This window comes from Chanodichthys erythropterus, chromosome 11, assembly GCF_024489055.1.
Source record: "Chanodichthys erythropterus isolate Z2021 chromosome 11, ASM2448905v1, whole genome shotgun sequence".
In the NCBI taxonomy this organism is placed as follows: domain Eukaryota; kingdom Metazoa; phylum Chordata; class Actinopteri; order Cypriniformes; family Xenocyprididae; genus Chanodichthys; species Chanodichthys erythropterus.
Window position 1 is genome coordinate 9,082,078 of NC_090231.1, and position 119,561 is coordinate 9,201,638.

At 38.2% G+C, this 119,561-nt stretch overlaps 2 protein-coding genes across 3 annotated transcripts; one reads left to right on the plus strand and one right to left on the minus strand.

Moving 5' to 3' along the window:
- Window positions 1–17,465: 17,465 nt before the first annotated feature.
- On the plus strand, window positions 17,466–108,695 carry si:dkey-172j4.3 (diacylglycerol kinase delta). Of its 2 annotated transcripts, XM_067401455.1 has the most exons (30): window positions 17,466–17,620; window positions 19,259–19,494; window positions 70,763–71,095; window positions 85,228–85,338; window positions 85,430–85,510; window positions 85,677–85,781; window positions 88,214–88,346; window positions 88,623–88,729; window positions 88,809–88,934; window positions 89,201–89,303; window positions 91,385–91,544; window positions 91,801–91,909; window positions 92,704–92,843; window positions 92,923–93,007; window positions 93,516–93,601; window positions 93,720–93,819; window positions 94,036–94,240; window positions 94,607–94,705; window positions 95,928–96,018; window positions 97,823–97,930; window positions 98,126–98,222; window positions 98,494–98,601; window positions 99,390–99,503; window positions 99,975–100,109; window positions 101,119–101,279; window positions 101,609–101,723; window positions 103,709–103,798; window positions 103,904–104,020; window positions 106,251–106,359; window positions 106,590–108,695. In XM_067401455.1, exons 3-30 carry the CDS (start codon window positions 70,886–70,888, stop codon window positions 106,637–106,639), a joined length of 3,255 nt encoding a protein of 1,084 aa, XP_067257556.1. In that variant the 5' UTR covers window positions 17,466–17,620; window positions 19,259–19,494; window positions 70,763–70,885; the 3' UTR covers window positions 106,640–108,695. The 2 variants fall into 2 exon arrangements, with proteins under 2 accessions (XP_067257556.1, XP_067257555.1); XM_067401454.1 differs by lacking the exon at window positions 70,763–71,095.
- A 47-nt stretch (window positions 108,696–108,742) lies between these two features.
- On the minus strand, window positions 108,743–118,992 carry zgc:92429 (uncharacterized protein LOC445063 homolog). Its single transcript, XM_067401456.1, has 11 exons — window positions 118,180–118,992; window positions 117,558–117,607; window positions 117,300–117,356; window positions 116,625–116,779; window positions 116,293–116,396; window positions 114,371–114,423; window positions 111,620–111,690; window positions 111,319–111,421; window positions 111,070–111,189; window positions 110,900–110,962; window positions 108,743–109,404 (listed from the first exon to the last, which is right to left on the minus strand). Exons 1-11 carry the CDS (start codon window positions 118,241–118,243, stop codon window positions 109,084–109,086), a joined length of 1,161 nt encoding a protein of 386 aa, XP_067257557.1. The 5' UTR covers window positions 118,244–118,992; the 3' UTR covers window positions 108,743–109,083.
- Window positions 118,993–119,561: the final 569 nt, after the last annotated feature.

The following is a 119,561-nucleotide window of genomic DNA, read 5'->3' on the forward strand; positions in this document are numbered from 1 at the left end:
CAATTTACTTTTTGTTAGACCATCTAAATAAACAAGTGCATGTCAGTCTAGTGCTTAAGTTGTCCTGAGATACTGTATTGATGATTAAATAAATGCATTGCAATCCCTCCATTCAGCTGAGAAGACTATTACTGAACCCATGTCGACCGCGCAAAAACCTGCTGACGCTTTCCAAACGCTGGAACTCGCTCGTCAGCAGATGCTGTAGCATTGTGTCGGTGAGTATGTGTGTGCATGTGACTGCCTCATCAAATGTATTTATCTGCTGTGAGCAAGCCAGTGTGCTTCTATTCACTGTCTGTTTGACAGCAGCAGCTTAAACACTCTCAGTATGAAGTTTTTATTTACTGTGATTTTCTCAGTCGCAGCGCTCTCCAATTTCAAACTGTTTTCATTCTCCAGTGAGAGCGGCTCTTTAATGCAGCACTCTGCTTCTTTCAGGCTTTTTTCTGCTTCCTGTCTTAATGACACTGCTGTGTATCTCTTGAGTGGGTGGAGCAAGTTACGCCACGACAAAGCAAAAAAGGGAAGATGGTTATGAGAAGTGGAACAGTTGTTGAAGTTTACAGATTTTGAAAGCAAACAGTACTCATGGTCTAGGAGTTAATGCTGTGTAAGTCAGTGTAAATAAGAATTGTAGATAGATAGATTCACTGAAATAATAACAGGTCAGTAAAAGTAAGGTTAAGGATTGATTAAAGTTATTTTAACATGTCTGATATAAGTGGTAAGCCAATTGTTTTTTTTTTTTTTTGGGTAGTTAGTGGTTTCCAGATTCAGGATGTTAGATGATCTGCAGTTTTTGTTTTAGTTTTGATGTGGTCTGCCACCCAGAAAAACACTGCTTTAAACAATGGCAATATAATTTTCATCAGATTACTATAATCAGCATTATAGTTCTATATTTCTTCACGCCCTGACAAAACTTATAAATTCACAAAATTAACGGAATGCATAATAGCTGATATAAAAAAAATTGGAAGAATAGCAATTTCCTAATTCTGACAAAACAGAGATTCAAATTACCATAGTCTGCCAGATCCAGGCTGTATCCAGATGAGATGAAGGACCTGCGCCTAGACACGACGACAACACAGCCCTGAAGCGTCAACTAAACTATCCCCTGCGAAGGCCTCCTTCCCTTTCCCTATGTATAGATTAAACGTTATCAAAATGATTGCAGTTCGCATGGATCCACAGAAACGACTAATAATTCTGTATTATGCAGACCAGACAGGTAATTTGGCAATGTCACTAAAAAAGACGAAGCGTCTGCGCACATACACATTCAAATGCCTATACCTATAGGCTAAACATGTAAATGAAAGGCAAGAATGCATTAAAAGTCTTCTGTTTTCATTCTGTTTTCGATTTTTACAACAGAAGTGATTCAATAAAAAACTTACTTTAGCTCAATAATAACTTTTTCCTGGAGCTGCTGTAAAGCCAAAATGATCTCTGTCCTTTAATTTTCCTATTATCACTGTGAAGCTGCTTTGAAACAATCTTTATTGTAAAAAGCGCTATATAAATGAAAATGACTTGACTTGACTTGATAGTTATGAGTCTGTGATGCAAAACTACTGATGGCTCATTAGTAGAAAGTTCAATTATATTTGACTGTGATTATTTCATTTGACTGTAAAATGTCATGATTTAGCTTAGTTACTGCAAAATGCTGCAATTTAGAGGTTTGTAATGGTGTATTGAGGGAATAATAGCAGTTAATTTTAGTGCATATTGATTTATTGATGAGTTTTGGAGTAATCACAGGTGAAATTTGTTTAGAATGTCACATGCAAGAAAGGTCGAAAGAAAACTGGAAAGCTGTTTCCAGTCAAGCTTTTCAGCAGCAGCCATCTTCTTCAGAAGGTAGACAATATCATTCTGTTTATTCTAAGCAGGCACTGCAGTTCACCCAAAAATGAAAATTCTGTCATTTATTACTCACCCTCATGCCGTTCCACACCTGTAAGACCTTCGTTAATCTTCGGGAGCAAAGACATTTCCTCTCTCAAGATCCATAAAGGTACTAAAAACATATTTAAATCAGTTCATGTGAGTTCAGTGGTTCAATATTAATATTATAAAGCGACGAGAATATTTTTGGTGCACCAAAAAAAAAAAAAAAAAACTTATATAGTGATGGCCGATTTCAAAACACTGCTTCATGAAGCATCGGAGCATAATGAATTAGCGTGTTGAATCAGCGGTTTGGAGCACCAAAGTCACATGATTTCAGCAGTTTGGCAGTTTGGCACGCGATCCAAATCATGATTCGACACAAAAGATTCATAACGCTCCAAAGCTTCCTGAAGCAGTGTTTTGAAATCAGCCATCACTATATAAGTTGTTATTTAGTTTTTTTGGCACACCAAAAATATTCTTGTCGCTTTATAATATTAACATTGAACCACTGTACTCACATGAACTGATTTAAATATGTTTTTAGAACATTAATGGATCTTGAGAGAGGAAGTGTCATTGCTGGATATGGAGATCCATTGGATTTCAACAAAAATATCTTAATTTGTGTTCTGAAGATTGACGAAGGTCTTGCAGGTGTGGAACGGCATGAGAATGAGTAATAAATGACATTATTTTCATTTTTAATCCTTTAAGTTGTCTGCCACTTTAAATGCACAAGCTCTTTAAAGCAGGATGGATTCTGATTGGTTATAATTGTTTTTATCGTTCGTCAACTGGAAAAAATAGTTTTGAAAGTGATTCCAACAATATTGTTTTTCTGTGTCATTATTGTTATAGTTGTGGTGGATTCTGCTATTCTTTTCTATTCTTCGATTTTTAGAACTTTATCTTTATGGTTATCATTATAGTTATCATAATTGGTGCAGCGAGCAAATGAGTGTGAGTGAGCGAGCGAATGAGTGTGAGTGAGTGAGCGAGCGAGCGAGTGTGAGTGAGCAAGCGAGTGGGTGTGAGTGAGCGAGTGAGTGTGAGTGAGCGAATGAGTGAGTGTGAGTGAGTGACAGTGAGTAAGAGTGAGTGAGCAAGTGTGAGTGAGTCAAGTCAAGTCAAATTTATTTATATAGCGCTTTTACAATTGGTAATTGTTTCAAAGCAGCTTTACATATTAGAAGCACAGAAAAAAAGGGAAGTGGTTAAAACTGTACAAACAAGCGTGGTAATATAAACCCCTAAGAGAAAAACCCAGCGTGCTAGCACTGGGAAAAAAGTCCTAGGAGGGAAAAAACCCCTTGGAAGATATATATATATGTAAATGTATATGGAGATCAAAATCTGAATTGTAAATTTTTATTATAGAGATTAAAAATCGATTATATATAAATATATGTAAGCGGATACAGGGATCCTGGGCTACGTTGTAGTCAGGTCCAGACGCAGGTTCTCCATCTGACCTGGATACGGCCTGGATCCAGCACCCGGCAAACCTCAGGATAAGCAGAGAGACAGATATTAGCGTAGATGCCATTCTTGTTCTGATGTACAGGTATATCTAGTGTTATAGGAAATGTTCTCGGTTCCGGCCGACCTAAATTATTGCAGCGTAACAATCCTTTAACGGATTTGAAAAATGTTAATGTATTGATAATGTGTTATGTGTATGCAAGAGCAAAGAGATGTGTTTTTAGTCTAGATTTAAACTGACAGAGTGTGTCTGCTTCCCGAACAATGCTAGGAAGATTGTTCCAGAGTTTAGGTGCTAAATAGGAAAATGATCTGCCGCCTTCAGTTGATTTTGATATTCTGGGTATTATCAACTGGCCTAAATTCTGAGATCGCAATAAACGTGAAGGACTATAATGCATTAAGAGCTCACTTAGGTACTGGGGAGCTAAACCATTTAGAGCTTTATAAGTAAGTAGCAAGATTTTAAAATCTATACGATGTTTAATAGGGAGCCAATGTAATGTTGACAGAACTGGGCTAATATGGTCATACTTTCTGGTTCTAGTAAAAACTCTAGCTGCCGCATTTTGAACCAACTGTAGTTTGTTTAAAAGCCGAGCAGAACAACCACCCAGTAGAGCGTTACAATAATCTAGTCTTGAGGTCATGAATGCATGAACCAACTGTTCCGCATTTGTCATTGAGAGCATATGTCGTGAGTGAGTGTGAGTGAATGAGTGAGTGTGAGTGAATGAGTGTGAGTGAGTGAGTGAGTGAGTATGAGTGTGAGTAAGTGTGTGTGAGTGAGTTAGTGAATGAGTGTGAGTGAGTGAGTGAGTGAGTGAGTATGAGTGTGAGTGAGTGAGTGTGAGTAAGTGTGAGTGAGTGAGTGAGTTTGAATGAGTGTGAGTGAGTGAGTGTAAGTAGGTGAGTATGACTGAGTGTGAGTAGGTGAGTGTGAGTGAATGAGTGTGAGTGAATGAGTGCGAGTGAATGTGTGAGTGTGAATGAGTGAGTTAGTGAGTGAGCGAGTATGAGTGAGTGAGCGAGCGAGTGTGAGTGAGCGAGTGAGTGAGTGTGTGAGAGTGAGTGAGTGTGAGTGAGCGAGTGAGTGAGTGTGTGAGAGTGAGCGAGTGTGAGTGAGTGTGAATGAGTGCGAGTGAATGAGTGTGAGCGAGTTTGAGTGAATGAGTGTGAGTGAGTGAGTTAGTGAGTGAGCGAATATGAGTGAGTGAGCGAGCGAGTGAGTGCAAGTGCGAGCGAGCGAGTGAGTGTGTGAGAGTGAGTGAGTGAGCGAGTGAGTGTGAGTGAGTGTGAATGAGTGCGAGTGAATGAGTGTGAGCGAGTGTGAGTGAATGAGTGTGAGTGAGTGTGAGTGAGCGAGTGTGAGCGAGTGAGTGTGAGTGAGTGTGAATGAGTGCGAGTGAATGAGTGTGAGCGAGTGTGAGTGAATGAGTGTGAGTGAGCGAGTGTGAGTTAGTGAGTGAGTGTGAGTGAGCAAGTGTGAGTGTTAGTGAGTGAGTTAGTGAGTGAGCGAGTATGAGTGAGTGAGCGAGCGAGTGTGAGTGAGCGAGTGAGTGCAAGTGCGAGCGAGCGAGTGAGTGAGTGTGTGAGAGTGAGTGAGTGTGAGTGAGCGAGTGAGTGTGAGTGAGTGTGAATGAGTGCGAGTGAATGAGTGTGAGCGAGTGTGAGTGAGTGTGAGTGAGCGAGTGTGAGCGAGTGAGTGAGTGAGTTAGTGAGTGAGTGAGTATGAGTGAGTGAGTGAGTGAGTGAGTGAGCGAGTGTGAGTGAGTGAGCGAGTGAGCGAGTGTGAGTGAGTGAGCGAGTGTGAGTGAGTGAGTGTGAGTGAGCGAGTGTGAGTGTTAGTGAGCGAGCGTGAGTGAGTGAGTGAGCGTGAGTGAGTGAGTGAGCGTGAGTGAGTGAGTGAGTGAGCGTGAGTGAGTGAGTGAGTGAGTGAGCGTGAGTGAGTGAGTGAGTGTGAGTGAATGAGCGAGTGAGTGAGTGAGTGTGAGTGAGTGAATGAGTGTGAGTGAGCGAGTGTGAGTGAGTGAGTGAGTTAGTGAGTGAGTGAGTGAGTGAGTGAGCGTGAGTGAGTGAGTGAGTGAGTGATTGATTGAGTGAGTGAGTGAGTGAGTGAGTGAGTGAGCGTGAGTGAGTGAGTGAGTGAGTGAGCGAGTGTGAGTGAGTGAGTGAGCGAGTGTGAGTGAGTGTGAGTGAGCGAGTGTGAGTGTTAGTGAGTGAGTGTGAGTGAGCGTGAGTGAGCGAGTGAGTGAGCGTGAGTGAGTGAGTGAGTGAGTGAGTGAGTGAGCGTGAGTGAGTGAGTGAGTGAGTGTGAGTGAGTGAGTGAGTGAGCGTGAGTGAGTGAGTGAGTGAGTGAGCGTGAGTGAGTGAATGAGTGTGAGTGAGTGAGTGAGTATGAGTGTGAGTGAGTGAGTGTGAGTAAGTGTGAGTGAGTGAGTGAGTTTGAATGAGTGTGAGTGAGTGAGTGTAAGTAGGTGAGTATGACTGAGTGTGAGTAGGTGAGTGTGAGTGAATGAGTGTGAGTGAATGAGTGCGAGTGAATGTGTGAGTGTGAATGAGTGAGTTAGTGAGTGAGCGAGTATGAGTGAGTGAGCGAGCGAGTGTGAGTGAGCGAGTGAGTGAGTGTGCAAGAGCGAGCGAGTGAGTGTGTGAGAGTGAGTGAGTGAGCGAGTGAGTGTGAGTGAGTGTGAATGAGTGCAAGTGAATGAGTGTGAGCGAGTGTGAGTGAATGAGTGTGAGTGAGTGTGAGTGAGCGAGTGAGTGTGAGTGAGTGTGAATGAGTGCGAGTGAATGAGTGTGAGCGAGTGTGAGTGAATGAGTGTGAGTGAGTGTGAGTGAGCGAGTGTGAGTTAGTGAGTGAGTGTGAGTGAGCAAGTGTGAGTGTTAGTGAGTGAGTTAGTGAGTGAGCGAGTATGAGTGAGTGAGCGAGCGAGTGTGAGTGAGCGAGTGAGTGCAAGTGCGAGCGAGCGAGTGAGTGAGTGTGTGAGAGTGAGTGAGTGTGAGTGAGCGAGTGAGTGTGAGTGAGTGTGAATGAGTGCGAGTGAATGAGTGTGAGCGAGTGTGAGTGAGTGTGAGTGAGCGAGTGTGAGCGAGTGAGTGAGTGAGTGAGTTAGTGAGTGAGTGAGTATGAGTGAGTGAGTGAGTGAGTGAGTGAGCGAGTGTGAGTGAGTGAGTGAGTGAGTGAGTGAGCGAGTGTGAGTGAGTGAGCGAGTGTGAGTGAGTGAGTGTGAGTGAGCAAGTGTGAGTGTTAGTGAGCGAGCGTGAGTGAATGAGTGAGCGTGAGTGAGTGAGTGAGTGAGCGTGAGTGAGTGAGCGTGAGTGAGTGAGTGAGTGAGTGAGTGTGAGTGAATGAGCGAGTGAGTGAGTGAGTGTGAGTGAGTGAATGAGTGTGAGTGAGCGAGTGTGAGTGAGTGAGTGAGTTAGTGAGTGAGCGAGTATGAGTGAGTGAGTGAGTGAGTGAGTGAGCGTGAGTGAGCGAGTGTGAGTGAGTGAATGAGTGTGAGTGAGCGAGTGTGAGTGAGTGAGTGAGTTAGTGAGTGAGCGAGTATGAGTGAGTGAGTGAGTGAGTGAGTGAGCGTGAGTGAGTGAGCGAGTGGTTTTCTGCAGCATCTTGAACACAAGACTCCTAGACTTCCTTATGAAGCACAATGCCTTGAGTAAATGTCAAATTGGCTTTCTTCCAAAATGTCGCACATCCGATCACATTTTTACATTACAAACACTAATTGATAAATATGTTCATCAAAACAAAAGACAAATTTTTGCTTGTTTCGTTGATTTCAAAAAAACATTTGATTCAATCTGGCATGAAGGATTATACCTAAAACTTATTGACAGTGGAATAGGGGGAAAATTCTATGATTTGATCAAATCAATGTACACAGCCAGCCAATGTGCGGTTAAAATTGGAAACACGAGAACCGAATTTTTCCCCCAGGGGCGTGGAGTGAGACAGGGCTGCAGTTTAAGCCCCACCCTCTTTAACATTTATATCAATCAATTGGCCAATATTATAGAAAACGCTCCCATTCAAGGTCTCACTCTACACGACACAGATATAAAGTGTCTTCTCTATGCAGATGACCTGGTGCTCCTGTCGCCCACTAAAGAAGGGCTTCAGGACAGCCTGAATCTGCTGGAGGATTACTGTCAGTCCTGGGCCCTGACAGTCAACCTCCAAAAAACTAGAATCATGATGTTCCGGAAACGCTCCAGATCTCAGGGACCAACACACACATTCACACTATCACACAGAACCATTGAAAGCACAAAAACATACACTTACCTTGGCCTGAAAATAACTCCAACAGGTAACTTTACTTTGGCTGTGAATGAACTCAAAGAGAAAGCTCAAAGGGCTTTCTATGCCATTAAAAGATCAATTAAAATTGACATCCCAATCCAAATTTGGCTCAAACTTTTCAAATCTATAATTGAACCTATTGTTTTATATGGCAGTGAAGTGTGGGGTCCTTCTATAAAATTTGATTTCTTAAATTGGGAAAAACATCCGATTGAAATTCTACATTTAGAATTCTGTAAAAGAATACTGAAAGTCCAAAGAAAGACGCCAAACAATGGATGCAGGGCAGAATTAGGCCAATACCCTCTCCTTCTAAATATCCAAAAAAGAGCCATCAAATTCTGGAAACACCTAAAAACAAGCGACCCCAACACATACCATTACAAAGCCCTAAAACACCAAGAGCTGAGTGTAAGTAAGAGTCCCCTGTGCCAGCTGGTGCTGAGACTGACTGACCTCACACCCGCTGAGATCTGCCAGCCTCAGGACTCACACACACTCACACACATTCGGCTTACACAAATTATAAACACAGAAAAAGACAAGTACATCACCCATTGGACAAACACCACTAAAAACCAACACAAACTGGAATGTTATTCGGCACTAAATCGAGAATACGCTATTGCGAACTACCTGAGCACAGTTAGTGATGCGAAACTCAGGAAAACACTGACGGTGTACAGACTCAGCGAGCACAGTCTGGCCATAGAGACGGGCCGGCGCAGACAGACCTGGCTCTCCCGTGAGAACAGACTCTGCTCGCACTGCATCCTGGGAGTGATGGAGACGGAGCTGCATTTCCTCACAGAATGCCCAAAATACCAAGATATCAGAGACCACTACTTCCCCAAAATTAATAAAATATTCCCCCAATTTAACTCCTATAGCCCAATCCAAAAACTATATTACATTCTTGGCGAAGAAGCCAAATGTTCCAATATAGCTGCAAGATTTGTTGCATCTTGCCATCTCCTGAGGGACAACCAGAAAGAAACAAACAGCCAGTAAACACATCCCCATTAGACCTACACACTGTATATACTGTATATAATGTTCAAATTCTAAGTTCAGTTATTACTACATGATTTCTGTATTATAATCTTTTTTATTTATTATTTTTTAGAATTATTCTATTCTGTTACTAAAATTATTTTTATTTATTTTATTATTTTCTCTACATAGGCTTTACTCAGATGTTCTGTTATTCTAAATATTTTTTCTATGTTGGTTAAATGCTTTGGCAATACAAAATGTATCTTTTTGTCATGCCAATAAAGCTATCTGAATTGAATTGAATTGATTGATTGAGTGAGTGAGTGAGCGTGAGTGAGTGAGCGTGAGTGAGTGAGTGAGTGAGTGAGCGAGTGTGAGTGAGTGAGTGAGCGAGTGTGAGTGAGTGTGAGTGTTAGTGAGTGAGTGTGAGTGAGCGTGAGTGAGCGAGTGAGTGAGCGTGAGTGAGTGAGTGAGTGAGTGAGTGAGCGTGAGTGAGTGAGTGAGTGAGTGAGCGTGAGTGATTGAGTGAGTGAGTGTGAGTGAGCAAGTGTGAGTGTTAGTGAGCGAGCGTGAGTGAGTGAGTGAGTGAGCGTGAGTGAGTGAGTGATTGAGTGATTGAGTGAGTGAGTGTGAGTGAGCAAGTGTGAGTGTTAGTGAGCAAGTGTGAGTGAGTGAGTGTGAGTGAGCAAGTGTGAGTGTTAGTGAGCGAGCGTGAGTGAGTGAGTGAGCGTGAGTGAGTGAGTGAGCGTGAGTGAGTGAGCGTGAGTGAGTGAGTGAGCGTGAGTGAGTGAGTGAGTGAGTGAGCGTGAGTGAGTGAGTGAGTGTGAGTGAATGAGCGAGTGAGTGAGTGAGTGTGAGTGAGTGAATGAGTGTGAGTGAGCGAGTGTGAGTGAGTGAGTGAGTGAGTTAGTGAGTGAGCGAGTATGAGTGAGTGAGTGAGTGAGTGAGCGTGAGTGAGTGAGTGAGTGAGTGAGTGATTGAGTGAGTGAGTGAGTGAGTGAGTGAGCGTGAGTGAGTGAGCGTGAGTGAGTGAGTGAGTGAGTGAGTGAGTGAGCAAGTGTGAGTGAGTGAGTGAGCGAGTGTGAGTGAGTGTGAGTGAGCGAGTGTGAGTGTTAGTGAGTGAGTGTGAGTGAGCGTGAGTGAGCGAGTGAGTGAGCGTGAGTGAGTGAGTGAGTGAGTGAGTGAGTGAGCGTGAGTGAGTGAGTGAGTGAGTGAGCGTGAGTGAGTGAGTGATTGAGTGAGTGAGTGAGTGAGTGAGTGTGAGTGAGTGAGTGAGCGTGAGTGAGTGAGTGAGTGAGTGAGTGAGTGAGTGAGTGAGCGTGAGTGAGTGAGTGAGTGAGTGAGCGTGAGTGAGTGATTGAGTGAGTGAGTGAGTGATTGATTGAGTGAGTGAGTGAGCGTGAGTGAGTGAGTGATTGAGTGAGTGAGTGAGTGAGCGTGAGTGAGTGAGTGAGTGAGTGTGAGTGAATGAGTGTGAGTGAGTGTGAGTGAGCGAGTGTGAGTGAGCGAGTGTGAGTGAGTGAGTGTGAGTGTTAGTGAGTGAGTGTGAGTGAGCGTGAGTGAGTGAGCGTGAGTGAGTGAGTGAGTGAGTGAGTGAGTGAGCGTGAGTGAGTGAGTGAGTGAGTGAGTGAGTGAGCGTGAGTGAGTGAGTGAGTGAGTGATTGATTGAGTGAGTGAGTGAGTGAGCGTGAGTGAGTGAGTGAGTGAGCGTGAGTGAGTGAGCGTGAGTGAGTGAGTGAGTGAGTGAGTGAGTGTGAGTGAATGAGCAAGTGAGCGTGAGTGAGTGAGTGAGTGAGTGAGTGAGTGAGCGTGAGTGAGTGAGTGAGTGAGTGAGTGAGTGAGTGAGTGAGTGAGTGAGTGAGTGAGTGAGTGAGCGTGAGTGAGTGAGCGTGAGTGATTGAGTGAGTGAGTGAGTGAGCGTGAGTGAGTGAGTGAGCGTGAGTGAGTGAGTGAGTGTGAGTGAATGAGCGAGTGAGTGAGTGAGTGAGTGTGAGTGAGTGAATGAGTGTGAGTGAGCGAGTGTGAGTGAGTGAGTTAGTGAGTGAGCGTGAGTGAGTGAGTGAGTGAGTGAGTGAGCATGAGTGAGTGAGTGAGTGAGCATGAGTGAGTGAGTGAGTGAGCGTGAGTGAGTGAGTGAGTGAGCGAGTGTGAGTGAGTGAGTGAGTGAGCGAGTGTGAGTGAGTGAGCGTGAGTGAGTGAGTGAGTGAGCGAGTGTGAGTGAGTGAGTGAGCGAGTGTGAGTGAGTGAGTGTGAGTGAGCGAGTGTGAGTGTTAGTGAGCGAGTGTGAGTGAGCGTGAGTGAGCGAGTGAGTGAGCGTGAGTGAGCGAGTGAGTGAGCGTGAGTGAGTGAGTGAGCGTGCGTGAGTGAGTGAGTGTGATGCTGCGTCCCAATTCGCATACTATCCGTCCTAAATAGTATTCGAAAAAAGAATTAGTATGTCCCAAATCGTAGTATGTTGAAATGAGTATTCCAAAGATACCCGGATGGTCTACTTTTTCCGGTTAGAATTCGAAGTGCAGATCCGTGCACACTTCTAACCACTAATATTGCCCATAACACATTGCGCTGTGGACGAGGATTTGATTAGAACTACAAATACGAGTAAAAAGTGTTAAAAAACTACAAACATGACGGATGTGCGAGACCGACGGTTAAGCAGAGCGGTTAAGATAAAGGGGCTTGAATGATTAATAATCAGTATCTAACCTGACGAAAATATGTTTATTAAATGTTATCCACATTATATTTCATCTGCAACAGCATTGTGAACTTTTATAACGATGCGTTTGGTCATTAATTTTTAAATGCATCATTATGCAAAGACGAGGAGAGTTATTGCATGAAAGACCCATGACTGGCAGATCAACGTGCGACTACATTTATCTCCGAAACGGTAGGAAATTAAATTTAAATAAATGTGGAGGATTTTAACTGTGACAAGATGATTGACAGGGTAGTTTAAACAGTTACAGGTTGCGTAACTAAGCGACAGAACGTCCGTTAATGACGCAATTATGACGAGGTAGTATGTCCCAAAGCTTGCATACTCTTCTGCTACACACTCAAAAGTATGTACTTTTTCTTTACAAAAACAGTACATACTTTTAGGACGTAGTATAAGTAGGCGAATTGGGACGCAGCACATGTGAATGAGCAAGTGAGTGAGTGAGTGAGTGAGTGAGTGAGCGTGAGTGAGTGAGTGAGCGAGTGAGTGAGTGAGTGAGTGAGTGAGTGAGTGAGTGAGTGAGTGAGTGAGCGTGAGTGAGTGATTGAGTGATTGAGTGAGTGAGTGATTGATTGAGTGAGTGAGTGAGCGTGAGTGAGTGATTGAGTGATTGAGTGAGTGAGTGAGTGAGTGATTGATTGAGTGAGTGAGTGAGCGTGAGTGAGTGAGTGAATGAGTGTGAGTGAGTGTGAGTGAGCGAGTGTGAGTGAGTGTGAGTGTTAGTGAGCGAGTGTGAGTGTTAGTGAGTGAGCGTGAGTGAGTGAGTGAGCGTGAGTGAGTGAGTGAGTGTGAGTGAATGAGCGAGTGAGTGAGTGAGTGAGTGAGTGTGAGTGAGTGAGTGAGTGAGTGAGCGTGAGTGAGTGAGTGAGTGAGTGAGTGAGTGTGAGTGAGTGAGTGAGTGATTGAGTGAGTGATTGAGTGAGTGAGTGAGTGAGTGAGTGAGTGAGTGAGTGAGTGAGCGTGAGTGAGTGATTGAGTGAGTGAGTGAGTGATTGATTGAGTGAGTGAGTGAGTGAGTGAGTGTGAGTGAATGAGTGATTGATTGAGTGAGTGAGCGTGAGTGAGTGAGTGAGCGTGAGTGAGTGAGTGATTGAGTGAGTGAGTGAGCGTGAGTGAGTGATTGAGTGAGTGAGTGAGTGATTGATTGAGTGAGTGAGTGAGTGAGCGTGAGTGAGTGAGTGAGTGAGTGTGAGTGAATGAGTGATTGATTGAGTGAGTGAGCGTGAGTGAGTGAGTGAGCGTGAGTGAGTGAGTGATTGAGTGAGTGAGTGAGCGTGAGTGAGTAAGTGAGTGAGTGAGTGAGTGAGTGAGTAAGTGAGTGAGCGTGAGTGAGTGAGTGAGTGAGTGAGTGTGAGTGAATGAGTGATTGATTGAGTGAGTGACCGTGAGTGAGTGAGTGAGCGTGAGTGAGTGAGTGATTGAGTGAGTGAGTGAGCGTGAGTGAGTAAGTGAGTGAGTGAGTGAGTGAGTGAGTGATTGAGTGAGTGAGTGAGTGAGTGAGTGAGTGAGTGAGTGAGTGAGTGTGAGTGAGTGAATGAGCGAGCATTCCATTAATATCTCCTCCAAGCTGGAGCTGGTACCGTGGCTCTAACTGGGTCAGTTTTTTTCCATCTAATAATGGCAGTGTTATACCTATAGGCACAGACAGCTATTTGTTACACTCCTTCTTTCTTTTTTCATACAATCTCTCTCTCGCATTTGTCAAGATCTCTTCTTCACTTGATGGGGGATTAGTCTGCAGTAGTCAACTCGTGCCCAGTGGGGGTCCGGCAGGCTTGCGAGAGCAGCAGGTGCCCATGTGTGAAGAATACTCCCAAGGGGGGTCAGAGACAAGTGTTAGTATCCACTCAGGATAGACTTTTCCATAGCTTTCACCCACAGCCTCTCTAACTGATGAGAGCATGTCATTTCATATTAGCCCTAAGAGGGAGACAGCAGGGGGTTTGACAATTGTGTATTTACGGAATCTGTGAAGATGATAGAGGAGGACGAAAGCTGATAGCAGGTCATGTGAGGCAAAAGCCAGCCAGAAAGGAAAAATAGTAGGGCTTAAGGGAAATGGAGCAGACTGAACAGTTTTTTTTTTTTTTTTAACATTATATTTAATATGGATTAAATTACTTGTTTTTATCTGTAATGAAATGGAGAGGGTTGTTTTCGATAAAGTATTTAGCAGTGGTGGACAATATATGATGTACACAAAATTGTTTTTTTTTTATTGATTTTAATATATTTTTAATATTATTATTTATTAATACCCAAATAATTTGGGTCTCTTTTTTTCGCAACAAAAATGTCTCATTATCCATTTACAAGGCTGTCTGCATATTTTGGAACCAATTCTGGGCAGAATGACTTGAGTAGAACAGGAACATTCTTGTGTGTATATTGCTGTTTTCCCATTGTAAAGTCCATTTTCTTTTTCAGTTCTGTTTTCTTCTTAGATTCCACAACTAGAGGACTCAGCTATTATCTAAAACAGCGCTACCTACTATACAACTACTATATTTTTTATACTACTATATTTTGCTCTGGAATCACCCTTAGCCTCATCTTTATCTTACAATAGCTGAGGAAATGGCAAAGCTGAGCTCTAGTCAATGTAAAAGGGCAGTGGCTGTTGTTCACTCTGTTGAGGAGTCCATTGGGAATGGTTCTAAATGATTCACTGATCTTTAGATAATATTCCTCAACTGTTGAACCAATTAGCGGTTTCTGCTTGTACACTTCCCCTGTGTACTGCTGTTAAAATTATAATCCTGTTCCAGTTGTGCTCTTTTGCATGATTAGTATTCAGTTCCTCTGAGACAGAAATCCACACATTTTAAATATTTATTTACACCCACTTTGCGAAGACTACAAAAAAGACAAAAACAGTACAGATCCATATTTTAAAAATGTGTATGCGTCAGTAATTGTACATGAGTAATCACATTTGTATCAAGGATACACTTACACATTCAGACAGCATATGCACAAACAAGCCTGTTCCTTTTACTGAAGATCAAAGGGAGGCTCAGTGTTTCATGGTCTAGTTGTTTAAATGAGAATGACATACATGGCACTGAATAAGAATGGATTCTATCTATCTATCTATCTATCTATCTATCTATCTATCTATCTATCTATCTATCTATCTATCTATCTATCTATCTATCTATTGTTCTGTCTATGTATCTATCCATCCATCCATCCATCCATCTCTCAGCTGACTGAGGCAACTTTCATCTCACTGGACGCGTTCTCATGGTAACCGATAAACGGTGGAACGATTCTTTTGCATGAACCATCTGATGTTTGTACATTTTGTATAAGCAACCAACAGCTTCTGCAAATGTTTGTATCATTATCTTAAATTAAAAAATAATACATTTACGACTGAATCTCCTAGGCAAGTGTAGCCTGCATGTGTAATGCTTGTGCATCATAATCACTGAGCCCCTTGCGCCTCTGCTTGCGCACGGCAGGTAGGATGTTATTCCTCTGCAGTGGTTTAAGTGCGCGTGGATACGCGAAGGATGACGTACCTCGAGGGGCACGGCAGCTCACCGGGAAACGCGAAACTCTTTCTCGGTGAGTTCCTTGTTCTGTGGCTTTCTGTAGCATCTAGTCTGATGCATCTCTTTGACCTCAATACCAACTCTTGATTGTTCTTAGCACGGTTGCATAAAAACCCAACTTTAAATTGTTTGCCCCACATCTAAAAGAAAAATAGCTGTATGTGGTGTTTTAATGAACCGAATTATAATTTAATTATACAATGACCTTGATAATTATTTAATTGGGACCGGTAGCATTAGACAGACAGTGTGTTTTAATTTATACCGCTGGGTGGCAGCAGAAAGCTACATCCAAAATAATGACTCAGTCGGTAGTTGGGGGTGCCCCTTACTCATGAACAGCTTTATACAATTTTTAAATATCCTTTTGAAGGGATAGTTTGCCCAAAAAATGAAAATTCTGTCATCATTTACTCACCCTCAAGTTGTTCCAGACCTGTATGAATTTCGTTCTTCTGCTGAACACACACACACACACACACAAAAAAAGATATTCTGAAGAATGTCACTAACCAAATGTCACTACACATATGTATGTATATATATAATATATATATATATATATATATATATATATATATATATATATATATATATATATATATATATATCAGCTCTGGAGAAAATTGAGAACAATCCAAGTTCAGAAATCAATGTTAAGTGGTCTCTTATTTTTTTCCAGAGCTGTAATATATATATATATATATATATATATATATATATATATATATATATATATATATATATATATACACACACACTATGGAAGTCATCAACCCATACTCTCCAAAATATCTTCTTTTGTGTTCAGCAGAAGAAAGACTGGTAATAGCCATCTGGATAACAAGTGGGATACCTTTTGATATTGGTGGACATAAACTATAATTCACAGTCAGAAAAAAAGGAAATAATCTTTCCTTCTAGATAGTGGTTAATTTATTCTCGTTTCTTTTTTTTTTCAGACCATTAGTAAAGCATAATAAATGCACATGTAACATTTCATACTTGAATTTTAATGAAAATAATTTCAAAGTCCCTGGTGTAGTGGCTGCAGCACGAGGTGAATGTAAATGGGCTAGGTCAGCAGTTAGATACCACTCAGGTGTGTATTAAACATGAAAGCACACATCAATTTGTTGCAATTTTATATCTTTCTAATGACAGAAAATTAGCATCTATCTATGGTATTATGGATGTGAAAGAACGCCCAGGACCTAGAAGCCATTAGAGCTTATTATGGTGATGGATGTATTCAAAACAAGAATCGTAGTACAAAAAGAACATTAACAGCTATGTACAATCATATAAGAAGTCATTGAAGATAACAGCAGTTTACAGAGAGTTCACATGGAAAATAATGTCTAAAACTGGTCTCAGAACAGCATGTATTTCATTGTGTATATATTGTGTTTTCATTTGAGAAATGAGAGTGGGTGTTAAATAGCAAGAGATGTTTTTGTCTATTACGGGTAATGCGCTGGAGAAACTAACGAGGACAGTAAATGGGAAAAAAAGAAAAGGTTGTAAAGCACTCAAATACACTGAAGTTTTCTCACTTTACACCTACATCTTGAACATCTTATTATGAAATGACTTAACTTCATTGTGTGCAAAATCACTTAAATGTGTAAAATGGACTTTTATTTCACCCATTCATGTTGAAACTACACGCTTTTGTACTTTTCTTGTGGCAGGGATTTTTGGTTCCCACATGCAATCTGTAGAGGGGGGCTAGAGTTGTAGAGTAACTGTACATTTGTGAAAATAAGTGTGAATTTTTAAGTGTAAGTTAGTGAAAGTGTTTATTATTATTATTAAATAGGCTAATTATTTATGTTTATTTATTAATTTTTGGAACGATATGAAGAAATTAAGAGACATAGCGTTAAATGATGTTACACTTGAGAGTTATGGTGAATTTTGAGGGGTTTGATTGGTAAAGAGTGGAGCTTGTGTAGATTGAGGACGGGTAAATAGGGCATGAGCTGTGCAAATTAACAAGTCACTTCCTGCTACACTGAATAAATGTTTAGTAGCCTATGCTAAAGCTGTCACTTGCTGCTAGTTGCATTACTTTGACATGTTTAATTGTATCGGGGTTCCTAAATTCAGGTATTTTGTTAGGAAACCTCAGCAGTGTTCACAATAGATTTAAGGAATTAAATATGCCTTTATTAGCTATAATATAAAAACCCACATTCTTGATAGCACATAGTCCCGATGCTGTGATAATCTGAACCATTATTACCCGAGTCTAAATGGCGAACTCTGTCAATCAGCTCGACGTGTAGCAACAAGTCATATATTTCTTCCCAATAAACACACTCCAGTCTGAAGTTTCTGAAGCGATATTGTGTCTGCATAGATAACGATGATAGGTGAAGAAGCATTAATCTCTCAAACATTTCCTAGATATCTGCTGTCAAGCCATCCAGATGTGCTGACACACGGACGCTCTCGCGCTCTAGTCCACCCCTCCCATTCGATTCAAATCTTATCCGATGCTATGCGTACGCGCGCGTATGTGCGCGACAGAAGCAGATTATTTGACAGTATCTAACCGCGCTGCGCGAGAGCCCACCAAGAACAACAAGAACACACACACACACGAGGGTCAACGGGAGCCGACAACGCACCATAGAGGTAAAACACCACGTCCACCTTTTCATTTAGTCGGTACAACTGCCGCAGACGGAATCGTGCTCGAGAGTGACAGTTGAGTCTATTTGTCAATTCAGAAAGTGATGGCCGAGCGCCACGAGCGTTAAATGAATCAAACCGTTCACGGTTTTATTCAAATGACAAAGCCGGAGATTGCTGCTCGCGTGAGATCGCTAAATTGTGTATGTACAACATAAATGCTGCCTGTAACGCGGCTGTTTTTGGTTGGAAACACATGAGAACACAGCTGGTGCTACCGAGTCAGAGATATCTCTGTAAATATAATCTCCCCAAATCCAAAAGCCCATTAGACGCCTGCGTTTAAATATGAGTAATGTCATTATTGAGTCGAACGTCTTTTTATTGCTCTGCAAAGCGACTGGCTCGTTTTCACACGTAGACAGCCGACGCGCGACATCATAACAGGTAGTTATTTCATGTTTACAGGAGATGTGTTTGAAATAAACTGAAGTGTGTTCCGTGTTTTATACATGGAGACACGTTTAAGCAATATTTTGGGGACGAGAGGCGATTCAATTTATTAACAGCTAGAAAGGTGATGATAACGGAGTGTCGCCGAATCGAATGATTGTGAGCGCAACGAATGCGCAGCTGTGAACACACGCGCAACAGTCAGCGAGTTCATGTATCTCTCAAAGCCCTGACAGCGACCGTCTGTGGATTATGTCAAATGGGTTTGTATCGATTCTGCGCGCTAATGGGCTTCACCGTCTGCATAAGGGTCAATGGGATGTCGCTCATTATTTTGCCTGGATCTATTTTTATTCAAAAAGCAATTCATAAAACGACGTGAATACATTCTATTATGAATATGTTTGCACTGAAATAAACATCATTTGGATATGCGGTTTTGTGAGGATTAAAGTAAAAACGAAACAAAAAGTGTAATGGTTTAACTCTGGAAATTAAAAAAAAAAAAATCATTATATGACTTATTTTTAGTGTCATTGTTAGCAATTTTACACGTACTACTATACTTTATAAATTATGCATAGTTACATGCAACTAAATCAAACCCTAATCTTACCCCTATAGCCTATAGTAAGTACATGTTACTTAATATTCCTCAGCACTTAAATGTATAATTACACTGTAACAAAGACACCTTAAAATAAAGTGTAACCAAAATAAGTTGTTTAGCATAATCTTATTTCTTAAGAAAAGCAATTTTTGTTATTATATTATTAATTTTTGAAACTTTTGTCTGCCAAATAAGTGGTATAATTAATGTGCAGGAAGAGAAAATAGCTAAAATAGAGAGGATATGCTCACCTGTGTTTAAGGTTTAAGTATTTAAGTACTTGATGGTTACGCAAAATTATTTTTATGCACGAAACCAACATGAATACCGAGATCTTTCTTTTTAATATTTCGAATTATTGTGCAATAGACATAATAATCCCCTGTTGCTGTTAGCTGTCCTATGGTTTGTGCACTGGTTTCTTTTGTCAACCTCAAAACGGAAGGAATAGAGGAACTAAATTTGCTATGAATGCTGACGTTCCTAGAGCTCGATGGGTCTGTAAAATGAAAGCAGAAGAAGTCTCTTTTGGAATCAATACCGTTAGCAGCCGTTGAGCAATGCCTTCTCCATTTCAGAGCTGACTTGGCACAAAGGAGGAGACGAGTGCAGAGAAAATACTGTCCCCTGCACAGTCATGGCCTCGAAGTTCAATCCAAATGTCCTTTATGTCCGGGAGCCCCGGGAGTCCCTGACCTCTCCGGACCCTCAGGCCGAGGCGGGTGACGAATCATCGGACAGTGACGGGGAGCCGGAGGAGACCTCGCACAAACTCATCCGAAAAGTGTCTACATCTGGTCAGATTCGAGCCAAGGTAGGATTTAGGGATGTGTGAGAGAGAAATAGATAATTTGCACATGTCAAGGATAGATTTTTTTAACCACCCAATATATTTATTTATTATTTTGTTTTAAGTAGAGGAGATTTTCTGACAGAAAAGTAAGTGGCTGGTAACACTTGCTGAAGTCACCCCCAAAGATGAAGGACTCAATACCCCCATGTGCGCACACACACATACACACACACACATTGAATGGTTGTAGCCGGAGTGCATATTGATCCAGAAGACAGTCGCTGATGGCTCAGAATCAGTCAATACTTGGCATGCTATGATGACTAGTACAGTGTATGTACAATATCAATGTCAGATTGGACTAATGTTTATTTCTGAAAGGGAAAAAGGATATGAGGCCGTCATTAGCAAGCTCATACACATACAGGCTTATACAAGCTACGTACATATATGTACATACTGTATATACATATACAGGCTTATACAAGCTATGACAGAACCCCGTCTACAAAGTGGATGTGCATGTTCTTTATTAATCAAAAGCCTAAATGCTGTTGATTAATTGAGCTCATTTTAAAATAGCTTCTTCCTTGCAGAATGATTTTGACAGTTTGGAGCTCAGTCTGTTCATTAACACACTGAGGGTTAGCCTTGACCCCTCGCACATTCTTGTTTATTGTGTCAACATTGTGTTGCATTGTGATATTTTGCAACCGTTTTTCCTACCGGTGTGACTAAATTTTTTTAGAGGTCACACTGGTGCAACCATCATGTTGCCCAACTGAGAGCTGGCATTTCTGTTGCATATGAGAAACATCAAACGGCAAACAAAACGAAAGTGGAATGAAACCGCGCTGCTCATTTGAGCTGCACAGCATGGTTTATCAGCTCGGACCAATTTGCCACAGAATTAATAACACTAGCGAGATCTAGTGAGAAGCATTTAGATTCGGCACAGATTTCTCTTTTATAAATCATATCAGATCAAACAGCTCTGATGTGGAAACCAGGAGAAACATTGTGCCATGAATGAACAAGTTATAGGTTTTCCAGTCCACAAATCAAGAACATCCATCGTGGATTTAATTCAGTAACACTAACTGTAACCATGGCATTGTGACAGAAATAGTCATTCATTTCAGGGTTTGTACAACCTTTTAAAAAAATAATTCAAAGACTTTCAGGTGCTTTGCACAACCTTTTTCAGCACTTCAAAGCTCTAAATGTGAATAACTGTTGCAGTCGATCTAAGGTGTGCCCCTAAATTTTCTGTAGGTGCTTGCTCTTAAAATTTTTTAGTAAAAAAAGTTAGTCTGGAGCCCTCTCTCTCTCTCTCTCTCTCTCTTTCTCTCTCTCTCTATATATAATTATAACTCCATGTAACTCCAGGCAAAAAGGTGTAGCAGAATTTAGTGTCTCACCTGTGCTTCCCACTCCCAACAATTCAGTATTTGTGTGTCAGACTCAGGCGACCTTTCTCCTTTGACCCATGTGAGATCGTGAGTGTAAAATGGGACTGCAACAGTCAGGCCACCTGTTTTGTAGCACAACAGTTAAGTGTCATTGAAACAGAACAATGCAATGTTATAGATCGCACATTCGTCTGCTTAGCAGTAACTTAGTAACCAGCTATATACTGTATTTCTCTGACACTGTTTGGCCTTGGCCCATTGAACAACTTTTTTTACATTTAACACTCTGTATTGCTGCTCACAGACTGCAAAGGTTTATTGCAGTGCAACCATAACAAATCATTACAACTTTGTCTGTTAATTGCTAGAAGCTTACTTTAATACAGATCTCAGATCAGAACCTTATCTCTGTGCTGGAGTGCTTCACCTTCTGTTCCTTCCTGTTAAATAGCTGAAAACTGACCTCAGATCAGTTTAACCATCTGATCTGCTTGGAGTAAGCAGATCTCAAATAAGCAACGGCTTTGTGTATGTGAACAGTTAGATCAGAGCTGTAATAAGATGAACCTGATCCCAGATCAGTGCATGTCAGTCATGTTTATCTTGACTGTGCGGTTGATGAAATTAGCAGAATATTAGTCAGTATCTGCAAGCCAATGAAGCTGAAATAATTGAATCAGGCAATTACACAGATGCCAATCAAGTTAACATTTTCATTTTGTCAATGAATGTCTAACACTTTACAAATACTTTTATGGTGAAATTCTTTGATAAGTAAGATCTATTTAATATTTTGAAAGAAGTCTCTTATGCTCACCAAGGCTGCATTTATTTGATCAAAAATACATTGTGAAATATTACAATTTATAATAACTGTTTTCTATTTTAATGTATTTTAAAATATAGTTTATTCCTGTGATGGTAAAGCTGAATTTTCAGCATCATTACTCTAGTCTTCATTGTCACATGATCCTTCAGAAATCATTCTAATATGATGATTTGCTGCATTTCTGATTATTATCAATGTTAAAAACAGTTGTGCTGCTTAATATTTTTTGTGGAAACCATCTTTTTTTAGGTTTCTTTGAAGAATAGAAAGTTTGAAAGAACCGCATTTATTTGAAAATTGTAACATTGTAAAACTCTTCACTGTCACTTTTGATCAGTTTAATGTATCCTTGCTGAATAAAAGTATTAAAGGTGCCGTAGAACGTTTTTTTAAAAGATGTAATATAAGTCTAAGGTGTCCCCTGAATGTGTCTGTGAAGTTTCAGCTCAAAATACCCCATAGATTTTTTTTTTTATTAATTTTTTTAACTGCCTATTTTGGGGCATCATTAACTATGCACCGATTCAGGCTGCGGCCCCTTTAAATCTCTCGCTCCCTGCCCGCCCGAGCTCTTGACCTATAAGTGCAGTTATACAGTGCATAAACAAAGTTCACACAGCTAATATAACCCTCAAATGAATCTTTACAAGATGTTCTTCATTCATGCTGCATGCATGCATCGATTCCTGTGAGTATAGTATTTATTTGGATGTTTACATTTGATTCTGAATGAGTTTGAGGCTATGCTCTGTGGCTAACGGCTAACGCTACACTGTTGGAGAGATTTATAAAGAATGAAGTTGTTTATGAATTATACAGACTGCAAGTGCTTAAAAATGAAAATAGCGACAGCTTTCTTGTCTCCGTGAATACAGTAATAAACGATTGTAACTTTAACCACATTTAACAGTACGTGTGCAACATGCTAACGAAATATTTAGAAAGACAATTCACAAATATCACTAAAAAATATCATGATATCAATGATCATGTCAGTTATTATTGCTCCATCTGCCATTTTTCGCTATTGTCGTTGCTTGCTTACCTAGTCTGATGATTCTGCTGTGCACAGATCCAGACGTTAATACTGGCTGCCCTTGTGTAATGGCTTGAACATGGGCTGGCATATGCAAATATTGGGCTCATGCATATTAATGATCCCGACTGTTACATAACAGTCTGTGTTATGTTGAGATTCGCCTGTTTTCCAGATGTCTTTTAAACAAATGAGATTTATATAAGAAGGAGGAAGCAATGGAGTTTGAAACTCAATGTATGTCTTTTCCCTGAACTCTTGTTATTCAACTATGCCAAGGTAAATTAAATTTTTAATTCTAGGGCACCTTTAATTTCTAAAAATCTTACTGACCCCAAACTTTTGAATGGAATTTAATACTTAATGTTTGATAGTTTCACAAATAGCTCAGTTTATCTTGTTTAAATTAGAAAATGTCCTTTGAGAGAAATTTATGAAAATGTTGTCTTTTTATTCTTTATCTTTCTATTCTTTATCACATACATACACTTTGACAGGAAATAAGGGTGTGTTTACATAGAGCTTTAGGTAAATTTGGCTGACAGCTGCTGTTTCGCTGTTTTTACATTATAGACCTGAGGATTTGTACACAGCATGTAATGATCTAATTGACTGAAGCATTGTATATAACAAACTATAGCCTTTCCCTTGTGTAGCCAGAGTGTAGCCTGATTTGCGGCATGATCTTTAATAGATTATGCCACAATAATTAATGTTTCCTGTGATGTACTCATTGTGACAGCACTAATCAAAAAACCTATGTGGACTTGCACCCAGAGGTTGCGTAAAGCCAGCCAATCAGACCGGAAATGGCTATTTCAATCGACGCTTGCTAATTTTGTGTGCGATATGCATCAGTCAATGAATGGATTGCTGATGGTTTGTTGGAGGGTCATCAGACGTTGAAACTAATGACAGGCTAATGCTGCTTAGCAGAATTTGAAATTCAGTACAGTACGTGCCTGATGAAAAGTAATTGTCTGTTTATGTGTGTGCTTAGATTGTCAGCAAACACTGCATGCTTCTTCCTCTTGCTCATTAGTGATTTCCCCTTCATTAGCATACTTGTTAAACCCTGCTAAGCGTGACATGTCATTTCAGCCTGACTGAGTTCATTTATTACCCGTTGTTGGCTTGCAAACACTGACATATATATGTGTAGAATCGAAGTTAACGTGTTGTACGTTTTGTACATATCTGAGACCATATGACCCCATATGAGTGTTTTGATGATCACCTTATTTTAATTAATTTATTGGATATATATGTATTTTAAGATACTATTGTACATTTGACACCCTGGATGCTAAAATTGTAGACTAATGTCTAGGCTAAAATTAATACTTTTATTATTGATTATTGTTATAAAGCTGCACTTGGGCTCATCAATGCTTGCTATCAGTGGAATCCTTACAAAAGGAAACCAAAATAAAAAAGACATATTAGGATTTTTCCGGACACACTGTGGGAGCTGATGCTTAAAACGGGTGGTGGAGGAGGTTTAGACGTTCCAGGCTTATAATAATGTAATAATGAAAAATTGAACAAACAAGCGAAGATGACACATCAGTATATTCATGCAAAAGACAGCATTTCTTATTTCTGTGAAACACAGCAAAACCAACGTTATTCTCATATAGAGAAGAAGTAAAGCATTCGTTATCAGGCCTTACCGCTCAATAAGGTCTCTCCGGTGCTGAAAAGCTTCTCCGATATTAAAGGGTAGGTTCATTCAACATGAAATTTCTGTCATTAAGTACTCACCCTCATGTCATCCCAATCCCATAAGATCTTTGTTTCATCATCAGAACACAAATTAAGATATTTTTTAAGATATCCGAGGGTTTCCGAACCACACATAGGCAGCAATGACATTGCACCTTTTGAGGTCCAGAAAAGTAGTAAAGACATGCTTAAAATAGTCCATGTGACTACAGTGGTTCAACCGTAATGTTCTCTGCCCTGTCATTCTTCTACATTGTTGACGTAGTGAATGCAGTGCAGCGTTTTCCGTGTTTACGTCCAAACATCAGCTTAGTATTGCTGAGGGTGTACATGTGAGAACCACGATGCATGCGTGTGATGCTGACGCAGGAGTCGGCCAATAATGAGTCTCCGTTCTGACATAGAACACGGAAGCGCTGCACTGCGTTCACCATGTCAGCATCGTAGGAGAATATCAGGGAAGAGAAGAAATTGTTGAATAAAGTCGTTATTTTTGTTTTGTTTTTGCATATTTGTATTCTTGTCACTTCATAACATTAAGGTTGAACCACTGTGGTCACATGGACTATTTTAACAATGTCTTTACTACCTTTCTGGACCTCAAAAGGTGCAATGACATTGCTGCCAATATGTGGTTCAGAAACCCTCGGATTTCATCATATATCTTAATTTGTGATCTGAAGATGAATGGAGGTCTTACGGTTTGAACAGTCCTCATGTACTTAATGACAGAAATTTCATTTCTGGGTGAACTAACCCTTTAAAGGTGCCCTAGAATTAAATATTGAATTTACCTTGGCATAGTTGAATAAAAAGAGTTCAGTACATGGAAAAGACATACACTGAGTTTCAAACTCAATTGCTCTCATTTGTTTAAAAGACCTCAGAAGAACAGGCGAATCTCAACATAACACAGACTGTTACATAACAGTCGGGATCATTAATATGTACGCCCCCAATATTTGCATATGTCAGCTCATGTTCAAGGCATTACACAAGGGCAGCCAGTATTAACGTCTGGATCTGTGCACAGCTGAATCGTCAGACTAGGTAAACAAGCAAGAACAATAGCGAAAAATGGCAGATGGAGCAATAATAACTGACATGATCCATGATAACATGATATTTTTTTGTGATATTTATAAATTGTCTTTCTAAATATTTCGTTAGCATGTTGCTAATGTACTGTTAAATGTGGTTAAAGTTACAATCGTTTATTACTGTATTCACAGAGACAAGAGCCGTCGCTATTTTCATTTTTAAACACTTGCAGTCTGTATAATTCATAAACACAACTTCATTCTTTATAAATCTCTCCAACAGTGTGTAATGTTAGCTTTAGCCACGGAGCACTATCAAACTCATTCAGAATCAAATGTAAACATCCAAATAAATAAAATACTCACATGATCCGATGTATGCATGCAGCATGCATGACGAACATCTTGTAAAGATCCATTTAGAGGGTTATATTAGCTGTGTGTACTGTGTTTATGCTGTTCAAGGCAAGCGCGAGCTCCGGGGGTGGGGGAGCGGGAGAATTAAAGGGGCCGCAACCTATATATTGGTGCATAGTTAATGATGCCCCAAAATAGGCAGTTAAAAAAATTAATTAAAAAAATCTATGGGGTATTTTGAGCTGAAACTTCACAGACACATTCAGGGGACATTAGACTTATATTACTTCTTTTAAAAATAAGTTCTAGAGCACCTTTAACGCAGATAATAAACGATTTCTTGTCTGATTGTAACCCCTCTTTGTAACAGCGTTTTTTCAAAAATCGTTTACTGCACCTTTAATGATTAAAGAACTAGTCAATAGAGGAGACCTGAGAAATAAGTGTTTTCAGGGCTCAACAAACAATGTTTTGCTCAATTGTGCTGATGTAAATATTTTGCCATGTTACATTACTCACCTGGGTGACATAGATGTTGATTTGTTTAAGGCAGTTAAAAAATTGTTAATCCTTATAGTTGAACTCTGGTGTGAAGAGAGAAAAACTATATGAGATGTAGAAAGAGAAAAAAGCATGTTGAGAACTTGTATATATGTGTTTGTGAATTAGGAAAAAGAAGGGAGTAACGGTGGTGCGTGTAGTTTATCCTGTAACAGGTTTCCTCTGAGGGTCTCATTTATCAGTGCGCAGTATCAATACTCTTTCTGTGTTAGATGGCCCTATTCTCCTTCTTCCTCTCCAAGGGGTAAAGAATTACATAAGAATCCGCCTCGCTCGCTCTCTCTCTCTGCCCTTTTTGTTAGTGCCCTCATTAATTTGGTGTGCAGAAACTGGAGGCAGGCAAGGAGGAAAAGAATGTGTGTTGTTGTGTTTTGTGTGTGTTAGCTGAGAGACACATTCAGTCCATTTGCTGAGAGGCAGAATGACACAAGACAAATTCAGAAAGGGCAAAATTCCATGACAACTAATTAGCCGTTTCTCCTCAAGGTAGTGGACCGAATGAGGATGTGACCCCACCAGACTGGTGTTCAGTTATATTGTTTTCTAAAGAAAGAGGTCTGATACAAAGGCGACACTTCACATTAACTGTTTGAAAAGCTGTAAATGTGAGAGAGACGGTCTCAAGGAGGAGCAGGAAATAAAGTACAAGGAATCATTTAAGTGACTAAATGATGTAGCAAATTTAGTCAAGGACCAAGCAAAGCAACATTTTTAAAAACTACATTCTAAAAAAAAATATATATATATAGAAAGCATGGTTAAGGGTGGAAAAAGAGAAGTGAAGATTGCTCTCACTGTGAATGTGGGTGTGACACTGAGGGGTAAATATAGCTTGTTTTTTTTTCGGTTGATGTTGTTTATGGTGATGTTATTATTTGCTATTGGGACCACCATAAATGTAACATAAAAAGTGTATTTTTCTCCCTTTTTTCTTCAAAGGGGCATTTTACAGTATGGCCGATATTGAATATTTAATTACTCTCGCCTACTGCTCACTTAAAAGAATTTAGAATTTTTTAATAACACAGTTAAATGCAAAAACTTTAAAGGTGCCCTCGAATGAAAAATTGAGTTTATCTTCAATCAAATAACAAGAGTTCAGTTCATGGAAATGACATACAGTGAGTCTCAAACTCCATTGTTTCCTCCTTCTTATATAAATCTCATTTCTTTAAAAGACCTCAGAAGAACAGGCGAATCTCAACATAACACCGACTGTTAAACAGTCGGGGTGTACGCCCCCAATATTTGCATATGCCAGCCCATGTTCCCAACATTATGAAAGGCATTAGATGAGGGCAGAACATCTGGATGTGCACAGCTGAATCATCAGACTAGGTAAGCAAGCAAGAACAATAGTGAAAAATGGCAGATGGAGCAATAATAACTGACATGATCCATGATAACATGATATTTTTAGTGATATTTATAAATTGTCTTTCTAAATGTTTCGTTAGCATGTTGCTAATGTACTGTTAAATGTGGTTAAAGTTACCATCGTTTCTTACTGTATTCACGGAGACAAGAGCCGTCGCTATTTTCATTATTAAATACTTGCAGTCTGTATAATGCATAAACACAACTTCATTCTTTATAAATCTCTCCAACAGTGTAGCATTAGCCGTTAGCCACGGAGCACTGTCAAACTCATTCAGAATCAAATGTAAACAATATAACAGTATACAATACTCACATAATCCGACGCATGCATGACGAACACTTTGTAAAGATCCATTTGAGGGTTATATTAGCTGTGTGAACTTTGTTTATGCCCTGTTCAAGGCAAGCAAGAGCTCCGTGGGCGTGGAGCACAAGAATTAAAGGGCCAGTAGCCCTGAATCGGCTCATTTATAATTATGCCCCAAAATAGGCAGTTAAAAAAATGAATTAAAAAAATCTATGGGGTATTTTGAGCTGAAACTTTACAGATATTCAGGGGACACCTTAGACTTATATTACATCTTTTTTAAAAAAAGTTCTAGGGCACCTTTAAGATTTTAAATTGACTCCATTTTCATACTAGACATTATTATACAATTTCACTTGTAGATTTTAAAACTACTGATTTTAATGTTAACTGTTTTATTTTTAATTTAACAGAACAGAATTTTAATATCAGTCATTTATCGGTTATCAGCTAGAATTTTAATATCGGTGAATTCCTATAGTCACAAGCAGGTACTTCACCGCTGTGCCACAGCTCTTACTGTAATTCAATATGTTCTTACTGTTTTTGGTCGGTTTGCATTTAGGAACTTCTTCCAAGAAGACTGTAGCAATAGGGGGAATTTTTTCTAGGTGTCTTAACAAGCCTATAAATACAGATCATATGTATGATGAGAGTTCTGTGAATGTTTCATGTGCTCCTGGGTGTTTTTGTTTGAATAGTCATGTAGATGTATTCAGTAACTGTATTCAGTTGGAGGAGGAGGTCAAGTTTCATGTTGTATGTGTAAAACCCCTATAGAATTACTTGAGGAAAAGAGTAGATTCATATGTCTAGGAATGACCCTGTGTTTTTCCCTTTGTTGCGTTTCCAAGAGATTGAACTTGAACCTGACAATACCCCACAGTGAGTTTAGTCTCAACCCACCACCAATTGCTATTTAATGGTTTGGGTAACAAGAAATGTCATAGTTAATTTTGGGACCTGTGAGATCTGTGTCTCATGCTAGTACTGTAGCAACTGACTGTTTTCTAGTATCACCTGCTAAACTGTCAAATGTGTATAAGACTGAAAGAATACAGCTGTCACTGAATTCTGCCGAACCTTAAAAAACTATCTAACCACCTTTACTCCATTTATCTTGTCTAAACTGGCTTTTTAGCTTTAGGATATATAGACAGGATGTCATAATCACATTAGAACTATAACTGAACCTTGTTTTTTTTTAATTAACATCACATTAGGTTTGACAGATAATTGTCTTAATAAGTAAAAAGTAATTAGAAACAAAGGCAGGCTGTATGTCTGTCTCTAATCTCTTTCACCAGGGGACTTTAAACCCCCTTTGTATTGATGTTCTATCCTAGTGGATTTTATGGGTCCATGTAGAGTAGGGCTGCACAATATATTGTTTTATAATCGATATTGCGATGTGCACATCCGATAGTCACATCGCAGGATGTGCGATGTCTAGTATAGGGATCATTAATCTGTACAGACCAGACACCACGGTTCAAAATGCACCTGATTCTTGGATTAATTGCAAAGTTTGACCATCATACAATGAAAGTTTATCATTTGCATGTGTTTTTGGTTCTGTCTGTTTAAACATTCAAGCGATTTCAAATCATTTGAGCGAACAAAGACTCATAGAGCTAAATTCTGAAAATGTGGCTTTTTTCTGTGCACACACAAACAGAGAGCCTGTGAACGTAATGAACGTAAAACATTGAGTATCCAAGTAAACAAAGTTGCTTATGGCTAAGGTGATATAAACGATTGAGAAAGTCAAACGGATGTGTTACAGTATTTTGGATCCACACATTTGGTCTTAAAGTAACAACAGCCTAATACTGTTAATCAAACAACAAAAGACAAAGAGAAAAATAACTTTTGTAGCTTTAATACAGATTCATTTTAATTTATGTACAGTGAAGACTACAGTGTTATTTACATTTGATTATTCAATTTCTGTACCTGAATACTGTTAGACTTACCTGAAAAATATAAAGCATTGTTTGTTCTTTCGTATCTTTGTTCTGTTATATTTATCTAAGCTTGTAATTTGTTCATTATTTTCTATGCTTATTCACATACAAAATCACATACAAAGTCACATACAAAATCACCCCAGTGATTGTAGAATGATTAATTCTTTCCAAATAGAGCAATTTAAGTCATCTGGTGAATTTTTTTTCATATTGCAATATATATCGCAGAAAAACAAAAACACTGATTTAGTCACCCTCGTGTTGTTGAAACCTGTATGCTGTTATTTGCTGCTCCTCACACCCAGAAGAGTAACAAATATATATAATACTTTTATGGTGTGTTTTTTTTTTAGGCCACTGGTCACTATGAACTGGCAAGCTGTGTAACAATTCTTTAAAAATGTGTTCAGCAGAAATGATAACAGCATGTGGATTTGGAATCACATGAGGACGAGTAAATAATGAATTTAACTGATCGAACAAATTTTCATTTTTAGATGAACTAAACCATAACTTTAAAGCCAATGATTCTTTTCTAGTGAGGATTTATCATTTGTTTCCCTTTTTGCATTCACATTGTATCTGTCTCATTTATCTCTCTTTTTTATTATCTCCCTTCTGTCTTTCTTCCTCTACTCATCCCTTGCTTTCTTTCTCCCTTTCTTTCTTTCTGGGTTAAACTTGAAAACCTAATTAGAAGAGCATCGTCCATCATTGCCTTGACAGTCCATTAAGGCAATGGAGCGAAGAAAGGGAGAAGATAGGAGAGAGAGATAGGGAGACAGCGCAAGAGAGAGAGAGAGAGAGAAAGGGGCCGACGGAGGCCTGAAGGATCTCTGGTTTGTCCTGATGGTGCCGAAGGGACAGAAAGACTGCAGAGCTTTTAAATAACAGGAATAGCTGTCAGATCGTGTCTGTGTATGTGAGAGAGGACGAGATAGAGTAGATGGCAATGTTTGTGTATGTGTGTTTGGAAACATACAGTGGGTACGGAAAGTATTCAGACCCCCTTAAATTTTTCACTCTTTGTTATATTGCAGCCATTTGCTAAAATCATTTAAGTTCATTTTTTCCCCTCATTAATGTACACACAGCACCCCATATTGACAGAAAAACACAGAATTGTTGACATTTTTGCAGATTTATTAAAAAAAGAAAAACTGAAATATCACATGGTCCTAAGTATTCAGACCCTTTGCTCAGTATTTAGTAGAAACACCCTTTTGATCTAATACAGCCATGAGTCTTTTTGGGAAAGATCTTCTGCCATTCCTCCTTATAGATCCTCTCCAGTTCTATCAGGTTGGATGGTAAACATTGGTGGACAGCCATTTTTAGGTCTCTCCAGAGATGCTCAATTGGGTTTAAGTCAGGTCTTTGGCTGGGCCATTCAAGAACAGTCACAGAGTTGTTGTGAAGCCACTCCTTCGTTATTTTAGCTGTGTGCTTAGGGTCATTGTCCTGTTGGAAGGTAAACCTTCGGCCCAGTCTGAGGTCCTGAGCACTCCGGAGAAGGTTTTCGTCCAGAATATCCCTGTACTTGGCCGCATTCATCTTTCCCTCGATTGCAACCAGTCGTCCTGTCCCTGCAGCTGAAAAACACCCCCACAGCATGATGCTGACACCACAGTGCTTCACTGTTAGGACTGTATTGGACAGGTGATAAGCAGTGCCTGGTTTTCTCCACACATACCGCTTAGAATTAAGGCCAAAAAGTTCTATCTTGGTCACAGTGATCTTTGGGTTCTTCTTTACCTCTCTCACCAAGGCTCTTCTCCCCCGATAGCTCAGTTTGGCCGGACGGCCAGCTCTAGGAAGGGTTCTGGTCATCCCAAACGTCTTCCATTTAAGGATTATGGAGGCCACTGTGCTCTTAGGAACCTTAAGTGCAGAAGAAATTTTTTTGTAACCTTGGCCAGATCTGTGCCTTGCCACAATTCTGTCTCTGAGCTCTTCAGGCAGTTCCTTTGACCTCATGATTCTCATTTGCTCTGACATGCACTGTGAGCTGTAAGGTCTTATATAGACAGGTGTGTGGCTTTCCTAATCAAGTCCAATCAGTATAATCAAACACAGCTGGACTCAAATGAAGATGTAGAACCATCTCAAGGATGATCAAAAGAAATGGACAGCACCTGAGTTAAATATATGAGTGTCACAGCAAAGGGTCTGAATACTTAGGACCATGTGATATTTCAGTTTTTCTTTTTTAATAAATCTGCAAAAATGTCAACAATTCTGGGTTTTTTTGTCAATATGGGGTGCTGTGTGTACATTAATGAGGAAAAAAAATTAACTTAAATGATTTTAGCAAATGGCTGCAATATAACAAAAGAGTGAAAAATTTAAGGGGGGTCTGAATACTTTCCGTACCCACTGTATGAGCTATTTAAAGGTGTTCTATGTAAAGCTTTATAGCTAAAGAAATGAATAGCACCATGAATAAGGAATCACATGGAATTCAATTATTTGGGTTCTAGTTCTGATTCATCTTAATGACTTTGTTTCCTTAACAGTTACATTAAAGATTCTTTTACTTCTAAATGCGTTTTTAGAGGCGAAATGTTGTCCCATAATTGGCCACATCTAAATGTAATTTGTTTTATTCTTTTATTCTCATTGTTTTCAGGAATCTGACTACACTGGTCGTGCTGTGTGTTATAGGTTCAACAAAAAACAACCGGCTCATATGAGTAATTAGTTTGTTCGTAAATTATTATTTACTGGTCACATTATCTGTGTCTTGGCCGCATATGTTATTGATGCTCCTCAGTTTAGAAAAGTAACCATTACATTCTAGAAAGAAATTACAGTAATTTACGCCTCACTAGGAGTAACAGTCAGTTTTATCACATACTTATCCACAATGGCATATACGATCGACAAATGTGATTTCCTGAGGCTATTGTAAGTTTCTGATTCACTTAGAAAAAAGGTTATTAAGAGTTATTTGTTCATGAATTGGTTGGACTACAATGGTTGTGCTGTATGTGTTTGATTCTCATAAGAGTCATTCTTTTTGGGAATCTGACTACATTGGTCATGCTTGGATATGTAATTGTTTCACTAAAAAGAACTGGCTCATATGAATCATTCATGGTTTGTGAATCGCTAATTGGTTAGTCTACTCTGGTCAATTATAAAAGTCATTAAGGAATGAGACTTCACTTGTAATGTTATAAGGTTTTGATTCACGAAAAAGAGAAATTTCTTTCTTTCTTTCTTTCTTTCTTTCTTTCTTTCTTTCTTTCTTTCTTTCTTTCTTTCTTTCTTTCTTTCTTTCTTTCTTTCTTTCTTTCTTTCTTTCTTTTCTTTGAGGATCACAGATGGGTTCCCCAGTATGAGTAATGCACTTGCAGGAAGGCTGATACCAGGTCAGATATGACTGTAGCCCAACCCAATAGGGTAAACACAGAGACACACATGTACATCTGCCATTCATGTTGTTTTCACACCGCTGGACCCATAAGTGATCTACACACAAACTAGCAATCCTTTATCCTATTGTTAAAAGGCTGCCGTAATGAGCTCTCTCATTCTCACATTATGAGGCCACGTGTATGAGAAAGACAGGTGGCAGAGAGAGCAGAGGACAAGTGAATGAGTGACACAGAGGTTCACAGTCATCACAACCACCCAGGGAAACCCAGCACATGCTTTTACTGAGCATCTATTTTACACCCTAACTAACTGCAAAAAGAGACAAGTGATAAATCAAATCTCTCCAATCTACTTTTGTATTTTGTCAGATGTTTGCTTTCTATTTCTGTCATGTCATTCTGGATAACCTCGCCCAGAGTGAAATTTAATTGGTTCAAACACATATTTGTTTTAAATAAACATGTTTTAAATAAAGCTTTGATTCATACAACCTAGCTTGCAAGTACCAAATTGTGCTTAAATGGTCAAACACACACACAAGTGTATGTACAAAATTACCGTAAAATGTACAAAATTGCCTTAAGTGAACAGTTGAGAAAATTGTGTAACAGTATTGGATCTGTGTTGTTTGATTAACATTAATGATACTCACTGCTCTTGAATGACTAACTTTTGTAACCTCAATTTTAAGGATTAATCTGTATTTAATTTATTCAGGGAAGATTATCCAATATTATTTTACATTTGGGTAAAATACGCAGTGCCTCTAACAAACGTCTCTATGGTTGCAAGGCACGCTCACAGCCGCTGCGTAATATCATTGCGCCTGCTGCACCCATAGTACGGCAGCAAAGTTCTTTGATTATTACGCCGGAATGAGAGTATAGTTCCTAGCCATATCAGCCTAGAAAATCGCAACTTTTCATTTTCCGTCGGTCTTAGTACACAATGTAACTACAGAAGTGTAAAGTTTTAAAAATATCAAAACTCTTTGGTCATTTTTTTGAGCGAGATGCTATTGGTCTAATCCGGGTGTGTCTCATACGTCCTGAAAAGTGAAGCTGCGGGCTCTTTGATCGCCCCCTGGAGGCTGGATGCAGTACAGGTCATAAACCCCGCCCTCTCAGTGCAGTCGAATGAGACTTCAGTGAAAACTTAAAAATAAATTCTCCTTCAAATAAAACTTCTGGAAAGATGGTTTTGGTCATTTAAGGTAGTTGTTATTACACTGATATATATTCAATTGTTCGTTTTTGTGATAATTTAGATTTTAGCTAGCAATTTGATGCTATAAAAATAGGCGTGTCGTCATGATTCGAAGTTGATTGACAGCTTGTCTGAGGACTGTCGGAGCTTCGAGGCGAGATTGAAGATGTATTAACTAACTATTAATTTTCGATTTCTTTGTTATTTAACACCAACAAAATGAGTTGTTCAGCAGTAAACTGTACTATCCGACCTACAGGATCTGACGGATCACTGAACCTTTTTCTGTAACATTAAATATGGGCGTTATAAGCTAATTAATAAATGTTATTAGTTAAGATAACGCACCTAACCTTGGCCATGACGGGGAAAAAAGCAGGTGATCGTTATCTGGCAATTACTTATTATTTTTATGGGTATAAAATAATAATTAGCAGGACAAAACTAATGATAGCCTACTCTAATTACAGCAATCGATCTCCTGTAACATTAGTTGAACTTGATCTAAAATGGCAGGACCGTTTCTGACGATTTAGAGTTGTTTCTTGTGGCATATTATATTGATTTTATCTACTGAATTTGCTGTTTCAAAAATATTATTGCTCTAGAAACAGAATAGCCTATTATTTTATAGGTAGAATTTTAAATTGTGTATAATTTTTATAGTATATTTAAAATACATGAATGATGACGCAGTCGTCTGGGCGGAAGTTTGATACCACGACTCCGCCTCCGGGCTCCACTGCCGATTCCTTCTGCGCATGCCCAGGCTCCAAACTTTTTTTTTTTTTTGACGTATTGCGTAACGTGTCAGCGCCCATTCATCGGCCCATTTTGGCTTCAGTTCAGTACAATGGAAGGAAGCGGCGTCACGTCGTCCATCTTTTTTTACAGTCTATGGTCTAATCAGATTCAATGAACTATGCTAAGCTATGCTAAAAGTGGTACCGCCAGACCCAGAGATTTGAAAACGGTAAAACTCAACTGTGTAACTCTAGGGGAGTTGGAAAATTAGCCTATTTTCAAAAAAAGTGGAGTGTTCCTTTAATACAACCTTTATTTTTTGACATTTTGCAGGTTTAAGACACAAGCCTCCATCGTATAAGTGAAATTAATTACCCCAGTTTAATGTGTGTCAGTGAAAAGGTGGAAGAATGAGCTACTGGGTTGTTGGTATGACTGATAAAGAAAAGAGATGGAAACTGACATATACACACTATTATCAATCATAGTGTGTGTATGTCAGTTTCCATCTCTTTTCTTTGCTAATAAAGACAGATAGCACACCATAATATAGTATCAGTCATGACAAACACACTTAGCAGCAGCAGTACCATCTCCAGTCAGGACAAAATGGAAGCCATCAGGCCATGTTGACGCCCACTCAGTTTCTCTCATCTATTTTTTTTCATAGTTTAAATGAAGAAAACTGAAGCAGGAAGGAAGTCTACTTCTGTGTTTCCTCTTTTGACACTCTCTGCAATTCAGAGCATGTTTTGTGCCACTAAAAATAGCAACAGAGGGTTTTGATTCACGCTACACACTCCACAAAACAGGAAGCGTCCAGGGGGTTAATTCAGTCAGGACAGTGAAGCACAACTTAGTGTAGACAGAGTTTAATCAGATGGGGTTTTTTGTTTTGTTTTTTTTGATGATGATGATAGATACCTTTTTTTTTAGCAACACTGTCTTTCTTTCTTTCTTTCTTTCGTTCTTTCTTTCTTTCTTTCTTTCTTTTCTTTCTCCCTTCAGATCAACTGATAACCACAGATGGTTCCCCAGTATGAGTAATTCACTTGCAGGGAGGCTGAACCCCCGCTACTGTAGTATTGCAAAGCCTGAGCCTCAAAATACCAGCAGTGCCACAGTATATTCCAAATGGTAGAATCGTGATTCATGGTAGACAGAATGAATGAAACACAGAATGAAACGCAATGCAGGAATTCAAAGATTATCTCCTTTTATCAGCATCTTAAAAACACAGCCCAAATCACCTGTCTGACAAATCTGTACTTAAGTTAACAATTCAGAATAGTGCATGTGAAATATAAAAACATGGCAGTGAACTGCATAAGCACCTCCCGTGATAAGTTTGATAAACTGTAGAGAGGTTTAGGACTGTTAGTTTTGCTCATGTTTATTGTTGCAGATGTAACTTTATAATCAATTCTGGGTTTTCAAAGTCTCCCTTCAATTTTCAATGAAAACTGCATTGCAATGCTGTGTGAAATTGAAGACATTAAATCATATGTTAAGAACATTTTTTTTATATATATATATATATATATAATAATATTCACTGTAGTAGTAGCAGTAGTAGTAGTATTAGTAGTAGTAATAATTTATTTTTAAAAATAGCTGGTATAATACAACTTTAGTATGGATGAAGAGTTTCTAATGTATTCTGTCCTTTACAACACATCTGTTTATGAAAAAAAGTCATTTGACTTTTCATCTGCACTGTTAATCAGAAGAATAGTCACAAAGGGTCTATAATGGGAATGAATGGTCTGAAGAGTCAGAACTGTAGGTTTTGTGGGCATGGGCAGTGACAGGGTGATATGGTGACAATCTACACATTCATGCAGGCCAGAAACTGAGAGAATGAGAGAGAGGGAGCAACAGGGAGGAATGAGTCATTCTTCTTTTACACAGTCGCTCTGGTCCACTCGAGGAGTTTTCGAGGAGAGAGAGAGAGGGACAGACCTTTTCTCTAATCAAAGGCCATTGTTCTGTGCCTGGCTTTTGTCAATTCTGCAGCGGTCCAGTATAAAAGCTCTCAGAGTCGATCACATGCATCAGCACTGCACCAAACAACACCGCAGTGTAAACAGAAGGCACACGCAAACCTCGCACACACACATACACAGAAGCCATGAAAGCATAAATTTACTGATTGAGTGATCCAGGTGAGCTGGATTCAAAAAGAAGCTCTCTTGATTGGTTTAGATTAGTCTGATTTGAACACAGTAGTAATGCCAACGGGTATAGCAGTGTTAGGTCACAAACTACTACAGAAGTTACATGGTGTTAAGAGTGAGCTGTTTGGGGTGTGAGGTGGAAGATCAGCATTTCTATATCTGGGCCATTGTCACCAGTACATGAAGGAAGTGGTTTTAGGTTTCATTTGTAGAGAAGTTTCATATTGTTCTTCTTTCTCTCTTACTCTCTCTTGCTCTCTCTCTCTCTCTCTTCCAGTAAGCAATGCTAGCAGGTCAGTCATTTTTAGGCTAGTGCAGGTCTATTTGTGGCTGTGGTCAGGTCTGCAGGAAGATGGTTTTAGTGTGCTTGTTATTTCCTGTGACGTTCATCAGAATTGAGTCCAAAAATGATCATACTGAGAGACACACAGAAAGATATAGAGGAAGATTTGGCTAGATGAGAGAAACAGACTGAAAGCAAGCAGGGTGCCGTGACACGTGACATGACGGTCAGATTTCCCAGAAAACCACTGATGAGAGGTGTGATTTAGCAGAGTTTACTAATTGTGTGTAAGGCAGAGAGTGAATGCTTCAAACTTAGTGCAGAGTAAATTTAAGTGCCTTACTTTAGAAGTTGTCCTACTTTTACCTGTAGTCACCTTGTAGGTGAAACTGACACTCTTCCAGGTCATGGTTACTGCATGAACTAGAAAGAAAGATAGAAAGAGGAAGAAAAGGGAGAGATGAGAAGGAGAGGCTGACTAGCTTTATAATCAAATAATAAATGTATAGAAACTGTGACACTGAAAATGGCTATAATTTAAATAATTTGGATATTTAAAAAAACAGAATACTTTATTTTATTATTTTATTTACTTGTTTTTTTGTAATTGTTTTTCACTTTTATTATATACATATAAGTTTCCTTTTTTATTTGAGGTTTTTCCTTCTTTTTATAATGTCATATATGAAATTGTGCTGGTGTAACGTAGGCTTATCAGAGTAAGATCCACATGCAAAGCTTTATTAAATGTTGAGCGTGGTCGTACAGGCATGGTCAAACGGGGCGAACAGGAACATCAGAGACAGGCAGAATCGTAGTCAGGAAACAGGCAGTGGTCAAAAGGCATGCAGCTAACAATCACAGAACTGTAGAACCAGACAGGGATCAGCAACAGGAACCAGAACAGACAGGGAAACAGAATAATAACGCTTGGAAATGTCACACAGGGAAAACAAGACCTAGCAGTGAGGTGATTAGTGATTAGTGTTAAGTGTGTGCAGGTGAGTGGCAGAGAGGATGATGGGAGATGTAGTCCGGGAACTGACAGGAACAGACGGGGATCATGACATAACGCCCCCCTCCCGGAAGGCGCGTCCTCGCGGCGGAAAAGGAACAGCTAGGGAGGGAGGGTGGGTGCATTGGAGACCTGCATGCAGACAGGAACGGGGTCCCCAATGCAGGTCCAGGAGCCTCGGGCAGCCACGGCGGGTTAGGAGGCTCAGGCGGCCACGGCAGGTCAGGTGGCTCGGGCGGCCACGGCTGGTCAGGTGGCTCGGGCGGCCACGGCTGGTCAGGTGGCTCGGGCGGCCACGGCAGGTCAGGTGGCTCGGGCTGCCACGGCAGGTCAAGAGCCTCGGGCGGCCACGGCGTGTCAGGAGCCAAGGGCGGCCACGGCGGGTCAGGAGGCTTGGGCAGCCACTGCGGGACAGAGTCCAAAGATGTCCATGGTGGGTCAGAGTCCATTAGTGACCACAACAAGTTGCAAACCAAAGGTGGCCGGGCATGGTCCCCACCCAAAAGCTCCCCACCCTTGGGTATACTGCCCCCCCCAAAAAAGTTCTTGGGGATTTCAGCAGGGTCCTTAGTGGGTTCGTGGACAAGGCCTGGGTGGCGCCAGCAGGGCAAAACGCTTGGGCGGCGGCAGCGGCAGGGCAGGCGGCGGCGGCAGGGCTGGCCAAGGGTGCTCAGTGGCCATATCAAGGAGAGCGGACAGCCCAGTGATGGCAGCAGGCTCAGGCTGGGGCCGCTCTGAGACGACAGCGGGCTGCTCAGGCTGCTCTGGGACGACAGCGGGCTGCTCGGGCTGGCAGACTGCTCCAAAGTCAATAGGGCTCGAGTTCCTCAATGCACGCATGACAGCCAAGACATAAAAAGTGAGCACAGCCCTCTGGGCTAGGACAGGACAGACCAGGAGAGCAGGCTGTGCTGGAGCGGACTCACTGGCTGGATCGGGCTCTGGAGCGGACTCAATGGCTGGGACGACCCCTTCTATTCTAGACACTGAAGGGGCGTCCATCTTGCCCGTGGGCACTGGCGAAACGGCCATCTCGTCCTTCGCATCCAGAGAGTCTGAGTGCATAGCAACCGGCGGACTCGAGCTTGAGTGCGTTGAAACAGACGAGCTTGAGTGCGTTGAAACAGACGAGCTTGAGTGCGTTGAAACAGACGAGCTTGAGTGCGACGCGGCCGGCGGGCTCGAGAGCGACGCGGCCAGCTGACTTGAGAGCAAAGCGGCTGGTGTATGCTTGGGAATACCAGCCGCTCGTGCTGAAATCAGTGGAGGATCGTTCACACTGAACAACAATCCTCTCCGCTCTCGGACAGGACCAGCGACGTGACGTGACTCTGGGCGATCAGCGGAGACGTGACATGACTCTGGGCGATCAGCGGAGACATGACGTGACTCTGGGCGATCAGTGAAGACGTGATGTGAAGTCGTAGTGCCCGCCATTTTGTGAGTGTTCTCTGATGCTGAAGCGGCGGCCATTACGTGGTTTACCACGGTGTCGCATTTCCCCGCGATACCCACAGTAAAACGTGAACCAACGGTAAGCAGGGCAAAGTCCAAGAATTCCATAAATGTCCCTCGGGGACCATTGGCGATTAAATAACCCTTAAGAGGTTAATTTAGTCCATAAGCAAAAAAGTCAATGAGGGCACAGTCAGGTAAATCAGAAACATGGGCAATGTCCAGGAATTTCTGGATATGAACCTCCAGGGTGCAGTTACCTTGACGAAGGCTGACCAGATGTGTTGCAGGATCCATGCTGGGACTAGGACGCCCAACAAAGCTGCTGGATCTTGGTGTGGCTAGGTCTTCTGTAACGTAGGTGGGACTCAGAGTAAGATCCACATGCAAGCTTTATTAAATGTTGAGCGTGGTCGTACAGGCATGGTCAAACGGGGCGAACAGGAACATCAGAGACAGGCAGAATCGTAGTCAGGAAACAGGCAGTGGTCAAAAGGCATGCAGCTAACAATCACAGAACTGTAGAACCAGACAGGGATCAGCAACAGGAACCAGAACAGAGAGGGAAACAGAATAATAACGCTTGGAAATGTCACACGGGGAAAACAAGACCTAGCAGTGAAGTGATTAGTGATTAGTGTTAAGTGTGTGCAGGTGAGTGGCAGAGAGGATGATGGGAGATGTAGTCCGGGAACTGACAGGAACAGACGGTGATCATGACAGCTGGTCTCCCCAAGATGGCTCTGTAGCTTAACTGAAGTTGGCCAACCAGGTTCATCACAAAGACCATGCTAGTTGGCCATTCTTACCAGCTTTAACCTTCTTTTGATGGACCATTTTGACAATCTTTACCAGTGCCAAACTAGCATAAACTCGAACAGCATGGGAATTTGCAGTAGGGGAGAGAAAGTGGAAATTGGGAGATGTTGCAGGCCAGGCTCAAATCTGTTTAATCTGCATGAGAACTTCTACCCAGAAGAATTTAAATCTGTCTTAAAGGTGCTAAAGAGGATCTTTCGTCGACTGAGAAACCAAAGACTGTTAGTGAGTTTTTGAAATGAGCGCATGCATAAGAACAACCTCCCTCCTTCACAGCTCATTTCGAGGGAACGCCTCCCAAAACTCGTGCACGAGTATTGGAACACGAGTGTTTACCACCGGCATTCGCTGTGTCGTGTTAGTGGATTCATTATGTCGGACTCGTCGCAGGTAACTCATAATCTGCAGTTGTTACTCCTGTCTCCTGACAAAAACATTGCATGCGGCGCCTGTGGAGTGTGGAAAGTTACTGGAGCGTGCAGCCGCGCTCGTCTCTCACAAGGAACGTCACGGCAGTGATTGAGAAGCCAGAGGGCCAATTGGCTGATGTTTTTAAGGCCCTACCTCATGCACAGATGATGTATATTAATATTATTCCTTTCAGTGCACCTAATAAATAGTCTTTTATCAGTTAATAAAGATAGTTTCAAGTAATATTGCAAAAATGTATAAAACAAAACATCCTCTTTAGCACCTTTAACAGTTTTATCAGGCAGAAACACATTATTTGAATTAATAGTTTTTCTGATTTTAGGCACTCATGAAGCACCATCTGTGAGGTTAAGCTCTGTTTTTGATCTTTAGTTTAAATGTTGACAGTGCAGCTATAGATGCTCTTGTCTTTAGGACTGCCTGGAATGGGAATGTTGCCAAGATGAAACTAATCCCATCTCAACGTCTAATCTTATTAGAACAGGATACACATACTCACTCTCTCCCTCAGTGGTACCTGCAGTCAGGTTTGATGCCAGTGAGGAGGAGTCTAGAATGATGTCTCATATTTCAGTTTTAATCACAGAGACATTTTCTACAAGTCCCTTCATCCTGTTAATTTCACTACACTAACAGTGTTATTCCACATGAAGCACTCAAGAGAGTGTCTCTCATCCATATTTTACTCTCTTCGGGCTTTGTTTCTTGTCTGTAACCGTAGATGGTCGGTGGTGACAGCGATCAGTTCCTTGAGGTTTCTCCGTTGTGAATGGAGCAACATGTCTCATTGTTTAGAGGCCTGGATTGCAGCCGAACAAAGTAGGACGGTGTTGTTTTCAGTTCTCAGGGTCAAATTTGTGTGCACAACTGTGCATAGACTGTACGAAAATATCTTAAAGGTTGAAGTTTCTCTCTCTCAAATACCAAAGGGTATTTGATGAAATTTTCTAAAAATAGTATAGCATTGCCCTACAATATATGTGCAGTGTTTTCCACAGTATTTTGTGAGGCTGTGGTGGGTGGACCTTGGTCCTGCTAGGGTGGTCCAGGGGCATGCCACCACCATCCTCCACCCTGTAAAAAAATGTTGAAAAGTTCATCAATCTGGTGCACTTGGAGAGTTCAAAATTAAGTGCTCCAACATGTTGAGTATGCAAATTGAACAAGGAAAAAAAGTAAATTAATTGATTTTACCTGACATTTAAAGTATATTATTTTACTTTACGCTACAGAAGGGAGATTACAATACTTTTGCTGTCATTTGCGAAAGATACACCCATGTTTAAAACTACAATTGAGCTTTTATTTTGGCAGAAAACTACCGTTTATTTGAAAACAAGTTTACAAACACGTCTCATTACAAATCTAGTAAAATCGTCAATAAAAATGTTGGAAATTATCCAAATGTGAAAATAATGCGTAGCTGGTGGCTACTATGTTCCCAAATGCATGCTGAACTCACTGTACATGCAGAGATAGAGCTCACTGTATTCATTCACTGTGAACTGAGCCGTTCTGAGATGCAGAAACAATGGATTACAGTCTGATTGTGTGAGCAAAGTGCACACTTTGCTTTGAAACATGCAAGACAAACAAATTATTTTATTAAATTGCAGTCTTTTGCGATTTGGTGAGGACACAACGCCATATCACGCTTTCGATTTTAGTTTGTTTGACAGATACTTTGCAAAAACAATCATGCAAAGCAATGGTAGAAACCTTTTATGCTATTATGAGAAGTTTTAAAATATTTTCGGTTTATTATGAAATTGTGGCGGCACACATTACACTATGGCGGGCCGCCACAGTCTAGGTAATTAATAGGAAACACTGATGTGTATGTGTGTGTTTGCTTGGGTATAATGTTGTATAAGGAATACCAATGACTTTTTAGAGCTGAGAAGGAAGGATTGTGAAACAAAAGAGGTTGCAGGTAACCGAAACAAAAAAGGAGAGCTTTTAGAGAGAGAATAAGGTACTGTTGGTAGAAAGAGACTCTCAGAGAGGACAACACAGGGTTAGGGTTGGGCTTATCAAGGTGTAAGCCTAAAATGCTTATGGTTGTGCAGGTGTGAGTATGTATTATTTATTCTGAAAACAGCCTGCAGCTCTGAGGTCTGTACTTACCTGTAAGGTTAGAGCACATCCTGTCTGCGAACACTTGAGCAGCATGTATCAGTCACACAACAGACTATAACACTCACCTCTTCAGTGGAGTCAGGACTAAATCAAACCTTAGTGCTTCAGTTACACCCATTACAAAACTAATTCTTCTATTTAAAATCTGTGGCAAGACCCAAGCACTCATCATACCTCCTGTGTTTCATTATAAAAGTCCTTTTGATAATATATTACTTAGATCTGCAGTCACAGAAGAGATCAATATTTTACATTTCAACACATTCAACTTATGTCCAGTTTAATTGTATAATACTTTTCAAATACATATTGTTTTAACACAGCTTTACAGATAATTGCACCTTAAAGGGATAGTTCACCCAAAAATGAAAATTTGATGTTTATCTGCTTACCAAGATGTAGGTGATTTTGTTTCTTCAGTAGAACACAAATGAGGATTTTTTATTCCAACCGTTGCCCTCTGTCAGTCATATAATGCATGTCAATGGGAACTCGAACAATAAGAGTCGAAAAAACTTGCATAGACAAATCCAAATGAATCCCTGCGGCTCGTGACGACACATTGATGTCCTGAGACACGAAACGATTGGTTTGTGAGAGAAACCGAACAATATTTATATAATTTTTTACCTCTAATACACCACTATGTCCAACTGCGTTCAGCATTCGCTTAGTGAGGTCTGATCACGCTCTGACAGCGGAAGTGATGTCTAGCTGTCATTGAAGTATAAGCGCGAGAGATCACTTCCGTTGTCAGAGCACGATTAGACCTCACTAAGCAAATGCTGAACGCAATTGGACATAGTGGTGTTTGAGAGGTAAAAATGATATAAATACGGTTCAGTTTCTCACACAAACCTATTGTTTCATGTTTTAGGACATCAATGTGTCGTCACGAGCCGCAGGGTTTAATTTGGATTTGTCTAAGCTAGTTTTATTTACTCGTATAGTCCAAGTTCCCACTGACATACATTATACGACTGACAGAGGGCAACAGTTGGAGTTAAAAATCATCATTTGTGTTCTACTGAAGAAACAAAGTCTCCTACATCTTGGATGCCCTGGGGGTAAGAAGATAAACATCAAATTTTCATTTTTGGGTGAACTATCCCTTCAATTGTCCCTCATTCATTCACTCATTCATTCATTGTTGTTTTGGTCCCCAATGACATTCATGGAATGGATATATAATTTTTTTTTTTTTTTTTTAATCTTGTGTTCCACAGAGGAAAGAAAGTCATGAAAAATGGCAGAATTTTCCTTTTTAGGTGAACTATCCCTTTAATTTAATCCCTTAATTTATAAATACTTAAAATAAATACACCCTTTTCAGTAGAGTAGTAACATGTCATGATCAACGTCTGTTCCTGTCACATCCCGGACTACATTTCCCATGATCCTCCATTGCTTATCACCTGCAGTCACTTCACAATCACTCCACACTAATCACCACACCCAGCTGCACATCATTACCAGGACTATAAAGGACTCACACTCACACCACCAGTTTGCGAAGTCTTGATTACTCTGTGTGTCAATTCTAAGCGTTTCCCTGTGATTATCCTGTTTCCCTGTCTGTTCCTGTTCCTGCCTTTGACCCTTGCCTTGCCATCCTGTTCTGTGAATGATATCTGCCAGCCCTGATCTTCTGCCTGTATCTTGACCACGATTCTGCCTGTCCCTCGCTGTTCCTGTTTGCTCCTGATTGACCCTGCCTGTATGACTACGCTCACTTCTAATAAAACGCTGCATTTGGATCCCCTACCTGAGTCTCCATTCGTTACAGAAGACTTCGCCATACCCAGATCCAGCAGCTTCGGTGAGCATGTCCAGCCTCAGCATGGACCCAGCATGGTGTCTCGTCAGCCTGCGTCAAGGTAACAGTACTCTCGAGGCACATATCCAGAAATTTTTGGGGATTGCTAATTTATCTGATCTGCCGGACCACGCCCTCATTGACTTCTTTACCTATGGATTAAACGAACCATTAAAGAACTGCTTACTTACCAATGGTCCCCGAGGGTCGCTCATGGAATTTCTGGACTTTGCCCTGTTCACTGTCGGTTCACTTTTTACTGTGGGTATCGCAGAGGAATGCGACACCACAGTGAATCACGTCATGGCGGCCGCTAAAGAGAACACTCACAAAATGGCGGCCACCACAACAACATCACATCACGTCTCCGCTGATCGCCCAGAGCAACGTCACGTCTCCGCTGATCGCCCAGAGCAACGTCACGTCTCCGCTGATCGCCCAGAGCAACGTCACGTCTCCGCTGATCGCCCAGAGCAACGTCACGTCTCCGCTGATCGCCCAGAGCAACGTCACGTCTCCGCTGATCGCCCAGAGCAACGTCACGTCTCCGCTGATCGCCCAGAGCAACGTCACGTCTCCGCTGATCGCCCAGAGCAACGTCACGTCTCCGCTGATCGCCCAGAGCAACGTCACGTCTCCGCTGATCGCCCAGAGCCCGTTCCAGCCAGTGTATCCGTTCCCGAGCCCGCTCCAGCCAGTGAGTCCACTCCAGTCCAGCATGCTTTCCCTGTCAGTCCTGTGATGGCCAAGAGGGCTGTCTTCACTTTTTATGTCTTGGCTGTCATGCGTGCGTGGAGGATGTACTCGAGCTCTATGGACTTGGGAGCAGTCTGCCAGCCCGAGCCCGCTGTTGTCCCAGAGCGGCCCGCTGTTGTCCCAGAGCGGCCCGCTGTTGTCCCAGAGCGGCCCGCTGTTGTCCCAGAGCGGCCCGCTGTTGTCCCAGAACGGCCCGCTGCCGTCCCAGAACGGTCCGCTGCCGTCTCAGAGCAGCCGTTTGCCCCGCTGGCCGCTTCGCTCTCAAGTTCGCCGCTTGCAACGCTCTCAAGTTCGCCGCTTGCAACGCTCTCAAGTTCGCCGCTTGCAACGCTCTCAAGTTCGCCGCTTGCAACGCTCTCAAGTTCGCCGGTTGCAACGCACTCAAGTTCGCCGGTTGCAACGCACCTCAGCTCTCTGGATGCGATGGACAAGATGGCTGTTTCGCCAGTGCCTACGGGCAAGATGGCCGCCCCTTTGGTGTCAAGGAACATAGGGGGTGTTCCAGCCATCGAGTCCGCTCCAGAACCTGTGCTACTTGCCCTGCCAGCGCCCCACGAGCTCCTTGTCCACGAATCGACCATGGCCACCGTTGATTTCCCCAAGAACTTTTTGGGGGGGGGCCATATACCAGAGGGTGGGGAGCTTGTGGGTGGGGACCCTGCAAGGCCGCAACCATCAGCGTGCTCCGAACTGCTAGGGCCGCCCATGGACTATAAACCCCTATGGCCATTAATGGACTGTAGGCCACTAAGGCCATGTATGGACTCCGACCTACCGTGGCTGCTCAAGCCGCCTGACCTGCCGTGGCTGCCTAAGCCGCCTGACCTGCCGTGGTTGCCTGAACCACCCGATCTACCGTGGCCGCCCAGGCCACCTGACCTGCCGTGGCCGCCCGAGCCACCTGACCCACCGTGGCTGCCCGAGTTCCAGGGGCTGCATTGGAGATCCCGTTCCTGGCTGCTACTAGATCTCCAATGCACCCACCCCCCCTCCCTAGCTGTTCCTTCACGTCGCGAGGACGCGCCTTCCGGGAGGGGGGCGTTATGTCATGATCAACGTCTGTTCCTGTCACATCCCGGACTACATTTCCCATGATCCTCCATTGCTTATCACCTGCAGTCACTTCACAATCACTCCACACTAATCACCACACCCAGCTGCACATCATTACCAGGACTATAAAGGACTCACACTCACACCACCAGTTTGCGAAGTCTTGATTACTCTGTGTGTCAATTCTAAGCGTTTCCCTGTGATTATCCTGTTTCCCTGTCTGTTCCTGTTCCTGCCTTTGACCCTTGCCTTGCCATCCTGTTCTGTGAATGATATCTGCCAGCCCTGATCTTCTGCCTGTATCTTGACCACGATTCTGCCTGTCCCTCGCTGTTCCTGTTTGCTCCTGATTGACCCTGCCTGTATGACTACGCTCACTTCTAATAAAACGCTGCATTTGGATCCCCTACCTGAGTCTCCATTCGTTACATAACATATAATTTCTTCCATATTGTGATCCTAATGAAGCAGAAAATATGTAAGAAGGGGGATTGCTTTTTTGACTGGTTGTTGATTGGATGGAAGTAGATCTGAATACAAGTTTGCAGTCGATTTTAAAAAAGGGACAGGGTTTATGTGGACTTAATAACTTGATAATAATACATCACCAGATCTGCCATTTCAAAATAAGATAGAGTTATGACATTTTGATTAAAAATTACAAGGTCAAGATGCATTTAGAAAATAAATAGGGTGAATTTGTATTTCATGCTCTTACTGTTAGCTGGTTTTAGCCTAAAACTCTTCTCCTGTTTCCTGGCATCTTTGATGAATCAAGCATAAACATCAGGCACTAAACATGGTACAAAACATTTATTTGGAATTATGAGAAAAGGAAATAACAAAGGAATTACAAAGGAGACATAAAGAGAAAATGAACTGGAAGAGGATCCTATTACCAACTGAGCATGTACACACTGAGTGATCATGTTCAATAGCCACTGAATCAGGAAAGGTACAGAATTCCTGAAAATTAGAGGAGAAAAGTGTAGAATGGGGCATTGTGGCACTCAGAACGGGACACTTTATTCTAAATTTTAAAAAAATATGTTTCAAAATTTATGTCAAGGTAGATGACTGATTCTTGTCATCATACCATATCCAAAATATTTTTGTACAATTTCGGTCCATTCCCAACTTCTTTATGATTAAAGGGCTAGTTCACCCTAAAAACAAAATTCTGTCAAAACCTGTAAGACTTTATTTCTTATGAGCAACACCAATTACTTATTTTCTTCTGTAGAAAAATAAACATAATTTAAAGGACATTTTAGTCAGAAAGAAAGGCATACAGGTTTGAAACAACATAAGGGTGAATAAATGATAACATCATTTTCATTTTAAGTGAACAATCCCTTGCACAATCTACAGAAATACAGTGTACTGTATTTTTAGCTATACTGTTTACTTTTGTTGCATTAAAGCTTTGTTGAATCATACTCTGAGGTGGGGTAGGAGGGCTTCCTTGTGTTCTGCCGTCTTAAGATAGTGTCACCATCAAGAGTTTACATTAAGGAGGCAGGTGTGGTTGCCCCCATGCACCCACATAAACACACACACACACACAGGCAAACACACACTGAGTGCAGGTGCAGATGATATAATACTGGTGAGGGATTCTGTGTCACCCTGAGATGAAAGCACTGAAGCACCCTCTCCACCCACCCACACACACACCTCCTCAATCAAGTGTGTTTGAGGGTTTGGGAAGGAAGCAGCATGCCTGAGTACAGAAACAGAGACAAAAAAACCCAAAAAAGATAAAGGAATAGAAGACACCGCTGTGTATCTGTATATATGCATGTGTGAGAGAAAACACAAGCACCATATATGCATTTTTTTGTCCTGCACTACAAACCACATCCGTGCTTCCTCTGCTCAAAATGTCAAAAACTTTCACCTTTTTATGTACCAACAAGGCTTTATGGCTTTACCTTTATGGCTTACTTTCTTCTTGCAGTACACTAACAGAGATATTTTGAAGAATGTTTCAGTCAGACAGAATGTCACAGAGATTTATAATGACATGAGATTGAGTAAATCATGACAGAATTTTAATTTCTATGTGAAGTATACCTTTTTTGTAAGAACCACTATTTTTTCCCTCTAAACACAACTTCTAATCATTAAAAAAAAACTACTTCTCATGTCCACTAATGGAAGTAAGGAAGCCTGTTTCCACCTCAGTGTAAAAAAATAAATAAAAATACAGTTGTGACTAAATATTGCAGCTTCACATTGATTTTTCGTAATTGTGGCTTTACTGTACATTTGTGACTACTGCAAATTTGTTTTTTGTAATTGCTATTGTATGTCACATAAAATGACTTGTGACAAACAAAAAAAAAAATGTTTTTAAAAAGAAAATGTTTCTTGACTAGATATATATTTGTGCAGTTTCAAGAAAAAAATATGTGGACCACTTGCAGAATCTGTGAAAATGTGAATCATTTTAACAAAATAAGAGAGATCGTACAAAATGCATGTTAAATTTTTATTTAGTACTGTCCTGAGTAATATAGATACATAAAAGATGAAACATAAGAGATGTTCACATATAGTCCACAAGACAAAAAAATAGCTGAATTTATTTAAATAACCCCGTTCAAAAGTTTATGATACTGTGTGTGGTTACCTGGATAATCTATGACTATTTTTTGTTGTGTGATGGTTGTTTACGAGTCCCTTGTTTGTCCTGAGCAGTTAAACTGCCCAATATTCTTCAGAAAAATCCTCCAGGTCCTACAGATTCTTCAGTTTTCCAGCATCTTTTGCATATTTGAACCCTTTCTACTAGTGACTGTATGATTTTGAGATCCATCTTTTCACACTGAGGACGACTGAGGGACTCAAACTCAACTATTAAAGGTTCAAACATTCACTGATGCTCCAGAAGGAAACACAATGCATTAAGAGTCGGGGGTGAAAACTTTTTGAATTTGAAGATCAAGGTAAATTGTACTTAATTTGTTTTCCGGGAAACATGCAAGTTTCTTCTTTTGCTTCCGAAGGGCGTACTGAAAAAAGAAAAGAAAAGATATTTAAACAAAATAAGAAAAATTGTGACATCTTCATCCTGTGCAAAAGTTTTCACCCCCGACTCTTAATGCACCATGTTTCCATTAAAGGGTTAGTTCACCCAAAATAAATAATAAAATTATGTCATTTATTACTCACCCTCATGCTGTTCCACAACCGTAAGACCTTTGTTAATCTTCGGAACACAAATTAAGATATTTTAGTTTAAATCCAATGTCTCTGTGAGGCCTGTATAGCCAGCAATGACATTTCCTCTCTCAAGATCCATAAAGGCACTAAAAACACATCTAAATCAGTTCATGTGAGTGCAGTGGTTCAATATTAATATTATAAATACGCTGATTCATAACGCTCCGAAGCTTCATGAAGCAGTGTTTTGAAATCGGCCATCACTAAATAAGTCGTTTTTTTGGGGGGGTTTTTGCCGCACCAAAAATATTCTCGTCGCTTTATAATATTAATATTGAACCACTGTACTCACATGAACTGATTTAAATATGTTTTTAGTACATTAATGGATCTTGAGAGAGGAAATGTCATTGCTCCCTATGCAGGCCTCACTGAGCCATCGGATTTCAGCAAAAATATCTTAATTTAACTTACGGGTGTGAAACGGCATGAGGGTAAGTAATAAATGACAGAATTTTCATTTTTGGGTGAACTAATCCTTTAACAACCATCACAAAACAAAAAAAAACAGTCATAGATCATCCAGGAAGCGACACACAGTATTAAGATACTAAGTTTGTGATCAATGGTTCACAAACTTATGACCGGGGCCATTTTAATAAATTCTGCTATTTTTTTTCTCGTCAACTATATATAAACATCTGTTATGTAAAATATCTTACTCAGGACAGTACTAAATAAAAAATAGCGTGCATTTTGTATGATCTCTCTTATTTTGTTTTTGTATTTTATTTTATTAAATTATTCACATTTTCACTGATTGTGCAAGTGGTTCACATACTTTTTTTGCAACTGTGTGTGTATATATACATTTTTAATTTGTTTTTTGTTTTTACTCAATGAAAACAGGCTTCCTTGAAGTAAAGTCTTGTTAAACACACATTTTGCAATAGCTGAACCCCCGTTGCCCACTGGAATGACCCAGCACAGTTATGCTTTGACCTCTACACTGCTATTCACTTATTTTGTAACTTTCAGAAACTTGCCTAAGAGTGCGGTGTAAGAGCTGGGTATTGCAGTGAGAACACAGGAGGCCTGTTGCAACGAGCGGATTTCACCACAGCATTCTGCTGGGTGGAGCAGGGGTTATTGGGAGTTGTCTTTGAGCTTCCCTCTCACCCTCATGCTAATCAGTATAGTTTTTCATGAGTTTAGTAGACTAAATTTAGTTTAGCTATATTTATTCTCAGTTTGGTCCCTGTCTGCGGCCTCTGCTGCTGTCTCAGAGCCACATTGTGACACTGTTTGTGTGTGAGATTGAAGAAATAATATTGAGAAATGACTGTGTGTCACAGAGAAAGTGTGTTTTCCTCTTATATTTACTCTAACATAGTTTAGCAGCCTCTCTCGGTCTCTCTCTCCATCATTCGCTCTTTCTCGTTCTCTCCTCACATTGTTTATCACCTGCTGTTGGATATTGGAAAGATGTCACCCGTAAATAGACAGAATGCCATTTATCCAGCCCCTTCCCACTTTCTCTTTCTGTACCGTTTTAACTTGTCTCCCACTGCGTTTCTAAACGTGTCAAGCTGTGTGTGTTGCACAGTGCCCCCAGGGACCAGAATGTGTTCCCGTGGTCAGATTATGTTCTCCTCTCAATCTTTACCATTTGTCCATGATTGCTTGATGAAACAAGGAACAATGGGAAATGTTCTCCTAATGTGAGATTGTTGGAGCAGAAGATTCAGGCAAGGCTCTAAACACCTGCTGTGAGCATAACCACTGCTCTTACAATCTCTGTTTTCTATATTTATTTTCATATCTATCTCTGTTGTTCCCTCTCTGTGATGAACAGCATTGTTGTTTTTAGCGTACACTGTTAAAGTGTAGCTTCACATATTTTCTATCCGCTTTCTATTGTTATAATTAGAGATGCGTTGATACCATTTTTTAAGGACCGAGTACGAGTACAGATATTTTTTTTCTGGTACTCACCGATACAGATGCCTATACATTTATTAATTTCATTCTTTTTTTCTTTTTTTTTTGGTGATGTTGCAGTTTTCCAAGCACAACACAGTGAGACTAATGATTGTAGAATGTAGGGCAGCTTCTTTATTATTACTCTAATGAAAAAGGTAATAATTTTTATGTGCTTGTCACAAACTTAAATAACAAAAATGTCAGTGTCCAGTAACCTTAAAAGGGCATAGTTACCAAGATATATATAATTGTTGTTATATAAAAAGAAATTTACAAACAAATTACAAACAATACAACAAATACTATAGAGCTACAAATTAAATAAACTTGTTTTTCAGATACAGTAGGTTTATTTACCATGCATACATTTATCATCTTTTGTTGTTTTATTAACTTTAATGACAAATATTTATTTAATCTATGGTCCCTACGAATCCATGGATACGGACACATATCCTGTAGGCTTATACTGTTTTCACCCAAATGTTTATGTTCACTTAACCCATAACCGACTGTGTTTACGTGAGATACTCCACACGATGGACATTTTGACAACTATGTGTGCATTTGACCAATCAGGCGCAAGGAGAACTGATCGCGTGTTGTCTGAGTGAACTGGGATTCCGCCTATCCCGCCTTCACTAATCGATATCAAATTGTGACTGAAAGCATGCAGTTCGCAATGTGTGGGTTGTCATCATTAATTTTGAAGTATTTCCACACCCCTGAGGCAACATTGTTTCTGCTTCTGCCGCCGGTGCATCTGTGCACGGAAAATTCTGTCCGTTACGTCACGTGAGGTATCGGTCTTTGGTATCGGGGGTATTTTTACGAGTAAGAGTACAAGTACATGAGTTTGGTATCGGGCCCGATACTAATACTGGTATCGGTGCGTCCCCAGTTACAATATCTGTAGTATATGTAAATTAACAATTTTTACTCATTCTCCATGTTACCTGGAATGAGAAATTCACACTTATTTGTCAGCAAAAGTCACTACTTTTGACAGCTCCAGGGCTTTCGTGAAAACTACAGATTATACTTCTGCATTTTTGTACCCCGTCCACAGACAGTCGGATTGACAGAGGGTTATTAACAGAACAGTTATTGTAAGGGTATTGTATTATCACTGAAAATTGTATTGTACTTTGTCTACTCTTTAAACAGCATTATGGTAAAAATGGAACAGCTATGGAAAGAGCTTTCTTACCTGTACATGACCGCATTTTCTTTGGGAGGTTGGGTAGAACTGATGGAACAGCAGTTTCTTTCAGTTTTTTCCCTTCCATTTGGCCTAAAACACTGTGTTCATTGTCATTCAATTTGAAATGCAGACTACAAACACAGAGGTTTTTCAGATTTTCCATCACAGTGCTCTCTCCATATTTATGATTCTTTGCTTCTCTGCTGCCTACAACACACTGAATCCTTAATTGGAAACCAAAAGTAACTCACTTTTTTCGCTAAGCGTTTATTCTTTAATCCTTGCAACTGGGAACACCATTATGGGAACAGTCGACACTATTATGACTACAAGTTTGCTAAGAAGTATTTCCTACTAAAGCAAGGCGGTATTTGACTCTGGTAAGCTTATCCATAGCAGACTGGTGGGACTGGTGGGACTGGCCTTGGACGGCAAGATGCCCAGTGCATTGTGGGCATTGAAGTTTTCCTACCTCTTTGGCAAAAGGGAAGACAACAGCTTTTTTTTCCCTTCTCTAGTCAGGTAGCACCAATTTCATTTATTGCCCCTGCAGTGAATTACCCCTTTAAAAATAAAGGTTTCAAAGAGGGTTTTTGCAGCAATGCTATGTAGAAGAACCATTTTGGGTTTCCCCAAAAACATTTCAGTGAAAAGTTTTTAAAAGAACCATTCTTTGTAAAGAACTTTTCAATAATCTTTTCAACCAAGAACCCTTTGTGCATTGAACACGTAGATGTTAAAGGTTCTTCAGGGATCATTGACACAAATATAGAACAATATAGTGTGTGGAATTTCACACCCCTAAAGGCCAAAACATACACATGTTTGTTTTTCATTGACCTTGATTATTATATATTGAGATAATGATATATTTTTCCATCCCATATCATCTGGCTCAAGAAATTTGAATAATCATCCATCTATTGACTAGCTACTTAGTATAATAATATTTTTTAGTTCTTTGCTTTAGCTTTTAGACAGTTTGTAGACCATAAAACCCTCTCTGAAAAATGTACAATCGTTCCCTTTTTTGAGTCTTGGGATCCCTACAATGACCCTGCTGCTAACCCCAAACATAACCATCATAGAAACTGTTTTGCATATTTATTAAGACATTATTTATATGTTTATTAAGCTGTTTCTCGTCTGGAGGCTATCCTCACATTCTGATCACACATTTTACTATCCCTGTAAGGATATTTGGTCTCCACAATGTGGGCAAAACTTGACCCTCACACATAAACACATGAAGACACTTGTGTTATCCCACATATATGCCACTTCAGTCATTATGTGTTTGTGTGTGCGACTGCAATGCGGTGGTTACACAACAGCAGGGCCTGAGGGGGCGGCCAGAGAGAGCACACTACACACCAGCGCTCTTCACACTGACCCTAACAAACTGCGGAGGAGAATACACACACACAGTTATGCTTCCTCTCACTCACTATGGCTCCAAGCAATGTCTATTTTTATTCACTTTCTAGAAGTGTGTTCACATTGAGCATGCCCTCTCTTAGAAAATCAACATCATGTAGAATTCTTCTTGGAATATTTTAATCATCAGTGACTTTGTTTTCAATTTTTCCAACTAGTTTATAATTATTTTGTTTAATTTGATTTGATTAATGAACTTAAATTTTCTGAAGATAATGTGAGTGGTGTTTGCCCATACAGAAGTCGCCTCCACAATGCTAGGGAATTGTGGGTGGTCGCCGGGCCTTGCCGTGATGTTGCTGAGGTGTTCTGGGTGGTTTTTAATGCATTGATGTGTGGTAGATAAGGTGAATTTATTTAATTTGTTTGCCTGTTTTACTGTATACTAGGAAAATATGTCTGATTGTTTAGAATACACAGTTTGAAGTCATTCATGTCTGCACTCAAAGGCTGATATTTACAATCATACATCCCATAAATAAATAAATATGGTAAAAAGTTTACTACTTAGGATTAGGTATTTGAACAGACCCCTAAGTTAGAGGTCGGTAAGATTTTGTTTTTGAAAGAAAGATCATTTTTAAAATGCTCACCAAGGCTGCATTTTATTTGATCAAAAATACAGGAAAAATGGTAATGTTTAAATTTTAATTTTTGGCAAAACTAAATTTTCATCAGCCATTGCTCCAGTCTGCTGTGTCACATAATCCTTCAGAAATCATTCTAAGATGCTGATTTGCTGCTCAAGAAACATTTCTTATTATCAATGTTGAAAACAATAGTGTTGCTTAATATTTCTATTGAAACCTTGATGCATTTTTTTGAATATAAATGAATATAAACAGCATTTATTTATTTAACAATGTACATGTTTTTACTGTTACTTTTGATTAGTTTAATGTGAATAAAAATATTATTTAAAAAAAAAAAAAAAAACTTCCCAACCCTAAACTTTTAAATGGCAGTGTAATGCAAGTATGAACTATAATTATAGTGATGCTAGCGAGCACCACTAATAATCAAATAATCCAAATATTGCTTATGGTAAAAATTCACAAATGAAGAGGTGTTTGTGTATGTAGCTCATGTCTCTTGTCAGATGTCATATCATTTAAATTTGACTTGTAAATCAGCATGTTTTGCATGTCAAGGTGAACATGTGGTCCTGAGAAACAATTCCGGCCTTGACGCTTTTATATCGTGTGTTGATGTGGGCTATATTTAGATGGCTATTTTTAGTAATAATCTGGATTTTTTTGAATATGATTTGAATAGTGCGGCCATTTTCAGGGGGCTCCATGTTCTTTAAAAACACATGAGATGCAAAGACGAATGGAGAAAATGTGACTCTGGTCGATTTTTTGAGAGATGTGTGAAAACATCTCTGCCTGAAACAACATGATCATATGCAAAGGAAGACACACTGAGATATAGTTGGCAGCAGTATTGTTTTCTTCTTCGATTCCCTGTTTGGCTTGTGTTGAGCACTTGCAGGAGAGAGAGATGGTGCGAGAGGTGTGGATTTAGCCTTCAGTACCATCAAGAAAGCCAGAGGAATTTCCCTCTTTCTCTCTCTCACAGTGGCCATAGGCTATGTAAATTAGGGCCTTGCTCTGCTAAATAAAGAACACTCAAGAAAACAAGAAGGTATAAAATTGGACAAAGACAGGAGAAGAGGGGGGTTAAGAAATGAAATGATTTGCACAGGCCTGAAATAGACAGAAGGGATGGAGTGAAAGTAGAGAGGACAAGAGAGTGGGAGGACGGTGAGATGAGTGTCGGGTTGTGTGTGAGTATTATTGAGAGCTGTGTATAGGGCTCATTTGCATGGTGGATGGAGCGAGAGAAGGGGTGAGCCTTTCACACCCCTACTGAAGGACTACCACACTGGACACACATACTCATGACACACAAAAACAGACACACGCACACACATTCACTCATTCACACACAGTTTTATTGGCATGACAAAAAACTGCACTTCAGTACTGCTAGGAAGTAAGTGTTTTGTCATATCTGAATACACTAAGAAATTGAGCAAATAAAGTAAATTAAGAAAAGTAAACAAGTAAAATACCATTCATGTAATATTAAATTAAATTAAAGCGCTAATTCATACATAGATGTTCTATACTTCACCCATATAAACCCACACACACTTAGTCACAAACTCACACACACAGATGGAGTTCTTTCTACAAGAGCCTCTGAGTGCTCTCCAGCACATATGTACTGTAATCTGTACACAGACTCACTCTCAGATTTGGCTCTGTGTTGAATCTCTTGTACTAACAGTTTCTTATTAACATCTATTAGCAACAATGTGACTATTTGACCTGAGACTATATGCAAATCGGAATGCAAATGAGGTGTTTTTTGAGTTTGGCACTTACAGTGTGCTGTCACAGGCTGTTTAGCATGTGAAATACTCTTTGCGTTCACACTGAAGTGACAGAGGAACTCCCTGCTGCAGATTTGCCTTTTTTTTTTTAGATCAATTTATGCTATCAGCACAACAATAATATCACAAATGTACTTTTTTTGATTAGTGACCTAGAAATAGTGCAGAATCTTAAAGGGGGGGTATAATGCTATTTCATGTATTCTGATTTATTTACACTGTTAACCCTCAGGGATCTGAGGCTGATTTGGGGCCTGGAGAAGTTTTGACATGCCCTGACATTTGTGTTTTTTCCAGTTGTTCATAAACATATTAATGGAAAAAGTGTCATTACACTGTATTCAGCACAAACTAGGCTACAATAATATGTGAGCAACATGTATGTACATGTTTGTGTTTTTGAAGGAATAACGTTTATGTGTGGTTATTGAAAAAACAAAAAACTTAAGTCACTGAAATAAAGCCAAAAAATATATATTCAATCTTTGTTCACAAGACTTCTGGGTATTGGAGGTTGTAGACTAGAGTTTTTGCTTCAAGATTATGTAAAAATTATTCCTACTAATATTTCTACTCCATATAAAATAATAGAGAGATTTAAATTTTCTAAAACATCGTTGGTCAAGAAACACAGTATGTGTGGAGGTGTGAATAATCATGAATAATGGGTGATTCTCACCTGAGAAGACAAAAGAATCACATAAAGAGCTCTAATGAGCTGCATAAATATTGAGCTCTTTCAGTCAGGTAGGCTGTGAAAAAACCCTTTGTTGATCATGTCTCAAGCTCATCATAATGTAAATCAAACATACAGAAAAAACAGCTATACTGTGAAATATTATTACAATTTAAAATAATGGTATTCTATTATTAAAATATAATGCATTTATATGATACAAAGTATCTGAACAGTTATGTTACCTCTATGGCATTTCATATAGGCTTTTAGCTTAAAGCATGCACATTTGGAGAAATATTGATGGATTCTCATGTTTATGTCAATTTTCTATACAGAGGAGTATTTATTCATTATTTATTGTCATCACTGTAAACGCTGGATACTGTTTTCAATTCATACTTGCAGCCGGAGGGCGCTCTCTGTGCACATTTAGTCCACAAATACCAATGCTAAAGAAGAATAGGCAATCCAGGAAATAACTGAACGAACAGAGGCCAGAGATCGCTAACTATGGCTATTCAAAACACTTTTCAAGACAATAAATACACGATTGAGACGATGTATGCATGTATTGACTGAATTTGCCTCTGAATAGCGCTGGCTCCGTGGGTGTGGCCGCATTAGCGGATAATGAGCTGAATCACGGACTTCTGACATGGCTCTCTTTTCATACAGATTACATAAACACAGAATGTTTGTTTTCGATTTGACTTACACGATTTAAAACGTGACATTTCTTTAGACACAAGTCTAATTTTTTTGTGATTAGTATTCACTAAGTTACAGTTCATTTTCTGAGAACTATCAGATTGGACTTCCTTCAGAGGGAGACGAGAGATCACGCATCATGTTAGTTTTCTTTATTTTACAAAAAGCACAACATTGTGTTTTTACTCTGAGTGTACACAAATAAAAGAAGATATTCCACAGATTAAAATGATGTATAGCTCTTAATTGTATGTGCAACATTACTTTCACACTGGTTAGAAAAGCTGTCGGATTTCTTTTTCAAGTATGGTCCTAAGTGATGTCAACGAGGGCGGAATTTTCTTGTAGGGGCACTTCTTCCGACCAGCGCGAGAGAGCAAGGGCACACGGCATGCCTATCAACACGCGTTCGGGTTTATGGAAGTCGTCGGCAGCGCTGCACAGGTCACAGGACTGCATGAAATCAACAGTGTCACCAAAGAAGTGTGTTTTTGGTTGTGAGGGAAAGATAACCTTGCTTCCCAAAGAACCCAGCGTTAAGTTGAGCTGAGAGTTTTGTTCACATGCAATACATTGATGCACTCTCGACATTTGTTATTAAAATAACCATAGAAACGAATCATTACAATCACTTTTTTATTGGTTAAAATGAATGGAGAATATCTTGTGTTTTTCCGTGGTTGCTCGAGCCCTCAGGCGCTTATGGCTTCATAAACAAGGCCCAGTTCAGCGCTGGATTTACAGATCGTTTGAAACTGAAAGATGGAGCGGTTACAGTGATAATGATCCCGGTCATGAGTCGGAACTGAGGTGGTGAGTAAAACTGCTGTCGATAGTTTGTTGTCAATAGGTGCCTGAGTGCATAAAACGTAATGTAAACGATACAAATGTAGTGAATTCATAAATTCGTTATTCATCATTCATACGCTATATTCATTATAGTGACTCAAAAGTTATCCATGGATAATGCAATGGTGTAGTGTGTGTTTAAATACAGTTGTTTAGCTGACCCTTGATAGCTTGTAGACGATCTCTACACAAAAGCTGCGCATACACGTGATAGCTCGTCACTCTATCTCCGCTCACAACGACACGCCTCCAGGCACTCGGCTGTTTTCGGAAATACTCAGTACAGCGTATTTATCTCTTATAAATATGATTAAACTAAAGACTTTTTGGAGATATGAAGGATGCACTACTACTCAAGATTAACATCAGATTGGCAGAAACTGTGCGTGATACCCCCCCTTTAAATATTTCTTATTCAATTAGTCATAACCTTTCTTTGTATTTAATTTTTTTCAAAATCCTAAAACTCCTTAAACTTTATTTACAGGTAGATTTTAAATAGATTTTTTTTATAATATTTTTTTTAACCACTCCAGAAGAAATGCTTTAGATTCCATTGAGAGTTCATATCTATGCAGAAGTGTGTACAAGCATTCATTATTTATACTACTGTTCAAAAGATATTTTAAGTCTCTTATGCTCACAGAGGCTACATTTATTTGATCAAAAATACAGTAAAACTGCAATATTGTGCAATATTAGTACAATTTTTAAAAAAAAACTTAAAATAAATAAATGTTTTTTATTTGAATATATTTTAAAATGTAATTTATTCCAGTGATGGCAAAGCTGAACGTGTCACATGATCCTTCAGAAATCATTATAATGTGATTCATTTGATGCTCAAGACACATTTCTTATTGTTATAAATGTTGAAAACAGTTGTCCTGGTTATATTTTTTCAGGGTACTTTGATGAATATAAAGTTAAAAAGAACTAAGAATTAAGAGAAATCTTGTGTAACATTATGCATATTTGTTGCTTTTGATCAATTTAATGCGTCCTTGCATCCTTATTATGGGCTGCTTTAAAGTACAGTGAGGGATCCATTCACACACCCGTTCCTGTTATATTGAGACAGAGATGGAAAGAGAGAGTTCCAGTAAAGGTGATGGTGATACCATGTTGTGGGAATTGTGTTGTGAGATGTGAGATGGCAATAATACAGTACTCTGGTATATACCATGATGAAGAATGATTGCCATATTCATGTATTTTGGTATGTGCTTAAAAAGCACTGTTGTATTAGAATTGTGTTGAAATTGCATGTTGAAAATCCACGGTAATACCACTGTGCTTTTTAGTACTTTTTTATGAGTGGAGAGAGTAAGGGAAAGTTGGAGAAATGAAAATGTGATTGAAGTAGAGGAGTAGATAGGTACATACTAACTGGACGTCGCTAGCTGTGTGTTATTGCTGGAATCAGCTGATTGGAGTGGTTTACTGTAATTGAACTGGAGCGGGTTATATGATCCTGTCTGATTATCCTGTGGAAGATGATATCGGCACACATCCTGCTTCAGAGACCAGAGAGATGGAAGATCCACACTGACGTAAGACTTGGTAAAGAAGTAGTTTGTATGACGACGCATGTATTCATCACAGACAATCACAAAGCATAGTATTGGCTGTCAAGAGAAAGAAAATGACAGAGAGAGTGAGTCATAATTAGTTTTATGTTAATGAGCTGCTGGTCACACGGGGCAATATGGTTTAGTGGGGGAGAGGGAGAGATCACAGGGTGCTGTGGAATCTCACAGTCTGGACACACACTGTTTGAATGTGTGTTATCGTCTCTGAACTCTCATCAAAGAATCCTGAAAAAATCATAGACTGTAAAAAAAATATGGACGTAGTGTCTGTGACGTCAGCAATTTTTGAGGCGAAAATGAGGCCGCTGCGCGTCACTGCATGTCACTCCCGGATAACTGAAAATGGGCAAAGAGGCTGGACGTGGTTGATCTGAGGTGCCATGGTTACTGAAACCACACCACCTAGCTCGACGTGACCATGCTAGCAGGCAAAGGGATCTAAAATATTAATATTCTAATGATATAACTTATCTTTATTAGTTAATAAGTTTTATTTTTAGAAAGTTATAAAGGTTTACTGTCAATCTATGGCATCTTTTTTACGATATTCTCCAGCACCAGTAATTGTAATTTGTGTCAGGTTTGCACATCAACACGACAAAATCAAACGGGACTTCATAATAACCTTTATAATGAAATAGTGATCGCGAAATGAATCCAATCCATGGCACTTGGGTAAAATGTCCATGACTGTAAAAAACAAAAAAAACAAAAAAACAAAAAAAACAAAAAAAAACAGTACTTTTTGTCCACAAAAGTTTAAAACCATTAAATATTAATATATTATCCATTGTTTGCATCACATTTTCTTCTGAATGATCTGCTCTCCATCATTGTTCTTCAAGAAATTATGCAACCTGGGTAGCGTTTGTGTTGTAAAACTATATATCTCACAAAAAAAATGAGCCTGTGTCAAAAATGCAGCAGTTTTAGTTATAATATCCAAGCAGTGCTGTCGGAGTTTGTGGTGTCTTGAGAGGGATATTCTCCAGCCATAGTCATAGTAAATCTCACTAACAAAACTTTTAGCCAATGCCAAGACGATCCTTTACTTCCGCATGCGTGCACACAGACGCACACCTGTCTCAACTGTTAACGCGGTGAACCTTATTATGTTATAATTGTATAAAATAATCCAGAAAAAAGCACAAACATGCCAGAGATGCCAAATTCAGCGGCTGGAATGAGTGACGGCTCACAGACAACAGCAATCCACCTGTCACTCAAGTGACCACGCCCTTAATTATGCAGAACTTTAAGGCTTAATATAATTTAAACGGATTCACCCCCCTCAGAGTTGTCATGAAGGGCAAAATGATCAGTATAGACCAAAACCACAATTCGTACCAACTTGTAAACATGTCTATTTCTGCTGTAAAGTTAGGCACTTTAACATGGGACTCAATGAGATTCTGCTCTCTTTTGGAGCCTGTCCCTAGTGGCCAGTCGATGAATTGCTTTTTAATCTACTTCTGTATTGGCCTCACATGAAAAGGAGGGAGGTTGCTGCTTGGAAAAAATGTATCACGGTGTCCACAAAAATTTTAAGCAGCACAACTATAAGAAATGTTTTTTGAGCACCAAATCAGCATTTTTGAATTATTCCTGAAGAATCATGTGACCTTGAAGACTAACTTAATGATCCTGAAAATTCAGCTCTGCCATCACAGGAATACATTTTTAAAATATATTAAAATAGAAAACAGTTATAAAATTTCACAATAGTACTGTTTTTACTGTATTTTTGATCAAATAATTGCAGTATTAGTGAGCATAAGAGATTTCTTAAAAGAGAGAAAAGTAAAAAATCTGACCGACCCCAAACTTTTGAACAGTAATGTTGAATTTGCTTTGGAATAAGAGTAGAAGAGGGGAAAAGATGCACAAAACACAATAACCAACTAAACTTTAACAATAGCTAGATACAATAAATAGTTAACCTAGCTATGCCTCATCAATAGGTAGCAAAGACTGTCATCTTAAGTGTAGTTGTTGCCTATCCCAATCTCTTTGAGCTGTGTAAAGATGCTTAATTAAATTACTTTGGATCTAATATATTCTCAAAACTAATGTCAGAAGACCAGATCTGAGAAAGGTCCTCAGATCCCCAGCCAAGCGCTGGCTCTGGCACCGCCACCATTATGGTGGAAAGGGGATATGCGTGTGTGTGATCAGATGGTGTGATCAGCCTACAGCCTCCTGAAGAACCCAGTCATTATAAATCTTACTCATAATGCATGTTGACGTTAAGAGGATGTGATTTGAATGTTTGGAAAGTTTCAGTTCTCTTCACTTATCTAGAGAGATTCATCTGCATAAAGATCATGCTCAGTGATTGATTAATTCAGCAAAAAAAAGAAACATTTCACTGCCTGAGGAAGCCGAGCGCTGCCAGTAAAGAGAAGAACTGCTGACAAGACGCACACTCACATGATAAAATATAATAACATTCACTTAAACACAGTCAGGAGACGAGACGATACAGGTGTACAGCTGCGACCTGCACTCACAGAACAGGTGCTAGGTCAGGTGTGTGTGTGTCTCACTGGAAAGGTTAAGTGGAATGTTAGCCTTTAACAGCGCTTTCTCTTTCTCTGCTGTGTGTGAGTGTGCACTTACATTCACGACAGCTGTATGTGGTTTGTAATCTATCTTTCCCACTAGACTCGCTGTGTTCGGTCTGTTTATGTGTTTGTGATATAGGGATTGATTAAGGCTTAATTAAGCTTGTTGTGTTTTATAGCTTGCCTTTCAAAACAATTTTTGTGATTGTAGATCTGGCAACCCTGCCAACAACAACAACAACAACACAGTGGGACTGTTAAGGAGATATTCAGTACAACCACAAGCAATAATTCAGTCTATTCTTCATCTCTTTATCCATTTTTACTGGACTGGCATTATATTATCAGCTATCTATTATGTTAATATACAAAATTTTAAACAAAACTTAATTGTCAAAGGTTATATGAACTATGTTAACTTATGAATGTTTGTTTATTTACAGACAAATACAAAAATGTGAATTGTATTCTGTTGAATTTAATTAAATAGAAAGGAACTCAATCGAACCATGTTCAGCTGAATACAGGTAATCAGTTTTGGGTTGTTAACTTAAAAAAAAATGGCCTAATGGTTAAAGAGTCAGACTGGTAACTCAACGGTTGTGGGTTCAATTCTCAATACCGACAGGAAATGACTGAGGTGACCTTGAGCAAGGCATCTAACCCTCAATCGCTCCCTGAGCACCATAGCAAATGGCTGTTATGTGCGTGTGTGTTCACTACACACCACTCACTACTTGTAATGTGTGTGCACTAATTGGATGGTTTAAATGCATGGGTCACCATATTTGGCATTCACATGTCACTTTTACTTTCACTTAAAGTCAGCATGAAACAAAAATGAATGCTGTAAATGCATATTATAGACCTTATTATCTATGTATACAGTATATTTATTTAACTTTTTTGTACCTTATGATTTTTAATCAAAATGTCTCAATCTTCCGATGAAATGACAGACTTTTCTCTGGTCACATATGCTGGACTTCTTTAGTCATCTTGTCTGCTTAAACCCCGCCCCTTTCTTACAGTTGCATTCATTTTTTATGGAATGAATAACGATAAATGGAATCAAGTCCCCTCCTACATTTTTTATTTTTTTTTTCCTTTTTCAATATTCTGTTTCACTCGGATGTATTTCACAATACGAAAGAAAAGATATGTTGCTACTTCTGTTTCATCGCGTCTTTAAACAATTAGTCCCTACTGGTAGATGTTATAACCACATACCTTCTCCATTGACAGCCACTGTAAAGTACTTATGTATTTTGACCAAATTAAATTTAAATATAAATTGCAAAAAGTTTATTATATTTTACTTTACTTAACATTTAAATGAACAACATATTTATTTATACTTGTGTTTCCCCTTTCTACTACAAGGACTTTTAATAGAATGATCAGTCATATTTGCATGCTACAATTTTAGGTTAAAGTCTAAACGCTCAATCTTGTAAAAAAAAAAAAATAATAACTTTAAATTTTAACTTTTTTAAATAAAGTTTAAGAAAAGTTTTTTCTTCTTTTACTGGCTATATTTCAACCATTTAAACCTGTCCAGCAGACATATTCCACTCATATGTGTAATGAGGTGGACAGGAGCTTGTGTGAGGGCTGAAATGTTGTTTGTGGAGGAGTTTGAGGAGGGACAGTGGGCTCTTTAGCGGAACGCCACTCATCCCGCTTCAGCAGAAATGGCTGGCAATTGTTCCCGTGGAGACGGCACAAGCCGCAGAGCACTCAGGGTTGAGGAGCATGTCGTGACTGATCCCAGCATTTGCGTGTATGTCATAAGGGAGCAGCAGTGACAGGACTTCAATCAAAAGGCCTTTGTTCTGTCCAGCGCTCATGGCACGATCAGCAGGTGTTCACTCTGTAGGTGTTGTCACCTCTGTGGAACATCTCAATCTCTTTCTTCCTCTCCCTCGGCCTCCATTCACACTGTGTATGTGTGGTGCACACTGTGATTCTTTAGTCATAATCTCTTCTCTTTCTTCTAGCCTTGCTGATGTTTTATTCATAGTATTGATTGTTAATCTGGGATTATTCCTTATGTTCATGTTAATGTCTAGTTGAACTCTATTTATTTATTTACATAATATTTTATATTATAATTACTTCCACATTATTTTATAAAATATATACTTATTATATATACAAACCTGATTCCAAAAAAGTTGGGACACTGTACAAATTGTGAATAAAAACAATGCAATGATGTGGAAGTTTCAAATTTCGATATTTTATTCAGAATACAACATAGATGACATATCAAATGTTTAAACTGAGAAAATGTATCATTTTAAGGGAAAAATAAGTTGATTTTAAATTTCATGGCATCAACACATCTCAAAAAAGTTGGGACAAGGCCATGTTTACCACTGTGTGGCATCCCCTCTTCTTTTTATAACAGTCTGCAAACGTCTGGGGATTGAGGAGACAAGTTGCTCAAGTTTAGGAATAGGAATGTTGTCCCATACTTGTCTAATACAGGCTTCTAGTTGCTCAACTGTCTTAGGTCTTCTTTGTCACATCTTCCTCTTTATGATGCGCCAGATGTTTTCTATGGGTGAAAGATCTGGACTGCAGGCTGGCTATTTCAGTACCCGGATCCTTCTTCTACGCAGCCATGATGTTGTAATTGATGCAGTATGTTGTCTGGCATTGTCATGTTGGAAAATGCAAGGCCTTCCCTGAAAGAGACAACGTCTGGATGGGAGCATATGTTGTTCTAGAACTTGGATGTACCTTTCAGCATTGATGGTGCCTTTCCAGATGTGTAAGCTGCCCATGCCACACGCACTCATGCAACCCCATACCATCAGAGATGCAGGCTTCTGAACTGAGCGCTGGTAACAACTTGGGTTGTCCTTGTCCTCTTTAGTCTGGATGACATGGCGTCCCAGTTTTCCAAAAAGAACTTCAAATTTTGATTCGTCTGACCACAGAACAGTTTTCCACTTTGCCACAGTCCATTTTAAATGATCCTTGGCCCAGAGAAAACACCTGCGCTTCTGGATCATGTTTATATATGGCTTCTTTTTTGACCTATAGAGTTTTAGCCGGCAACGGCGAATGGCACGGTGGATTGTGTTCACCGACAATGTTTTCTGGAAGTATTCCTGAGCCCATGTTGTGATTTCCATTACAGTAGCATTCCTGTATGTGATGCAGTGTCTTCTAAGGTCCTGAAGATCACGGGCATCCAGTATGGTTTTCCGGCCTTGACCCTTATGCACAGAGATTGTTCCAGATTCTCTGAATCTTTGGATGATATTATTCACTGTAGATGATGATAACTTCAAACTCTTTGCAATTTTTCTCTGAGAAACTCCTTTCTGATATTGCTCCTCTATTTTTCGCCGCAGCATTGGGGGAATTGGTGATCCTCTGCCCATCTTGACTTCTGAGAGACACTGCCACTCTGAGAGGCTCTTTTTATACCCAATCATGTTGCCAATTGACCTAATAAGTTGCTAATTGATCCTCCAGCTGTTCCTTATATGTACATTTAACTTTTCCGGCCTCTATTTGCTACCTGTCCCAACTTTTTTGGAATGTGTAGCTCTCATGAAATCCAAAATGAGCCAATATTTGGCAAGACATTTCAAAATGTCTCACTTTCAACATTTGATATGTTACTTATATTCTATTTTGAATAAAATTTAAGTTTATGAGATTTGTAAATTATTACATTCCTTTTTTATTCACAATTTGTACAGTGTCCCAACTTTTTTGGAATCAGGTTTGTATTATATATTGTATATTTTAACTATTAAAGAGGATATAATGCAATTTCATGCATTCTTACACTGTTAAAGAGTTGGATTCTCTTGCTAAACATGGTTAAAGTTTCAAAAAACGAGTTGGACGTATGACGCCTGTGCCAAATACATTCGTCTAAGTTTCAGAAAGTTTTTTTTTTTTTCGAGTATGGTCCTGTATGACATCATAAAGGGCGGAATTCCTTGTATGGGCACTTCTCTCATAAGAGCGCGCCCATAAACGTGCTTCGTTCGGGGTACTGGCTTGAGAAAGATTTGTCATTTAGTTTCTAGACCATGAAATCAACAATGTTACCAAAGAAGTGTGTTTTTGGTTGTGAGGTGAACTTTGTTCAGCTTCCCAAAGAACCCAACATTAAAGAACAGTGGATGCAAATTGTGGAGTTGTGCATTTCGGTGAATCTGATAAAACTAAAGACTCTTTGGAGATATGAAGGTTGCTATACTACTCTATAGGCACTCAAGATTAGCACGGGATTGTCAGAATTTATTGCATATTCTATTTATATGTCATATATTTTTTTATTTATTACATCTTTATATTTATTAATGCCTTGTTGAATTGTATTTTATTTTCTGTACATAATATTTTAAATTATAAATACTGACACATATTAACATTTTTATTTTTCCTGTCACTGCTTTTATTGTTTGTTTGTTTTTTTTCTTTTGGGCAAAATTATTATTTTTAAATGACGAAAACAGTTTTGATCTGCACTCTTTTTTTAAGACTTTCTTCTCTTTTTCAATTAACCTGTCTTCTTTTCATTACTTCATTGTCTTCAGTCTGTCTGTCTGTCTCTCTCTCTCTCTCTCTCTCTCTCTCTCTCTCAAGGGATTATGTGAATCAGTCCCAGATTTGTGGCGTATGCTGGAAGCAGTCATCCGTAATTCTGCAACGAGATTAGAGCGATCTCCCACAGCAGTCTTGTGTGTGTGTGTGTGTGCGCATGTTCATATGTTCTAATTTTCCAAACTGTCCTTCGACTTCCTCTTCTCATTTTAATCATTATAGTATACTCAGATAATCTACCCTTGGTACCAGTAAGGTTTATTCAGTATAAATACGGAAGAGAATTTCTGCTGTGCATCCACTGAGGGAATTGTGTTGACTCTGATGCACTAAATCTGACACCGGGTTCATTAGGTTTAATTTTGCATTGGGCTCTTTCTCTCCATACACAGATTAGCTGGCTTAGCTCCATATGTCGTGTGACTTTGCCAATCCCCCTGCGTTTGTTTCGCTCTCTCGCAGGAAGTGACAAAGCATTTCATTTCCTCTCCAGCAGCAGGTTGCCTTTCGGCCAGCATGTTGATGTGGGAATTTGTGTAGATTTACAATGTGTATGTGTGTATGGCCTGGTGGCCCTTCAGATCGTCCGTCTCCTCGCCAACCAGGGGGCCAATGTAGTTGCTATGACAACCCTGCATGCCATCATAATATCACGGGCTGCCATTTAACGTCAGCTGTGAAAATGCATATTTCACATGTGAAATTGCACCAGTGTGAACATTGTGTTTGGGTATGTAAATGTGTGTGTGATCAGCACACACTTTAGTATATCAGTGCTTTTGGGCTCAACAGAGACAGACAGTTACAAATAACTGCAGTACTGCTTTAGCTCCAGCAACTACCGCCCTCTAGTGTCTTCACAATTAACTGCAACCCACAAATGCTCTCATTCATCCTATTCTCATAAACAGAGCCATAAGGGGTGATGTGTTCCTTCATTCAGCCTTGCACTACAGTAAGGAGATGTTTTATCTCATTTCCAGGCTGTAAAACAGCAGACACATCAAGACAGGGAGGTTTAGAGTGACAGTAATGTGAACTGAAGATAAGGTAGCACTTTATTTTACAGTCCAGTTTCGCATGAACATACTATGTACTTATTATAGTAATGACACTAACTAGGCACTAACCCTGAACCTACCCCTAAACCTTAACTTAACCCATGTAGTTTGTACAAGGTTTGTACAAATACAAGATAGAGGGACAAATTCTCTCTGTCTTTCAGTGTTTGCTGTCAAAGAGATGAACATATCGTTTTGCTCATTACATTGTCTCCTTATGCAGTACTCACAAGAGAATCAGATTAGAGCCCACTCTTCATGCTTCACTGTTTGTATTTCTGGCTGTATTTCCGTCTTTTTCCACCACTCACCAAATGCATCTTGCTCATCTTTTCCACATCCCACCTGTTTCTAAAACTGACACTTCTAGGCATGTTCAACAGTCAAGATGTTTACTAGATATTTCTAAATGTTCCATTTAGCATGTCTGTCAGATGACAAATAGGACATTTATTTTATGCTTTATATATATATATATATATATATATATATATATATATATATATATATATATATATATATATATATACACACACACACAAATATGAAATTGTAAAATTATATATATATATATATATATATATATATATATATATATATATATATATATATATATATATATATAGATATTCATACACAAAACCAGTAATATTGTGGAAATATGTTTACAATTTAACTCTCATGCACTGTTCGATTTGTATGGCCTTGTTGGAACAGATCAAATTGACCCTAATTGGGAATTCAATTCCCCAAAAATCACACTATGAAAAAAATATTTTATTTTATGCTTATAAATTTATTTATGCTTTATATATATATATATATATATATATATATATATATATATATATATATATATATATATATAAATATATATATATATATATATGTGTTTGTGTGTGTGTGTGTGTGTGTGTGTGTGTGTGTATATTATCAATGTTGAAAACTTTTATTCAGCAAGGATGCATTAAAATGATCAAAAGTGACAGTATAAAGACATTTAAAAATGTTACTTTTTTTTGCTGTCCTGATCCAATAGGAACATCTGTCTTGAATATAGGTGCTTGAGATTTCCTGTAGTTCTGTGAATAAAGACGCTTACCAAACCAGTTTTTCTAGTTATTAATATAGACCTTTACACGTCTCTTTGTGTTTTCATTCTCACACGGTAGGTCTGTGCGTAATAGGATGGGCAGTCTTATCACTTCACCTGTAAGAGGAAGTTCTTTTTCAGAAGAAGGCGTGTCTTTCAGGTGCAGCACAAAGGAAATCAGCATGTTACTGTGTGAAAGTGTATGTGTACCTGTCGATGGCTGAAGGGACCCATCATGCCCGGGCTGTGTCCAGGCAGTGTGTGTTGCTTTGCTCCATTCTTGTTTGGCTGTGATGGGGGTGTGCAGGGAGATGTCAATCGCTTGAGAGAGGAAGACTTTTTGGAAACCTCCTCCAACAGTTCAGTAAGAACAACAGAAGGACAGACAATCTGCAATAGAGTCTTCTCACAGGTTTGGATAGGCTATTCCTTATATTACTGTGTAGTTTTCTCTAGAATGAGCACTGAAAACTGTGTTTGTGCGATGTTATATTAGTGATTATGTGATTTATTTGATTGTGAAACTCATCCCGGTCTCATCCGTCTGATAATCTCTTCCTGTCACGAGCGGATTCATGATTGGCTTTGTGCATTCATGCATATGTGTATTGGCTTAGATTTGTATGAGACATGATGCAGGATGTGTGTTTGTATGTGTGTGTGTGTATCATAAGGTTTATCTAGGCTAGCAGGACATGGTTATGTGTGCTGATCTGATTACCACAGCATTAATGCTAAGCCTATAATGAATGACAGAATTGGGCAGTCTGGACAGTTAAAGACACATACATATACTGTGTAATTCATCAAATTTATGCATGAATATAGTCATGATTGCATGGGAAAATCACCAGTTTATATTTATGCATCTAGCATAGTAGTTGTCAACCAGGGAGCCAGCAAACTTCCAAGGGGACCTTCAACATGACTTAAAATTATTTAAAATAAGACAAAACAAGCATGAAAAAAAAGCTGAAATGATTAAAAATCAAGAATTTTTTTTTTATTATATATATATTTTTTTATAACAAATATACATCTTTCTTGGTATGTCAAGCTATAAAATATTTTATTGGGTAGAAATTGTGAGTGAGGGGGGCCTTCAAATATTGTTGTGGACAATAGGGGGTCCTTAAAGTCAAAAAGGTTGAGGTTTTTATCCGAATCGACTTACAATAGAGGAACATAAGCAATTTGTCTCAAAGCCATCAATATTCAGTGTACAATTGTGTACAATTAGGTTTGTATTCAAATTAGATATTTTTAATATCTCAATTGTTTCTCCTAGATGGAAATTAGATTAAATTGAGGTCTTAAGTTTTTTTTCTGATTTATTCAAAATCCTTGTTCACATGGAACTAGTTAGGGAAATTCAAACATGTCTTTGTTTTTCTCACACAACCTATGGAAAAATTAAAATCCAGGCAAGAATGTATATATTTGCAGTATACACACTGAACAAAACACTTTTGTTTTTGCACCCATTTTTCATGAGCTGAACTCAAAGATCTAAGACTTTTTCTATGTACACAAAAGGCCTATTTGTTCACAAATCTGTCTAAATCTGTGTTGGTGAGCACTTCTCCTTTGCCGAGATAATCCATCCACCTCACAGGTGTGGCATATCAAGATGCTGATTAGACGGCATGATTATTGCACAGGTGTGCCTTAGGCTGGCCACTATAAAAGGCCAATCTAAAATGTGCAGTTTTATCACACAGCACAATGCCACAGATGTCCCAAGTTTTGAGGGAGTGTGCAGTTGCCATGCTGACTGCAGGAATATCCACCAGAGCTGTTGCCAGTGAATTGAATGTTCGTTTCTCTACCATAAGCCGACTCCAAAAGCGTTTAACAGAATTTGGCAGTACATCCAACTGGCCTCACAACCGCAGACCACGTGTAACCGAACCTGACTGCAGTTCGTCATCGTAACCGACTTGAGTGGGCAAATGCTTACATTCGATGCCGTCTGGCACTTTGGAGAGGTGTTCTCTTCACGGATGAATCCCGGTTTTCACTGTACAGGGCAGATGGCAGACAGCATGTATGGCGTTGTGTGGGTGAGCGATTTGCTGATGTCAGCGTTATGGATGGAGTGGCCCATGGTGGAGGTGTGGTTATGGTATGGGCAGGTGTATGTTATGGACAATGAATACAGGTGCATTTTATTGATGGCATTTTGAATGCACACAGATACCGTGACGAGATCCTGAGGCCCATTGTTGTGCCATTCATCCACGACCATCACCTCATGTTGCAGCATGATAACGCACGGCCCCATGTTGCAAGGATCTGTCCACAATTCCTGGAAGCTGAAAACATCCAGTTCTTGCATGGCCAGCATATTCACCAGACATGTCACACATTGAGCATGCTCTGGATCAGCGTATACGACAGCGTGTTCCACTTCCTGCCAATATCCAGCAACTTTGCACAGCCATTGAAAAGGAGTGGACCAACATTCCACAGGAACAATCAACAACCTGATCAACTCTATGTGAAGGAGATGTGTTGCACTGCATGAGGCAAATGGTGGTCACACCAGATATTGACTGTTTTTTGGACCCCCCCAATACAGTAAAACTGCACGTTTTAGAGTGTCCTTTTATTGTGGCCAGCCTAAGGCGCACCTGTGCAATAATCATGCTGTCTAATCAGCATCTTGATATGCCACACCTGTGAGGTGGATGGATTATCTCGGCAAAGGAGAAGTGCTCACTAACACAGATTTGTGAACAATATTTGAGAGAAAAAGGCCTTTTGTGTACATAGAAGAAGTCTTAGATCATTGAGTTCAGGTCATGAAAAATGGGGGCAAAAACAAAAGTGTTGCGTTTTTAATTTTGTTCAGTGTAATTTGTTTGCAATATTTTTCTCTTAATCAAATTTGAGTGCTGTTCAAATGTAAAAAGAGAATTAATCCATAAGAGGAGTCCAATCTCCTGACCGCTCAGTGCTGAGTATGATCCTCACCTTAATTAATTCCATCAAATCGCAGACATCCTAGGTTAATAACTGTAACTGAAACATTTGTCTTGAAGAATAATCCCATTTTAATAGTGCTAACGATCTTGGTAATCTTGTGTCTCCTGTATGGAAGAGATCTCAGTAATGTAACAAACTGTACTGGGATTTCCCATGATGCCAAAACGGATGTTAAACCTTTCTTATCAGATTCTTCCGAGACCAGATTATGTGAGCTATACTAACCACATTAATTTTATAGCTCTGTACTCATACTGAATGTTAGTAATTAGATCATTTTTATTTTTTTGTTTCGTTATCCCCATTAGGTGAAACTTTTGATACCAACTGATACTTAAATTAAATATTAGCGAACTTGATTAAGATTCTCAAAAGGATAGTTCACCCAAAAAATGAAAATTCTGTCATCATTTAATCACCCTCAAGTTGTCCCAAAAATGTACGTATTTCTTTCTTCTGCTGAACACAAAAGAAGATATTTTAAAGAATATGGGTAACCAAACAGTTGATGGGCCCCATAGCATTTTTCCCCCCATATACTATGAAAGTCTGTGGGGCCCATCAGCTGTTTGGTTACCCATGTTCTTTAAAATATCTTCTTTTGTGTTCAGCAGAAGAAAGAAATACATACAGGTTTGAAACAACGTGATGGAAAGTAAACAATGACAGAATTTCAAATTTTTGGGTGAACTATCCCTTTAAGCTATAGAATGAGTAAGAATGACCACGTGGACCAGCATCCAAAATATAACATAAACCAGGGTTGTTATTGTTAACCAAAATTAAACTATAATAAATTAAGCATACTGATTTTCTGTGGATATGGGTTATGTAGGATTTGCATTTATCACCAGCCAAAAGTGATGAGTGTTCTTGTGTGTCCTGACAGTCTATAGATTGGATCACACATATGTCTACAGTACATGTACACATCTCTCAAATGCCACTTCCTCCTGAGGTCTGCAACACACTCCGATGTGGCAGCTCATTCAGATTTAAATGCATTCATTTTAGCATCTAATGAACACTAATATCTAAAACGGCAAGCTGACATGGTTGCAGCATTAGATGCTCTCTGGGATGTGTGGGGGTAGGGACATCTATCAAATGAAAATGTTACCGTTCAAAAGAGTCTCTGTCTTTCATGCTCCTCAGTCTCCTTTGGCTAGCTTCCCCTCGTTTAGGACTTGAAAGCATTTCTTTCTCCTTTTCTCTTGCTGTCTGTCTCTCATATGCCGATGTGATGCTCTGATTTTTAGACACCTTTTTAGATCAATTAGTGGTTGTATATATGGTTAAATTACATTTATTTAAGATTTATGTGAGATCAAATACAAAAGTTTTGATTTGGACATTGCAAAGCGCATATCAGTGAACGTGGAGGGCTGTGGTCCATGTTTTAATAACATGCACAGTGATATAATGTGTCAAATGATGTATTTATTCATCATTTAGTAAAACTAATAAGATGAACGACCTGTGAATTGTATGTGTGCAGCAGTTTCCATTATCACACTGCATGTTTAGGATCTGACACTTACTGAATGAGTCTTGGCTTCTCCAGGGCAACACCTCAGAGGTAGTAAATTCTCAGGCTGTGTGATTTAGTCTCTAATTAGATCGCACATGCACACACAAAATCGTAGGATGTACTGCAGGGGCTGTAATCAGTTCATTAGGTTAATTACTAGCTGTGAAAGGGACTCATAGTCTCTGTGGGCGCTTTGGGTAATTGGTCTGGCTCTAACTCAACTTTAACCAGACTGTGCCATCTCACCCAGACTGTTTTATTATACACATACATACATACAGAGCCTGGAATCAAACACACTGCATATTAGTCCAATCTGATCTTAAGGACTGTCATTTTGTACGGTAAGTGATGCAATCTGATCTGTTTGTTCAGAATGTGTAGTCAATTTCCGGTATATCTGCATCAGTTGCTACAGTGATGATGTTAGCGTCAGCGAGAGATTTACTCATATGACAACTGAGAGCAGCTGCTGTGAGGATGGATAGATGAAAATTTTGTTCTGCTCATACATGAACACACAAGGCACATGAGAGGATGTGACAGAGGCATTGTTGACTTCAATGCACAAGTTTACTATGTGAGAAAAGTGTAAGTGAATATGAGGGTGTTCAGACATAGCTCCAGACAATATTGAGTAGTTTGTATAATATTACATAAAGGTCATAAAAGTGGAGAGCAAAACAAAATTTAAAGGTGCCCTAGATTCAAAAATTGAACTTATCTTGGCATAGTTAAATAACAAGAGTTCAGTACATGGAAATGACATACAGTGAGTCTCAAACTCCATTGTTTCCTCCTTCTTATATAAATCTCATTTGTTTAAAAGACCTCCAAAGAACAGGCGAATCTCAACATAACACAGACTGTTACGTGACAGTCGGGGTGTACGCCCCCAACATTTGCATATGCCAGCCCATGTTCCCAACATTATGAAAGGCATTAGACAAGGGCAGAACATCTGGATCTGTGCACAGCTGAATCATCAGACTAGGTAAGCAAGCAAGAACAATAGCGAAAAATGGCAGATGGAGCAATAATAACTGACATGATCCATGATAACATGATATTTTTAGTGATATTTGTAAATTGTCTTTCTAAATGTTTCGTTAGCATGTTGCTAATGTACTGTTAAATGTGGTTAAAGTTACCATCGTTTCTTACTGTATTCATGGAGACAAGAGCCGTCACTATTTTCATTATTAAACACTTGCAGTCTGTATAATTCATAAACACAACTTCATTCTTTATAAATCTCTCCAACAGTGTAGCATTAGACGTTAGCCACAGAGCATTATAGCCTCAAACTCATTCAGAATCAAATGTAAACATCTAAATAAACACTGTACTTACGCGATTAGACATGCTGCATGACGAACACTTTGTAAAGATCCATTTTGAGGGTTATATTAGCTGTGTGAACTTTTTTTATGTTGTTTAAGGCAAGCACGAGCTCTTGGGCGTGGAGCACCAGATTTAAAGGGCCACACACCCTGAATCGGCTCATTTCTAATTATGCCCCAAAATAGGCGGTTAAAAAATGAATAAAAAAAAATCTATGGGGTATTTTGAGCTGAAACTTCACAGACACATTCAGGGGACACCTTAGACTTATATTACATCTTTTAGAAAAAAGTTCTGAGGCACCTTTAAGTCATTACATCACAAACATATTACTTGAAATACAACCTGACCTTTCAGACTGACATATTTGTAAAAATCTGATTGGATTTCAAACTGTATATATGGCTGTGATTTAAAAATCAGATTTAATTTGGTTCTCTGCTATAGACCGATGAGTCAGATACTGTATGTCCGAGTACATCAGATTTGTCCTGCCTGTCTGAACAAAGCTTTAGAGATCTCAGCATCAGCCCAGTTCTGTAATTATTTATGAAATGTCCAGGAACAAAAGAGGATGTTTTATATCTGAATCAACGAGGGATTTCTCTGGGTTTTTGATGATTAAGATCTGTGCTGAACAAAGAACGTGTCTTCATTAATTTTTATAGAAAAATTTCAAAACAATGTTGACCTGTGTTTCTGGGTAGTGTATCTTATTGCCCTGCATGCTGTTAGTGCTGCACAATGTTTGTTCACGCCTTTGGAACGCTGACTGTTTGAATGACAGCTTTGTTTGCTGACAGCTCATTGGTGTTTCCATGGCAACTAATAGATAAGGGTGATTGACTGCAATTGAGCTATGATTTTCAGGTGATTGTATTCAGCCATTCTAAGACACATACAAGCAGTACTATTTTTTCCATTAAGGTCAGAACGAGTAACATGTATACCATATTTTGATTCACTCGTTTTAAGCATTTGGCAGTTAGGTCATGTCTCACTCACTCACTCACTCTCTGGTTGATTTCTTCTAAATGGACACTTGATTAAGATTCCCTGCATTTGAACGAGTAAAAGAATGAATAATGAATTTTTTTGGAGTATACAAATTTGTTCATGATGCTTTTATTGCACTTGGATTCAATATTTTGAGGACTCTTTGCTTTCTTTTTCATTTTCTCTTACATATTTATCTTTCTCTCTCTCCCTTTCACTATCACAAATTGCATATTGCTACTGGGTTGGAGTCACATTATAATTATAATGATACAGGACTGTTCTAATAGCTGTACTGCTTTGACTTAAAAAGACACTCAGATACACTTCATAAGCAATTCAGAGGATGACATAAATCTCAATAGTTTTTTAAAAGAAGCCTTTCAATAATATTTCTTAAGCAAAAGCCATAGTTTAGAAAAAAAAAGTCAGAGCAGAGAAAACCTGAATTGAACTAAATTATTATTTTTCACACCACAGCAGCACCACAAGGCCATGCGTTTGCATGGGAACAACCGATTAGTGCAGTGGTTCTCAAACCTGTCCTGGGATGCTTCTCATTTCTTATTTGTGCATCCTCGTTTCCTTTCCTCGCTTCCTTTCGTCTCAGCTCCACCCCCGTAGGATGTGAGGAGAGGATGCAAGGGAAAAAAACGAGGACAGAGGAATCATAGAAAATGTTATCTGTATATTGGAATGTTCTTGATCACTCGAGCGTCACTTCATCAACTTCGCTCAAGGAATCTGCCCTCATGTTCATTCAATTCATAATAAATATTAGTAACGCAAGATGCTTCATTGAAATATGTTAGATGTAAAGTTTATTTAAACTGCAAAAGTAAAGCATACATTTAAATTATTGTGGCAGATATGAAGGGGGAGGTGAATGGATCACTGCAATTCACAGAAACAACTGGACTCCAGCATAGAAACATGGATTTGCAGTTATCATTTTGTCAAATTGTTGGATTTTGAGGTAAAATCATACCGTATATATTGTTATATATTGTGTTAACAACTCATCAATTAAATATTTGCCATCTTACTGTATATTCTGCATAATTGGGTGTTTTTAAATAAACACTGACAAAAACTATACAAGTTGTAGGGCTGGGCGATATGACGATATATATAACATTGATATAACTGATTACTCTGATTTAAACCTACCTATATTGTAGTTATATAAAATATTCACAGGCAGATTTGCTTTATGTATTTCCCCGGTGTCGAAATCAGGCACATATAAATGTCAGGAAACACGACTCCTGGCTGCATGTTGATACCCATGGATTAGGTTTATTTGACAAGTCATAAGGAACACTTTCGGTTCCAACCTTTAGTGTAATCGTTTGTTTTACTCGCGTTTTCGCAGTTTCCCCTATTAAATCCAGTCACGCAGCAGGTTCTTTTGCCACTCAGTCCAGCAGAGGGAGCGCATTCCGGCGGGAAAGTGACGTCGATGCATGGAGTACCTGGAGTACCACCAGCCCTGCACAAATTGTATTTCTCCCTATATCTGACAAACCCATTTCAGGCCTTGCAGTCTCTACTAATGAGCTCATGAGTTGAATCAGGTGTGATAGATGAGACATATAAAATGTGCAGGGCTTTTGGTACTTCTGATAGATGGCATAAACAGTGTTGAGGGTAACGCATTACAAGTCAGATTACTTTTTTCAAGTAACTCATAAAATAACATTACTTTTAAATACAACAAAATATTTGAGTAACTTGTCAAATATGTAACAAAAGTCATAGTCTGACAGTTAGAAGATCCATTTATAGTCTGACAGCTCTCCTGTCCCCATGTTGAGAGCATCTCAATTGGGAGCGAATGCAGAGGTGTTGTGTGCACTGTGTAAACGTGATTTAATGTAGCTCTTGACTAAATGTGAGCATACATTTACTCATCTTATTTGCACAAAACAGAGTCTTTATTCCTCAAAATGAATAAAAAAAGTGAAATGCAATCTCAGAATATTATTCAAACCAGCAATAATTAAATATGTCAAATTACACAAATATACTTTGGCCCGGTTTCACAGACAGGTCATCGATCAAGCCAGGATTAGGCCTTAGTGTAATTAGGGCATTTAAGTGGCTTTTAAAAACATGCCTTAGAGGAAAAAAAACAAAAAAACATTTTGTGTTGCATGGTATGCATCTTGAGACAAAACAATGGCCCTGACATATACTTGCACAGACAAGTTGCTTTCAATTAAAACGGCTCAGAAATTACCATTCAGACCATCAGACCAGCTAAGGACTTGCTTAGCACTCACTGATCTCTCTCTATTATAGATCAGTGTTTCTAATATTTCAAATCAGTACGTCCCTGCCAACATCACAATTCTTACCAATGAAGTAAAAATGGCAGCATCCAGTCTGTGTACTTCTGGGCTACATACACTTTGCATTGAGATAAATGGGAATGCTGACAGATAGCTCTCCATGTTTTATAACTCCTTGGATCTAATCAGCTTTGCTGAAAGGAATCATGGGATTTGTAGTTCCAGCTCTATGTAGGGCATTGCAGAGGCACTGTGCCCTTCAGATGAGAGAGAGGACAAAAGAGGAGGATAAAAAAGAAAAAGGAGGAGAGAATGACAGCAAACAGAGAAGGGAATGAACAGGGAGAGCCGAAGTGACGCAAGAAGAGCAGGGTGAATACAGAAACTGAGGATTTGAGAGGAACTAAAAGAGAGGGAGGGGAGGATTAGGAGAGGAAGAGGTAGATATTAAACAAAAATAGCAATCATTGTGAGATTCCTCTGAGTCACCATCTGACATCACTCTCTCTCTCTCTCTCTCTCTCTCTCTCTGTGTGTGTGTGTTTGTGATTTATGAGGACACAAATTTGTATAATGACATGGGTATTACACTGGTATTATGACGTAAACATGAAATATGAGGACATTGCATGTGACCTCATATTTAAAATAGCTTTAAAAACGTACTAAACAATGTTCTGTTAAAAATGTAAAAATGCAGAATGTTTTCTGTGATGGGTAGGTTTAGGGGTAGTGTAGGGGATAGAATGTACAGTTTGTACAGTATAAAAACTATTACGCCTATGGAATGTCCTCACTATGATAGCAAAACAAACGTGTGTGTGCGTGTGTGTGTGTGTGTGTGTGCTTGCATACTGTGATGGATCAGAGATGTCCTCATCTTTTATGAATGTGAAACCAGCTCTGTTCTGAAAGGATGCAGTGAGTGATGTCTGGGTCTGATGTTTGTCTTGCTGTACAGGGAAGCTTCACTGGCAGATATCCAGAAGTTTAAGCCTGCACGGTCACCGTGATTTTGACATGTTCCTGGATCAACATATAAACATTATTTATCCTGGAACAACATTCCTGGCCAAAAATGTAGTCCTAAACTCTGTCCCTTCCCCTAAATCTAACCCTACTCATAATTGATCCCTAAAATCAGAGGGAAATGATTGAATAACACTGATGTAGAAGCACCTAAACCTGGTTGAAAACCTAAACTTGACATAAACTGTAAACTTGTCACTCAAATCTGATTGGTTGATTGAAATTTTGTTCCAGGATCTACAAAGATGTTGATCCAGGAACATGTTGTACTTGGAGGAAATCACGTCAAAATCAGCTTACACACACACTGCCATACAGTATTTAGTCATATTATATTCAAATTTTTTAATGTCATTTTAACCCTCTGGAGTCTGAGGCTGATTTGGGGCCTGGAGAAGTTTTGACATGCCCTGACATTTGTGCTTTTTTCAGTTGTTCTTAAACATATTAATGGGAAAAGTGTCATTACACTGTATTCAGCACAAACTAGGCTACCATAGTATTTGAGGAACATGTATGTACATGTTTGTGTTTTTGAAGGAATAACGTTTATGCATGGTTATTGAAAAAACAAAAAACGTAAGTAAAAAAAAAATGAAATAAGGCCAAAAAAAGTATATTAAATCTGTGTTCACAAGACTTGTGGGTATTGGAGGTTGTAGGCTAGAGTTTTTGCTTCAGAATTATGTAAAAATGATGCTGCCTACTCCTTCATTTATAACAATATATTGATTTAGTTTTTGTAAGACACTTTTTGTCAAGAAACACAGTATGCGTGTAGGCGTGAATCATCATGTATAATGGGTCATTTACACCTGAGAAGACAAAAGAATCACATAATAATGACCTGAAATGACTTGCATACTAATGAGGCCTTTCAGTCAGGTAGGCTGTGAAAAAAACCCCTCTGTAATCATGTCTCAGCTCAATTTAAAATAATGGTATTCTATTATATTCTTTAAAATATAATGTATTTCTGTGATGCAAAGTGTCTGAACAATTGTTACCTCTGTGGCGTTTCTTATAGGCTTTTTAGCTAAAAAGCATGCACATTTGGAGAAATATTGATGGAATCTTATATATTTATGTCAATTTTCTATACTGAGGAGTAATATTTATTCAATATTTGTTGTCATCACTATGAGTGCTGGATACTGTGTTTTCAATTCATACTTGCAGCCGGAGGGCGCTCTGTACACTTTTAGTCCACAAATTCATATAAAGAAGAAAAGGAACTAGGAACTAACGGCATGTCTTCTAGAGGTCGCTAACCATGGCTTTAACATCCAGATAAACACTTTTCAAGACAATAAATACACGATTGAGACGATGAATGCATGTATTGACTGAATTTGCCTCTGAATAGCGCTGGCTCCGTGGGTGTGGCCGCATTAACGGATAATGAGCTGAATCACGGACTTCTGACATGGCTCTCTTTTCATACAGATTACATAAACACAGAATATTTGTTTTCGATTGACTTGCACGACTTAAAACCTGACATTTCAACGTTTCTTTAGACATAAGTGTCATTTTTTTTTCATTAGTATTCATAAGTTACAGTTCATTTTCTGAGAACTATCAGATTGGACTTCGTTCAGAGGGAGACGAGAGATCACGCATCATGTTAGTTTTCTTTATTCTACAAAAAGCACAACATTGTGTTTTTACTCTGAGTGTACACAAATAAAAGAAGATATTCTATAGTTTCAGTTGATATATTACTTATGTCTCTATGACAAGAAATGACAGAGTATTTTAAGTCTGTTTTGCTGCAATGTGAAAAAAATCCTGCAAAACGCGCCGGCGCGTTTTCAGACCTCAGGGAGTTAATTTCTGTAACTTTAATTGTTTTTTGACCTAATTATATTTTCTAGAATATATATGTTAACCATACACTTCTAAACCTAACCCTTTCAAAAAAAGATTTTTTGTTTCCATAATGTAATTGAATTTAGATTTTAATGCCCTTATTTGGTTCACACAAAAATAGCAAAACCTGACCCACATACATACATAATTTGAACATGCATACTATAGACTTATGTTATTTTCATATTAATCTAAAAATCAAAACCTTTGACTAAACCAATCCCTACATCTACTTCTCCAAGAAAACATTATTTAATTTATGCTATCAAATGGAGGTTTGGGCAGATTTAACTACCTTCTGGGGGCAGTTCACATATATTTATGAGCCCTGCTGGGAGTCATGGTGGAGAAAATGAGACACCTTTGAAAGGGACATAGAGAGTATAATCACCTGCAAAAGTGACTCAGAGGTTACACTGACATTGCAGCTGAATGTGGCTCAAATCCTCACATGTGACCACATTTGAAATTTATATTTTAAATTCTGATCTGCAACATTTTTTGATCATCTGGTTTTCTTCAAAGATGACAGTGTGAGCAGTCTTGATGAAATTCATGCCATTTTTTTGTCAGTTTAACTCAAAATTCAATTGCACTACTGGTTTACCCTTAAATCATAAAATAATTGAACTTTTTTTTTACACAGAAAAGTAAAAGCACAATTGTTTAAAATATATTATATTCAGTTGACTTTCATAAGGTCTCAAATGACAGTTGTTTTGAACTGACAATAGAAGTAAAAATGTTAATGCTAAAAGTTGTTCTATTTTCATATGATAAGAAAATATATTGTATTATAAAAGATTATGTAACATATCAGGGTAGTTTGTTTAATACATTGTGGTCACATTAAGAGTGTGTGAAAACATAGCCAGAGATACTTTCTTTCCCACCAAACCATGCAGCTTCCGTCTCTTGTTGTCTCTTTGTGAATTCACTCCCTTTGTGCGTGTACGTCATCATGACTCTTGGCAGATTGCCTGGCTAGGTTACTCACTTTTATTTCCTTAATGATTAGCAACAGCACTCTCACCCTCCTTGTTTTCAGCATGACAAGAACCACAAGAGACAGATATGCTGTCTTTTCTGTCCCATCAGCCTGTCTCACTGCTGACCGAGCTGCTGGCGGTGCTCTGTCACGATACACTCATGAAATTCACATCTCACGTCATCAGAGGGCACAGGATATGCCCTGCATGTTTAGACAAGGACAGACTGCATTGTGATTTGATTTTACTGCTTATGTGCCATGAAGTACAGCTGTATTTGATGACTACTTGAAAGGCTTTTAGCTGCTCTGCCCTTCAGACCAGACTGAAGTGTCAATGTTTATGATAAAAGTCAGAAATTAATTGAAGACCTGATCATGTTTTGGAGATCCATAGTGAACTTTATGAAAATCTGGCAGCTCCTCTTTCAGTGTTGTTGGCATTTGAGTTTGCTAGGTGACATAGCAGGTTTTATTAAATGCTTACTGTAACGCCTTAACGATAAACCAGTGTTTTCTTATAAACAATTAAGGTAGGACCGAAGGAAAGCATTACAGACAGATCAAACTGGTTTTGATGGTGTTGTTATGGTAAATCTGATAGATGCTTAGATAGTTTTATCAGTAAACATGCAAGTCCTCAAAAGTGATTTCCGCTGAAGTAATTGGCAATTTGTGTAAAAATCATACTGTGAAATCTCCACAGTATTCAAACACATCATTAACAAAGCTATTAAAAGGATAGTTCCCCAAAAAAAGGAAAAATCATAATTTACTCACCCTCAAGTTGTTCCAAAACTGTATGAATTTCTTTCTTCTGCTGAACACAAAAGAAGATATTTTAAAGAATGATGGTAACCAGACAGTTGATGGTAGCCATTGACTTCCATAGTGTTTTTCCCCCCATACTATACAAGTCAATGGGGCCCATCCACTGTTTGGTTATTCATATTCTTCAAAATATCTTCTCTGTGTTCAGCAGAAGGGTGAGTAAATGATGACAGAATTCAAATTTTTGGGTGAACTATCCCTTTAACCAACTCATGCATGTTTGTTTAATACATATTCTGCATAATTTTATACCTTCGTCTACCCATAAGAGTATAATCATGTTTAAAACCAGAAAGAGCAGAAAAAAAGTCCACTAATTCCATCTGGGCCTGGTGATAAACCATTGTTTTTGAAGTACAGGATTGTTAATTCAAGTTGGAGCCTCAGGGGTTTGTGTGTTCATTTCTTATAATGATTCAGTATAACAAATGGGAAACTGAATTTCATGCACATGCAAAAGAAGCAATTTATGAACACCAGTAAATCCACTGGGCTATGAAGCAGTTTCTAAAAATAGCAAGTTCTAGCATGGCATGAAAATGTTTCATTATAAATAAAAAAAGTAGGGATACATGAACACTATTACAAAAACAAATCAGATTGTTGTATTTGCAATGGCTGCCTTGTACACATTTTTAATTTCTTTTTTCTTCCTCTGCATTGTTTTGTAGAAGAGTGTAAAGGAGGGTCTTCTGCTAAAACAGACCAGCTCTTTTCAGAGATGGAAGAGGAGATATTTTAAACTGCGAGGCAGAACTCTCTACTATGCCAAAGATTCAAAGGTAAAAGCACATTGAACCTCAGGTGGTGCTGAATATAGGTGATTGTTTCAGTGTTTGTTGGTGACCAAAGCATGCTACTTTATTGTTGTAGTCTCTCATATTTGATGAGGTCGACCTCTCGGATGCCAGCGTGGCCGAGACCAGCACCAAAAACATCAACAACAGTTTCACAGTAAGCAAAACTTCTTTTCAGTGGCTTTATGAAAACCTAGCAAACCATTTTTTTTAAATATGTCTAGATTTATGTTGGCATCTCAATACATTTTGAGACACAGCTCCATTCATTTGTTGGTTCATTTCTAGCTCACACTTTTTATATGTCTCTCGTTCTCTCCCAGGTTATCACTCCATTCCGTAAGCTGATGTTGTGTGCGGAGAGCAGGAAGGAGATGGAAGACTGGATCAGTGCTTTGAAGTCTGTACAGAAATGGGAGACTTATGAGGTCAGTGTCTGAACCTTCACCTTTAAACCCATCTAAAATCATTTAAAGGTCCAGTTCACAAGTTCACCTGCCCATTCAGTCAGAATGGTTAATGGTAAAACAAACTTGGCTTGCTGTCCTTGAAGGAGGCTCAAAACCGAGGCTCGGCTTGAGCTCTGAGTTAAACCCCCCTATTACAGTACTGCGTAGAGGGAGAATAAGAGAAAAAGAGGAGGAGATGGGGAGGAGGAGGGATGCTGGAAGTATTGACGCTGGGATGACGCAGTGACTGCTGCTTATATACGCTCGTAATGATGATTGACAGGACTGAATGTTTAGGCTCCTCCCAAACATATGTTTGGAACTACAGTGGCATGAAAAAGTATGTGAACCCCTTGCAGAATCTGTGAATTTGATTTTGAGATCCATCTTTTCACACTGAGGACGACTGAGGGACTCAAACTCAACTATTAAAAAAGGTTCAAACATTCACTGATGCTCCAGAAGGAAAAACGATGCGTTAAGAGACGAGGAGTGAAAACTTTTGAATTCAAATATCAAGGTAAATTGTACTTAATTTTTCTGCCGGGAAACATGCAAGTATCTTCTGTTGGTTCCGAAGGGCAGTACTAAATGAAAAACAATGATATTTAAACAAAATAAGAACAATTGTGATATCTTTATCGTGTTCAAAAGTTTCTACCACCCGGCTCTTAATGCATCGTGTTTCCTTCTGGAGCATCAGTGAATGTTTGAACCTTTTTTAATAGTTGTGTTTGAGTCCCTCAGTTGTCCTCATTATGAAAAGATGGATCTCAAAATCCTACAGTCACTGCTGGAAAGGGTTCAAATACGCAAAAGATGCTGGAAAACTGATGAATCTGCAGGAGCTGGAGGATTTTTCTGAAGAACAGAGCTCAGTTTAACTGCTCAGGACAAACAAGAGACTCATGAACAACCATCACAAAACATAAAAACAGTCGTGGATCATCAGGTAACCACACACAGTATTGAGAATCAATGTTTCACAAACTTATGAATGGGGTTATTTTAATAAATTCAGCTATTGTTTTGTCTTGTGAACTAAATGCAAACATCTTTTATGTAAAATATCTTACTCAGGACAGTACTAATCAAAAAATAACATGCATTTTTTTATTATCCCTCTTATTTTATTAAAATAATTCTCATTTTCACAGATTCTGCAAGGGGTTCACATACTTTTTCATGCCACTGTACATTTAAAAATTGTCTATATATTGTAATCATTATGTTCACAACTTATAATAATTGCTTTAATGAGCACATTCATTCTGCCTAAAATTAATATATTATATAAGCTAACTGCGTGATTTGTATATGTACATTTCTGAAATAATATTACTTGGACTCAGTCACCTCTGATAACAGATCACTCTCAATTGTAATGTAGGCACATGCATTTTCTGTAAAGCTGCTTTGGAACGATAAGTATTGTGAAAAGTGCTATACAAATAAATATGAATTGAACTGAATGTGCATTGATGTGCAGTTTGATGCGCCTTCACATGGATTTCGCTTCCCTCTTTAAGTTATCAATAAACGAAAGCCACTAACGGCTAATTGTAACTGTGTTTAGGTGAAATATTGATGTAAAGTAGTTATTGTGTTAATTCATGTGATTTTTAAATCTTTAGTGCTTTTCATTAGCCAAATTAAAAAAAAAACATTAAAAAAACCTCCTGACAGATCCCAGGCCAGTCTTTGTCTATAACAGTAGCTTATGTGTTGTATTTGACCCTATATCAGTGGTTCTTAACCTTTTTTACTCCTTAATACACACAATTTCTACCTGAGAAAGTAACTTAGAGTGACAGAGATATGAGCTGAAGGTTCTAGATCCAGTCATTGTTCACTGCTACCATCAGTTTTGTGCTCTGCTCGCAACTTAAATGCTCCGCTCTCCATCCAGATATAAAAGCTGCTGTCGATTAATGAAGATTTGACCAATGAACTCATGTCTGGATCGGAATCTTAAGGTGATGATACATGGTTACTTTCTCAGCAATGTTGCTTGTGATAGAAATCTATCCAGATAGAAATTTGTTGCTCATTCTCAATGGGAAAGTGCCCAAGCAACATTGCTCAAAAAGTTGCCCTGTGTATCATCACATCATCACACTTATCATGTCAAAAGTGAAAATACTTTTCAGTTTTACGGAAGTTGCATGTGTGATATTACTTTGGTGGCTGTTGCTGTGGTTACTGGTAAGAGAATATGGGCTTGACTCCCTTTGCACATTCAAACAGACGGGACAATTGTCAATCCCAAAAACTGTCAGTGTGAACGTAGACTCATGTTGAGGCCCCCTCGGAAGATTGCTGAGGCCTCCTGGTTGAGAACCACTGCAGATCTTATTATTTGAATGTGTATTTATAGTGCAGTGATGTTGACATGATTTTACTGATCACAGGCCAGTCAGTTTAACATGGAGCACTTCTCAGGGATGCATAACTGGTACGCCTGCTCTCACGCCCGGCCCACCTTTTGCAACGTGTGTCGAGAGGCTCTGCCGGGCGTCACCTCTCATGGTCTTTCCTGTGAAGGTAAACATAAACACAAAGCTTTTTTGTGTTGTTGTCTAAGCGTTTCATGTTTCCCATATTGTTTATTTCACGAGAATTCAAACAAGAATTTGTTTGGATTTTTCCTTTTGGTGCCGTTTACTTTTTCATGCATAGCTTATCCTTTTACAAACGAACAATGACGTTGTTTGTTTAGAGCATAATCAATGACTCATAAATACGAACAATGCCCTCAGCCTGTTATCACGTTCAACTGATGATCTGTTTAATGTCATCTTTTCTCTGTATGTGTGTTAGTGTGTAAATTCAAAGCCCACAAGCGCTGTGCCGTACGATCCACAAATAACTGTAAGTGGACCACTCTGGCGTCTATAGGAAATGACATCATTGAGGATGAGGATGGGGTAAGTGAATCTTTTAACTTCTACTTGCATATGGTCTCAGTGGTATTCTGTACCTAGATTAGTGTGTTTGTGTGTACAGGTATCAATGCCTCACCAGTGGTTGGAGGGGAACCTGCCGGTTAGTGCTAAGTGTGTGGTGTGCGACCGAAACTGTGGCAGCGTCCGTCGACTGCAGGACTGGCGGTGCCTCTGGTGCAAAGCTATTGTACGTCACCTTCCTGCCCACTTTGTAAACCGAACACAGTGCTGTATATCACCCACACCCACAATATTGCATCATACACACTTCACTCTGTAACCATAACAACTAGAAATACCACATAAACACACAGAGTTTACAGGAAAGAATATGACATCATATTTATACAGGTGTGTTTACCTTGTGTTACCAGTGTGTCTCTGTGCATCTGTTACAACGATGGGTATTTGAGTAGCCATTAATGCATCTCTCTATACATTCCCTGTGTGTAGGTGCATAATAGCTGTAAGGAGCAGTTGGGAAAGGTTTGTCCTCTGGGTCAATGTAAGGTCTCCATCATTCCACCCACTGCACTCAACAGCATCGACTCTGACGGTAAGAGTTGCCCTGGCAACTGCATCAGCTTAGCTGTCTCCATAACGCATTGTCATATGCTTATTGTTGCAAATGACATTATTTAGATCAAATATAATTATAACTACAGTATGTCAGTTAAAAATACCAATGAATATAATGTTATTCCTGTTATTTCATTATTTAATATATAATATTTTCACTACCATTTAAAGGTGTGAGGTCAGTGAGATTGCTCTCTTTTTTCAAAAGAAATTATTACTTTTATTCAGCAAATATGTAATAAATTGATCAAAAGTGACAAAGATTTTTTCAAATATTTCCTGTTCTTTTTAACTTTCTATTTATCAAAGAGTTCTTAAAGGTGCCATCGAATTGAAAATGTAATTTACTTCGGCATAGTTGAATAACAAGAGTTCAGTACATGGAAATGACATACAGTGAGTCTCAAACTCCATTGTTTCCTCCTTCTTGTGTAAATCTCATTTGTTTAAAAGACCTCTGAAAAACAGGCAAATCTCAACATAACACTGACTGTTACGTAACAGTTGGGGTCATTAATATGTACGCCCCCAATATTTGCATATGCCAGCTCATGTTCAAGGCATTAGACAAGGGCAGTCAGTATTAACGTCTGGATCTGTGCACAGATGAATCATCAGACAAGGTAAGCAAGCAAGAACAATAGCGAAAAATGGCAGATGGAGCGATAATAACTGACATGATTCATGATAACATGATATTTTTAGTGATATTTGTAAATTGTCTTTCTAAATGTTTCGTTAGCATGTTGCTAATGTATTGTTAAATGTGGTTAAAGATACCATCGTTTCTTACTGTATTCACGGAGACAAGAGCCGTCACTATTTTCATTTTTAAACACTTGCAGTCTGTATAATTCATAAACACAACTTCATTCTTTATAAATCTCTCCAACAGTGTGTAATGTTAGCTTTAGCCATGGAGCACTGTCAAACTCATTCAGAATCAAATGTAAACATCCAAATAAATACCATACTTACGCGATTAGACATGCTGCATGACGAACACTTTGTAAAGATCCATTTTGAAGGTTATATTAGCTGTGTGAACTTTGTTTATGCAATGATAGAGTCGAGAGCTCGGGAGGGGGCGGAGAGCGCGAGCAATTAAAGGGGCCGCAGCCTGAATCGGCACATTTCTAATTATGCCCCAAAATAGGCAGTTAAAAAAAATTATTTAAAAAAAATCTATGGGGTATTTTGAGCTGAAACTTCACAGACACATTCAGGGGACACCTTAGACTTATATTACATCTTGTAAAAAAAACATTCGATGGCACCTTTAATTAAATTAAATGTATAGCGGTTTCCACAAAATATTAAGTAGCACAAAATTAAATATAATAAAATATAAAACAGTAACTTTAAATTGTAATAATATTTCACAATTGTACTGTTTTTACTGTATTTTTATGTCTTGGTGACTTCTTTCAAAAACATAAAAACATCTTACAGAACTCAAACTTTTGCATACCGCTTTTGCATAACATGGGCTGCTTCCGAAATCGCATACATTGAATCTTGAGTAGGTACGTATTTTGAACAAGTAATTACTTTACAACCACTAAAATAGTAAGTTCTGTCTAGTATGATTGTGTGTAGTACGAATGTGATCTGGCCATACTGCATTCACCATGTTGCCCTTATCATGTGACCTACCGGTGTCCGTTACGTCGCTTCACTGCCATTCATAAATCCTCTCCTGTGGCCTCATGGGAAAGTAAAGTGTCCATAATATGCACACTTCAGAATCTCGTCGGAAATAGTAGGTCATCCGGGTACTTTTTACCTACCCTTGTGAATTCAGACATGCTTTTTTTTTTGGTCACATACATTTTTTGACTTCTATATGGTTGGAAAGTATGCGATTTTGGATGCAGCCAAAGTCATTCTTGATGTTAGTTATGTTCTTAAAGAGACAGTGGTTAAAGATGGTTACATTTCAAAACATGACACCCCTCCCAAGTTCTTTTCCTCTCCTCTCCTTCTCTTATTCCCACTCCCTCTCCCCCCTCTCCAATCCCTCCATTGTCCTTCTTCATTATCCCTTGCTCACTTCAGGCTTCTGGAAGGCCACCATTCCATCCTGCTCGAGTCCTCTACTGGTGCTGGTGAACAGTAAGAGTGGTGACAACCAGGGCGTCAAGTTCCTGCGCAGGTTTAGGCAGCTTCTGAACCCTGCTCAGGTCTTTGACCTCATGAACGGTGGCCCACAGCTGGGGTGAGATCAATGTCTGCTGATAACACGCTGCAATATCAGAAGACTTTGTAAGGCAGTTAAACTGTCAGGAATCATTCACAGTAGCTTAGCTTTTAAAACAACCCAACATTTTTATTTAATAGCTGTAACAGTCTTAGTACGTCACATGTTGTACATCTTAGTGCAGCTTTTAATAGTATTCTGTTTTGAACATACAATTTGTGAATTTGCCCTCTGGATCATATTTGTTGTGTTATATTTTTGTTTATGTGTACAGGCTTCGTCTCTTCCAGAAGTTTGAGACCTTTCGTATTCTAGTGTGTGGTGGAGATGGGAGCGTGGGCTGGGTTCTTTCTGAACTGGACAAACTCAGTCTGCACAAACAGGTCAGAATAACCCGAATAAAGTTCTTACATTTTAATGAAAGATTCTGAAAATGTGCACATGGGGTGTGCAGCGCTGTCAATATCTGTATCTCTATTTGCAACAATCTTAAAAATAATTTGTATCTGTATTCGGATAAATCCGGAAGTGGGCTGGGTTTTAACTGGAAGTTTGTGAAATTAACATGAGAAGCTTGTTTTAAATGTAATTCTGTTTCCTTAGCTTTCATTTAACAAATGCCTTGTATAACCCATAAAATTATTATTTTTTTAATCATAAATATAACATTTATTGAAATATCATGTAGTTAAAACAATAAAACTAAATATTAAATAAAAGTAAAACAATCTTTTTTTATTTACTTTTTTATTTAATCATCCACAACCTCAAATAATAGGATATAAAATAGATGATTTACAGAACATGAAAGAAAATATTCAGTAGTTGAAATAGTTACTATCCATACAAATTCAAACCTGAACAAATTATAAAGAATACACAAATGAGACACTCAGAGAGTCGGCATCAGTGCTATTTGAGCTTTTTTTCTGAAAGCAATTAATATTTTTATTCATCAAGGATACAGCAAAAGTGACATTAAAGACATTTATAATGTTAGAAAAGATTTCAAATAAATGCTTCGGTTTATTAAAGAATCCTAAAAAATGATCAGAGACTTCTTTAAAAACTCTTGAACGGTATTGTACAGGTACATAGGGTCCATTTTTATTTAATGTAATCTTTAGCTTTTGAAGTACCCAGAAGTACACTCTTATTGTGTTGCGTTGTGTAACAGTGCCAGCTGGGCGTGTTACCGCTGGGCACAGGAAATGACCTGGCGCGTGTGCTGGGATGGGGAGGACTCTGTGATGATGATGCTCAGCTGCTGCAGATACTGGAGAAACTGGAGAGAGCTACAACCAAGATGCTGGACAGGTGAGAGACAAAGAGAAAGAAGGAGAATGAGTGGATTAATGAATCTCATCAAACAGATCTCTGAATGTGTGTGTCCCAGATGGAGTGTGATGACCTATGAAGTGCCCACCAAACAGGCTCCAGCGATTGTAAAGGAGGAGGATCCATTAGACTCCCCCCTACAGGTGTCCTTCAAATGCAAAAAATACATACCTAATATTACAAAATGAACATATTTTTTTTAATCCATAGCTAATGCTCATCCCCTTTAAAGACGTACAGTACACTACCATGCAAAGCATGGGGTCAGGAATACTTTTATTCAGCAACGATGCACTGTATTGATAAAAAGTAGCAAAAAAAAAAGAATTACTTTTTCAGATAAATGCTGTTTTTTTATATATATGCTTTCTATTTATGAAAGAATCCTAAAAAAAGTGCATCACGGTTTCCACAAAAATATTAAGCAGCACAACCGTTTTCAACATTGATAATAATAAGAAATATTTAAGCATTTTTTAAGAGTTGGAAGAACTATTTTTACTGTATTTTTTATCAAATAAATGCAGCATTTGTGATACTTTAAAAACAATGGTAAAAAAAAAAATCTTACTAACCCCAAACCTTTGAACAGAAGTGTAAACTGTGTTTAAATGAGATTTTCTGCTTTAAAATGATGTTTTTGAAATCCAGATTACACAATATGCTGATTCTGTTGCCACTCACTTGACCAAAATCCTGGACTCTGACAAACACAGTGACGTTATATCATCTGCTAAGTGAGTAAACAGTTGGTTTGTGTTTCTGAATGTGTTGTTACGGTAGTATATGAATATAATTTTTTTAAACATCCTTTTGAACCTCTACACTTTGTCTTCCTATCTCTTTTATTCACAGGTTTCTTTGTGGGACAGTTAATGATTTTGTGACTGAGGTCGGCAAAGCTTATGAACGGGCCACGGAGAATAAAGAGGAGGCTGATGCAATGGCAAAAAAGGTAAAGCAGGAGACTTGTGTGAGTCAATCAGATGTTAACAAAAAATGAGTCAAATGTACAGTCAAATAATGAGTGAATTAACAGTCAAAAGATTAAATGAACAGCTAAACAAACAGTCAAATAAACAGTTAAATGAAGAACTAAATGTGTTGGTTTTTATAAACTCAGCAGATACCAAGAAAACTGCTTTGATTTGTTCTTGTGTGTCTATCTCAGTGTGCCATGTTGAACGAGAAGCTGGACTCTTTGGTTAAGGCTCTCAGCGAAGACGCCAATGCCCAGCTGGTACCAGCTGGGTCCATCTCACCAGACGAGAGCGACGCTGATCATTCCAGACCCTTCAGATCAAGAGAGCAGCTGATGCTGAGGGCCAACAGCCTAAAGAAAGCACTCCGACAAATCATAGATCAGGCAGAAAAAGGTAATTCTTCACCATATTGGAGTGCATTCTTCTGTGGAAGTGGAAAGTCATTGTATTTTGAGCCAGTGTTAGAAAATAAATAATAAACATCAAAGAGAACATCATTCAAGCATTGTAGAGTACTGTAAGGCTAAATTTCTGTACTTTGTGAAGCTAACTGTGAGATAACACGTTCAAAACAAACACCAAAAGGCTTCAGTGAATAACATTTTACCCCTTACTTTCTATTGTGTTTACTGTGATTGCATTTAAATAACTAAGATCTGTGGCTTGCAAATGTACAGGAAAGTACACAGCATGTTACAGTGGCTAGTGGGACACTTTACCCAATATTTAATTAGATTACTGTTGATTGCTCTCTCTCAGTGGTGGATGAGCAGAACAGACACACCCAGGTACAGAGAATGTCCTCCTGCTCATCAATCAAAAGAGGAAGCAGTGAGGACCTCAAAGAGGCGGAGCCACGTGAGTGACAAACTCAGTTTATGAATATTGATAGATGGTGCCTAGTAATTGGATCCTCAGTCTTCTCAAGATTTTCCTCTTCTGTAGCTCATTCAAATATTGGCATTTTGATATATGAAAGATGTTTTTAACACAATTGCAAACCTTTGCAAGAATGAAAATTGTTAAAAAAACAAACAAAAAAACACCAAAGTCCCTGAATTAAAACCCCACGGTTAAAGGATCATTACTCATTTTGTGAATATGAAGGTCAGCTGTAGAAATTCAGACTAAAGAGCATTCCAAATACAGAAGACATAAAATTAAATGTTTAAATTGGTAGGATACAAAAATAACTATGTTTGTATGCCCTGGTGGAAGTGGAAATTACATCATGCAACCCAGACACTGTTTAGAAAAGGTCGTCCCTCAGAACTGTCTGTGTGAGCAGGGAGAGGTGAAAAAAGAAAAGGCCAAGTATCACTTGAAGGAGCAACATCAGCTATATTAACATGCGTAACACTGCATTAGCTCACATAAAGGGCAGCACTAAACAACCCATTTTGCATGAAGAACTGTTTTATTTTTAACTTATATTTTGAATTACATCAACAAAAAAAAATCTTTTTAATAATATTTCTTAATATAAATCACTGTCACATGAACGCATTAAATGAGTCACATGGAATGAGTAGTCTAAAAAATGAAATTTAACAAAAAAATAGCTTTTACAGATGCTAGTTTTACTAAATCTTCAGTGTTACTGAACAAATGTGTGTAATCAGTTGAGCTTAATTTAATTTGAGTTCTTTCAAAGGAAATAACTTCAGCTTTAATTGATATGTATTTGTTCAGTCAACTGGAAATGAGTTTTTAAGCTTGCAAACTACTCAAATACTTTGTGTAGTACTATAGACTGTAAGAGATTTGTATGTGTAAATTAATGTATTTAATTGGTTTTACTCAAATCAGTTACATAAGGTGTTACCCAAGTGTTTGAGTAGATTTTATAGAATTTAGAATATTTTATTTATAAGAAATATTCTTTTTAGTAGTCTCATGAAATTTACAGTTCACAGTTTTCATTCAGAAGCTTTTTTTTTTTTTTTCAGAACAGTTTGCTACACAGTTTTTATTATTGTACTATTGGTATTGAAGTGTTTGTAGTGATTCGAGGTTATTTCTTATGGCTGAATTTTGCACTTCTCTCTCTCACTCTTCTATTCCTTCATTTCAATGACAGGTCAAAACACATTGAGTCCAACCACTACAACCCCTATATTACTGGAGAAGTCAGAGAGCTTCAGCACTGTGCTTTTCTCTGAAGAGTCTGTGTAAGACTGTGCAAACACACACAACAGAGCTCTTATCTTTCTCCAGAGTAGTGCAGTAATGACATCTTAGTCTTCAGTAGTTCTAAAACCATGTTGACAATGTAATATCCCACTGTTTTTGCTATTCCACTCACCGACACACTAGTCCATCACAGTCTCAGTGGTACGGTATACATATTAGGACATCCTCACACCTCAGTCATACAACGAAAAGGCTTCATGCCATGCCTCAGACTAAAAGGCTCGGACAAACCGGCATTGCGCCTCAGACTGAAATGCTTCAGGTCTCAGGAAAAATGACAGCAGGTGTCAGGTCATGTACAATTAGGCATCAGATGAAATAGACTCAGACAAAAAGGCATCAGGTTTTTGTTTGTTTGTTTGTATAATTTTCTATTGGCTTTTATCTCATAATAATGCCATCTTCAGTTGTCTTTTTCATATTTAACATGTTAATTATGTAGAATCTATCTATTGATGGTATTCATGTAGGCTATGTATGTAATCCCTTGGCAATGTTCTTTATAATTGTTATTTGAGCATTAAAAACAAACAAAAAAAAAGCTGTAATTTTATTCTTACAGCTTTAAAGAAATATTACACTGGTTAGGTTCTATACAGAAAACAACATGGCGATTTTCACATTGGTCTGCAGAAAAACAGCAATTAACTGAATTAAAATGTAATCGACTCTCTGACAGTAGGTGGCACTGAACGGCAGAAATAAAGTCCTTCCTTGGTAACCTCTGTACACAAAGCAGCTGTTTTTATAACAATGCAGTTTAATTGCTTGAAAGATTTTTTACTTCCCTTATGAAAATGAATCATGGTTTTACTACAAAAAAAAACATAGTAATTGTAGTTAACCACAGTAACCACAAATTAACCATGGTTTAGCTACACTATAGTATATAGTGGTATTTGTAGTAAAGCTATTGTTATACAAATAGTATCAATCCGACAAAAAAATCATAGTTACCAGACATTTACTATAATAAAACCATGGTTAATTTTTGTAAGTGTTCACGATAGTTTGCAATGCAAGCTAGTTGCAATGTGTTATTTAGCTAACTTTTTATACATGCAAATAAAACTAGTGAATAATACAAATTTACAAAATAATCTCAGTGGGATATGTTTTATATAACTTAGTGTAACATTTAACAGTTAGAAACTGCGTGCATGTGGCGTCACATTTAGGTGTGGCAGTTCGCTTCCTGATGCCTTAATGTCTGAGGCCGTTTTGTCCGAGTCTGTTTCGTCTGATGCCTAATTGTACGAGACCTGACACCCGACGTTGTTTTTCCTGAGACCTGAATCCTTTTAGTCTGAGGCATGATGCCTTTTCGTTGTATGACTGATGTCTGAGGATGTCCTAAAATGTACACCGTAAAGTGGACATAAATCTGTTTTTATATAGTCCATACATAGTTCTTCAGTAGACACCTTTCTATCTATAGGCTATAGGGTTTGTGTCTACAATGTTAGCATTATTTACATAATTATATAGCTGAAAAGAGCAGTTCTAGATTAGCTGAAAATGTAACATTTTTAGTCTTTTTGAAAGAAGTTTCTTATATTTCTTGCACTCCTCATATCCATCACTATAAGATATTGTACAGCTGCTTATGTGACACTGCAACAGTTTAATCTATAAATGAATAAATTTTCATTTGAATGATGTATGATGAATACATCCACCTTTCCTGTTTATGTAGCACTCCAAAAAACTTTTGTATTCATAAGTCAATCCTTTTGTGACTCAGCTTCAACAATTCATCATGCTTGTCTCTCTGTTCCACAGGCAGTGCACAGAAAAGTGTGTGATGAATAACTATTTTGGCATCGGGCTGGATGCCAAAATATCTTTGGAGTTCAATAACAAGAGAGACGAGCACCCCAAAAAGTGCAGGTAAGAGAGATGAAATGTTTGAGAATTGCTGAATACAATTAAATCCGTCCAGAGGCAGTGGTATTACTAGTTACATTTTTGCTTTTATTGTTAATTTTTACTCAAACTTTTTTTTTTTGTGTGTGTGTGTGTGTGTGTTTATATAATGCTGACTAAAACTGTGTTGTTGTTTTTTTGTTTGTTTGTTTTTTACAGTAGTCGCACTAAAAACATGATGTGGTATGGAGTGCTAGGGACCAAAGAACTGGTGCAGAAAACCTACAAGAACCTGGAACAAAGAGTCCAGCTGGAGGTACGAGCATGTGTTGGACAGACAGAGAGAAAGGGAATGCATGATGTTGACATGTGGGCTGAATGCATTTCTCCCTTTTCTGGCCTTTAATGGGAAGAAGTAGTCTTTGTACTATTTACTTCACATACTATGAATGATGCTCTGCCACTGTGTGTTTATGTGTATTTTTCATCTGTGTAAGTGATCATGTTTTCATGTTTCAAATGTTCTAGAAGCTTTACAGTAACACTCTCTGTCCGTCTCTCTATCTATCTCTCTTTTTTGTGTGCAGTGTGATGGAGTGCCCATGTCCTTGCCGAGTCTTCAGGGTCTTGCTGTTTTGAACATCCCAAGCTATGCAGGAGGCATTAATTTCTGGGGTGGCACCAAAGAGGACAATGTGAGTCCATCAATGCAACCGAATTTCAGTTCAGAACTTATAACTTTACTTTCCGGAGGGAAGTTCAGTTCAACAAAGAGTTGTGCCATTCATTTATCTTCAGTGCATCTTTTTAATGTTCTGAGCTGTCAATAAACAATGGCTCCTGGCCAGACTTTCTTCCTGCAAATATGACTTTCAAAATGCATCAACCACATTTACAGCCGCTCATCAATTCAGCCGCTCATCCTTTCATCATTTTTCAAGAACAAATTGTCAGTGTGACGGAGTGCATTCTGGCGTATAAACAGGAATCAGTATGAAACAGGTTTGGGGAATAAATGCTGGAAAATAGAAAAGGATGAGAGCGTTAAAGAGTGCAATAAGTATGATATACAATATACAGTACACTGAAGTCCAGTAAATAGATACATTTTAAGCTCTTGCTCATGCAATATATGTGTGAAAAAAATTATAATATAATAATATAATATAATAATAACCATCCTACCTGGAGTGATGCTGTTTGTGCTATCTGATCTCTGTCTAATTTACGGATTAACAGATTATTTCCTGTAAAGTGTATTTGTCTAGTAAAGATGAGTCATAATATAGTTTCCCAGCAAGAGTCAGAGTGCGCACATAAGACATCTGGTCCTTCCTGTGTTTCATGTAGTTTATGTTGCTTATCTTAAAACATATAGATTTAGATAGATATAGACTTGTGTAAATAAAGTGTAGTTCAGATGATGAGAATGTGGTTCGGCTGTGCACATTTTGAATTATTGTCTGCCGTTGTAATTGTGTAGAATTTTGGAGCTCCGTCGTTTGATGACAAGAAGCTGGAAGTGGTCGCTGTTTTCGGCAGTATGCAGATGGCCATGTCTCGAGTCATCAACCTACAGCATCACCGCATCGCCCAGGTCTGAACACCAGGACACAATGCGGAATTTAACAATTCAAACTTTCCTTCAATTCATGGTTTGGATATGAATTAAATTCAACTACACCCTAACTGGAATTTGAACCAGAGCGACAAGATGAGGAATTTACTGAATTGCAATTCAAAGAAATTCAATTTTTGACAACACAATGATTGCATCAGTAATTTTGACTAATTATGCTTAATTTACTCAATTTTGAAGAGATAAGAGATAAGTGTTATTCCACCATGCTAAAATGAAACTTAATTAACAATGTGTTTTAAACCTTTATTTATTTAAAAGTGTAGTGTAGGGTAGGTGTAGGGTAAATATTGATTATTAATATCACCTAATGTATATGTATATGTGTATATAATGAACATGTGTATGGTTAATAATTTAATAATATGCATCATCTGGTAATTTAAACATTTTTTAAAACTAATTCAGATGTACTGGCTGTTTCCTCAGTGTCGGCAGGTAAAGATCACCATCCTAGGTGATGAAGGCGTACCTGTGCAGGTGGACGGTGAAGCCTGGATTCAGCCTCCTGGCATGGTCCAAATCGTCCACAAGAACCGAGCCCAGATGCTCACCAGAGATCGGGTCAGTGTGTGTGCGCTCATCTTCTTTTCTCTTATTTCTGAACAGACCAGCATTGCTAGTCACCCCTATGTGTTGCATGATCCTTTTCACTTTGTGGGATACTGGTGATTTGCTGCCCCCATTAGACTAACCTAACCAGCAAAACCTCCTGTGTCAGTTTCACCAGAAAAACAAGCTTCATCAGCTTAGTTTTGCAGATAAATGTACATATACGGTACTATCATTAAAAAGTATGGGGTTGGTGGTAAGATTTTTTAAAAGTTTTTTAAAAGTCTCTTGTGTTCACCAAGGCTGCATTTATTTGTATATTAATATTTAGATATTAATTTATATATTTTAAATTGTAATTTTTTCCTGGGATGGCAAAGCCAAATATTATAGGCTGTGTTTACATGGACCCTTGATCGGATTAAAAACTGAAACTGGAAAAGTCTGCACATGTCCAATGACATTGAATAATGACGTATGACACATGAAACTAGCTGCTGTTGTTGTTGTTGAATATAGTGACGTAAATGATTCTCCTTCCACTCATTATCTGTGAAGTACTGCAGGACAGTCCTTGCTTCAGACTCGTATCCACAGACGCCTTGTTTTGGGCTTGGGAAGGGGTGTTATTTCTGCTTGCATGACACAAAGCTTCATGTGTTCATGTGCTTCATTAAGTCTGATTTTTAAAACAAAGAAAAGGAGGATTGTTCATTTGCGACAACAGCGGAAAACTCTGTATATTCGTCCAGTGTGCGCATGTTAAAAGATCAAATCCATGCACAAAAAATCAAATAACCTCACACATCAACCCGATCACTTTATTTAGTGTTCATGTAAACTGAACTCATGAAACATAGCTAGTGTCACATGATCCTTAAGAAATCATTCTAATTTAGTGCTCAAGAAACATTTCTAATTGTTATCATTGTAACTAGGTCATTGTGCCCCTCTAAAATCTTTAGTGTAGATGCTCTGCATTATATATTGATGCCAACATTATATGTTGCTATTACATTAGGCATTCGAGAGCACGCTGAAATCATGGGAGGACAAGCGGAAAGGAGACAGCCGTCCGGCTCGGCCCCGACTGAACTCCCAGCAGTCCATGGAGTATCTGACGGAGGAGGAATGTGCACAGGTCCAGCAGCTTGGCTTAGTGGCCGACTCACTCATCTATAGGTGTGTCTGTGTGTGCCTGTATGAAGTCTATAACACCTGCACAAAAATAGTTTGTAACCCAAAAGGAATGTCACACCACAGTGAATATCAATACATACAAATGTGGGAAACTCTTTGTGGGCTATTAAAGAAATGAACAATCCATTTTACCTCGAAACCACACCCATTACTGTTACTTCTAATGCTTAGAAATGTGACACTTCCTTATATTGATTCACAAGTAATTGTATATTCACAACTACATTTAAAACCATGTATTGAAGGCTTATATGGAGGGGAAATGTGCGTTATGCTGCTACTGCTGAATGTGTGGTTATCGTGTTTTGTAGGATCCGGGAGGTGGCAAAGACTCATAAGGTGGTGGAGCAGGAATTAGCTCATTCTGTCAATGCCAGTGCTGCGGTCCTGAGTGAAGCTTTCCCCTCCAAACCCTCCAGCCCTGAGGTGACCAAAACACACTTGCTAAAACTTTTGAGACTTAAATATTTAACAACTACATTTAACAAATATATTCTTCCCATTTGCTCCATTCTGTTTGTATGGCAGAATTAAATTATCATTTAAGTATCATTAATTTTTGATAAATCAACTGTAGGCAGTGGAAAACACAAAGCAGATGAGATTAATATTCATGCATTAACTGAATGCAGAACATTTTGTAAATATATAATGTTCAAAAGTTTGGGCTCAGTAGGGTTTTTTTTTTTTTTTTTTTTTTTAAGTAAATAAATGCAGCTTTGGTGAACATAAGATACTTCTTTCAAAAACATTAAAACTGACCCCAAACTTTTGAACAGTATATAGTATATAGTCAGGTCCAGATGTCTGACACCTTTAGTGATCTAGAGTTCTGTGAAAAAACCTGAGGATCCTGTTCTCCGGCATGATTTGAGAATGATCTAAAGAGCATCTTGAGCTTCAGTGGAAGCAAGAAAGCAATTACAGAGAAGTTAATGTCACAAATGTACTTAAACACACACACACACACACACACACACAAAACATTATTTTTATTTGGCAGGTTTAAATATATTTTCAGTGTACATTTTCATAGTTCATATTAGGGCTGTCATGATATTAGATTTTCCACACCACGGTTATTGTGGCCAAAACATATCACAAAATCGATATATCGTGGAATTTATCAGTCTAAATAATTTTTACTTTATTTTGGTTGCTGCACATTTTTTAAAGTCAAATTTAAGGCTTTTTTAAGACCTGAAGAAATAATAATTAATACTAGCATAATAGCCTATACTTTATGGCTGTTTCCAATCAAATGAAATCATTATCAACAAAATCCATCTTTGCAATACAGAGGTGACACAGAATGAGAAGTGGCATTAATATATTTACACAGCATTTACAATTTGTCTACATACATTTAATTCAATATTTAAATAAATTTTTCTCATTTTAACGTTTTAATTAAAATGACCCTTAAATATGAAACTAAACCGCCAGTAGGTGGCAGCAAGTCACTGTCTTAATGAGCGAGTGAGTCAACCGAACCGATGTGTTCAAATGACTGATTCATTCAGGAACGAAGCTCAAAATCGTTCTAAACGCGGATTCAGTCAGTATAACAAAAGCATTTCTGTTGCACTGGGGCTCTGTTCTGGCGAAATAAAGGGAAAAAACAATATTAACAATACTGTGTCTAAAATGTAACTCACGTTGTTAATTGAACAATAAGTTGCATCTGTGCTGATTTCGGAAAACGACACTTCTGCTCGTGTGATATTGTAAAACAACTACATCTTATGATAGGCTATAATGACAAAAACTGTAGCTAGGCAAATCCTGCGGATTGGGCTGTCTAAGGAGCCGAAAAACTCCCATTCTGTCGAGTTTACTTTAGTTTTCTCGGGTGTGTGAACAGACAGAGCCTCTCACTCTCCCGCTCGGACGACACAGGAATAGCATCTTCTTCCTGTTTGACAGGCGTCAGCGTTAAGGAGCAATACTGCCACCTGAGAGCTCAAACAGGTACTGGCGCTATCATAAGCGTGATATCATAAGCGTCCTACTCATTTTAAATATTGTGGTTATCGTCAATATATTGCCACACCCTAAATTAACACGATATCGATATTTCATGTTTTGAATGTCAATGTTATCGTCAGTACCGGCATATTGCGACACCCCTAAGCTCATATCAGTGAGTGATGTGATGAGGATCAGTTCAGCCTAGCTCTGCTTTAAAAGTTAACAAGTGCAACTTTCAGTCTCCAGAAGTAATAATAGCAGCTCCTTCCTTCCTGCTGTGGCTTTCAGCATGTTCTCCTTGAGCTGCTCATGCTGTTTTCCACAGGAACTCAATTGACCAGCAAATAGAAGAATAACTGTGTGTTAATCACTGAACAGCAAGAGTCTGTCAGAAAATCAAACTGAACTTGAGGTGTGATTGTGTGTTTGTTTCTCTGCAGGTTTTGAGTCGCAGTACTGCGGTAGACATTGTCAACAGCAGTAAAGTTCTCCAGCAAGAGACCAAGATGCTGCTTGAGGGAAAACTGCTGGTGAGCGGCTTCACTGTCTCTCTCTCTCTCATTTTCTTTGTCCCGTTCTTGTACAGAAGTAATGCTGTATGAAATACGATAAAGACTTTTTCTGTGTGCATGTAGCAGTTGGAGTCTTCTCAGAAAGAGGAGCTTCTTTCCACAGTGGACAGTCTCAGCGCTGAGTTACATAAGCTGGAGGACATTCACTGGATCTGTCCCAGCATGCACTGCTCTGAGGAGGTTTGTCCTACTCCACATTTATGCCGTTATAGTCTATATAATTTGAGTGTGACCTTTTGGAGTTTCATTTTCGTTTGCATTACTTTTTCTGTAGAGCTTGGATTTGCTTTGGATTCCGAAAGTAAAAAAATAATTCATTTTCTCCAAAGAGAAGTTGTTTGTATGAATGTGATTTATTTATTATTTACTGTTCAAAGGTTTGGCTTCAGAAAGATTGTTTAATGTTGGTTGAAATAAGTCTCTTATTCTCACCAAGGCTGAATTAATTTAATTTAAAAATATAGTAAAAACAGCAATATTGGGCAATATTTTTCTAATTGAATATAACTGTTTTCAATTTAATGCATTTTAAAATTCCTGTAATGGTAAAGCTGAATTTCCAGCATCATTACTCCAGAAACATTTAATGTGTACAATTGTACAAAATATTTGTGTACAATATTTTTTTTCAGGATTATTTGATGAATAGAAAGGTCAAAATAACAGTGTTTATTTATTTATTTATTTATTTTAAATTACCCCAAACTTTTAAACAGTAGTGTATACAGTACAGTCCAAAAGTTTGGAACCACTAAGATTTTTAATGTTTTTAAAAGAAGTTTCGTCTGCTCACCAAGGCTACATTTATTTAATTAAAAATACAGTAAAAAACAGTAATATTGTGAAATATTATTACAATTTAAAATAACTGTTTTCCATTTGAATATATTTCACAAAGTAATTTATTCCTGTGATGCAAAGCTGAATTTTCAGCATCATTGCTCCAGTCTTCAGTGTCACATGATCCTTCAGAAATCATTCTAATATGCCGATCTGCTGCTCAAACATTTAATGTGTACAATTGTGCAAAATATTTGTGTACAATATTTTTTTTCAGGATTATTTGATGAATAGAAAGTTCAAAAGAACAGTGTTTATCTGAAATCTAATCTTTTGTAACATTATGAATGTCTTTACTGACACTTTTGATTGATTTAATGCATCCTTGCTGAATAAAAGTATTAATTTATTTAAATTCTTTTCAAAAAAATAAAAATAAAAATTCTTACTGACCCCAAACTTTTGAACGGTAGTGTATAATGCTACAAAAGCTTTGTATTTCAGATAAATGCTGTTCTTTTGAACTTTCTATTCATCAAGGAATCCTGAAAAAAAAAGTACACAACTGTTTTCAACATTGAAAATAATCATAAATGTTTCTTGAGCAGCAAATCATCATATTAGAATGATTTCTGAAGGATCATGTGACACTGAAGACTGGAGTAATGATGCTGAAAATTCAGCTTTGCATCACAGGAATAAATTACTTTGTCAAATATATTTAAATAGTACACAGTTATTTTAAATTGTAATAATATTTCACAATATTACTGTTTTTTACTGTATTTTTAATTAAATAAATGTAGCCTTGGTGAGCAGACGAAACTTCTTTTAAAAACATTAAAAATCTTAGTGGTTACAAACTTTTGGACTGTACTGTATATTCACTTTTATATGATTTCATCTTAAATGTTATCATTCAAATGTTGTTTCCTTGTCTTTCTCATAGATCTAAACAAGATTAAAGCACTATATTTTCTCCCTTTGCATCAAGTGTTACTACTTGCAGGCCTGGTTTCACAAACAGGGCTTAGATTAATCTTTATGCCAGGGTTAGGCCATAGTTTAATTAGGGCATTTAAGTAGCTGCTATAAACGTGCCTTCGAAAAAAACATTATGTGAATCTTGAGACAAAACAATGGAACGGACATATTTTAAGATATGTCAGTGCAAGTTGCTTTCAGTTAAAACAGCTCAAACATGCATTTTAGTCTGGGACTAGCTTAAAAGCCTTGTCTGTGAAACCGAGGGACAATGTGCTTTTTGCAGTGTTGAGCATTGTCACGATCACAGACATGCAACGGCCAATCTGAGGCGTTTAAATGAGCCTTTGCTCTTTTATCTTTGTAAACTTTGGTAATTTCAGCAACTAACTGGTATTGGTAATTATTTTGACTTTTACTTCTACTTTAATCTGCCTAATAACATTTAAAATAATGCTTTGCAAATCATTATATAATACAGTATTATTACCATATTAAATCAAAGGATGGCTTAATTTGCATCCACAGAAGTCTGGGCTAAAGGCCTGAATATCCACTGACCCTAGAACAGCCCCTGCTCTTTAGACTGCATTGCATATCATCCCTTCTCCTTGTTCCTGACTCCCTGTTCTTGGTTTCACTCTAGGACCCATCCCGTGTGTTTGTGAAAAGCAGTATGAAGCTGAAAATCATGCCCAAGGGCAAGAAGGAGAGAGAGAGGCTGCATAAGCAGAGGTCCAGCAGCTCTCTGTCAGGTAAGATACAAATTCACAAGCAGAAACGCAGTATTAACCAGCCTCATAATCTCACCGTCATAGTGAATTATTGTCAGTCATATTCAGCTGCAGTGTAGTGTAATATGTGTATAGTATATCAACTATTCCTTGTGCCGTGCACAGATGGTTCAGATGCATAATTAAAAAAAACATTAAATGATTAAATTCAACTCAACCTTATTCTTAATACATTTGTTTGCACCACTCAGGATCTTGGGATATCAAAGGCGTGTATGATGTGGATTCTACAGGCAACTGAAGAGCTGAAGTGGTTTGTTGCACCTCAGCTGTGAGGACACGCTCCGCCACGGGACGCTGCTTTACGCCCGGTGAGAGAGGGCGTGAGATCACCTGTGCAGACACATGCCCCACCCCCATGTTTGTGAGCACTGCATTACTGTGCTTCTGTTCCTTTTTCCCCTCTGCCTGTGGATGCTGTCATGGGAAATGCTCATCATCAGGGAGTAGGAAGTGGACCGTCCACCGACTCTCTCTCTCTCTGTTTTCAGCGTCGCAACTCCCATGCATGACCAAATCCGCTCTCTTTTTTTTTTTTTATCTTATTTTATTACCTACATTTTTCTTAGTATTCCAGCCGTCAGACACAAACTAAAAAACTTTCTTCGCTCTCCAAAGGGGAAAAAAAAGAGCCCGTCCTGTCGCCACCCGAACAACAAGAAAGGAACAAACTAAAACAAACAGAACAATTGTAAGACAATTAAACACATGCAAACAAAAAAAGGAATATCCTGATGAACGAATGTATGGTGGACCTGTATTATTCGTCAAACTGGCTGAATAGTTAATCTGCATCTAGTCTCTGTATCTATCAAAGACCGTCTCAGTTTCTGCATGCCTTTCATGCCCTTATGCAGGAAAAAGGTCTATTTTGTTCTTTTTACTCTCGGATCGTCAGCCAAGTCGTGATGGTGTATCACTAGTGTGTCAATTGAGCCGTCGTTCTAGAAGCTTCAGTGCCGTAACTCTTGTGCCAAGTGAGTAAATGGAGCGCAGTGGTTTAAAGTGAGCTGTTTCTTTACTTTTTTTCTGCAGGGAAATCTTGTGAAAGAAAGTGATGCTGTATGTTGTACATTTCAAGATGTATTTGATCTCGCCTTGCACTTTAATGTAGAAAACAAACAAATGTTTAAAAGAGGCAAATTAAAAAGGTCGTGTTTTGTTTTATCAAATGAAAACTGGTGTCCCGTTCAAGGAAAACCTATGAGATATGTTACATATAAGACAGTATATAACCAAACGTATGAATGTTATTCAACCGTTGCCCCTTTTCAGGGGTCAGTCTGTATATGGAGACCCCGAGTTAAAGCAAAACTTGAACTTGACTAATATATATGGTTCTCAAGCAGTATTTATCAACACACTCCAATGGTACAGTGTAAAAAGAAAGCGGTACACACGACACTGGACAACTTAATTGTTTTCTTGATAGTTGTGAGCCAAAGTCTAACAGTGTTGCTCTGTAAAAAAGAAAAAGACATTGCAAACGTGGTCTTGATTTGAGAGTTTGGTGGACAGTCGAGGTGCTGATTGTGCCCCTAAAAGCTGGAATGTATTTTGTTTTATTATTATTGTTTTGCATGTCAAAGTTTCTCATCTGTGATGAATTGTTGCTGTGTCTCCACGTATCAGCACATCGATTATGACTGTGGCAATCAGGTACGAGTGGAAGGCAATGATCTTATGAACAGAAAATGTATTTTTTAAGTTTTCTTTAAACAGAAAAAAAGGAACCAAAACAGAAGAGATTGACTTTTTATTTGCTGGTACCAATCCTCTTCATTGTCAAGACTGCTGTTTACTTTTAAGATGTATTATTTATCCTTTTTATTTAAAATATTTTTTGCCATATGGGTTGCAGTCAAGCTTCCATGGCCTTAGACCCTGACTGCAATCACCTACTTCAGGATTGTTGCTGTTGACTTGACGCAAAAATAAAGTGTGGCCATTGCTGTTTGACTTGTTGCATTTTCTTCTCATGATTTCACACAATACTTCATCCGAGAGGTGGTGCTTTACCGCTCTTATGTTTCCAGTCCAATTCTGAACATACGATGCTTTGTCAGTGCTAGAAATCTGCATTGAATACACTACTGATCAAAGCTTTGGGTCTTTTTTTTTTTTTTTTTTTGGTAGAGCATGTGTACCTGTTTTCAGAAAAGATGCTTTCAATTACACTGTTAAAAAATATTTTTCAAATAAATGCTGTACTTGTGAACTTTCTATTTAGCAAAGAAAGCTTAAAAAAATGCATTTAAAAAAATTGTATTAAAGTACAAAACAGCTATTTTACATACATTGTATTAAAGTACAAAACCGCTATTTTAAATTGTAATAATACTTCACAATATGTTTTTTTGTTTGTTTGTTTGTTTGTTTTTTATCAAATAAATGCAGCCTTGGTGAGCATGAGACTTCTTTCAAAACATTAACAAATCTCATCAACCCCAAACATTTGAACAGTAGTGTACTTCAAACTCTCTATGAAACTGTGCAAAACTGGTGAATAAGAGTTTAAGACTTCTCTAATCTTTGAACACAACCACTTACAATATCTTTTACCAAACAAAAACTAAATTAAAATAACAAAAAAAGCCAGCCCCGCATTTGTATAAATCTCATGTGTTATTGTAAACAAATTCATAACTTCGGAAATACATAACCATTGCACTGCAGAATAAATGTTCATTTTTCTGGAGGTACATCAGCAGGCTCTTCTAGCTCAGGGGGTCCATCATCTTCCTGTTTTTCTTTTTTCTCCTCACTCTCTTTCTTGTCCTCCTCATCGTCGTCTTCCCAGTCAGACTCACTGATGTCATCATCTGAGATGTACCAGTCGGGTTTGACGTCTTCCTGTTCGGTGTTGTTCATGTCATTGGTGACCTCTGGCTCTGGTTTGTGTTTGGGATCCTCAAGTTTGCCCCAGGCTACGGCATCAGCCTTCCGCATGGTCACCTCAACTTTAGAGGGAACCATGTTCACAAAACTGCTCTTCACGTCAATCACCTAAGAAACCAGAAGTGGAAACAGATGTCTAATTGACTGCATTTGGGATTTAAAAAAAAAAAAAAGATACCCGTGTTGTTAACATGAACTTAAACCAGGGGTCCTACACATTTTCCGTTTCAAAATTCCATACTCTTCCAGGCTTAAATTTCCAAACCTCTCTGTAGTTTTTCAGACCATATTTAACATAAATTATTCATACATATGCCTGCATTATGAGAAGAAACCTAAAATGAAAATTTGCGCAAATACTTTTCCAGACCTGGAAATTATTCATCAAATTCCACAGTTTACTAACTGTGTAGGAACCATGTAAAACTAAACTTGTTTTTTTCCAAATGTTCATAAAAATATATTTTATTTTATTTCAGACTTATTTCAGATGAACTATTACATAAAAACTATTATATAAATGAACTATTATATAAAAAGCTTAAAAATGAAAATTACAAATTTTGCTAACTGAAATCGAAAACTGCTAACTGAAATATATATATATTTTTTTTAACTATTTAGAAATTACAAAAGTACGGAAGAGGATTAGGGCCAAGCATTAATAAAAAAATAAAACCATCTCGAGATTAAATTTATTAAATTTCGAGAAAAAAGTCGAAATAAAATGTTGAGAATAAACTCGTTAAATTTCGAGAAAAAAAGTCGAGATGAATAAAGTCATTAAATTATGAGAAAAAAGTCAAGATAAAATGTTGAGAATAAACTTGTTAAATTACGAGAAAAAACTTGTTAAATTATGAGAACAAATTTGTTAAATTATGAGAAAAATGTCATTAAATTTCGAGAAAAAAGTCAAGATAAAATGTTGAGAATAAAGTCATTAAATTATGAGAAAAAAAGTTATTAAATTATGAGAACAAATTTGTTAAATTATTAGAAAAAAGTTGTTATATTACGAGAACAAATTTGTTAAATTATGAGAAAAATGTCATTAAATTCTCATAAGTTAACAACTTTTTTCTCGTAATTTAATGACTTTATTCTGACTTTATTAAACATTTTATCTCGACTTTTTTTCTCGAAAATTTAACTTTTTTCTCATAATTTAACGAGTTTATTCTCAACATTTTATCTAAACTTTTTTCTGGAAATTTAACGACTTTTTTCTCGTAATTTAACGAGTTTATTCTCAACATTTTATTTAGACTTTTTTCTCGAAATTTAACGAGTTTTTTCTCGAAATTTAACAGCTTAAATCTCGAGATGGTTTTATTTTTTTTATTATTGCTTGGCCCTAATCCTCTTCCGTACAAAAGCAAAACAAAATGACTAAAAATTAAACTAAAATGAAAATTGATTATATTATATAAAAATATAAGCTAATTCCAAATATGAATATAATAGTATTTTTAAATACTTTTGTAAAATAGTTTCTTATGCACAAAACTAAATAAAATGCATTTATTACTTTTTGCTTCACTAGGATTTCAAGACGTTTTATCATTGCTAAATCATAACAGTTAATGCAGAGCAATCTTACCCCCCATAAGTGGATGTCCTTATGAAACACTTTGTCCCCCTCAAACTGAATGTGGCATGTTAACTGCAGATCGATGGAAAAGACAAAAACACGTACACAGATTCATTCATAAAAAGTCATTGAATGCAGATGTTTTAAAGGGACGAGGTTACAGGTTCATTTGAACTCACCACTGTGCGGTTTGCCTCCACATAGGAATGCTCTGGACTGCAGTTCTTGGCGTAGATTGTGACCACGACCTGGTTTCCGGTTTGGTGCCAATCATGCCGGCAAGCCACCTTCTTTTTGTCCTGCATACCAAACACAAATACAACATACAGATAGTTAATACATTTTTCTCAGAGAAGGTTAGTCGGTTGTTTCCTGATCATACAGTGTGTCCATGTAAAAAACTATCCATTGATCATAAAATCTCTTACCTGTTTGGGGATCCAGCAGTGTTTTCCTGATGTGCAGCCCTTCTGATCCAGGAAGGCGTTGAAGTCGGTGGTTTTAATGCAGCAACAGTTCCAGTATTTGTATCTATGAAGAGCACATGTGAATTATCCTGCACTTCCCCTCTCATCTCATAAATACTGATAGTAAGATTGTGTGATCACATCGTGATCTCTTTTTGAAATGGACTGCACATGCAGGAACTGTCTGTTTGAAGTCTACAACAGATAAGTATAGCTAGAGTCATATTTCCAAATAAAGACTCAAATGCGGCAGGTTTCTTACCCTTCATGGAAGACGGGGACCCCAGGATGATGTAAGCAAATCTCTGCATCAGTCTCTGGACCCTGGTAAGTCTGAACACACGCACACACACAGCTGTTCATCAGCTATTCATAGTTAACACACAGGTGTATCTCACACTAAAACTGCAGAGAAACAGTCACAGTAACTCAGCATATTTACAAAAGCAAAACTTTAAAGTGCTGATGCACTTAAATTCAGCAGAAGCTCGGTGTCATCCGTTTACTGCCGTCACGCCTGAAAATACACTCAATTTTTCTACTCTTCCAAACAGATAAATGAGAAGGAAGCTGTTATAGAGCTATACGAGTCGTCTGTTTCAGTGGATAAAGAAGAAAGAAACATTATTAACTAGTCTGACAGAACCAGCATTATGTCATTAAAGGTGCACTCATTTTTTTTTTCTTTAAAATTAACTAAATTGAAATAACGAGTCAACACATCATCAATCCTTCTTCCACAACTTGTTTTTGTCCCACCCTGATCCACTATTCTAAGTGTTTATATTTTAGACGTGTCGGGATGGTTTTCAGAGGAAATTGCGTACAGTGTGTCTGTACGCCTGTGTGTCTCATCATATCCGTAAATAGATAAAAATTACTACTTTGTCCATACAATGTGGCATAAGTTGTCACAACAAGCGAGAAAGGTTGACATGGAGCACGCCAAATCTGGAACCTCCAGGGAATACAGCCAAACAGAGGAGAGTCCGCTGGCAAAAAGAGAACGTGAAAGCTCATAATAAAACGAGAATCAACACTGGCTTGGCTTTTCGGAGATGGCGAGAACTGAGGGATTTGAAATGTTGCCAAAGCAACACAGAGATGGTGTTTTTATTACTCAACAGGTGGGTAAGGTACTTTTTTTGAACAGGTAAATTACAATGAACTCTGTTAGAGAGCTACATGTGGCAAAGTATGATCTATTGTGAAGGGTCATTTATTTAGGATTGTTGTAGCACTGTGCGGGAATTTATTTTTGAGGAAATACCGTGTCTATTAATGGGTATAGCTACAGTAATGTCTTCAGCTAAACAGCTTGAGATCCTCTCCATCTAAGCTGGTTATATCTCTTAAAGGGATAGTTCACCCAAAAATGAAAATTTGATGTTTATCTTCTTACCCCCAGGGCATCCAAGATGTAGGTGACTTTGTTTCTTCATTAGAACACAAATGATGATTTTCAACTCGAACCGTTGCCCTCTGTCAGTCATATAATGCGTGTCAATGGGAACTTCGTCTATAAGAGTAAATAAAACATGCACATTCAAATCCAAATTAATCCCTGCAGCTCGTAAAGACACATTGATGTCCTAAGACACGAAACGATCGGTTTGTGTGAGAAACTGAACAGTATTTATATATTTTTTTTACCTCTAAAACACCACTATGTCCAACTGCCTTGAGCATCCGGTTAGTGAGGTCTGAACGCACTCTGATGCCGGAAGTGATTGAAGGATACGCGTTAGAGATCACTTCCGGCATCAGAGCGCATTCAGACCTCACACACCGGATGCTAGCGGTGTATTACAGGTAAAAATTGATATAAATACTGTTCGGTTTCTCGCACAAAGTGATCGTTTTGTGTCTTAGGACATCAATGTGTCGTCACGAGCCGCAGGGATTCATTTGGATTTGTCTGTGCATGTTTTTTTTACTCTTATAGACGAAGTTCCCATTGACACGCATTATACGACTGACAGTCAATTGAGTTCTACTGAAGAAACAAAGTCTCCTACATCTTGGATGCCCTGGGGGTAAGCAGATAAACATCAAATTTTCATTTTTGGGTGAACTATCCCTTTAAGGTAAAGAGAGAATGTTTTATGAGCAGTAGCATAACCATATTCATCCGCAGTCACACAGATCCAACAATGTTCTTCTGCAAAATGCACGCAGTTTTGTTTTTTAACCTTGCACCTTAAATCTGACGAGCAGGTTTGTAATTGAAGAATTGGCTCCTTTTCAATTCAAAAGATAAAATTTCAGTTTAATTTGTCATGACCGACAGGACACTGAAATGGAATGACAGGAACATGAATTTATTAAATTGCAATTTAAAGTCTGTTCTAATGATTTCTGGATCCATTTCAAAGAATTTTCTTTCACCATTGTACATAAAATGACGTTCAGTGCAATATATAAATGAAATATCCGATTGGTGACATTACAAACAATTTATGACAGAATGCTTACTGCTAAATCATAGTAAAAATGAAACATATTCTTTAAAAAAAAAAATCTACACTTTCATCAGTTAAAAAATGTAAATGTCAATTCTGAATAGCACACGTCCCTGCTGATACAGGTTCTCACCAGGACTAAAGAACAGCTCTGCTGAGTAATTAACATGATGAACTTTTGGGATTTCAGCAAACTAATCCATTAAAGATGATCCTTTCCCAGAGAAGGGAAGCTTTAAAAGTATTCATTAGGGTCAAACCCGAGTAAGTGATATTTAGTCATTAATTCTCACTCATCTGTGAGCTGCTCTGTGTCCATTCAGCATTCAAATTCTAGTCTAGAATCAGTTTCTGCTCGTCATGTCCTCATGAAACTAGTATAAGGAGCAAAGGAGGCTGATGTTACACTAAAACACTCAGGATTGGTTCTTCTCAGTGGAATCTGTCTATACATGAAGCGCTGCAGTGTCGTTCTTCATTATGACCACTAGATGGCGTTATTTTGTTAAGCAAGCTGATTTATTTCATTTACATATTACATGTGCACTTACTGTTTTGCATCCTGTGTTTTTGCACTTAACCCCAACCATGACGACCTGACACTCTGTGGGACAGAGAGGGAAGAGGTGACAGTAGGAAAAGAAAACAACAAAGTCAGACAGATGAACAACAAGAGAAACTTTGTAAGACAACAAATTCTCAAAAATTGCAATAGTCACACTATATCTAAAGGTCAATCCTGGAACAGAGCTATGAGCACAGCAGGGTGTTACTGTGCATGTTTTAACAGGGGTCCTAAGTGACAGATTATGAACAGGTGGAAGAAGAAGAATTTTTATTTATATAGCGCCTTTCCAAAGATCACATCTACAGCTATTGTCAAGAACCGAAATAACCTTAGGCAGAGGCGAGAGCTGCATAGACACTTCACTACAAAAAGCTAAATAATGCAATTAAACTAGTCATATCATTGCGCATAGCAAGGAGAAAATTGCTTCACATATATTTTTACTCAGACCAGTGTTATTTTAGCATATCTGATATTCAATTATAGTTTTTGTTAATATTTTGAATTCGATTTTATTTTTATATTTTCTGTTTTCACTATTTTTAGTTAAAGTTTTGATAATTTTACTGTGCATTTTTGTTCGTTTTTATAAGTGTTTATATATATATATATATATATATATTACACACACACACACACATATACATAGATACATTATATATATATATATATATATATATATATATATATATATATATATATATATATACACATATATACATTATATATATATATAAAAATATAGAATTTATATATATATATATACAAACACAAACACACACACACACACACACAAACACACACACTCACACACACACATATACATATACATATATACATATACATATATATACATACACAACAGTTTTTATTAATTTGTATTTGTTAGTGTATTTAGTTTTAGTCATTTTAGTACTTCAAGTTCAACTAAACGAAAATGAGAAATTTTACATTGGCAACTAGCTGAAATAAGCTGTTTTTATATTTTGTGTTATTTTTCACTTAACTTTTATTTTGTTTTAAGTAGCAAAATGGTTTTAGTTTTATTTTAGTTAATGACAATAACCCTATATTATATTATATATATATATATATATATATATATATATATATATATATATATATATTTATATATTATATGTATATATATATATATTTATATATGATTAAACACAGGCTTACTTGCAACATTGATAAATATATTTGCCAGACACAAAGTATTTTGTGAATTATTGACTGCAAAGATTAATATAATTTATTTATCTTCATTAATATAAAATTATTTTAATATCAATACTATAATAATAATAATAATAATAATGTTTCGTTGCTTGATTTTAAGGACATTTTTGTTTAATTATTGTTGGATTGCAACATGGATAAACATTATTTTTGATGACCCTATAATGTATTTTGTAAATTTCTTTACTGCAAAAATTAAATGTTATGTTATGAATTTATCTTTTTCTTTTTTACATTTTTGTATTATCTTTAATATTAATTTGTAGATTAATACATTTTTAAAATGAATACATTTCAATGATTCATTTTTGTTAAGTTTTGTGTTGGGTTGTAAATTAACCTGAACCTAAATTTTGAAGTAGAAAAACTGAAACAGTATTTAGTTGTAAAGTGTAGTCTAATAATCTAGGTTTTATTTACTTCGGTTACACTTTATTTTAAGGTGTTTTACGTGTAATTATACATTTGAGTACTGAGTAATAATGATCAACTCCATGTACATACTATAGGTTTAGGGTTAGGATGAGGGTTTGGTTTAGGGTTAATTGCATGTAATTATGCACAATTTCTAGCTATTACTACAATATGCATATAACTTACAGTGTGCTTGTGTTGCAGGGGAAACTAAGCATGATGGCCAACAGGAATAATAGGATTGCTCACCTAGCTTCTCTCTTTTCTCCTTCTCAGTGATCTCCATTTTCTCCACAATCTGAGCCAGAGAGGGAGAGATCTTCACCTGCAGCTTTGTCTTTGGCTCATCTGAGCTGAGGAGGAGGGAAACAAAAAACATGTCACTGTCTGTTTGTAAATACAGTCAGAAGGAGCTTTACTTCTCTTGTTGAAAGAGACAAAGAAAGGGCTTCAGAGAAGGAAAACAAATGAATTCAGAGCACTGTGTGTGTGTGTGTGTGTGTGTGTGTGTGTGTGTGTGTGTGTGTGTGTGTGTGTGTGTGTGTGTGTGTGTGTGTGAGCTGCAAATCTACTCTATATACCTGGGTCTCTCTTTTTCCAGGGCTTCTGCAGATTTGGGTCCCTGGTAGATAATCTCTTCTCCACTGTGCTGCTTCACGTCTCCCTTATCAGACGTCACCTCCGGCTGCAGAGGCTCCTGAGGCTTCTCGTTACTGTGGCGCCCGCGGGTGCAACCCTGAGAGGACAAGCAAAGAAGGCAGGACTTGCCAATCAACATGTGACTGGAAGAAAACAATTAGCAGACCCAGAGCAGATAAATGACATGTCTGAGATTGTGTGAATATATTTTCATTGTGAAAGAGTGTTCAATAATGTATGCTTATGAGTATTCAGTAATGCTAATGTTGGCTGCTATATGTTAATTTGGTATTTGACAAGTCACTTTTGATAAAATCATCTAATGAATATAAAACTTCCAAGGGTGCCTCAAGATAACTTATTCTTATCTGTTTCCCATTCGATTATTGTTGTAGACAGTTTGGGGCTTTGGACTTCACAACACTTTAGGCCTAATATTTATAAATCGCATAACGAATTGAGCTTAATTTGAAAGTGTTACCATATATTTTAAGTATTCTGTAGATGTCGGAGACATTTTCTGTCACTTTGTCCCAGTCCATCTATATCACTGTACGTGGAGCGCATAAAAAGCAGCGTGAGATGCAACGGTCACGATTATCATATTATTAGCATACCTTGATTGACAGGAACTCTGAGAAATCAGTCGTCCTCTTTTTACAGCAGGACCAGCCCTGAGGAGAATAACCCAAACAAAGAACCACATCAGACAGCCAAGAACAAAATAAAACAAAAACATGAATATTAGGCTCCCTAAGAAGCAGGCAAACGCGCCGACGTCGTGCTTATCAAGTTAAGACAGCGCTAGAACTGAGCAGCCAGCGGTCTGTACAAAGAGCGCGTGCGGCTGTCAAAACAAAACATTTTGAGCTCACCTTTAAGGCATCGTGGAAGATTGGCACTCCGGGGTGAAACTGACAGGCATCTTCAGGTGGTGAGAGACAAAATAGGTTTAGCAGGAGACATTTATCTACAGAAGTCCATCCTATTACATTTTTTATGAACTCGACTCAACAGGACTCACGCCTTGCATAAATACATAGACATTCAAACACATGCCCAGCAGGGACAGTTGGGAGATGAGCCATTTATGGAAGTAACATTTGATTAGAACCCCTCCAAATGTGCTGGAGACTTCATGGATCCAATAAACCACTATGGACACACACTAAATCACCCTTTTCTATCATTTCCAAATGTTGTAAATAAAATGTGTTATAAATGGTACATAGCTGGAGGACAAAATGTAATCAAAGTTCATTTTGAAATCGTGGCCCTCAGGGCCTCTGACACTGCAAACAGTTGTCGGATCAGTTCTATTTATACATTTCAATTTCTAAAACAACAGCTTCACAGGCTGAAAGTTGTTGGTAGATTTATATAACATCAAACCTGTGATGCCAACCATGAGCTTCACAAACACAGTTATTCAGTTCAATTAAATACTTTTTCTTTTACAATATTGATAAACAGTAAAAAATAAATGAGAAAAATTACCATCTGAGTTTTTGTCAGCATCAAATCGATCCCCGCAGCCTCTGTTGTAACACAGTAAAGCCATGTTTGGCCTGTTTGATATTCTGGTTGACTTTATTACTAGACTCTTTTCCTTGTTGATATTCTCTGTCCTGCGTTCGTCTCAGGTACTTATGAACTTGCCTGACCACTGAGAAGCTTCTCCAGAACTTTCAGCTGAGGAGAGATCCAGAAGGAACAACCACGTCCAGGGAAAAAGAAGGAGATATTCTAGTCTGAATGAACTCTAAAAATAGTCAAAGTGTGCCATGTGCTCCTCACAGCTGCTGGGGTCAGTCTGAGGGGGTGTGACATTCCTGATGTCTACAGAGAGAGGGAGAAGGGGGCACAGAAAAAGCTACTAGAAAGAGCTAATCTAAAGGTGGGTTTTGTGTTATATTTTAATCTGACTATCAGTAATGACAGACAAATCAACATATTGTGAACTGCTTGTTGTTGTAATTTGCTTTCTCAGATAAATACAAACATATATATTAAATGTAATGTTTAAAACACATAAAATGAATTTATTAAATAGGTAACACTTTACAATAGGGTCTCATGTTAGCATTAATGTATTAACCAACAATAAGCAATACATTTGTTACAGTATTAATCTTTGCTAATGTTAGTTCACTAATGTTAACAAATGCAATATTTGATTTTAATAATGAATTAATAAATGATGAAATTAACATGAACTAAGATTAATAAATGCTGTAGAGGTATTGTTAATTCTTAGTTCATGTCAACTAATGTAGTTAGCTATTGAAACCTTATTGTAAAAGTGTTAATCAATGCATTAATGCATGAAATGTTCTGTTCTGCAATTTCACTTGTAAAGCTGTGTATTCTGGTCCCCTATTCAAATTCAGTATGGCATGTTGTGGCTTCTTTAAATTGATAAACAAGACTTTACAAAACAATTTTTCTATACATACAGTGCTGCTTGAAAGTTTGTGAACCCCTTGAAGAATCTGTGAAAATGTGAATAATTTTAACAAAAGAGGGATCATACAATGTCCTGAATAAGATATTTTACACAATTTTTCAATTTTTACACACACACACAAAAAAAAAAAAAAATAGCTGAATTTATAAAAACAACCTGCTCAAAAGTTTGTGAACCCTTGATTCTTAATACTGTGTATCGTTTCCTGGATGATCTACGACCCTTTTTTTGTTTTGTGATGGTTGTTCATGAGTCTCTTGTTTGTTCTGAGCAGTTAAACTGAGCTCTGTTCTTCAGAAAAATCCTCCAGGTTCCGAAAATTCTTCAGTTTTCCAGCATCTTTTGCGTATTTGAATCCTTTCCAGCAGTGACTGTAGGATTTTGAGATTCATCTTTTCACACCGAGGATGAC

Coding starts and splice junctions, on each gene's coding strand:
- zgc:92429 (XM_067401456.1), bottom strand. CDS start 118,243: ATGGCTTTACTGTGTTACAACAGAGGCTGCGGGGATCGATTTGATGCT. Junction 114,424..116,292: donor GGAGAAAAGAGAGAAGCTAG/GTGAGCAATCCT, acceptor TCTGTCCCACAG/AGTGTCAGGTCGTCATGGTT. Junction 110,963..111,069: donor TGGAGGCAAACCGCACAGTG/GTGAGTTCAAAT, acceptor ATCGATCTGCAG/TTAACATGCCACATTCAGTT.
- si:dkey-172j4.3 (XM_067401454.1), top strand. CDS start 17,479: ATGCTATGCGTACGCGCGCGTATGTGCGCGACAGAAGCAGATTATTTG. Junction 100,110..101,118: donor AGATGCTCACCAGAGATCGG/GTCAGTGTGTGT, acceptor CTATTACATTAG/GCATTCGAGAGCACGCTGAA. Junction 103,799..103,903: donor TGCTTGAGGGAAAACTGCTG/GTGAGCGGCTTC, acceptor GTGTGCATGTAG/CAGTTGGAGTCTTCTCAGAA.